At 44.3% G+C, this 142,722-nt stretch overlaps 2 protein-coding genes and 1 long non-coding RNA gene across 7 annotated transcripts; all 3 read left to right on the forward strand.

Moving 5' to 3' along the window:
- The first annotated feature begins 34,993 nt into the window (after positions 1-34,993).
- LOC135453657 (uncharacterized) lies at positions 34,994-38,109 on the forward strand. The gene is made up of 3 exons (XR_010441920.1): positions 34,994-36,308; positions 36,418-36,648; positions 36,756-38,109. It is a non-coding gene; the product is annotated as an uncharacterized LOC135453657 (long non-coding RNA).
- Positions 38,110-47,026: 8,917 nt separating this feature from the next.
- Positions 47,027-119,110, forward strand: RASGEF1C (RasGEF domain family member 1C). Of its 2 annotated transcripts, XM_064724793.1 has the most exons (15): positions 47,143-47,260; positions 49,187-49,328; positions 87,037-87,219; positions 88,836-88,958; positions 91,454-91,591; positions 96,016-96,228; positions 98,354-98,428; positions 101,690-101,785; positions 102,815-102,917; positions 103,018-103,097; positions 103,734-103,829; positions 108,653-108,748; positions 108,898-109,021; positions 111,000-111,072; positions 111,472-119,110. In XM_064724793.1, exons 3-15 carry the CDS (start codon positions 87,043-87,045, stop codon positions 111,494-111,496), a joined length of 1,419 nt encoding a protein of 472 aa, XP_064580863.1. In that variant the 5' UTR covers positions 47,143-47,260; positions 49,187-49,328; positions 87,037-87,042; the 3' UTR covers positions 111,497-119,110. The 2 variants fall into 2 exon arrangements, with proteins under 2 accessions (XP_064580864.1, XP_064580863.1); XM_064724794.1 differs by lacking the exon at positions 49,187-49,328 and having other exon boundaries at positions 47,027-47,260.
- A 5,124-nt stretch (positions 119,111-124,234) lies between these two features.
- Positions 124,235-134,743, forward strand: CLK4 (CDC like kinase 4). Of its 4 annotated transcripts, none has more exons than XM_064724574.1 (14): positions 124,235-124,362; positions 126,225-126,284; positions 126,902-127,059; positions 128,090-128,315; positions 129,484-129,574; positions 129,966-130,032; positions 131,273-131,389; positions 131,485-131,651; positions 131,756-131,850; positions 132,227-132,356; positions 132,658-132,740; positions 133,220-133,299; positions 134,218-134,305; positions 134,389-134,743. In XM_064724574.1, the coding sequence occupies exons 2-14, from the start codon at positions 126,231-126,233 to the stop codon at positions 134,524-134,526; spliced, it is 1,494 nt and encodes a 497-aa protein (XP_064580644.1). In that variant the 5' UTR covers positions 124,235-124,362; positions 126,225-126,230; the 3' UTR covers positions 134,527-134,743. The 4 variants fall into 4 exon arrangements, with proteins under 4 accessions (XP_064580644.1, XP_064580646.1, XP_064580647.1 ...); XM_064724575.1 differs by having other exon boundaries at positions 124,241-124,355; XM_064724576.1 differs by lacking the exon at positions 126,225-126,284.
- Positions 134,744-142,722: the final 7,979 nt, after the last annotated feature.

Raw genomic sequence — 142,722 nt, forward strand, 5'->3', positions numbered from 1 at the left:
ACAACAAAGCAATATGTGATAAGCACTGAAATTATTGGCTGGGAAAACACAAGTAATCCATCAGAATCAGGCACTTTGTGAGAATTCTGGACCTCAGACATGTGCATATCAAAATTCCAGCTGGCTGGCAAGGACTGTGGGAGCATCCAAAAAGTTTATTTCTTGAAACACTTGCTTTATATCAGCCTAATCTCTCTGGACAGTAAATATCTGGTATATTATCTGCTCTCATAATCAGGTTGCTTTACCTTGGTGAAACTGAGAAGACAATCCAACCTTTGTTTCTGATGGTTACTTTTCATAAAAGATCATCTATCATCTATCTCCAGCAAAACTAATTATATTCTTCCATATTACATTTCCAGTCATTTCACAGTTGTCTTTTGTGCCATGTAAATGGAGCAGAAAGCCTGTAGCAAGTGCCAATCCTGGTAAAGTGAGTCCTGTTTCAGTATATTATGGTTGATTTGCAGTGTTTCTTGCTGTTACTCTACATTTCTGTCAAGGAAGGGGAGGTGGATGCTGTATTGCCAACTGCTGAGCTATTTCACAGGTTTAGCATTGTAGTTTCCACTGATAGCAAGTGTTGTAGTTAGGGATGCAAAATGGCCTCCAACATAAAATTCTGACTCAGTGTTCTCATCTTTAGCATTGGGATGAAAGTTTTTTCCAAACAGAATGAAAGCAATAAGAAAATAAATTATTTTCCTACCACAGTCCTTATGTTCTGAAATTTGCTTCCTCTGCCCAGTTATTTAAGTTAACTTTTTATAAACACGGGGAACTACAATAAGGTATTCTGCAAACAGCAGGACTGATCCAGAACAGCTCAGCAGAGGGCAGGAGTCACTGAGCTGCTCTGAGCCAGGATGGTCCTGTGATGGCACCAGTACTGTCATATTCCAACCGTGTTGTACCTCTGCTAATGAGCCCCAGCGGGTTCAGGCTGGCTCCACATCTGGGATGGCTCCACATCTGGGCCATGGTTGTGCTGGGGTCCCTAAGGCAGCCAGGACAGCAGTGTTGGAGCAGCCACAGCAGAACACACAGGGTTAGGGACATGCAAGAGATGGGACTGAGAAGGGTGTACATGAAAAACAGATCTCTGGCACAGGTGACCTTCTTTCAGTCCTGGGCTTCTGTGGTATTTTCAGGGTCCCCCATGGCAGGAAGGAAATGATGAATTTGACTCCGTGTTCTTAGAAGGCTAATTTATTATTTTATGGTATTATATTATATTAAAGAATACTATACTAAAGAATAGAGAAAGAATAGAGACAGAAGGCTTAACAAGATACTAACGAAAAACCCCTGACTCTCTCCAGAGTCTGACACAGCTGGACTGTGATTGGTCATTAAGTAAAAACAATTCACCTGTTGGATAAACAATCTCCAGCCACATTCCAAAGCAGCAAACCACAGGAGAAGCAAATGAGATAACACTGTTTTCCTCTTTCTCTGAGGCTTCTCAGGTTCCCAGGAGAAGAATCCTGGGCAAGGGGATTTTTCAGAAAATATCACCATGACCGGCTTCTTGATAAGATCAGGGTTTACTAGGAATGGAACATTCCCATTCACTGTTTCCTTTATAAAGAAGAAAGGAACCAATTTTGTTGCCCAGGGCTGCTCAGTCCCACTGGTCTGGTTGCCCTGCTGAGCTGCTTGTGGGTGGTAGAAGAAGTGATTGGATGCTTCCACTCTGCTTGGCTGATGTGCCAGTTTTCATTCTATTTCTAGGGCAGCTTCCTCCACATCAGGATCTTGCTTTCACTGTAGCAATCCAGAGATCAATTGTTGTCTTCCCAAAGTCAGGGGCAGGGCAAAGGTAACTGGAGCAACAGGGAGATAATTCTTAAGCAGGGGTTTGAGGGCAATGAGAGGATGAGAGTGTGGTGTGCTGCAATAGCAGGGATCAGGGCCTGGGTCTGTTCCTGTTCTCACTGACCTGCACTGACTCTGGGAAACTCAAACTGACTGCCTGAGTCCCCATGTTCAGGGAAAGGGAAACACTCCCTCAGCTTCACCAGTGTAGCAAATATAATAGCCCTTATCTAAGGGATTTTCTTCAATACCATGATGCTTCTTATCCTCTTTCCTCTCAGCTCTGGCTGCACAGGCAGGCTTAAAGGAAGGAGGGGATCATCCTTTCTCCCCTTTTAGTGCCCTTACCAAAGAGAGGAAGCACTTTCATGAAGGGAAGGAACTGCTGGACTGCTCTGAACGTGCTTGATCCAGGAGAGGCTTTGTTAGCTGACTCAGCTTCAGCAGCACTGAAATGAAATTAGCAGGTGTTAAGCCTGTTTTGAAATGCTGCATCACTATGACCCAATCAATAACAGCCTAACTCTTTTAAGCTGCCTCTTTGGCCTTCTATGATTAAAATTTTGCCAATACATCATGTTGTTCCCTTGGTTTTTCTTATGCCAAAATGAAATTCACTTTATTGCATTAGCCTTGGTGGCTGGAGGATGCTTGTTATTGCAGGCAGTTAGAAATCCTCTTGTCCTGGTCCTGCAGAGAGCAGAGTGTGGGCAGCTCCTGATGGAGCTCCATGGGCTGCCTCACACCTGGGGTGTGCAGAGCTGGGCCTTCCCCATGGCACTGACCCCTGCTAGAAACTTATTTTATCTGGATGGTTTTGTTTGAGACTCCAGACTCAAAGCTTGCAGTACTTTCCTGGCCTGTTAGAACTGCTCCTGTTTGGGAATCAGGTGCTTTACTTGCTTCCAGACTGCTCCTGTTTGGAAATCAGGTGCTTTGCTTGCCTCTTGTTCCTTCTGACTGCCTGTGCAGGTGCAGAGACCCCCAAGCTCTGCTGATTTCTCTTGTAGCTAGTAGCAAACAACACTGCATTTTTATTTTGGTTTTAATGCTCAGGGTGCCAGCCACTCATGCATTCCTCATGTAGTCTGTGTGGTGCAAAATTCTGTCCTTTTCTTTGCTGCAGATGCTGTTGGCAAAGCAGCTTCTGAGGAAACTACTGGATGCAGTGAATTGGGACACCTAGCTCAGAAAATGGGAATGGTGTCACTCCTCCTGTAACCTTCACCTTCCTGGGCTCCTCTTGTCCTGCCTCAATCTGTTTACTTAGCCTAGATGTTTCCAGGGCAGGGCATGGCTCTTTTATTCCAAGCTGCATTTGGCAGAGCCCTGATCCTCTGATAATGCAGCAATAAATCTCCTGCAGAGCTTCCTGACTTGCCAATTGTGTGCTGAGTCCCATCTTCAGACATTCAGGAACCAACAGGCTCAGGTGTCTTGGCTGTAACCAGCAAGACAAGAATGAAAACCAGGTCAGCTTTTTGGAAACTGGTGTTTTGATACTCTGTCATCCTGCAATTACAGGAAACGAGATAACCAAATGTTCAAAATTTAATGTACTGATACCTGCTGATAATCTGCCTGCTGCTTTTGATGACCAAGTGAGGGCTGACTCTCCTCACATGGTCAAGCTCCTACTTGACTTCTAGGTTGACTCCAGCATCTGATGTCAACAGAGATGACATTCATTCATCTGCAGAAGGCCTGTATATCACCAAAACTGAGTTTTGATATGGTGACTGAACTTGATCCTGTTCATTATTGCCATCTAAGCAAGCTCCTTGTCCCCTCACACCCCTGAAAGATGCTATGAATCCCTGGATAGCTGAGTTTTGAAGGGCCATATCCTTTCCCTCCTTCCTAACATAGCTGGGCAGTGCAGTGCTCCCACCCACAAACATGAGGAAGTCACAACTCTGCCATATCCAGTGTGAGGGCATGCTCTGTTATACTAAAACTGATCTAATCCCATTAAAACCCCCAAGCTGTGCAAGTTCAGACAGCCTAGCTCTTTGCTCTGAGTTCCTGAGTACATCTCTGCAAGCAGGGGGAAAAAAAAGGGCAGATATTCATTACTGATTTAAAGCACAGACTGTAATGAAACTAAAATTGCAGTGATACTAGAAGTGTTTGTGAAGAGATTTTTTTTTTTTTTAGTAAATTTCTCTGGCTTGCTGTGATTTCCTTAGTTTGTGCTATTTTCATGCAGATACAAGGATTTGTTGTATAACCAGTGTTTGCACATGTCCTGTATTTTGATACAAATTGTCTAGCACCAGGACTATCCTAAATGGTCATCACAGTAAACAAAGCCCAGTCAGTGTGTGCTGGGTGAAAGGAGCAGATTTGCAGTACAACAGCTGACAGGGGAAGAGACAGTGTGAGACTGCAGCCCTGAATCATGGCACTGACTTGAGGCAATGCAGATCAGCAGGAGACAGGACTGCAGCAGATGGTCTGAGTTTGATTAATCAAATGTCCTGAATTAAAGCCTGATTGTTTTTCTTTTAAAAAAGTAGGTTAAAAAATAAAAGCAAGCTGACAGTGTAAATGCAGGCGCTGTCTATCGCTGTTATTAACTTCAAATAACTGAAGGCTGAAGGAATCCTTGTTTTCCTGACAGATCTCAGCACATGGAATGTCAGAGTGTTTAAAGAGATTTAAAACATTGTGGGGCTCAAGCTTAGGTACAGCAAATTCCGCATCCTCTGGAAAGGCTGAGTGTGATGGGCTGGGAGCCTGGTGAAGGACAGGCAGGGCTGTGCTAAAATTCACAGGGACCCACCATTCTTGGGAGCTGCTCTGGGCCACAAAATCCTGATCAGCCCCAGACATTCACACCCTGTGCTTGAATCCAATGCACTTGAGGGGCTGAGCCTTCCAATGTGACTTCCAGAGAAGGAAACCAGACCTCAATTCTCCACAGCTGAGATTGCATGTTTATTTTTTGCTTCTAAATAATGCACATTTCATTATAATTAATCATCCTAAGCCAAGAAAGGGGGAGAAATTACAAAAGTGGTGAAAATCATATTCAGCTCTGATTTTCTGTCTCTAAAACAGCAAAAGCCACCCAACATTCTAGGACTGCAGAATTGAATTAAAACTATAGATTGATCATAAGTCCTCTTGGCTCCAAGCCAAGAGTGGAGCTATTAATTTGACGCAAATTAATCTATGCAAATTTGCACACTGATTTAATGAAGAGACAGACATGCAATCATTTCATTACTTCTCAGATTTTCAATTAGATTGAATTCAGTAGCTGGCCACCATCATAGTCGCAGAGTTTTGCTAAAAGGTTATTTGATGAATATTTATGAATTTGTGACTCTGCTACAGCTGGGCTTAATAGCCAGTATCATACTTTGAGTGCATGCAAATAATTCTTCAAATATCCTAATGCAGTGATTGATTTACCTTTTTTTTGTCTTGACTGCTCTATCTTTAATCCTGGTTATTACTCTGCTGTTCTACTCGGAGACAAATGACTTGCTTAGGGGTAAGTGACTGTTTTAAATTATTACAAACACTGTCTTGTTTCATGGCCATTTCAGTGTGAGACGTGATGTTCTGAACAGCTGGAAACGTGACAAATCTCACTCAGAGTGCAAACAGATAAAAATTGAGACAACCCATAATACTGCCCTGGGCAAAAAAGGTGTCACTTCTACAGATGTCTGAGATTAGAGGGATGGATTCCCTTCTCATGGAGTTCCATAAGGATATTCAGCTTGCAATCACACCTAAGGATGTGTTCAGGTGGAAGTCTGAGGCTTCCCCACTCCAGTGAAGCCAGTACCTGTTTAAGCACTGTCCCAGTTTGAACTGGTGCTTCTGAACCTTATCCAGCTTTTGCTGAAATTAAAGGAGCTAGGAAGAACATCTGTGACTGGGAATAGGAGCAAGTCCAACACGTCCTGTTCCTGCTTTTCATTGTTTCAAGCTCTCAAGTAAGGATCCAGATTAAAAACTGAAGGCACAATGCACTCATGTACTGCAGGACCATTTTTGAGCTAGTGGGTGTTTGGGGAACAAACCAGGTGAGGAAGCTAAAGATTTAATGTACACCTACATTACTCCCTCAGGAATTCAGAAATGTTCTTCTCTGGAGTCATTTAAGGCCACAGATGATCTCTAGCTTTAAATCTGAAGGTTCAGACACTTAGTTCCTCCAGGCAGTACTTTTATTTTTGATAGGCTTTGGTTTTTTTCCTTTCCATCTTTCAACCTGCCTGTTCACTGACATTGGCTTGGAGTTGGACCAGATCTCTTCTGGAGACAGCCAGAATCAGCAAAACCTATGCAAAATACTGGCTGCCCTGAGGTGGCTTTTACACCCCAAACTATAGACTGAATGTCAGAAATTTGGAGTAGAAAACATTTAATTTAGTGACAAGTTAAACAGGGACATGAGGAAAAAGTGATCACATCATTATGGGCACTCTGAATCTCCATTTTTCTATGTTTATCCATGTAGGCTCTTACAAAACCTCCAAAACCAGTGTGAGAGCATCTTCTTGTAACCATAGGTGTGCTGTTTTCATGGACTCAGTGTGTGTGTCTGCCTCCCTTCTCAGCTCTGCTATAAATGGGATTTGCTTCAGCTGTTCCTGAAGTCAGTCTGGAGAGCACACAGCTGGTAGTTTGGATAGGAGATGGGGAGGTTGTGGCGCTCTTTAGTTCCCAAAGAGGTCAGCATCTTCCTGTTTATCATAAACATCAAGCTTTGCCTTGGACTTTGGCCCTTTAGTGGTGCAATGCAAGTGAAAGCACAGGTGAATGTGAAAGGAAAATGGCTGGAATTTGTGAGCTCCACAAAATGAGATCCTGAACTGCACAAGGCAACATGGATATCAGCCCTATATTTTATCCATTCAGAACTGGAAAGAGCTGGCTGGCAGGAGTGAAAACACAGAGATATCTTAGTAAACTGTGCTGCAGGCGACAATGGGAACTTCACAACTTCACCAGAACTGGTGTCACTTGCACCTTCTGCCAGACTCTGGTGTGCCAGTTAAACCAGTTCTGTTGCCCTCTGGTTGACACCCACATGTGTGATAATTACTCCCACATAACTACAGCACTGTGTCATTTTTACCTGAGCAGGAGCATTTTCTGTGTGAAGAGCCAGAAGAGCAGGATGTATCTAGAAAGACAAGAGGTGGTGATAAGGAAGTGTTGACTGAAGGAGGCTGCACCTCCTTTTAGATTTCACTCTCCACTGGAGCCAGGGTGTTAAATTTATTCCTACTAAAACATACACCATGTTATATCTTCCCACTGACCTCTGTGTGCTATCCAGGCTAGGAATTAAATCTTCTTTGTGTTGGAGGTGTTTAGCTAGGAAAATGGAAGAGAGTAGAGGGTTGAGAGGTTGCCAGGCATGTTCCCATTCTGCTGAGAGGGAGTCCTTTTCTCTTTCAGTGGCAAGGAGATTGGTCACTATTCACAAATAGGTCCTGAAATAAAGAATATTTATAAATTTTTTGCAATCTCTTTACTCAGGAAGGTCAAAAGGGTGCTGCTTTCATTGCAGCCTGTTTCTTGCACTACATAAACACCTGCAGGTTATGTCAGGCAGGACTCGGCTGCTCTGTGAGGAAATGCTGCAGGATTTCAACACAGGCCTGGGAAGAAAAGCTCATTCAATACAGGCTTTGGGAAAGTTTGTAGCAAATGTCAGTGGCAGGGGTACATGGAAAGGAGGATTATCAAACTGGCAAAGCAATACTACCACCAGGATGTGATCTGAGGCTGAACCATTGCAGGGAGGCTGGGCTGAGGCAGGGCTGCAAAATTTGACTCTGTTAAGGGGTTTCTGATTTCCACACCAATTTATTTGCATGATGTCTGTGAGTGTCTAATCCTCTCCTGCTTATTTCTATTTTTCCCTGCTCTGGAGAATATCATCCTTGAGCTTTCTCTTTAATGTAACAAAAGGAGGTTTCATCACTAGCCAGAGATGTGACCATACAACTTGGAGAGGTGTTGCTGCTTTTACAGCTCTATTATTTGACAGTGCATGATGTTTCCACACTTAACTGGAGAGCTTGTCAAATGCCTCATTGCCCCCCTGAAAATCGCCTTTCTTCTGAGTAGTGGTGACAAATGACCATCACAGGGCCCAGGGAGCAAGAGAGAAACTGTAAAACTCACTAGAAATTAATTTCCTGAAGCAACAGAATAAACCCTACGTTTGCACAGCCCCTGGCAGCATTTCTGCCTCCCTGTGGGAGCAGTTGAAGTGTTGTGTCCCCTGTGCTGATCTTGGAGCTGGTTTTCTTGGCTTTTGTGGCTCACTGAAAGGATGTTGCTTGTCCATCTTGGCACAGCCAGGTGCCTTTTACAAACCCTTCCTCCAGGACTGAGCAAACTACAAACAGCACAATCCCATTTTCCCTTTAAAAAGCAGGGATGTACAAGAAACAGATCACCCAGTTAAGGGACTGGGAAAGTTTTGTCCCCAGTCTTGTTTCTGGCCCATGCTGGTGTTTCTGGCATGTCCTTGCCCTTGTCCTGAATTGGCAGGAGACATCCTGGGAGCTGAGGAGATTGATGGGAGGGAGGAATGCAGGAGATCTCTGTCCCCTCATGGGTAAGGCACCCCTGGCTTTACCTGGGGTAATTCCCCTAATGCCAGTTGTAGTCAGGCTTGTTATTATTTCCACAGCTGCCTGCAGGGGGAAGGCACTGCTGCACTGCAGTAAAGGAAAATGGGGATAAGGAACATGAAAAAGGTGCTTTTCCTGCCCAGGGCACAGTGCTGAGGGGCTAGCTCAGGGGGTTTATCCCATGGCTGGGGGCCAGGAGGAGACCCCTGCCCTGTGCCAGGCTCCTGGGGCAGGGGTAGGTGTGACGGTGTTCACAGGGGTCTCAGGTTGAGGGAAGAGATGAGGATCTGACTCCATGATTCAGAAGGCTTGATTTGTTATTTTATTATATATACTACATTAAAATTATACTAAAAGAATAGAAGAAAGGATTTCCTCAGAAGGCTGGCTAAGAATAGAATAGGAAGGAATGATAACAAAGGCTCTGTCTTGGACTCTCTGTCCGAGCCAGCTGACTGTGATTGGCCATTAATTAGAAACAACCAACATGGGCCAATCACAGCTCTACCTGTTGCATTCCACAGCAGCAGATAACCATTGTTTACATTTTGTTCCTGAGGCCTCTCAGCTTCTCAGGAGGCAAAATCCTAAGGAATGGATTTTCCATAAAAGATGTCTGTGACAGTTGGGTGCCCTGTCCTGCCCTTGTCCCCCATTGATGCTCTGAGCAGAGAAGCAGTTGCAGAGGAGCCCTTCCCATGAGGCAAACATAACAAGGGAAATATTTTGTTTAAACAATAAAAAATTTGCCTTGTTTCCTGTGGTGTGTAGCCCATTGCTGTATGGAGGGGCTTCTACTGCAGGGTCTGATTTGCTGCTCCTGGCTCTTGCCTGGATTTTAGGGGTGTTTCTCTGCAGGTAACACTGTGCCTGCTTTGTTGTGCTTCACTTGCACCCGTGTAACCCTCTCCAAACTGCCCCTGAGTGGGGAGGTGCCTCAATTTATTGTCTAATAATATTAGGTCTCCCAGCCATACTGCAAATAAACCTCAGAGAGAAATCAATATATCCCACCCTTAGCACATTGATTTACACCACCTTTCCAATGATGCCTCTTGTAACAAATGCAAAAGGGCTTTTAAAGACTTATCTGAATGCAAATGTCTTCCATGTGCACAGCACAGCAGTGTGGGGTGGTGAGGAATGTGTGGTCCTGAAACAACTTGCACAGGGTCAGCAGGCTCATGCAGGGCTGGCTCCTGTGCATGTGAGTGCTTGTTTGAGAGATGCAGCCCACAGTCTGGGAACAGGCAGTAAAACAGTGGGATGCTGCCTCAGCATGTGGGCTATAATGGAACTAGGATGGTGACAATACATGATGACAATAAATATATATATACATATAAATAAAGGCAGTGACAAGGTTTGAACTTGAAGCACTTTGTGTCAAGAGCAGAGCTGAGCACAAAGAAGCAGCACATGCCATGCCATGCTTTTGAGCTGCCTGTGTTTTGGTGCCAGGCAGCTGAGTGCCTCAAATTTTTGTGTGTGAGAGCCTCAGTCAGATGGTTACAATGCCAAAATATTGGCCTTTTAGCTAACAGTGTTCTGCCTGTTCTGGGTCAGGCAGGGCAAGGGGAAAAGCTTCAGATGTAGCTGGGATTGATCAGGGGCTGCAGGAGTGGATCCTGTCAGGATCAGAGCAATGTTCTCCGCACCCCAAAGCCCTTCAGTGATCTGAAAGCCACCCAGGATTGTGTGTCTGCCTGTTTTTCCAATCTGCTATGCAGGAAGTGTAATTTGTATTGCTATGGTTGTGTGAAATCCAGGCATTGCTCAGTCACAGCAAGCCTTTGTGCTGAGTTGCATTTTGGGGAGGTCCAGCAGCATCAGTACCTGGTGTCCCCTCCCATATGACAAAGCACCCAGCACATTCACCAGCTGAAATCTCCTCTCAGAGGAGTTGTAGGGGCTTCACAAGGGGCTGTGCTGTGCCCTGGCAGAGCAGCATCAGACCCTGTGTGTAAGCAGCCAGAGACAAGCGCTGGCAGCACAGCCAGGAGAAAATGCTGAGTGCAGCTTTTTGCTGGCTAAAAAAGGACTTGGAGCTCTCTCCTGCTGCTCCGTTCCCGGTGTGTGGAGCGAAACGAGGCTTTGTACATAATTTGAAAGCAAACAGGATTGTGTCAAAGATATCAGAATTTACTATTCATTATTTCTGCAGACTGGAATGACCCATGGGAGTCAGATATTTTAGCCAGCTCCTCTGGGCAGGCAGAAAATACAATGAAGTGTTCTTATCTGATGGAAGTGGGCATCACACCCTAAATGGTACACAGATACACCCCCAGCAAAGGAGCTGACAAAAATAAAAAGAAACAAATTCTATTGGATTTGGAGCTGAGCAGCACATGAATTTAAATAGCTACTTTCAGTTGGCTATTTGGTATATTAAGTACATAATTTTCCTGCTCCATTACTCCACTGTAAAACAATACTAATGAAGATGGAATTAAGAGTTTGAAAAAAATGCTCTCAAATATTTTGCAGTTTGACTCAAAGTGGTTCCCTGTCTGAAAGGGTAGATCTGATAGCTCACAGAGCTGCAGGTATTGCTGATATGCACTATATAGCTGCTTTAAAGGTGTCAGCATTTCAGAGCTTTTGGGCTGTACATCTGCATTGCTGCAGCCTATGAGTTCCCATTAGGGCAGTTTCCAGTCTTTTCCAAGCTTCATCTCCAGTAAAATTGCAGGTTCTTGAGGAAGAAGGCACAGAAGAGAATAATTTCTTATGTGTTTGTACAGTATCTACCACAATAGGACTCCAATCCTAACTGAAGTCTTTGGGTACTGCTACAGTATAAACTATTTCCAAATGAGAAATAATTCTTCCAAACACTGTTTAAGGGCCCTTTAGGAGCTGTGTAGCTTGTCTGAGTCCCACTGTACAAGTTCCCTGGATCAGGGATTTACTGTTGATAGTTTCATAGGATGGGTGCCTGGCTCAGAGCAAGAGCTGGGCTTCTGGCAGGGTTGTCTTTCTCTTGAAAGACTCAGCCAGAGGTGCAAAATCTAAACACAAGCCTTGACATCCTTCAGCTCTAAGGCTGTATTTGTTTGTGTGACCTTGTTGGGTCCTCAGATGTCCTTAGAAATGTGACCTGCTGGGGTCTGAGCATTTCCTTGGGTCCAGCAGGAGCAAAGAGTTAGCTCAGGATCTCATTCACAAGCAGACTCACCAATGTATTTTAAAGCTATTGGTTGAATATGTAGGATGTTTATTTCTTTAAGGAAAAAAAAAAAAAATCTGTCCAGAAACAGGATTTGTAATAATTCTTTGTAATTTGGATAAAATTGGCACCTTTCGCTTGAATGACCCTGTATGCAAAGATTATTTCACTCACTGAAATTGATTTCCCATCAATTCCCAGGAAAAGCACTGCTCAATCAAAGCACCTCTGCCTGCATGGCAGAGCAGTGGTACTCTGCATGGTCAGTGAGCTGTGCTCATGGTGCACATTTGATGTTCCAGCCATAGTCCCATATCATACATCAAACAACATGGATTTTCCCAGCAAGGAGCTCTGCTCTATCTCAGATCAGCTTTCAGTCCCTGCAACACCTCAGAAACTGCAATACTTTAAATAGAATGGTTGTGTGTGCATCAGCCCAGACTGATTGTATTCATGAGCTGCCACTGCTCTGGACATGCATGGGACAAGCTTGGCACCAAAAATGGAACAAAAAGAGTCCAAACACTTCAGCTGTAACTTGGATTTTGGGAAATTCACTTCACAGGACAATGCACGACCTCTGCACTGAGACCCATTTGCATGATTTGTCTCTTCTGTATTCATGAGCAGCTCTCTCATTATGGCTATTTCTCACATTTATTTTATTTCTAATTACAGTGATTTATGATTGGGTTTTAATTAAGTTCTCTTGTCTGGATCCTACCTATATACTTAATTGAGCCTTGCAATCTAGGCTTCACACTGGTGGAAGCTGTACATGGAAATACCCTCGTAGCCAGTAGCTTTAAATTAATCTAAGATTAGATTTTGGAATGGAAGATGATCTCAGCTTTTGTGGCACAGAGGAGGTGAATAACTTGCTCAAGGTCTCTTCTGAGCCCTGGTCTCCCAACACCAAGTTCATGCTCCGTGCTCCTCAGATCCATTCCCTGAGTTGAGTGCCCTGTGCCTGTGAGTACACCCTGTTGTACCAAAAGCTTGGCTTTGTGGATGCTGTCTTTCACCTTCATGGCACTCAGCAGCTCTAGTGAGACCTCAGCTGTGTCTTTGGAGGGTGCTGGGACCCCAGAGCCGGACAGGAGGACAGCAGACTGCTGACAGTGTTGTGGTGTTGATGCCCTGCAGGGCTGCCACGTGTTCCAGTCAGAGAGAGCCACCCTGCAGGGACACAGGGCCCTGAGAGAGCTTTAATGTTACATCAGGCTTTCAGTTTAGTATGACAGTCCCTCAATTTTCTAATAAATTTGGGTCAATGTTGGTCGTTTGTGGGATAATTAAGGTTGATCCGTTCTGCAGGGCAAGCAGGAGGAAAATTCATTACTGCATGAGGAGGTCAGAGAGGGCCAGGGTAGAGAATATCTGTGTTCCAAGCACTGCTGTTTAGTGCTGCATCCTAATTGATCAGTGAACCATGTAAATGCTGAACAGGTCAGGCTCTGCATTTTATGAAGTGTCAGAACTTTTGAGGCTTGCTTTGAAAAGTTCCCTTGCTGTGCTGCATGCTGCCAAGAGATGAGGAAAATGGGATCTTTAACAATTGTTCATTTTTAATTCATGGCAAGTTCTTCTTATGATCTTTACACTGTGCTTGGCCTGCTGAGCGTAGTGATTGCCCCTGTAAACAAAATACTCACAACACAAATACAACAAACATTCTCCAACCCTTCTCACCTCCTTCCCCCTCCTGCTGGGTGCTGTGCAGAGCAATGCCAGAGCAGTGTGTGTTTCTGATGACTGCAAACAATCAAGCTGCTTTGTAATAATACTTATTGCTTGGTTTTGGGGGCAGGCAAATTTTGGAGCCAAAAATCAAAGCCCACTGAGGCCACTGTTTCACACTCTCTTGGGTGTGGGCTTCCTTTCCTTGTTTTTCTAAGAGCAGAAACCTGATCCCAAGCACAGTCTCCATCTTAATTTTACCTGGGCTCCAGGATTCTGGGTAGAATGGTGCCATGAGCACCATGCCCTGAACAGAAGAAAACAGGAGCATCTCACAGCAGAGCTGGGTCCTTGTATGGCACTTCTAAACTGGAATTCCAGCACTGGGAGGAGGAGATTTGCTATAAATACAGGACTTTGTTTGCAGAGCTTTGGCTTGCAGGATTGTGCTCAAGTCCCAGAGCCTGAGCACTCTGCTAGAACAAATTGCTTTGAGAGATCTCAGTGTTTTCCATTTTACTATGATTGGAGGAATGCCAAGTTCTTTTCATTCACTTACAGCAACAAAACTTACCTGACCTCAGGGCATTACAAAGTGCAATGAGTTAGAATCATCCAGGAATGAGAACTTCCTATGAAGCAAACTGCATATTCATTTTTACAAGTGGTGCAGCAACAGAATTCCTACTTGTTTCATTAATCACTTTTGTGACAGGCCCTTCACCACTCCTTCCTATCAATGCTAAAGCTGGGAAACATTGTTTTTCACAATGAGAGAGGCAAGAAGTGGATCCCTAATTATGAATACTATTACAGAGCAGAAGGAAATCACTCAAGGCTGTTTTAAGTATCATGCAATGGAAATCATCACTCAGGCTCAGACAACACACATCTGTTACTGATATTAGAATTGTTAATGTGAGCATGTCATGGTTTTCCTTTGTGATAAGACTGTGCAAATAAAACAAAAAGAAATAAATTCAGAGGATGCTTGAAATTCTGGTTCCTCCAGGCAGAATTCCTCTGGTGGGCCCTGGGCTGTTCACTGTCTGAAAGAGAAGAGTGGAGGATTTGCATCCCAGACTGGGACAGGTATGCTGTGAGGGATGGTCTTGTTATGAAGAACAAGGAATTTCTAATCCTGAGAGAGGGAGGTTGAGGCTGTCACAGGAGAAACAGCTTTTACTGCTTTGTGAAGTGAGAGCTGAAGAGAGAATGTGCTTGCTGGCTATAAATTCAAGAGGAATATATTGCAGGAGGGAGAAGAACTCTGCTGTTGGCCCATGTATCTGTAAGTTGGCCCAGTGCTTTCCCATTGTATGAATGGATTATTGAAAGATGTTACTTCTGCTAGAAGACTCTGGTTTTCTTCTAGTCTTGGACCACAGCAGCTGTGGTACTTCTGTGCTTGGCACTTACAGTCCAGTTGAGATAAATTTGGTTTCAATGTGAGGAGGATTCTAAATAAGAGAGTTGCAGGGATCTGGGAAAGGCTCACAGTATTCAGGCAAAGCACCTGAAATAGCCATAAATTGGCTTTTGATTAGTATCTGAAGGATTGGATGACGTGAGAGCATGTGACGGCTGAATTGTGATGGCTCAAAATCCTCCGTAGTCCTGAGGGAATGCAAGCTGAAATAAAGAGACTGTGTAACATCAGTGAAGTGGGGAAAAATCTACATGAGGAACATCAGCAGATTTACTAGCCAATGGTTTCTATTTAATTATTGATAGTAATCCAAGTACTTCTTCCCCTGTCTTGTACTATTTTACAGTGTTTTCCTCTGTGTATTGAATGTCTGATTTACTAAGGAACTATATGCCTTGGAGTTGTGTAAGAACAATGAATGTATTCATCAGCTTTCATATAAAGCAGCTGTAAGATCTCACTGAGGAGGGCTTCTGCAGAGTTAAGCTGGGGGATGAGGGGAAATGTAATAGAATTATACATAAGATTGGCACATCCATCTAATGTGCTACATGGGCTGTGTCATAAGGTTGGTTGTTTTGTTCTCCCTCTGTGCTAAGAACTTACAAAAGCATTTCAGAAATTCAGCATCACTATCTAGGGTAAGACTTTAGCTCCCACTTAGGCCATGTACAGAGGAGCCAGGGTCTCAAATGGAGGGCTGTGCTCAGCACTTTCTCCTTGGCTCTTCCTTGGGGAAATGATGCTCATCACACTCAGCCCAGAGGATGGGGCACCGATCAGTGCCCTGCTCCCAGTGCCTGCACTGAGGGGGCTGCCTAGAGCCATTTGGGGGAGTTACAGGACAAAGGGAGTGTTTTGAATTCTGCAGCAATTTCTTCAGTACAGCTGGTGTGGGATGGCACAGACCAGGGCAACTTTGCATGAAAAAATTTACCTGAATTGTGAATTGGCAAACTTTTGTCCAGGATAAACAACCAGGGAGCATCAGATTGTTTCTGTAAGCTAACTTCTGCCAGTGGACTCATTGAAAATACCAGGAAAAGCTCTCATCCTTCCTCTGCACTGCATTGTATCCTTGCTTTATATTGGTAAGATGGAGATTTCCTCATCTGGATCTTGATGGTTCATTGTGCTACAAAGGACTTCATGCACAATTTTAACTGAAAGGAGAATGCAGTGAGGTGGGGGTTGGTCTCTTCTTCATGTAACAAGTGATAGACAAGAGCAAACAGCTCCAAGTTGTGCCAGAGGAGGTTTAGATTGGATAATTAGAAAAATGTCTTCACTGAAAGTGTGGTCAGGCATTGGAACAGGGTGTCCAGGGAAGTGGTGGAATTCATGTCTCTGGAAGTTCTCTAGAAATGTGCAGATGTAGAGACATGGCTTAGGGGTGTCCTTGGCAGTTCTGGGTTAATGGAGGGACTTTATGATCTTAGAGGTCTTTTCCAACCTTAATGATTCTATGATATTATAAAATTGCCTGTCTAGACTGTTCTTTGCTATTCCACTGGAAGGGGTAGCCCATGATGGAGGCTGATAAAACAGGATGGAAGACCTCACTGGGCCTCCCTGGAGGAATGCATGGACTCAGAAGAACAAGTGAAAACACTTCCCATGTCCTCTCTGAGCCTGTGCTCTGAACTTGGGCTGCTCTTCTTGACAGCTTGGGCAGGTTGGGATCAACCCTTGGGATCAGCCCTTGCAAATGGGAAATTTGCAGAAATGACACAGCAACACCCAGGAGATGCTGCTCACCAGGACGAGTCAGGAGCCATTGCAAACAACTGGATGCACACAGGATGAGGTTTTACACTGTCCTCAGCTATCATCCCTCTCCTGCTGTAAATGCATCTGAAGGGTGTGATTCCCATTTGGAGTACATTATAGAACCAGGTCAAACATGAGGAATTTGGTTTTTTACCTGCCTGCTAACCTGACAGACCACGTAGTTTGATCTTTGGGAAATGATCTGACTAGACATGGCACTCTTCAAAAGTAGGGGATTAGGAACTATTTAGACAAAGAAGACAGGTGTTTTAAACAGTCATGGAAGTTGCTTACCCTTGATTTACAGGGAAAATTAAATTAAAGAGGAAACTGTTACTTATTTGACACTGAATGTGGGAATTACTTGGGAAAGTGTTACTTATTTGACTGTGAATGTGGGAATTATTACTAATCGCAAGAGTAATTTCTTGAAAATGATGCTGTAATGATTCTTTCTATTACAAGTGGTAATGCTGTCATTACTACATTACTCAAACTCAAATCCATGGGGGGAGCTCTGTAGGGTGAGCAGTGATTGAATGTTCAACATTAACATAACTACACTCAGTCTTAAATTTAGAAAATGTGATCTATATCTAATGTTCTCTAGATTTACTACGGTTTCTCTTCCACAAAGATGCTTCTCTTGTCTGCACTGTGGACTGGCTAATTTATTCATTTTATACTAATTAGTTGTTCAGGACATGTTTAATGATAATATTCAGAAATGAAAGAGTTTTAGCATTCATACAATGGTGGAAAATCAAGAAGTGAACAGCTCATTTCTTATCTATAATGCTGTGTGGAGAAACATTTGTCAGTGCTATCCAGAGCTTTCCTGTTTTTGCTGCCTCTTTGAGATAGGATTGAAGCATCTCAGTGGAAACATCCTGTGGCAGTGTGAGAAATATGACAGAGGCGGGTGCAACAAATGCTACTCCAGGTCTCATTTTCATTCTGTAAGCCCTGGTGAAGCAGGCAGGGTGTGTGAAGGATCAGGAAGGACCCTTCTGATTAGAGTAAAAGAGAATTATGAAGTTGGGCTTCCACACAGCCTCTCTCTACTAAATCTCTGTCTCACTGACCCAAGGGCTCCCCCAGAATTTCCTAAGGAAGGCAGGGCAAGCCCTTCCCCTGAGAAATGCTGTTAATTCAGTTCTCCCAGAGCTGAGGAGCTGCTTGATCTGGAATTTCAACCAGCACCTTCTGTACTACTTGTGAGTCAATTCTTTGCCAGCCGGATGGAGACATGTGGCTGCTGTGTGCAGATACTCCTTGGCGTGGCAGAGACCAGGGAGCACCTCTGAAATGCAGGAGAAATAAGGAGCTTTCCTCTCCTTGCTTTGTTCCTGGGTATTTCAGGTGTTCTGGGTGCAGCTGGGAGCTGAGCCACTGCTGTGCCCTTGGCTTGGCTTTCAGTGCAAGGTTGTGCTGACCCAAGTGTTAAATGCTATTGTAGGAACGGCTCTGAAGGAGAGGTTTTATTCTGGCTCCTCTCCACCAAACGAAGGGGAAGGAAGTCCCCAAAACATTTTTTGGGTAAGTTAACTGGGTGGAAATGAGGTATTCTTGGAAAAACACAACCCAGTTCCACTAGAAGGTGAAGGGGCTGTGGGAGATGGACTCTCTGCTTTGGAAGCACTTGCAGAACTGCTGATGCTCTGCTTCTCCACAGGGTCCTGAGCTGGGGTTGCTGCCTGGGGCTGCTCAGGGCACTTGTGTCCCCATATGAGGAAGGGGCACTGGGGGCTTTCCCTGCTCTCACTGCTCCTCACCTCAGTGATGATCAGCTTCCTTGCTGAGCTTGTCCCACTTAACTATAGCTGGGGACTTGTCAGGATCCCCCTCTGGCAGAGACATTTTAGTCTTTGCTCTTCAAACATATTCTCCTTCGTAAAAACGTTCAGAATGTGTTTTCTTTTTAAGTGTAATCTTGAACACATTAATGATATTGGCAATTACTCAAAGGAAAACATGTAATCAATGAAGGCTTGCTCATCTGTGGGGTGATGAATTTCAGAAATACAGTCTGTGCTTGCCTGGAATGTATTGCTTCAGGCAAGGTGATGGCTGCAGCAGTGCCATTTCCAAAGACTGTGCTGTGCATTTATTTTCTCATTAGCATCTAGTTTCTATTGTCTATTTTGAACAAAGGTAACCTTGGAGTAAGAACACATTCCTTTCTGTCAGGAAGAACTTGTGATGCTGTTTCAAAGGTGCATGCATGATTGAGCAGCAATACATCACAAGAAGCTCTGCAAAGAAGATAATTCTCCATGGGCTGTAGTTGAAGAAAAGAAAAGAAAAATCCATTTTTTGAGATTACCATACTTTGTTGGGGGGGGAGGGTTAATTTATGTGTGTTGTGACAAGCTCTCTCAGATGGTGAGTAGACTGTTTGTCAACTCATAACTATCATTCTCCAAAATAGCAAAGATTCATTGATTTGCATTTTAGTAGGTTTTGATAAAAATCTATATTCCTCTTTGAAGGAAGGAAGGAAGCTGTTGTCAGTGAAAATTCTTTAAAAAGCAGAATTTCAGAGGGTTTTTTCAAGTTCAGGAGAGGAATTCGATGCAGTGACTAAACTTTCACTGCAGCATCCACTGTACAGCATAAAGCCCTTGGTTTACTGCTGTCATTTAATGCCCATGGTGCAGACACTGCACTGAGCTGGAAGCTCACAGGAGCTGCATTTCTGAGGATGGAGAAGCAGTTGAGGTGGGAATTGAGGAGGGGCAGTCCCGTGGCCAAGCACTGAGCTGTGCCCTGGAGGAAGAGGAGGTGCAGGGAGAAGTGTTTGTGACCAAGAATATCAAATGTCAGTGGGACCCTGGAAATGGAGCTCAGGTGCTCCTGGTTTGGAAGCACCTCATGCCAGCAACATCTCAGAAACATCACACCCAGCCCAAGAAGGTAACTAGGAGAGGTCCTTACTGTAGCTGGGCCCAGATCTGGGATAATAATCACTGCCCAGCACAGGAGGGACCCATTCACATCCCCCAGAAAACACAGGGCATAGTTAGAACAGGAAAAACACTGGCAGCAGAGCCAGATATTGACCAGGATGCTAATCCCAGTGCTCTCATTTTACAAAAAACAAGCTGAGACCTTTTACAGCTCTGCTTAACCTCAGTCTGGTCTGCCCCAGCAGAAATGTGCCCCCACATCTGAGGTGAGCACAGGGGAGTGGCTTCTGCTGAAACCCCACCATTTTGAAACCTCTGGTATCTGGAAACTCCATCAGTGCAGGGGCAGCTGCCCTGAATGCTGCCAGGATTTTCCCTTCATGTGCCCCTGGAGCAGCTCCCAGTGCCAGCAGCACTCAGGGATGGGCTGAGCTGTTCCAGGAAAGCAGAGCACAGATGATGGGCTGAGCAAGGAAAGCAGTGTTAGAGCACAAGGAGTGCTCCCTGCTGCTGTGGGAAGGCTTTACCCCAGCTGAGCTGGCTCTGTGCTGGGGACACTGTGTGCTGACTGTGGGGCTGAGCAAAACAAGGCTCATCCCACTCCAGGAGAGAGCAGTGCCTGGGAATTGCAGAGATGCTGAAGGGCTGCACCAGCCAGAGCAGCTGCTTTGTGGCTTTCAGCACCCAGTTCCAGTGGGCTGTGGTGCTGGCCCTTGCTCCTGTGTGTTTGTGATGATGGGATGGAACTGACACCCTGGAGTTTATTGTTTTCAGGGTTTTTCTGTTTGAATCCTCAGCTTTCCCAGGACACCAGCGTCCTTGCTTAGGGGAACATGGGGCTGGTCAGCTCTGTGCCAGATTGCTCCTGAAGGTGAAACCTCCATCAGAGGAGTGGGGGTTTAAGGATAAACTTCTCTGTGTGACCACAACATGGGAAGATGGCTCTTGGCTTGACAAGCTTCAGCTCTGCAGTCAGCTACAGCTGTGCTGGCTCAAAAAATCACATTAAATCTGGGCCTGTTCCTGTTCATGAAACTTGATGGGTTTTGAACATAACAAACTTTAATGTGTTTGAAAGTGCCTTAAGTTGGTAATGATGATGAAACACAGAGAACCATCCAAATTTCTTCTGTTTACTTCTATAGTATAAACAGCTTTATTCAGTAGTTACTACATGGGGTATTCAAGATTTTTAACTGACAACAGAAATCCACATATGGCTCAGAAAAGTGTTGGCATCCTCTTGTGTGAAGTTTGTTAAAATTGTATGATAGACATCTTGTTATTTAAAAAAATCCTTTTCCTTTCAAACAAATTTATTCTGTGGTTTAAAAACTGTGTTTTAAAAGCTAATTGGACAAGGCCAAGGTTATAATTAGATTTATGCTCATGCAGAGTAGTCTCCTGGGACAATTTTGTAACTTCATGTCTGAAACTGAAGTTTGTCAGGGTGTCAAAATTTATTTTAAAAAGTTGTCATCTGCTGTAAGTGACAGTTGCAGTTGTACCAGGAATTTTTCAGTATCAAAGGCAGAGATTATCTCAGATGGGGGGGAATCTGCCATTATTACTGCCATTATTATTTACCATCTACCTTGTCGAGCTGGTTTCCTCCCTTCTCTCCTGGAGGTGATGCTGATGGCCAAATCTGTGATGCTGATGGCCAAGTCTGTCCTGCTGGTGGTTTCTGTAGGGTTAAGAAGGTTAAATCAGCATGAGGTCACTCACTGAAGGCTGATTCAGAGCTGTAAACAAGTGCATACAGTAATCATATTCTTTCTCCCAAATCAATCACATCTTTAAGAAAAGCAGAAAATAATTTATTTAGGCCATAAGAATCTTCACAAACAGACTAAACTTTATTTAATTTTTTTAAATGTGGATTTAAATTCTCTCTTCCTCTTACACAGAAAAGTGTGCCTTTGTTTGCATCATTTCATGGCTGAGGCGTGTCTGGGCTCTCTTAGAGAAGCACGAAAGTTTCATTCATCCTACCCTGGGCTGGTCAATGCCTTTCCCACCCTGCTAAAACTTTGTCAGCTCTCCCCTTGTGCTTTTACCTGCTTTTATTGCACATCACAGAGACCTGCTGGGTCCTGGCTGAGCACAGGGGGTGCTCCAGGTCCTGGCTGAGCACAGGCTGCTCCAGTGGGTTCTCTGGGGGTAAGTTCTGCCCTCAGCCTCCTGTGACCCTGCTGATCTGTGTGCACAGGCACCTGGGGTAGAGGATCAGCTTCCCTGGGCTTTGCCTCCTCTCCCTCCTGGTTACTGCAGGAAGCAGCAGCTTTTACAGTGGAAATGAGATTTGCACTATGGAATCAAGTCCCTCTGATTCCATGGTGCAAATCCTGCATGTTGAAGAGGCTGTTCCTCATTAGACACACGCTGTCATTAGCACAGGGAGGTATCAGCAAAAGGCAGGTGTCCCTGTGCTAACAGCTACACATTTGGGCAGTCAGAGCTCATCTCTGTCCTGAAGAACTTGCAACTTGAGCTTGTGCACGAGACTCACAGGGAACTTCTGGAATGGGGAATTTTCCAGTAGTCAGAGCTGAGTGGTTTTGTGGCAATGACCTGACATCCCAGACCTCTGACAGAGCACATCCATGTCTGAATGAATGCTGTTTCCTGCTTTCCTAGAAACCCCAGCCCTCCCAAAACCCCATATAAATTAAATAAATAATAAAGGCTTTCAGTTTCATTTAAAGGCAGGAGGTCTTAGACAAAAGTGATCCTGGAAATTTTTGTTGTTGTTTTTTTGCTTTGTTTGTTGAAGTCTTGTTTTCTGGTGAGCTCTATTTATCACCTAATAGAAAAGGTGGAGGAAATGTTCCTTTGAGAACAAACCCATTAAATGGCTTCCCCAGGGTCTCACATGTACTCCAGAAGCAGAATTGAACTTACAGCTCCTGAGTATTGGTAGGGCCTTAACTGCAGAATGATCTCAGTCTTGTTATGTGAACATAATCTCAGCTCTATGATGGCTGACTGAAACCTCTAAAAATAAAAGCAAAGCTCTAGCTCAAAAATGAAATAAAATGCTGGAATCCCTTCAGTACTAGTGAATTATTAACATTAACCACTTAAAGAGAAATGTTGCTGTTGTAGTGGAATAGCCTTTTTAAACAGTGTTTTCAAAGGACAAATGTTTATATCCAATAAGCAGACTGCAGGGAATCATCTCTGAGAAAGCTGCTTGCAGTCTTTACCCATAATTTGCTAATGAATTTCATCTTAAGTGCAGCTAAAATGTAAGAGTTTGACTGGGGACTGGATTGAAAATAATAATTTTTCTTCTTCCTGTTTTCTCTCTAGGCACTTGTTAAGAAATGTTTGAATGCAGTGAAGTGTTCAGAGACTGAGAGCTTGTTAAAATAGGAGAGGGGCAGCTGTTGGAGGGGAGGCAAAGCAGAAAGTTTCTTCAGATGCATTCCTTACTTTCTTTCTAGGAAAGATTAAAAGCACTTCAATTTGAGGAAAAATAAATGTCCTTTCAGATCTTCCTGTTACACACTTTAAAATCAAATGAGGCAGAAAATTTGTTTGGCTGCTTGTATGAGCATCAGTCTTTTATGTCTGCATTGGGACACCAGACCTGGGGTGCACATGCCCAGGTTAATTGCACTGGTAATGGTCTCATGCAGCAACTGGATCCAAAATTGGATGGATATTTAGGAATAATGGATGCGCTCATAGCTAAAACCAGCTCAAATATCTAGGCTGCAGTGGGTGATACATTCAGTTTTGATAAGGACATTTTGCATTAAAAAGGCTTCTCTATCTCAATAATTAATCAACTTCTTTATTTATTGCTCAATAGCCATAAATAGCCTTCTGCTCTTTCTACCTGTGCTGGGTTGGATCTGATGCTTCTTGGACCCTGCCTGGAGATGAATCTTTTTGTTAATCCAACTGAAAACTAACTAAAATTAATTCTTAAAAAGTGGTCTTTGGTTTGGTTTAGGTTTGGGTTGGTTTGGTTTTGGCAGAATTGCCCCAGAGCTGGCTCAGCACTGGCTCCCATTAATTCAGAGCTGAGGGAGGGAGGGAGCAGCACCTCTGCCTTCAGAGCTGCTCTCTCAGCTGCTGGTCCCTAACTGGGAAGTAGAGTTAACAAGGAAGATTTGTTAAGTGAAATGTCTTAATTTTTGTGATGTTATTACAAGTTTGTGGAGTAGATATCCTGCCCTGGGGGCAGATCTGAGCTGACTCTCTGGAGAGGTGGCAATGCACCTTTGCTTTTGATGTGTGTGCGACCTCAGCTTGTTTCAGGGTTTACAGGCACAGATATTGAAACAATTCAATTAGATTGCATGTGATTAAAGGCACTTCTCCTGTTAATCAGTGTGGGTTAGGAGGATAGGTTTAGGAGTTTGAAGGGGGAGCTGAAAGTATGGAAGGGGATTTATTAATATTTGAAGTGCAGACTGTCACTCATCCAGCTGTGAGCTTTGGGATCCCAAGAAGGCCCTGTTTCATTTCCCAGCAGCATACAGATGGGAAAGTCTGTTGACAGATGCATCATATTCTGTGGGAGACTTAGTGGGAATGTTTGCCCTAGACTTTTAGTATTATTCATATATAGTTCTTATTTAGATTGGATTTTAAGCAAGAAATCTGCCTCCATTACAGTCTAGTTTGCATTTCAGGGCTTACCTGTGCACGTGTGAGCACAGGCTGAGCTGATGCCACTGACCCTGAGTGGGATTGGGGATGGAGCAGGACAGGGACTGAGCTGAGCTCCTGTGCCCCCCCAGCTGCTGTGAGCACACAGATTCCCACACTGAGCTGGAACAGCCCATTGCCCTCACCTGGCACACCAGGACTCACAGAGACACCTGGCAATGGCTCTGTAACCAGAGCCTCAGATTAAGGGGCCCTGAACTCTGAAACTCTGCAAAACCCCCAGAGATTGCTTGGCTGATATGGCAGATGAAGATCTGCAGGCAACTAAAGAATATCCTGGCATGTATTTGGGTTGCTGGCTTTGAAAATGATAGTGGTATGTTTTAGGGACTGAATTAAGCCATTTAAATCATCCAGCCTGACTTTTGTAACATCAGAGTTTTTCCTTACATTCTAATTGAGAAAAAAAATCTTTTAACTCTAAGGACCAGTCTGTCAACCCCCAAGAGGGCTGTTCACCTACAAATTGTCTTCAGTCTTAGAAGTGCATTTTGTTGGGCTGATGCCTTTCAGTTGAGTAGGCAAGTCCATAAAACTGGCTTTGATGTTCAGCCTAGTGTGCTAAATTGAGTCTGGATACCCAAGAAGGGCACAGAGGTGACCTGGCTTAAAATTTGGCTTGCTTTCACCTAAAAAAAAGCCCAAACAGCAAACCAACAAAACTAAAAGCCCAAACCAGACAAACAAAAAGTGTCAAGCAAAGAAAAATACACAGAAAAATTATTACCATCTAGTTTACACATGATCACAGCCTGTATGGTTGCTATAGTGTTGCTAACACGAGGAGATCAGGAGTACTGCTCCTACTTTTCTGGTTGAGCAATGAAATAATCCATGTTGGGGTATGAGCAGTAATTTTCTGCTCCTACTTTTCTGGTTGAGCAACCAAATAATCCTCGCTGGTGTGGAGCAAGTACTTTTCAGCACACAACTGAAATGGCTTTATCAAAATCCTCAATTAAAACAAACCTGCCCCTAGCCTCAAATATGAAATCCTATTCATTGGCAAGACTGGTTAGCTTGTCAGTTTGTTGAGTATTCCCAGGACTAAACTCACACTGCCAGAAAGGATAACACAAAATGCAGAGATTTAACAAAGCCAGAAGAGGGATGGAAGCTCTTCTTTCTCCTGCTAATGTATTTCCAGCACTGTTTTGCATCCTTATAACTCTGGGGAGCACATCTGAGGAGTACCCAATTAAGCATTATCACTGATTTCAGAGCCATCCTGTTACCCTGAGTAATAACTCATTTTCCACCGCTGTGCACACCAATATTGCTGTCAGGGCTGGGAGCCTGACCTGGCACTGGCACCCCAGGGAAAGCCAAACACCAGCAATAACCATTGTGAGCACCTGGGAAAGCCAAACAGAACTGCAGGCCTGCCATAGGCTTGGCAGGCTGGGCAAAATGACTGTTCTGTTCCTCCAAGGCATTTTGGTTTATGGTTATAATTTTCCGTGGGTTTATAAGACAGTCTTATGTTTTCCTGGAGGCACCATTTTCATTTTGAGGGCAAATCATGACCAGTGTTGGTTTCATCTGTTTAATGGGATCGCTCCAGGTAGAAGTTGCTCTGTGTTAATTAAAACACTCGCTTGAACTCAAACCTGAAATGCTGTTTGGGAGCAGGAGAGCAGCAGCTGCTGGGTGTGGGTGTGAGAGGGAGCCTGAGCTTGGTGGGAAGGTGCAGCTTTGGGGCAGAAAGAAGTGCAAGAACCTTCACTCTTTAAATCCCTGCTCCGTCAGTCTCCCTGTTGGGCCACCTCACAGGCAATGAAATGATGGCTGAGATGTCAATTGATGGAGCATCACAAGGGGCTCTTGCTGCTTATAATCCCTAGACACAGAACTGGAGACCCAGTCCCCATTTCCCAAGCAGGCAGGAATGTTTTCATTACTATGTTAATTCAATCTCTCCTAGAACAGTGATACTTTAATTGCTCCTCTGTTTTCCTCAGACATAATCCAATTCCCTTTGGCCTCCTAGTTTATCCACACATTAATTGGGTTATTGCCTTGTAAAACAGAAGGGCAAATATATAGCTTAAATGTTATAACAGACAGTTAATAAGCATGATTGAGATTTTTTAAGTGCCCTAATGCAATTACGTGCCAGGCTCCCAGGAATTCCAGTGGGATCTGGGTGCCTTCCTGCCTCACACTTCTTGGAAATTCCCATCCCAGATATGTAAGGATGGCTATATTTCTTTACTGTGCATTGAATACTTCAGAGTTTCTCCTTTTCAACCTGAATTCTTGATCCTACTGTCTTTAATCCTTTAAATCTGCTTTTGATTTAATCTAGTAAAATTCCTTTTGATTTCCTTGATAAAGGATTGTGGGGTCAAAAGCCTTTGAAGTACAGGTGAAGGCTTTGAAATACAAAAGGGGCATGGGGGGAGTGGTAAATGGACACCCAGGTTCTCACATTCAGGACTGCAGTCCCTGTCCCTTGTGCTTCCCCAGGCTTGTGGCTGCAGGACCAATGTCCATCCCCTGAAATCTGAGCAGCAGCCTTGTTCAGCACACACAGAAAGCTCTGAAGCTTCCCCATTTCCCCACACCCCCTTGCTGTGGGAAGGATTTTACCCTGTCACAGCCAGGTCTGGGCTGGTTATCCAAGGAGCAGCTCTCTCTGAACCCCCCCTGTCTCGTGGGCACTTTTGTCCTGTGAACTTCTATTAACTGTGTCAAGGAGCACTGGACCAGGACAGCAGCAAGGAAAATTATTAGGGAAAAAACAGAGACTGTCAAGGATGGCCTTAATTCATTTTGACTTGAACAGGGCAGTGGAACACCAGGGCTGAGCACACTGTGAGGATCTTCCCCCCCTTGGCTGTTTCAAGCACCACTTGCAGCAGCAGGATCAGAAATCCTTCACTCACAATCAAACACATCCTGCAGCTCCTTCAGCTGCCGGGTCTGGGAGGCAGCAGCTTGCAGCAGAATGGGGGATGGCTGCTGCACCCTCCCGTGGGTGACACCAGGCTTGGGACGTTGTGACAAAGCCCTCAGCAAGGAGGAGCCTGGGCTCTTTCATGTCACTGACCTGGAGTTTGAATCAAACAGCTCGAGAGGCATTAGGGAGTGATCAAAGGGTGAATGCTAATGATAAGAACATTGCATTAATTAATGGAATACCTGCCATGCCCTGCCCACAGCACACCTGTGGAGTGGCAGTGATCGATTTCCTTCAAGCTGGCAAGGGAGAAATAAGAATTGCCAAAGCAATACACACTGAGACCTCTCTATCCTTTTAAAATGTGGACTGAATAAAACTGACACGGATCATTTTTCTTTGATTGAAAAACACTTTCCATCTAACCTTACATAGTGTAGGTGTTATAATGGCCAGGGAAAACCAGACATTTCATAGAGCATTGCAGGAGTTGCTGAAAGTCAGAACTGGAAATGAGTCAATAAATTACAAGTGGTGGGAGGGAGCTGGGGGCAGGTGCTCCTCCAGTTCAAGCAGGGACTGAAGAGCCAGGGCTGAGCTGGGCTGGAACCTCTGAGTCCTGATGAATGCAAAGCAAGGTGTGTTGGTGTGTTTTGGTAAAAAAATTATTTTCTTTATTGGAGTCTTTATTGTTTAAAGTAATTTATGGATTTAGAATCAGTCTCAAGTAACTTTCACTGACATGTGTACTGGGGCTTTTCAGGAAGTGCTGTGTTCCTAACCTCAATGGCCAGAGTGACAATGAACATCCTGGTTCACCTGGGTGTGCCATGGAGCTGGGCACAATGTTTGCTTTTGCTTCTGACTCTTCCATGAGGAGAGCCAGCCCTATGGCTGGCTGGGCTTCCAAGTGCCTGCTGATAAAAAATTACTTCTATCTGGAAAGTGTCCCCTGTAAGAATATAGAGATGTGCTGTCCTAGGGGGGCTGATAAAACTCTCTGGAGGGGCTGGATTCATCATCAATTGCAGACAAATTCAGAATATTTTAAAGGTACAGTTGTCCAAACAAGCTGAGAACTTTATGTGGAGGGTTTCTGATCTGTTACACTATTTTGGCTATGACTGTCATAGGTATCACCTTAAAATCTACAAACAAATCTTGTGCTGTGCTTTTCATTTCCAGGAAACACCTTTAATTTAAATAGAAAAAGTCTGGGTAATTAAGGCAAGCAAAATGCTGTAGCAAGGAATGTGCCATCCAGCTGTGACTGTGCCAAGTACTGATGTTTCCCTTCTCCCTCCCCAAGAAATGAAAGGAGTGTCTCATTCCAGCTCTGTTGCAGTTCCCAAAGCTCTCTTTGCCCATTTCCCAGCGGGGATGGAGGTGTTCAGCTGGGTGTTGATGGAGAGGGAAGGGTTCCCTGCCTGGGCTGCATCCACACACAGCCCTGGGCAAGGGGAGCTGTGCCAGGGCTGAGCCTCTGCTGTGCTTTCACCCCTCCTCAGCAGCAATGAGAGGTGAGCTCTCCCTTGGGGAAACTTCCCAGGGTTTCATTTGGGAAAGAATAAAAATGAAACATGGAGGCTTCCCCTGCAGTGTGGTGGGGTTGGAACAGACAGAAGTGACTGCAGCAGTGAGTGCTCTGTTAAATGCTCACTGCCACAGGGGAAGAGATGCTGTGGCTGCTAAATTTGGGGTGGATTAAAACTCCCTTGTAGTGTAGGGCAGAGTGTTTTCATTTGGAGCTTGGAGTCTGTCCAAAACAGAAATGCAGAAATACAGAACAAGCTGTGATTGTGACAACTGCTCAGTCCTGTCCTTCCATCCCTTCTCCCTGTGCAGAAAAACAACACAAGTTTTCATCTCAAGCCCTTGGTCTTACTTTCCTTTTCAGCTGAACACTCATTTCAGTGCTCAAGTTCTCTTTCTTGAAAACCATGCTCAATTTCTTGAAAACCCAGAAGCCCATAGATTCATTTTAGGAGATTATTCTCTTTATTGCAGCTTTAGAGTTTACATGAGGGGCCAGGGTATACTTGTTGGGTTTTTTAGTTACAAAAGTATCTTAAATAATGTCTTTTATGGTGTCATAATCTTTATTTGTTGTTGGTCTTCTCTAATATCTTTCAGGATTTATTAGCTGTGTATATAGAAAACACCCTAAAATCTGATAATCTGTAATATTTTTACTTAGGCTGTTGAGTTGATTGCACCTTATGAGATTCAGTGACATCTTAAGTGCTTCATTGAAACTACAGCTATAAGATGATTATTGCCAAGTTATTGGCATTAAAATAACAGTAGCCACAAGGGTTTAAAACTGTTGCATGCATTAGAAAGGGGATAAAATATATTGATTACACTGGAATTTATTCACAGTTCTTTAAGACTGTGCCCAGATGAACCAGGAAAATGCTGATCTTGCTGAGGGAAGCTGAGCTCCCATCAGTTCTGCACCAAAAGAATCAGCCCACAGAAAAAGCCTGAGATGGGAGAACAAAATCCCACTGAAGCTGCTGCTGCTGTCTCTCTTACCTACATGGAGTTTGGGCCCCAAATTCAAAGCAAAGGGAAGAACAGCACTGATTTCCTCCTACTGATTCCCAAATGGCTAACAATTGGGAAATTCCCAAATTTCCTGGTTTGCTCTTTGAGATATGTTGTCTTGGCCCCATTCCCTGTAGAAGAGCTGCCTGGATTGAATGGTCTAAAACCTTTTAGATCAACAATAAATTGGCCAGCAGAGATGGGAACTTCATTCCTGTTTCTAACTTTGAGCAGGCAGTGTAAGATCTCAGGGATAAATGAGAAGGCTTAAGGGAAATGTTGTGCTCAGAGAACTTTATTGCTTACATTCTGTAGCTCTGATTTTGATGAATAGCTCTCTCATGCTGGAAGCATCATGTCCAGATCAGAGGGAGCTCCACACACCGAGACCCCAGAGCTCACTCTAAGGGGCATGATCATAAAATAATTTGTGTGGTTGGAAAAAATAAGATGGTAGAAATGGGAAAGGGAGCAAAGGTGTTAAAAATGCAGATATGGATTATCTTTTAGCTCCATTTCAATGAGGCTCAGCTGTGGTGCATGCTGTGTGTTCAGAGGTGCCAGTCTGGTTGTTAACCTGGGATTTGGAATGGAGTTGCATCTGGGGTGCAGAAAACTGATGTGATACAGATTGTACCCCTCCTTTGTGTGCCATGACAGCATTTCCCTGGCCCAGAGGGACAATCCAAGGCTTGGGGGTCATTTGAGTCCCAGGGATGCACAGACTGTGACTTTGCCATCTACAAGTGCTCTGTCACTCTGAAAAACCAGCCCTGTGCCTGGCATGAGATCTGAATTCCCCCTTGGTGCCAGCTGGTGCAGTGCAAGGCTCAGGACTGTTCTGACTGCAGAAATCTGTGAAGGTGGCAGCAGCAGTTGAAGTTTATCCGTTTTTTCAGATGTGCAGGTAAAGGAAACTACTCTGTGACCTTGGACCACTCTCTTTACAGCCTCAGCATAAACCTTATCAGGACCAGGTGAAAAAGCATTCTCACCTTTGGGAGCTGAGTGGGCTCAGGGCTGTGATCCTGAGCTGCCCTGCAAGCCAAATCCAGCTCTGCCTTCCCTGGCCACAGCCAGACCAACTCCCGAGAGATTAATGAGCCAACTTCTGATCTCAGTTGTGTTTGTGGACTTGTCCCATATCCATCCTACATAAATCAGTCTTACCCTGCTCAGGAAAGCCAGCTGGGTTTTGGTCCCAATTAAGTCAATGGGAATTCTGCCATTTTTGGGTTTCATTTGGGTTGAGAGCTTTTGGTCTCATTTAAGTGTTTCCTACTGGAAAAGGCTCTATTGTCCCACAGCTGAAATAAATATTTGGCATCCTCTAAACAAGGCAGCTCTCATGTAAAGGTGCATTGCATTTCTCATAAAAACTGGTGTAATATTTGGTTGGCCAGGATGCTTCCCTTTCATGCTGAATCAAGAGCTCTAATAAGCATGATGACAAAATATGAGGAATTCTGTGTAATTATGGCAACGGCACCACCTGCCTCTAATTAAGCTGCCAAAACATTTGGTCTAAAATGATGCAATGAATAAAAAAAAATATATATCCAATATTTTGGCAATGCAACAAGAAGCTGGCTTTCCTCACATAATTAGTTTTAACAAAGTGCTGTTAATCTGGTTTTTGATTAATAGACTATTTAATCTAATAGCAGGCTGACATGACTCTGATCTGCCTCTGGTTAAAGTTTCTTTCCACCAAAACGGCTAAGATTTTTAAGAGTTTTAAAAGATATACTTGTATAAGAAACACTAGATTTCCTTATTATTTTCATTGTTCTTCATGAGAGCCCCAAAGGTTACATTCTCTGAATTCACTGAACTTTTAAGCCTTTCATTAAACTGGAAGCCAGAGGAAAATCTCTTTTTTTTCCCCTTTTCCTAATTCCTTGTACAGAGAAGTCACTGGTATGACTAATTGGGGGGAGGAGGGGTGCCCAGAAACCTGACAAGCTCTGCACATTTCAGAGCTGCTGGCAGAAAGTATCAGCTCTGTGGGCTGCTGTGATGCCCTGGGGTGTTTGGTGGCTAATGGTCTCTCCCCCTAGAAGCGCTGCTCGGGTTGGATTTAGTGACAATGAGGAGGGGAATGTAATGTGCAACAACAGCAGAGCAGCCCAAGCGCTTTTCCAGGACTTGTGTGGCCATTTGGGTTTCAGAGCTGTTAATGTAACCTGGCATGTTAAATCAGACATGATCAACACTGTAAAAGAGCCAAGCATACCAACAGTACAGATGGGTGGCAGATAATGAAAGCAGCCGTGGCTGAGCAGTGTAAAACTGCTGATCAAACCACGTTAATATGTGGGTCTTGTAATTCTGAAAATCACCATTTGAATATACCAGGGTGCAAATAGGTAACTGTGTCTTCACTGTATTCATCTATACAAAACATGATTTTAGCAACTTGCTTGTCTCTTGCCCTAGGTGCCTTAAATGCATTATTTTTCCAGTAGCAATTGGTGTAGCAATTGGTAACTCCATGAATTGGGTGTAAAGAGTTTCTGCCAGCTGCAGTTTCTTGTCTCACCCTGTTGAGTTTCTTTCCCATAGCAGTGTCTGGGCTGGGTTATCTGCTCCCATTCCAGCCACAAAGTCTTGATGAGCTTTAAAGTTCAAAGGAATTTCAAGAAAGTGCCAGAACTTGACTGCTCAGGGCTATTTGTAAAGTTGAGTGTTAATTCAAAAGATTTGTTTCACTTTTCTCATCCTGAAGTAACGATAATGGCACTGTTCTTGTAACTGGTATCTTGCTAGGCCAGTGTTGAGATTTCAGCATTTGAGAAAAGGTTTTTTGGTGCAGTTCCCTGCTCTGACAGCAGAGATTTGATGGCCTGAGTCATACTCCCTTTAGAGGCCAGACAGCCTTTATGTCTGTGTGTCACTCACCCTTCAGAGCTGGGTGCAGGAGTCCATTTGTTATCTCCAGAATGCCTTTGTGCAAGTAGCAGGTTGGTTTTGCAGCAAACCTTAGCAGATTTACTAAATAAGAACCGAGTTGATGTGTGGTTCCCTGACCCTCCCAGCGTGAGGCTGCAGCACAAAACCACCTCCAGATTCCACCTCCTGCCAGCCCTGGGGGTGTGCAGCATCCTCAGGAAATGCTTCCAGCGGCTGATAAGGGGAGACAAAGAGGGCCAAAGGTGTCGGGATGCTGATGGGGTGTGTGAGCCAAAACCAGTGGGTGAGGGTCCCACACGATCTGCTGAAGCAGCAGGAATCTGGGGTTCCTCACTGTTCACTGGCACACCAGGCAATAATAAAAGCCAGGATCTCCACTGATTCCCAAACCTTGCCAATAGACTACCCTGCTCCTCCGAAACAGCAACAACAACCTTAGGTGGCCACCTCACCTCTAATACATCTCTATTGGACTAGCAGATTAAATCCTTATTACTTCTTTTTTTTTCCCCTCGACTCTCAATCTTATTTATCAAATAAGTTTTCAGACACTGATTTGGGAATACCCTGTGTTTACTTTTAAATGCACTTGGTAACATTTGTTTTCTTAAAAGCTTATCCAATAACTGAACAAATGGGCTCCTGAGCCAGTCTATAGAAGGAGGTGGCTAGGGTCAGTTTAATATTTGCCATGATTAAAGTACACACTGCTGAGTAAATAGAGAGTGGAATTATGTGTTATTTGACTAGTTGCTAATTATGGTGAGCTCTTCCCGACTGTGCTTCCTTTTTAAAAGATGAAAGTCAGATCCCTCAAAATTCTCATATTTAGTTCCTTTGGAAAAAATGGTCTGGTAAATAAAACAAGTATTACTGCTCTAGTTTGTACCATGCTTCTTTTGCATGGTAATCTGGAGTTCCCCTGAGATAATTTGACAAGAAGGCCATTAATGCAAATTTAAGCGTGACCTAGAAAGGACTTACTTTTCATGTACCACGTTGACTCTCTGCTATTGTTATTTGTTCTTCTTTGTTTTAAACTGCCTGGTGTTTTGGAATTGCCTTTCCTTCTTTTTATTTCCTTTTTTTTTTTCCTCATGATTATAGTAGCACAACTCAGAAGAAATATATTGCTTTCAAATAAAATGCTTGAGTCAGATACGAAAGTGTTGCATGTAAAGAACAGAATTTATCTGGCAAACACTAGATATAGTTTGGGAAAACTGTTTTTGTAGGCAATTAACAAAAGTTGACTTTAATTTCTTTCAGTTTACTGGAGAAGTTGTGAGTAAATGTGCATTATAGATACCTGAGCTTTCCTAGCAAGTGTGGTCTCAAAACCCTTCATTTTCCAACCATGCCAGCTGGCCAGCAGAGTGAAGTAAATGCTAACAAACCAAAACTATTGCAGATGTAGGGATTAAACATCCTCTGTTCTTCAATGATTTGTTTCAGTAATTTCTAGGCATAACATAATTTTGGGAACTCTGGCTCTGGCATTCATGTAAGTTAACTATTGCAAAAGAAAGCAAGGAACAGTCCCAAACACTCCAGAATATCAATGCTTCTGGTTTGGTTTATACCTTGTTTGGTTATACCTTGTAAGGAATAAAAAGGTCAGAGCTACCTGCTTCTCTTTAAAGATCACTTCAGGGGTTTTACTAAGAATGGAATGGAATGGAATGGAATGGAATGGAATGGAATGGAATGGAATGGAATGGAATGGAATGGAATGGAATGGAATAGAATAGAATAGAATAGAATAGAATAGAATAGAATAGAATAGAATAGAATAGAATTAAAGTATGTGAGATTTCTCAAAGCTCTGTGCCATCTTCTTTCACTAAGTCCTTGAAAAGTACTAATTTGCTCACAGTCAGGAAAAGTGGATCTAGCAGGTTTCTGGATAAAATGTTGCTTGTTAGTCTGACTTAGTAGAAATCTCTCTGTCTGAGTCAGTGGGGTTTTCCTGCTTTGGACGGGTAGTGGCAGCAGGGAAACCTTTCCTTTCCCTGTAGCTGCCCTTTGTGCAGGGAGATCACGGCTGGTGCTGGGCACGGCACAGCCCGCTCGGCTGAGTTCACATTTCTGCTCTCCAGGTCGATGCGTCTGCTTAACATTCGGCTGGAGAGAATGCAAAACACTTCCTGGTGTGTCGCAATGGGGCCAGCGCTCAGTGCCGGGGCTCGGGGAAGTTCAGAGCCTCGGGGTTCGGGGTGACTGAAGCTGAGCCTGCCCTGCCCTGCCCTGGAGCGACGCCGCTGTCACCGCGCCAGCCCCCGCTGCCGGAGAGCGCATCCAGCGCCCAGCCCGCTTGACCCCCCGTCTGAGCAACTTGTTTTGCCATTTGTCACTGCCAAATGTTTCTTTCTTCTGCCTCAGTCACTCGCTTTGCCACTCATTTGACTCCCCGCATAATTAACTTTGCCAGCCAATTGACTCGCTGTGTAATTATCTCTGCCAGCCGCTCCGGTCCGTGCATATTAATCACGGTGTGCGATGGGCCCGGGGGCAGGCTGCGGCTCGGCGGGGCCGGCAGCAGGTGCGGGCCAGCCCCAGCGCCCAGCGGCGCTGCCCGGTGCCGGCGCGGAGCCCGGGGCCAGCCGGGCCCGGCGGGGCTGGGACAGCTGCGGAGACGCGCTGCCACTTGCTGCTCCTCTGCCCTGACCCGAGCGGAACTGCCTTCCCAGCAGTGCCCCCTCCAGCCCTGCCCCTCCTCCTTTGATTGCTCTCGTTTGGGATCTCATGACACATTTCCCCATCTGCTCTTATCGGGCTGTGCAGGCAGAGCCCTTGGCCCCCACAACAACCTGCAAGGCGTCGGCAAGTTCTTTGTTCGGCTTCAGGTGCGGGGCTCTTTCGGCAGGAGGCCTTGGAAAAATCAGCTGGCTTAGAGCGACAAGTGTGAGGAGCAGTTGCAGACAGTTTATACATCCTCCTCGGGGAAAATAAACCTGTTAGTGTGCGCCATATGCTACAAAGAAGTGGCTCTCGGCCACGCAGCTGAAACGCTGGAGCCCTTCCTTGACTCTTTGTCTGCTTGTCTATTTGTCTTCAAAGCAGGAGCCCCTTGCAGCTGACACTTCTTAAGTCCTGTTTACCAAATAGTTGTGGACTTTGCAAATAACGCAGATAAAAATTTTGGGTGTTGTTGGGAATAAACAACATCATGTCTAGATTAATGGCAGGATAATGGACTTTGGAAAACTATCTTGCCTGCCTGCCTAACTTTCAGAAAGTTGTTTTTCTCCATTGGTGCAGTTTGCCTTTAAAATCTCTCTAGTCTGTGCTTTGTTCTCACCCTTCTGACCAACTTCAGTCTGGCCCCTGTATTGCTTGATTAAATTTCGTACTACTTCATTCCCTACTGGATATGCTTTAGCTCTAAAAACATGATTCAGCACCAAAACCAAAGACTCCCAATCTAATTTTCCCTGATGGTGTTTTCTAGTTTGCCTGGATGGATGAAAATCCATTGCTAGGATTCTGGGCTCTCTGCATCCTTTTTTAGTGACTGGTTACAGTTATCCTCCTTGCTTAGAGGACCTGTAACAAATTCCTGTAAGGAGCTTTTTAAAATCCTCTCCCATTGCTCAATGTTTTGCATCTGTGTGTAACCAGCAATGTCGTGTACGGCTTATTTTTCTGAAGTGTCAAGAAATATAAACTCCCAAATGCATTTCTGAGATGCAAAGGCACAGGTCCCTGTGGTGCAGTCAGGAATGGTGGTGTTATCTCACCCGATTTTAGTTTCCAGGTGCTGGGGTTAATGCAGCTCTCACCTGAGGTGCTTTATCCCCTCTGCCCAGCCCTGTGCAGCCTTGCTCAGAGGTTCCTCATGGACCTGGTGCCCTGTGGGGTGAGTGATGTGAATGTTTTGCTCGTGTCAAAGGGAGGAAAGTATTCCCCCTCCTCCCCGCTTTTCTTTCGGTCTCCAGCCTTTACATTCCCTGGCATGTTCCTCGCAGAGCCTGAATTATTGCTGGTGGTGGTTTTGTTTTGCAAGAGGACGAGTTCCTTGGCTGACTCATGCCCCGGCAATCATCTCTCCTGGCTCGGTGTTCCCCGAAGTTCCGCATAACAAAAGAAGAAGGAGCGATCCCATCTCAGCTCTCACTCTGCCTTTCAGTCTGGGGCGAGATAAAGGAGCTCTGCTGGGAAGAGATCTGAAGTTCACAATCTGGAGTCTTTCTTCTGAGGTTTAGCAAGATTTTTTTTCTTTTTCAGAAAAAATAATGAGTTCATGTGTGAAGTATGAGTGCTGTTTATTACTAATTTTTTTTCCTTGCTCTGTCTGTCCTGACAGCTTTGAGCTGCAATGAACCCACTCAGAGCTGCACCAGGAGCCAGCTCTGGCCGGCGCAGACAGTGAGGCTGCTGAAATTCGATTTCAGCACAGGAAGCGACACGACTGGGGCAAATTCCTCAGCTTGATATTTAGGAGCAAATGTAACATCATTGGTGGTTTGGCTGGGCTGCTCTTGTTCTGGGCTGGGCTCGGAGCAGTGGGAAGCACAGTGACAGAGGGGATGTGCTAGGGCAGCCTCACTTCACCTGCCCAGGACAATCTGGGGACGAGGGCTCAGCTTTGCCTTTCCCCCAGGCCAGTCCCTGCCTGTGTGGATGTACAAACTCAGGGCTCTGTGCACAAGGAACTGCAGCAGAAAGCAGGAAAGGAACACAGTCCTTCCACCGAGCTCTGGCTAAAGATTAACCTTGCTGACTAACTGAATGCTGGGTATGAAAAATGTTAAAACTAATACACTAAAAAAAAAAACAGGCTGTATTTTTCCTCTCCACTGGCTGATGGAGGGCAGTGTTGCCACCTGTTTGGGCCAGTATTTTTAGATATTAAATAAACCTGGTCTCTTTCTGTGGTACAGTACTGAGAAGTTAATTCAGCTCTATTAGAAAAGTCTAGAGCACAAAGTGAGTTAATAACAGCTTTGAGTGTGTCCTTAAAGCTCTTTCACACCCACCCAGAACACAGAGATAACAGTGTTTACTATCACTTTGTAACTCTGGATGACTAAATCAAAAAGTAATGAAATGAGGCTGCCTGCTGTGTTCCTCTTTCCTCTTTCATTTATTCATCTTTTTGTAAGAGAGCCCAGGGTCTGTGATCCCCTCCTCTGGGAAAAGCAGGAGTAGGTTCCCCTCTGGGGGAAGCCTGGCTGCATTTGGGGAGATGTGGAGGCACGGATGCTGCTCAGATGTGGGGTTTCAGCTTTGCTCAGGACTCTGAATTTATCCTCCCCACTGAATAATCCTGTCCCCTCCAAACCCAGTGCAATATCCCTCTCTCTACCTGTACTGACAACAGACTGTAGAGCAAGGGAGGAAAAAGAGACAACAGCAGAGGAAGGAAACAGGGATGCTGCTGGAAATCATTGGCCTTTGAAGACCTTTTTTAAAGTCTCTATTATTGCAAAGATGAGCTTGCTATAAACTCCCGAATGGACAGGCAGAGCCTGATGTGCAAGAGAATGGGCCTGAGACAGTTTTCTATTATCTGGGAGATTTCTGTCTTAATAGAAGCTTTCAGAGCCAGCATGAGAGTTGAGCTCTAAAATTATGCCCCCACAGGAACATAGTGTGTTCTGATGGAAAAAGCAAATAAATTGTTTTTTATGATATTGGACACACAGAGTATTATTCTGCTGGTTCTCAAGTCACGCAGACTCCATCACAGACATTGAGCCTAAATGTCTTCTGTGGCAAAAATCAAAATCACTTTCTCTTCTCACTGAGAAAATGGGGCAATACCTGGTGAAGGTGGCTGCTGTGTTCATCTTGCAGAGCACTTTGAAGTTTTCTTTTCCTCTCTGCTGCTCAGCCCTTTCTACCCTTATGTGCTCATTTTTCTTTTAATTTTTCTTTTGACAGTATCTACTTACTCAACCTGTTAGTGTGAAAATCAATGTTTACATAATTTGAAACAGTTAAAACTAATTAAAGCAAACCATCACCTTCCAGGCTGGGTTGAAGTGGAGAATCTTTGCCCCAATGCACACACACCATTCACACAGCAGGAGAAAATGGTAAAAATTTCAGAATCAAATCAGAATGTCAATTTAGAGGAAGTTCTGCCACCACACTGCTGCTCTGTGCTGTGATTTCAGCCATCAGAACAGAACTCTCCACATTCAAACCTGTGGTTTACAAAATAGATTTTGTACTTCCAGTCTTGCCACTACTTTATTTACTTTACTTCTTTCTTTACTTGCTACTTGTGGGTGATGTCTCCCTTGGGAATGCTGGCCATAGCTTCCATTACTGGCTGCACTATTTATCATAATTCCACATTATTTTATTTTCTGCCAATGGCAATCATGTTATAGCAATGGATTATTTACCTCCTTTCAGCTTAAATATGATCTATATATTTCAGCTCAGGTTAATAGCTCTTGCATTTACAGTGCATTTTTTGAAGATTTTAATCAGATGTATGCTCCAATAATCCCTACAACAATATTTATTTTTCTAGCAAAACCCAGGATTCAATGAAAAGGCTGCTTTCATGTTTTACAGGTTTTTGAAAAGAAAGAATCTCATGAGCAATTTTAGGTGCTATACTTTTTTAAAAATCTGCAATTAAGGGAATATAATTACTTTTCACCTTGTGTTCTGTTTGCTTTCTGCATTCCACTTCTGTGCTTGGGGTATGAATCATGTTTTATTTCATAGTTGGAAAGCAGGCATGGGTGTGCTGCTGATTCCATGTCTGGGCTGTATTTTTGGTAGAAACACTCAGCTGCTACAAATCAACAGAGGAATCACTGAAGCCAAGTTGGTTTAGATGAGCAAAGGATGTAACCTTTGATCTTCTGCAAGAAAAAGCCCTTGACCCTGCTCCTTTGAAAAATCTAATTTCAAACAAAAAAGTACATGACTGTCAGTCAAACAGGCACTATTGTCTGGGTGAGGGTTTGCCCTTGCAGGCTTTTTTCCTCCTCCAAGGAATGCAGTCGACAGAATTCAGATAAAAACCTGATAGCTGAGAAAGACCCTTCAGCAAAATGTTTGTCCAGCAGTGTTAGAACTTGCCCTGGATGATGAGCTGGATCCACCTCTGCCATTCCCTCACAACCCTCAGCAGTCAGGCAGCTCATTCCAGCACTCCTTGGGGCTCCCAGAGCTTCCAGGCTGGCTCTGCTCCTGCTGGCCCTCAGTGTGACCCTGTGGAGCATCTGGGCCATCTCTCCCAGGTCACCTTTCTGTGCTCTGTGCTGATCTCCAAACCTCAGGCTGTGTCACTGATGCAACAGCTCTGGAGGCTCAGCCCAGCTTTCCCTCGAACCTGCTCTGTAATTAACTCTGTTTCAGGTTCTTATCAGCAGATTAACGTACTGCAGAAACATTCTGCATTTCCATAGCTTCCAAGCCACAGAGGAACTTGGCCACAGCCTTGGCATTACTCAATATGTCAGCTGGAGTCTTAGAAGTTTTCCAGACCTTTTAATCTTTACTCCTCACATAATACTGTTCCCTTCAAATGGATGTCATTCCACCCACAGACACTTTGCCTCGTGGGGATCTAAAGCAAGCTGGATTGAGCAAAGACCCATTTCACACATGGAGGAAAACACAAGAAAGATAAGGCCTCTAAATATAAACCTCCATTTAGGAGGAGAATAAGCCCATGCTTAAATCCATTCCTGTTGTAATTATTGGTGTTATGAGAGCTACAGAAACTGCAGCCCTATTTGTACTTGATGTTGTATGAATATCTAATGAGGACGAAGTGGTGTGTCCTGAAAGATTGCCTTGCAATGTAAGGATAAAGGCAACAGGGAGATCCCAGCACAGACAGGAGCACAGGAAAGTTGACAGAACCTTTATCTACAGAGGGATTCACTGGCCAAAACAAATTACCTGTTGAACAGCGCTGTGATCTCTGTGGGTATTGTGGCATATCCTCAGCCCTCAGTATGTATTTAAGTCTAATTGAAGAAATTAAAGTTTAGCATGTGTTTCATTGCTTTGCTGAACCAGGGCCATAATGCTGCCACCAGTCACTTTAACACTGGACTGAGAGGATCTCAGGATTTTGTGATATCAGAGACATTCCTCAGCAGCTCCCAAACTGGGGACGACGTGTTCAGCCAGAACTGAAGCCCCTTTCTGTGCTGTGATTTTCAGCACTGATTAAACCATCTCAATATACATTCCCGAGGCCACTGATGTAATAGATTCCTTCCAGGGAAAAAACTGGTCAAGCATTGCTGCCAGGAAAAGGGAGCCTCACACTTGGTGCCTGTATTTATTGTAAATATCCTGACTGAAGTCTTTTGTGTGACAGTTTGAGAAGCAGCTTGTTGTTGTCACCCTCTTCAACTGCACCATTGTCCAAGTCTGAAAAGAAATTGGGATCTCATCTGTGGTGAAAAAAAATCCATCTTAGAAAAGGAGATGAAATACAGTAAAGACAAAAATAGCCTGAAAATGGGTTTTCAGTGGGAAAGAAAGTTTCCTGGAGTTCTTGTCAAAATAATCTTCATCAACAAAGAGTTCTTAAATACTGTGGGATTTTCAGGGTTTTTTTCCTGTAAGAGTAGATTCAATACATGAATGCTCATTCCCAAAAGTGGTGCCCTCCCTGACAGCATGGTCACAACATGACCCCATCCCTCACTGCAAACAAATTCAGCAGCTTGGCAGCCTTCTGTGCAAGGGGCCAGCTCACCTTACCCTGAGTCAGTTCCCAGAAGCAGAAAAATGGGAGTTTTGCAGCTGAGGAGGATAAAACCCTGGAGTGTTTGTGCTGGGTACTCCACCTTGCCTGCAGCAAAGGCTTGAGAGCTCTTCTGCTGGAATCAACAAGCCCCTTGTCCCAGTGCTCCAAATGTGCAAGGCTCCTTTATGCAGTAAAGCAGCTAAAATGTGGACAAAAGAAGCAGCCAGTTTTTTTGGCATGCTAACAGTATTAAATGTCATTATACTGTTAAAGATCAAAGGAACAGAGCTTGGACAGAGTTGTCCCTTGCTGAAAGCAGCCAGTGACTGAAGGCTGTGGCATCTGGGCAGGCCAGCACTACCCAGAGGGGCACATCTGCTGCTGTGTCTGGCTGGGAGTCCTCAGCCACAGAATCAGCACCCACAGAATCAGCATCCACAGCTGCTTTCCAGCCACTGCTGGAAATTGTGGGCTTTTGCACAGCCCTGACCACTCACCAGATCCCCATCAAGGTGTCAGAGCTAAAGATGAGGAATGCCAGGTGAAATGTGGGGCAAGGATAGGGTTCAGTCACCACCAGGTGCTGCCGACTTTGCCCCTGGGGGCAGGGGGACTGTGCCCAGGGATGATAACTGCTCTGGTGGCTGTGGACAGCCACACTGCCCTGTGGCTGCTGATGGGCCTCACCTGGGAAAAATTATCACAGCAATAACAAAAGGGCACAGCTAATTACCAAAATGGAGAGAGGAATGTCTCAGAGAAACCACACAGTTCGCTGGGTGTGCCCTCATTTTATGGTGAATCCCTCAGCAGAAACATCATCAATCTGCCACCAGAGGTACCTTTCTAATTAAAGTGGCAGCAGCCCACATGCATTTTTCAATGTCCAGTGCTCCTTCTACATTTGCAGTGCTGGTTTTGATCTAGGAGCTCCTCATGTGATTTGGTTAAAGGCTGCCTTGGAGTTTGCTCCTTATCCCCCCAGCCATCACAGCAGCAGAGACCAGGGATGCTGTGACAGGGACCTGCTGGAGCCAAACTGCTGATGAGTTTTGGGCACTTCTGTCTTATTGGAATTAATTCCCCCGTTGAGTCAATAAAATCTGGATGCTGAAGTTAGCACAGAGTGCAACACTGAGCCATGTGAGTGGGAACCAAGAAGGCTTCTCAGCTGAAGAAACCATGCTGGTGACTGTCAGAGGACCCATTTTTCCTTTCACAAAAAAGCATGCAATGAATCAGCTGCTGATGAAGAAAATACACCTCTTTGCCACCTCTTTTCTTTTTATCTGAGAGTCACATCTGCATGGCAAATGATGATGAGCGAGAACCCCACCCTTCCTTCAGAGCCCTGCACTTCCATCTGCCAGCAGAGGAGATGTGGCTCAGCTGTATGAGAGGCAGCAGTGATGAAGATGTAGAACATCTTGAAGACCAGAGACTTCTCTCTGGATTTTTCCATGGTGTTTTGTAGGTTCTACCACCATCCTCCCTCACCTGCGATGTGACAGGGAGCAATGCTATCACAGCTGGGTGAAACTGCACCTTTTTGTGCCAGTACCAAAAAGTCCTTTTGTAGGAAGGCAGAAATTAGGAGAGATTGGGAGACCAACTCAAAAATATTCCAGGATTTTTGTGTTTTGTGTTGTTTCTTCACTCTCCCAGGTGTCTCATTAAAAATGAATTAAAATGAGACAATTAGCTGCTACAGAGAATTTACTGCTGCATCAAAGTACTTTGGAGTAGTCACTAAATAAGAGCCAAGTAATTGGTACCTATCTCTACTGCCTGTCATAAAAACAATGGATGTGGTGAGGGTCCTGGAGAGATGTGGTCTTCATTGAAGAAAGAAAATGAATGCTTAAAAATGCAAGTTATGAACAACATATAAAAATTAATATGATTAGCAATAGCTTGACTGGCTTTTTCTTTAATTTCTTTTTTTTTTTTTTTCTCTGCTTCCTTCCACAGAGTCTTGTTCTGGTTGGCTGCAGAATGGGTTCCCTGGTAAACAAATATGGAAAGGCAGAAATAATATTAGTTTCACAAAACCATGGTTGAAATGCCCTTGTGCTTCTTAAAAATGGAAGCAGGTCAGCTGGAACCCCCTCCTGACAGTGCCTGCAGGACAGCTGCAGCTTCTTCTGTCTGTCCTCTCTGACCTTGCTGCTTCTCTGGTTAGCTCCTGGGCAGAATTCAGGTCTTGGCTACCATCAGGACCAAAATTGGGGCCAAGATTTGCCATGTCAATGTACTGTGAGTGCAGCAGCAGTCCCTGTGTGTGTGGGCAGGTCCCCCTCTGGCACTGCATGTTTGATCCTGCAGCCTGGGCTGAGGGATCCTGCCAGCCCTCTGCTGAGAGCCAGGATTTACTGCTTTTGCACATCTTCACAATGCTCTGGCTGCTTCTGCCTCCCCAGCTCTCTGCTCTGCAGGATTTCACCCCAAAAAAAAGGAGGAAAGAAACAGAAAAAGCAATAAGGCAGGGGAGTGGCAGGAGAGAATTTTCTGATTAACTCGTTTTCACAAGCTCCATTTTTATTTGAGACTGTACCAATTCCAGTTTTCATAACAATGCATTTTTCCTTTGACAAGTGCTTATTTCATTTCATATAGTTGTCTAAATAGTTATCACACTGCTAATGTTTCCAGCCAGAAATTATTCCCCAGTGTGCCAGATCCAGACCTTCCAGTAATTTGTGTATGTAAATTTAGATTATTATTATTATTATGTTCACATGTAATACTACAGGTAACAAAATGAAAGAGCAGGTACAAATTATCTGCATAAAAATCTGCATAAAATATTCAGAGAGAGAAACCTAATTTTTCTTGTTTGTGGAAATGTCTGAACATGTGAGATCTATTAATCAATCTCACTAGCACCCATACAGCTCATATTTATTGTGTGAATCCTAACACCATCTTCCAGTAGTTCATAAAATATGATCACTGTGAGTAGCTGAGCAGAATTCAGAGCTGTATGATTATTTGGTTACTACTCTGGGTGTAAAATGTCTTTTTTTTTTTTTCTCATTTGACAGCCAGCTCAGCTATAGTGATCTGGGATTTAGCAGCTGATGGCTGTTCAGCACTGCAGGATGCTTAATGCAATTAGCAAAGTTAATAAAATGCTGGACAGGTGCCTTGTACTGGAGAAAAAGGCATTGTTCTTATTTGCTCAGCATCAAACAGTTGTGTTACCTTGTTCCTTTTAAGAAAGCATTTATTCTAAAAATGGGATGAAATAAAGAATGGAATCAATGATTGACTTGTTACTGGTTGAATTTTACAGTAAGTTTTCCTGTTTTCTGCTTCCATGAAAATACAAGCACAATGCTTTCTGGAAACAAGACCTACCTATTTGCAGAGGGGCACAGAAACAAAAAGTACACTGAAAAGGGCAAAGCCTGAAGAAGATTACCCTGGAATATCTGAGGGACAAGGTGGAGCCAGATCTGAACTATCTACCTTTAATAATGGGTGGAGGACAGGAAATATAAGAGAGGTCAGAGAGGAATAAGTCCACTGCTCCTCCTGTCTTTGACAGAGTTGATCCTTGGAAATCACACACTTATCAGCTTAACACCTGGAAAGGCAGCAGAGAAACTCAGTCAGTGAGAGAGCTGGAAAGTGTCTGTGGAGCTGGGGGGAGCAGAGAGCTCCTGCTGAGAGGTCAGCCATGAAGCATAAGAAAAGCAGGGATAAGGTAAGTGAGAGAGTTTGCTTCTACCTCCACTGGAGAGCTCCTCTGTTCAAGGGGAATGTTCTTCTGCATCTGCCCTTGAGGGAAAACTAAACCAGGTAGTTCCCTGTGAAGTAATTTCTGTGTTGGTTTTAAAGGAAGATTGGGAAGTCTAAATGAGAGCCTGTAATTATGATGGGCTGGTTTTTAAAATTAAAAAAAAAATAACATTTAAAGAAAAGAGCTTGAAAGAGAAATTGCAGAGTCAGTCTGTCAGATTGCTTGTCCTCTGTTTCAAGTCATGTTGTTCCAGGTTGTATTGCCTTTGTGCTTCCCTTGCTTCTTCTATATTTATATCCTCCTAAGAAAAGATTCTACTATAGCTGAAGGGAAAGTGGAAGAAAAGATAGTCTTATCTTCTTTGTCCCCATCTTGCCTCCTAAGCCATCCACTGCAGAGACATCTGCTCTCAGGGAGCACACACAGCTGCCTCTGACACCTTCCCCATGCCTTCACCTCTGGGACCAGCACTGAATCAAGAGCAAAAAGCAGACATTAAAAATAGTATCTGGAAGACCAGCATCACTTCTATCTCTGCGATTGTGTTGGATTCTCTGTCTCCTGAGCAGCCATAACCCCAGAGAGGCCCAGCTGAAGGCAAACCAAGGGTGCTCCATGTCCTGCCCAGCTTGATACCCTCTGTCTGTTTTGGTCCTTCACAAATCTGCAGAGCAGAGAAAACATGGAGCATTTTCCTGTTCCTGCTGAGGCAAAGGCAGAGCTCCTTATGAATTAATGCTGATGTAGCTCCAGACTCTGCATAGAGCCTGGAGCTTTTTTTTGGACTTATGGAAAGCCTTTACCCTTTCCATAAGTCCAAAATGGTTCTCTGTTCACAGGTGTCACCTAAGTACCACTGGTAAATGTGAAATGGGAGTGTGACTATCGTTGTGGGCTCAGGCTGAGAAGCTGTAATTACTTGAAAGAACTGTAATCCTTGCCTTCACTTATATTGATAAGAGCTGGGGGTTAAGACCCCGGACTGGGCAGGACAGAATTTCTTTTGGGGATGTGGGAGCTGAGTTCCAACCTGCACTTTGTGTTAACAAGCAGGACTGCCCATCCCCTCAGACACTGCCCAAGCTGACAGAAGTACAGATGTGTCAGCTCTCTGTGGCTCCCCTCTGCAGCCCTGGGCTAAAGAATTCCCTAATCCTGCTTATCTGAAGTGTTTACACACCTCGTAGTGTCCAGGTGTCAGCAGGAATGGCATGGCTGGGTTTCAGCTTTGAGTCATGGGGTGAAAGCAGTGTGGTCTGGGGCCTGTAGTGACTAGAAATCATTACCTTGTGTTGGCTGCTTGTCCTCTGCAAGATGAATTTGTGGGCTTGATCCATTTTCCTTACATAGATGCATAAAACACCCACACATCTGACTTGTATTAGCGTGTCCTTATTGGCAATTTCCCTGAAGACAAACCAAGCTGGGGAGAACTGGGGTGTTTGAACCATCTGCAGCTCACCTGGCCTGCTGAGAGCACAGGTACAGCAGGAGAGCTGCACAGGGGGTGCTGGTCCTGCTCAGCCAGCCAGGACATCCTCTGCTGCTGAGCTTCTGCTCAATAACAGGGTCCCTCCTTGCCCAGTGTGTGCAATAACCTTTCCATCCTACAACCACGGTGTTTCATCCTCCCCGGCTACGGGCAGCCAGTTAAGCCCATGCTCTCTGAGGACACACACTTTAAGAAATAAGTAAATAGCGTTGTCCCTCATCTTCACCTGCTGAGAGCCGAAATAATCGCAGGTGTCTGTGGGCAGGAGCGGGGCCAGGCCGTGCGGGGTCCCCAGGGCCGTGCCCGGGTGCGGAGCCGGCGGGGGGAGCGCACGGCAGCGGCGCGGGGGGATTCGATCAGCGCGCCTGCCAAAGCCAATTATCGGCGAGAGGACGACATAATTATATTAGGGAACATCTGTACTTCATTAAAAGCCCTCGCGGGGCGGATTCGCGCCCGGCCACGTTACACACAGGCGCTTCCAGCCGCTCCTCGCCCCCGTTCCGCGCACGGCTCCGGCAGCTGCGCCGCCCCGGGGCCGCGCCCGGCTCCGGTTCCAGCTCCAGCTCCGGCTGTGGCTCCGCGCCGCCCCCCGCCCCGGGCGGCTGCACCTGCCCCCGCGGCCGGGCCCCCCCGCTCCCATCCCATCCATCCCATCCCATCCCGGCGGGCAGGCAGGCAGGCGGCGCTCTGCGGCCGGGCTGTGCGGGGCTCCGGGGCGGCGCGCTCCGCTCTTCCTCCTCCTCCTCCTCATCCTCCTCCTCCGCGGCGGCGGCGGCGCCGGGCAGATGCGGCGGATCGCGGGGCGGCTGTGGCCCACAGCGGGCTCCCGTCCGCCCGCCGCCCCCATGGACGGCAGCGGGGGCAGCAGCAGCAGCAGCAGCCACGCGTAGCTCGGTGAGTGCCGCTCCCGTCCCCTCCGCCGCGCCCTGCCCGCACCGCGCTGCCGCAGCCGCCGCTCCTCGCTGCGCTGCTCCGGCTCCTTCTCTCCACCGAAAATCAGCCCCGGCCCGGTGCTCCTCACCTGCTGGCGGCGGGGCTGGTCTGAGGGGACCGGCTCTGGCACCTGCTCCCCGGCTTCCCCCGCTCCGGCTCCTCTCGCGGCTGCGGGAGCGCTGCTCCCTCCCGCCGGACGGGGCTTGGGGAGCGCTCCTCTCTCCTGCCTTCCTCTATCGGGAGTCCCGGGCTGGAGCTGCGCTTGGGCTCCCGAACATTTGTCTCCGGGAAGGACTTTACCGGTATCAATTTTAGAGTTATTTTGTTTCAGTGAATTTGATTTAAATTGACTCAGGGGCTGTGGGAAGCTGAGAGGATAATGTCAGTTTGAGGATTGTTTTCTTTGCCTTACATTTAAAGATCTCTCCCCCTGTATATTCCGTAATGATTTCTTTTTGCAAAATAATTTTGCTGTGCTTTATTAACTCCTGGAGTTTGACAGTCCTCCAAATCAGACAGGCTTGTTAGAGGCTGGAATAATCAGCTCCAATGCACAGACAGTGCCCTTGGTCGTAACAGGTGCAGCTTGCATATTCTTATGAACAATGAAATGGTTTCAGCATTCAGGTTTATTTGTATGCTCTGCATTTCTGTGACTCTGGAAGAATTGTCATGCTGTGTTATGTCAAAGATGCGCTCACGGCGTGAGCGTGTCCGCAGTACCCAATTAGCAGGACAGGGGAGCAGCTGCACAGACTCCTGTGCCTTTAATGCCCGCCGTGCTCCTGGGTGACATCGCACAGCCTCGGGCGTTCTGGTGGCTGTCTGAGGACCCACACTGGGCACTGCTCCCTCTGGCACAGCATTAAACACTGGGAGATGACAAGGAAAAAGCAGTGCAGAGGAGGAACCATTTATGCTTTGATTGTATCCTCTAGACTTGGTCTCTGCCCATGTGTTGAGTAGGGTGGCGATGGCACATTGTTGGAACCTTGGATCCAACATCATATGATGTTCCTGACACCTGAAATACTGACATTTGTATTCCACAGGAGAAATTTTCTGGGCATGTATTTTCCAGATAAAAAAGATAGTTATTGTTTTACTGGGCTCTTTATTTAAGGCAAACACCCAGAGTGGTACCACATTTGGAAATTGGCTTCATAGGAGTCACTAAGGAGTTAGAGCTGTAGATCAGGAGGAAATGAGACTGGAATATAATTATTGCTCTCAAGCCAGTGTGGCTGAAAAGGTGCATCCAGCAGTCCTTGCCCAGGTTCAGCTCTTGCTGTGGGACACCTGTGCTCTCTGCTGCAGCCAGTGGTGCCTGGTGCCTGGAGGTGTTTCTGCCCTTCTGAGCACTGGAAGATGCCCCTTGCTGCTGCTCTGTTTCCCAGGACTCTCTTAATCTCCCTGTTTTGTTAGGGATGGAGTAGGGGTGGGCTGCCTTTGAGGGATGGGGAGGATGGCTTGGTGCAGGAGTGAGGATGGGGAGTGCATTTCTTTGTTACACTCTGGCTCTTTGTGCACTTCAAGGAAGAAGTGGTAGAGCAAAGGAAGAGTCAAGGCTCTAGCCAGGGGAAAGTGCCTGCTAATGAAGTCCTGGGTGATGTTAATGGAGGCTCTGAACAAAGCAAAGGCACCAGAGATGTCTGAGAGGTCTGAGCTTATTGTGAGAGATGCCCTGCACTGCACAGGCTTGGAGCTTACCCCATCATAGGAGTAAGCTCCAAGCCTGTGCAGCGTAGGGCATCTCTCACAATAAGCAGGAAACTGGTGAAAAAAGTCATGGAAGTGTAGTCTGGGGCTTTCAGCCCTCTCCAGAGGTGGGGTCTGCCAGGTCATGCTGATAACTGCAACAGCAGTGAACTTTGTGTTGCTTTGTAGTGTCTGCAAACCTTGGGACAGCAAAGTGTCGTGCAAAGGAGGTGGAGAAGTATAACCAGGATTCCTTGTGATGTCTTAACTTCCCTTGGACTCCTTAGAGCCTCACCCAGCATTCTAATTCCATCCCTCACGGCAGGTGAAGGTAGGGATTTGTTCTGCCTCCTTTGAGTCAGGGCATTTTGTGTGGTTCTAATTCAGCCAAACAAGGAAGATAAACACCTTGTTAACCATTTGTAAGGTGTGACTAATACAGCTCCCTCTGGTTTATTAAGGTAAAAGTGCTGTCTACTGTTAGAATACAGCACACTTCTCAAAAAGCCTTTACTTAAGAAAATGGTTCTTTTATACCATCAAGTCAATTTCATCTGATGATATTCGCTTGAAAATATTTACAGCATTTTTAAATCAAATTTGAGGGCAGAAATCTTGAAAGATTCTTTTAAAATCCTTAGAAATAATTAACCCTTATTTAACTTCTTGGACAATTTATGCTGGTGAGAGAGTGATTTGTCCGTTTCACATGGCTGGCAAAAGGTGATGCTGCTGTGAGTAAGCTGGATGATGTTTATGGCTCTGCTACAGCAATGAAGCTCTGCATAGTGGCCCTCTGCTTGCCTGAGGCTTTTCTTGCTATACATGCTTGTCTAGCAGGGTTTGAAAATCATCTCTGGGAGCCAGCCCTGTGTTTGTGCTGCTCATGCTCGTCTGGCCAGGGCTGTGTCCAGGCTGCAGCTGGGAGTGCTCTGCTCCGCAGGAGTGTCTGCTCTGGAGCTCACTGATCCCAGCACTGCAGCTCCCTGCTCGCTCTGCCCAGCTCACCTGCACCACAGGAGCCCTGCCCTCTCTCCACACACCTGATCCATCATCAGGATGGTCAGGGTGGGGTTGGAGCAGGGGCAGAGACTCCTGGGCACTCTGGCCAGCTGATTTAGCAGACTGGTAGCCCCAAGCCATCAGCTAGCCCAGGAGTTTAGCAGGATGTAAATTGAGTTAGATGTCTCAGATAGTGAGGATGTGAGAGCGGCATGTGCTGAAAATGAACAAGGCTTTAAGGGGGTTCCATTCCTTTTGCTCAGTGTTGTTCCTTTCTGATACAGTTATGAGAAGATGCTTTCTAGGTGCTGCTGAAGGCATAAGGAATGTGTGAGGGCTGGGTGGCAGTGCCTGTCCTCTGAGGAAAGCCTCTTCTCTTACAGTACACAGTTAATAAATGCATGCATTCTTTTGCAACTATAAATTCCCAGTCAGAAGTTCAAATTTGTGTGGTGAATTTCTTAATTAATTTCATTTATTCTGTTTTCTGATTTCCTTGCTCAAGGACTGCTTGTGTGTGTAAGAATAGTAGGTCACATGCTCTGGGGTGCTTCTTTCAAATATCACCATGCTGGTTATTTTAGAAAGGTTTTGTCTAAGCAAATTCACTGTGGACACTTTTCCCACCTGCAGGTTTCCTGAGGGATGCAGAAGCTTAGCAGGTGTATACTGAAGGCTTTTCCTTTGCTGGCCAAATGTTTGCTCATGTCCTAAATATAACTTCTGGGAATTTGTGTTTGTTTTGGAGCTGGGGAGCACTTTTCTCTTTTACTCTCTTTATAGATTCAGAGAATTTAAGCATATGATTAACATTAAACATGTGAATATTCTCCACGGACTCATTTTTTGGATCAAAGGCAGAGTGCTCAGTCTGTTGAGAGGATGGAGCCCACAACCACTAAATGCAGGGAGCTGATCTGCTGCTATGCTTGTCTGAAAGGAATATATGATATGAGTGCTTTGGATTTATGTCTGTCTGTGCCCCAAATCCCTCTGCTGACTGCTGTCTTGATGTTGCTTATCTACAAAGTGCTTACAAGCATTAACAAACCTTTGTGGTGCTGCTGAGACGTTTTGTTATCCCCTTTTCCATGAGGGGATGCTGAGGGAGTTTGGTGATCTCCTGAGACCACTGCGGGTTCTGGACAAAGCTGGGAACGGAACGTGGGGCTGTGAATTCCCAGCCTGGAAGGGCAGCAGCACTGGGGCTCTCTGGCAGTGCTGGGTCCAGCATTGCCATCTCTCTCACTGCCAGAATGCTCCCCAGATTTCCATCCTGACACAGAAGCTTCTCGTGTCCTCTGCTGGATGAGGCTGCAGTGCAGAACACAGCCTGTCTGCAGAGTGAGCAGTGGCCTGTTAAGGGAAGGAATCTCAGAGTGAATTGTGTGTCCATGCTGGCTCTCAGCCTTGCTGGGTGCTGCAGGCAGAGCTGATGCGTCAAGACTCCTCTAATCTGAGCTTAGAGAAAAGGGAATTTTTCCATCTTCTCTAAGCACTGGGATTCTTGATTTCTTGCTGATTTAAAAATACTCATAGTGCCTGTACCAAGCAGGGAGCCTGAGTCCATGTGTATAAATATAGACACTCTAGGTGTGTGTGCCTGTGAGCTGGCAAATGAATCAGTTTCCAAATCTGAACTTGGCGTGGTGTCACTTTTGGCTCCGAGCCAGTTGTTTTTCATCTTCCTGGTTTTATTGTGTTTCACTTGCTTAAATTAGAAGAATTTCTTGAAAGGGAATGGGCAAACTTCAAACATGGAAGGACATGCTTTGCACTGGTCTCGCTGTGCTTGTGCAGAGGTGAGAGGCCAGAGCCTCCCTCCCTTGGCCCTGGTCCATGGGACCCTCCTGGACCCCTGCAGGATTCCAAGACACTGGGAAACTGTGGAACTGGGAAATAAGGCTTTGCTGTGACAAAAGCAAGGTTCTATGGTTACTGAATTTTTTCTTTAGGAAATGCAATTCATCAAAATCCAGCGTTCTGTAATATAGGGCTGGTGACAACTTTGCACCAATTCTCAAGTTTTCCACAAGACAGCCATCTGCTGTACCTGTGAGGGTACAGACAAGCCCTAATTGGGAATTTACTACCTTTATGTGTTGGGTAAATGAGCCATCCTGAGCTTTTCATGTATATAATGGCATCTTTTCTTCTTTCCTTTCATCCTCTGTAGGGAACCTGTGTTCTTCTGAACTAATGTTCCCTTCTATAAATGACCAATCAGCCTTCATCACTGCTTGTTAGATCAGAAACTTATTAGTTAATAGCAGTGCTGTTCTTCCTTTTAGTCCCTTCTACAGCTAAGCTCATGGCATTTGCAGACAGACTTGTTAGTCATTAATATTCTTTGTATTCTTCATCTTTGGCTTCAGAAGAGAAGGCCTTTCATCTTTTGCCTTGCTTTGTTTTTTAGAAGAAGCCCAGTTTGACTGGAGGAAAAAAGAAACCAAAAAAACATTTCTCTACTGCTTTCTTACAAGCTTCCAAGCAGTCTCCCCTGCTGACTTTGTACTTTTGCAGTAGACAAACATTGACTTTGTTTTCACAGAATATAGCAGATTTTTTTTTTCTAGTTTGCCTCAATAGCTTGACAGGACTGGATTAATTAGTCAATGATTGTGTCTTTTGCTGAAATTTTCATTCTTTATTCAATTTTAACATCAGGTTTATTATACCTGAAATCAAGTTGGTGTAGAGAGAACTTAAGCATGTGTCTAAATTTAGCAAAATTGTGAAGGGTTTCCCTGGTTTGGAGACTAAAAGATTACTGAGATTGATCTGTGGATTCTTGTTCTTTTCTTTGAAAGAAACCCAAACGCTGATACCCAGGAATGTGTTTCAAGTCTGTGCACTGGGGGTGACACATGCGTGGGCAGGGACGATAGAAAACTGTGTTTCTCAGATGGGGGAGGCTTTGTTAAGATCACTGAATTCTCACCACTTGCAAGTGGTCAAATCCTTTGCTAATCTGCAGTGCTAACTAAAATGAAAATACAGAGAACAGCATTTGTTGTCTGTGATCACATGAAATCTCACACCTCATTTCTGAAGAGCAGGATCAAAAGATAAAAAACTTGGTGGATGAGCTATGTGTTTTGTTCTTGAGGTTTGGTAAATGCTTTTTTGAGTGTGCCAGTAGTTCATATCCATTCTGCTCAGGTTTCCTCACTCCCAGCTCTGATGCCGTGCACATCACAGTGTGATCATTAAGTGTGATTACAGCATTTTTTGACCTATTTAAAAGTGTCTGGCTGTGAAATTCCAAAGATTCTAATTTAAGCTATAAACCAGATTATTAATGTGCCGCCGCTTACACATTTCATGGCTCATTTCCTGATTACAGCACTTTTGAACGTGGTGTAGGCTGTTCCAATACATGTGCATAAACATCCTACACCATGTTCAGCCTGGTCACCTGGCTCAGGGATCACGTTCCTCAGCTTAAAAACAAACAGAAGGGAAAGCCACAAGTGCAGGAAGTTGGGATGTTCCACATGGGTGCTGTTGAAAGGCCCTGATGCTTTCTGCAGGGCTGGAGCTCAGGACAGGGTGTAGGAATGGGATCATGCAGGGGTGTGGAATGGGCAAGGAATGTCTTCAGACAGTCCCTGCTGTGCCCTGTGGGCTGGAGAAGGTCCCTGGAAGCATCAGGGATCCATGGCTGTCCCTGGAGTGCTGCCTGGAGACTTCAGCTGCCCTGAAACTGGAACACAGACAAGATGCTGAGTGCAGTCAGTGATCTGCAGAGAGAAAAGATGACTCTGGAGATCTGCAATGTTTTCCATCACTTTGTTCAAATCTGTCAACTTGTTCATGGAACTGAAACTCTGCAGGGCCTCCTTATCTGGGTGCAGAAAGAGTTACATGGGTCACGTATGGTTCAGCCATTAGGATGAGCCAGCATAGAATAATTCACCAGGGTTACAGGGGAAACTGCAAGCAGTGGGTCCAATAGAGAAATTCAGGTAGGAAGATCAAGAGCAGGTGAAAGTGTTGTAGGAAATATCCTGTGAGGCACTTCCATGCAGCTGCATTGAGTCTTCTCCTGCTGAGGCCATAAAGGAAAGCTTGTCTTGCTGTGTTTTGTAGGATTAATTACGTGCTGAAAACTGCACCTGGAGATTTCTCTCTGAGCTGGGAACATGTGTAAAGCTAGGTGTGTGCCTGGCTGAGTTTGGTGCTTTGTTCCAGAAGGGCTGAACCTGGTGCTACGTGAGCTGCCAGATATGGATATCTCCTCTGTGGGAGATTAGCAGTGATTTTATACAAGTTTGGGGTGCAGGATGAAAGCAAGGTCTGGAGCAGGTGTGCTGCTCTGTATCAGGGGTGGGATTTGTGCTTCTGCTCCTGGCATGTGCACACACTAAACAGCATTTCAGTGTGTATTGATTCAGAACTTTATGAAGGCAGAGTTGCTGCCATTTGTTACTCAGTTGCTGGAGCTGACTTGGATCCTTTGGATCCTTCTGTCTTTCTCCCAACTGGAAGGTTGGTAGCAGGGCTGAGCCCTGGTGGAAGGTATCATTGCACAGTGTACACAGCTGGGAGAGCAGCAGCTTGTCGTTTGCAGTTGTCTTACTTCTTAATGTGGTGTAGTAAATTATAAATGTACACAAACACCTACGGAGTGTTTCATTCATGAGCTGCCAGACTGCAGTGTGCTTTTTGAAAGTGCTGGTTTGGGGGTTGTTTTTGTTTTGTGAGATAATTTCATTATCTGATACCAGGCATTTCCTAAAAGTAAATGGATCACATGAGGACTCTGTGTCCATTAGCAATTCTGCTAATAAAAATTTGGGTTTTTTTTTTTCATTCCATAAAAGACCTTCTGTACCACAGCCTTTTTATGCTTTATGGCAGTTATTAGCTGTTACCAGGTCATTTTAGGAAGGTCATTATTTGCTAATGGGCGTGCTGTGGGGCTTAGAAGCATATGCCACAACATCCTGTAGGTCAACAGAAGTATTTGAAAGTATAGATTGTTAGGAAAATGTGCAGGAGGATTGTATAAATAGGGATGGTTACAGGGATGGCATTTCTCACATGCCTCTCTTGTGGGCTGCAGCAGTGCTAACAGCGATCCCATCTGTGAATTAAAGCAAGGATCTTCTGAAGTGAAACCACAAATGACAGCAGAATTAGGATTAAAGGGCGGTCAGTACTGATGGCAAGCCCAACATAACATAGAAGCCAGGCTGAGGTTAGGAGAATGTGCCCATCTAATAAGCAGCTTAACTTGGTGTATTACTGTGAAATAGAAAGAACCATGGAATATGTGATGTGAATAGTAGGCTGGATTTCCCTGTCACTTTGTATTTATGTTCCTGGAGCTGCCCTGGGCTCGCCAGGGTAACTTCTGAATTGCACCCAAGGGAATGAGAGGGGAATTTCCACTGCTCAACACCTTTCTTTCTCATCTGGAAACTGTACTGTAATTTCTTTGGTTTAGCCCTAGATTTGAGGTTTTCATATCAGATGAAATGTGTGCTAAATATCTTATCACTAGCTTAATTGGTCCAAATGTTTTATTTTTCCAGTTCAGCTGCTAAGTGATACAGCTTGGTCCAACTTGGTTGAAGGAAAGGGGCATTGTTCCTTTCTCACTAATAGCAGTGGAATCGGGTCATTAAAGGCCAATTCCAGGAGAGATATTAGCAAATACTAAGGCTTGATCCACAGCTCTATGCAGTCAATAAATCAGCAACTGCTGTCTACACAATAGCAGGTCTAGCAGGGTTTGAGTGTCTTTGAGATGGAGAGCCCTCGTCTTGAGTATTGCTTAAGTTTCCTGAAATCAGTTAAATTGAGATAAAGCCAATGACTTCGTCATGTCTCTTGGAGCTGCTCAAAATTTATGTTCCTCACTGAGAATAGACTCTGCTCTGCTGTGGGTTGGAAAAAGTGGAAACTTTTTCCCTTGTACTGTAAATAGCCTGCTGAATATTTGTATTCTAAAGGTGTTCAACCAGCCACTGAAACTGTATTTCCAAATTGCCTTAAAACACTTCCTGATGGTTTCTTTGACAGGTTTTACCTTTTGTAGGCTTTTACATGTGTGAAGTTTCCTTTTAAGATTGTTGTGTCTCCCTTCCCTCCTGTCAGAATTCTTCTTTACAGCCACATCCCAGGGGTATGTTGAGGAAAGAGAAGCCTGATGGTACCAGGCTGTGTGTTTGGGTGTTCCAGCAAAGGAAACTGGAGGTTCTCTCCTGCACACCTTCCATCCTGGTGTTTTGACAAGCCCCATTTAAAAGCTCTCACAGCGAGTGATTTTTATGAGCACATGTGGAGGGGAATGTGCAAAGTGCTTGGGATGGCAGGGGCTGGGAGAAGCATGACAACTGCTTTGTGAAAGCTGATCTGTGTTGGGAGGAACAAATGGTGCATTGAGATGACAAATGGAGCAGCAGAGGTGCAGCTGGGCAGCTCCACAGCGGGGGCACCGCCAGGCAGCTCCCTGGAAGGAGTTTGTAGTCGATAGAAACAATTTCCTATTAGCTTTGAGCTTTCTGATGAATTAATGATATAATTCTCATTGATTTAATTAAATCAGATTCCAGGGGCTTGATTTGCAGAGTTTTCTGGTGGTAGTTTTATAACTAGGTGGGCAAATAAATGGCCTTGATTTTCTTGCTGGCTGGGTGGGGTGTCTGGTGGTAATTACTGCATTTATCAAAGTGTCCTTCCATGCTGGAGATGGGTTGGTTTCCACTTGTGATAGCTAGAAACAGGGACAGGGAGATTCTGGGACTCGTCCAGTGGCTGATGGGTGACGTGTCAGAGCTCAAGAGTGAAGTGCTGGCACCCTAAAATCCCGACTGGTCCCACGAGTTGTGCATGGCTCATCCTTGGGCCACACGGTGCCTTTGTCCTTCCTGGGGAGGGCAAACAAACCCCTGGCACAGACCTGGCACTGCCCCTGCCCAGGGCACTGCTGCTGGCACCCATTAAAGCTCCAGTGCTTCGGCACCGTCCCAGCTTGGCTTCTCACCTGGTGAGACAACTTGCAATGTCACATTGCTCTGATTGGTGTTGGTTTCTCTCACATGAGTTTGAATGTGTGTTGGCTTTTGTCAGGAGATCAGGAAGGAATTAAAGCTGCATTCTACTTAATTGTTCCTCAACTGTTCAATCGTGACAAAATTGCTCCACCTCAACTAATAAAATAACACTTAAGAAGACTTAATTATAGCAAATGCCTGAATTTTATTTTTATATATATATATTATTTCTACTAATTATTGTGTTGAGTAACAAGTTTAATAAGACCAGCTTGTAAGATGAATGACAATAAAAACGGGAAGAAGAGAATGCTTGGGTTTTTTCCTGGACAGGAACTGGTGGAATTTGTACCCATGGGTTAGACTTGCAAAGCCTCCAACCCTCCTCTCTTGGTATTTTTTTCCTAAAAACAAAGATGCTGTCAGCACAAGTCACCACGTCTTGGAGAGGGTCGTTTACCTTCCATAAATAATAATAAAGGCCTGTATAAATACTCCCCATATGCTGCTGCTGGATTGTTTTAGTGAAATATGTCAGTGTTTGTGATGTGTGCAGCCCCATGTTTGATGGCACCGCTTGAAAAATGAAAGACATTCCTGTGAGTTATTTGGGAGACAGTGACAAACATATTTGGGCAAGCAGGGTCCTGAAGGGAGTGTTTCCAGGGTTCTGAAGGGAGCATTTCCAGGCTCCCAGCAGAGGCAGAGTGTGTGACAAAGCATCCTCAGTTCTGGGGCAGTTTTAGCCCAAGTGCTGCTGGAAGGATGGATGGCTGTGGGGCTCTCCAGTTTGCTGGGATTTCCCAATGTGACCTGTGGGACCAAGTGCTTACAGGCACCAAGGAGATGGCCATGAAGATCTTTTCTGCATAACTTCCAGATATCTGAAAGCAGGGTGGTTGTTTTGGTTTTTGTTTTTTTTTTTTTCTTTGACAGTTTATGTGCTGTTGGGTCTCTACTATACCTTGGCCGTGTTTTACTGAGCTTCTTGGATAATCTGTGTGTTGCCAGGACATGCTGCAGAGCTCAGCAGACAGAGCAGAATCCAAGGCTGGGGTCAGCCTCTAGAGCAGTGTAGATTTCCACCTGACTGGAGCAGGTTGCAACCCTGTACATCTGGTGCCCCATTCTGCTGGGTGCAGATGTTTGCATTGGTGACCAGAGTTGTTTTTTTGAGCCAGAAGAGCAGGGGTGCTCAGGGACAAGCTGGGTTTGGATTTGGGCAGCCAAGGACAATGTTACCCCAGCCATCCCTCCTGCTGGAGCTGTTGTGCTCTGCCTTCCCCATCCAATACAAAGGGACAACTGATAGCAAAGAGCAAGCAAGAAGCAGCTTTTGCCTGCATCTTTTTATGATTTTATCTAGTCCCTGAGCCTTCACTGTATTATCTCCTTAAATCTCTGTGCCTGACACTTCTGTTTTAGCACAGTTGAATGTATTGCTGTCCTGGGCTGTAAAAGAAAGCGTGTGCTGCAAGCTTCCATTGGATTCCTGGGAGGCTTTGGAGTAAATCTCCCAACGTGCAGCTGCCTGCTTCAATTCCTCCTTTTCATGTAGCTCCTTTTTTAGCAGTGAACTATTGCAAGGATAAGTTGCTATATGCAAATTTGAGATTAAGCCTCTTGTGTTTCCAGCATTTTCTGTCTGGGTTGCCCAAAGAGCGGTTGCAGGTTCCCAGCTTTGGGCTCTGGCTGTGCCAATGCCCCAGCTGAGGGCTGGGGGTGCTGCTGCATTCGAGGCTCAGGTTCCTGGGACAGTGAGTGACAGCATTGATAAAACCCAGGCTGGGTGATTTGTACTGCAGGCAGCAGCAGCACAAGGTGGGGGCTCTTTTGGTTAATGAATATTGAACCTCTCCTGTCTAACAGCACGTTGTGTCGTGCTCTGCAAATGAGCATCTCTGCAAGAGGCTGAGCTGCAGGCAGGGGGGGCTGCTTGGGAATTCATTAATTCCTGTCTGGGTGAGGAGTCTGCTCCAAACAGGGCTCTGCTGGTCACCCAACAGTTGGTGCAGTGCAAGATGACTTTTTCTTTTTTCAGTTGTTCAGTTCTAATTATTTTCCTCTTAAAAATCTTTACTCAGAGTTGGACACTTTTCTCTGGATGCTTTTCTCTGGATGCTTCTCTCTAGCTGCCCACATTGCATTTTCTACATGACAATGTCCTCAAAGAATTGATGTTATAAATTTGTGCACTCGGCAGTCCCCAAATTCAGCTCTGTTTGTGGCAGGAGTTCCAAAGGGCAAATGCATCTCAGAAGCATTGTGACTGTTGCATGAAATGGTAATTGTAATGCATGGAAGATCAGCTGCTGATTTATTTTTATTAGTGCAGATGAAAATTACTATGATGGTTCAAGTAGGGCGTAAAATGATATCTTTCATCTCATTCCAGTAGGAATATTAACTTCACGTTTTGTATTTCTTTTCTTTCCCAAACCACTGAAAAATGCTTAGTATGTGACTTGAGTGTCTGTCCTATCATGTTTACGTAGGAAGGTTTCTCTTTTTTTTTTCCATGCTCATAATAGGAAAAAGTGTATTTTGATTTGTTGTTTTTTACGTAGTATAGAAGTTCCAGTTCCTTTGATCCGAAAAGGCTCAGTTTTTAATGTGCATTTATCCCCCATAGACACATTAGGGAACACTTTTCCAAACAGATCACTGCAGGTGAACTTCAATTTAAAATCCACCTGGAGTCCAACATTTGCTGTCAGCAGGAACACCTGGGCAGCCATGGCTTGTGGGATGGACACTTTCTACTCTTGGTTTCCTACAGGTGAGAACCAATTTGTTCCTGGAGACTCCATAGATACACAAGTAGTTCCCTGGAAGGCTGACTGTGAGCTGAGGCTCTGAGCAATGTCTGTGTGCCTGAGTCTCCACTTGTGGAGCTTCCCCAGCTGTCTTGGCAGGAGCTGCAGGGAGGAAAAGCCCTTTGGAGACCTCAGCTGTGTCCTGTCTGTGGCAGCTCCATTTGCTGCCCACATCCATGCCTGGGGTGGCTGGCAGCACGAAAGCAGCCCTGGAAATGGAAAGCAGTGTTCTTTCCTGCTGCCATTCACCTGGAGAGGTGATGGGCACAGTGTCCCACTGCTCTACACCCCTGCATGCTGGACAGCCCAGGTCAGTCTGTGAGTTAAATTAACTGATGGCACTGGCTGTGCCAAACATCCCTGGAGAAAGAGTGATGATTGTGCCAGCATGACTCAGTACTCCTGCTCTCAGCTACCAAACCAGAGCTGTCAATAACTAAGGGTTTTCAACCCTAGATAAGTTAACAAAAACATGGTTGTGGACAAGCCAGGACTTCATACCAGCGTGTGAAGACGTGAATGTGTTTTTCTGTCACATTGTCCTGTCTCTGAGTGCTGCTGGAAGAGCATTAGGTAGCAGTGGTGTTTCAGGGGGGTTAATTGCTAGTCTAAATGGCATTGTGGGGAAAATTGTAAAAGGCCTTGAAGAGAATATTAAAGGATTCAAGTATTGCTTAAAGCATTAACAGAAGATGCACATGTAGGTGTGTGCATGCATGTGTGTAATTGACAAAGCAAAGCCTTTGAATTGGAAATCATTGGTACAGAAATACAGTTAAGGGCTTAGAATGGACTTAGTTCAAACAGCCATAGGGAGAAGTCAGCATTAAATGATGTATGGCAAGGCATTCACTTCTTTATCAATTTATTGATTGTACTGAAGGTGGAGTGTGTGCAGAGATGGGTCTTCTGGTAGGAAAGGAAAATAAATTTTAGGAAATGGGAAAAATCACTGAAAGTGCTGTGAGATGTTCTTAATACATCTTTGTAAAAGTCTGGAGAGGGTCCCTGTGAGTTTTGCTCTGTGTTCCAGAAGTTAAAGATTGTCCTCTGTCTGGGAAAAGCTTTGCACAGGTGAAGAAATCGGTGTGGTCTAAGACTCCACAGGTGTAAGAGAAAGAAAGTAATGATATGAAAATATTTATGGTGACAAGAAATTGTACACTGCTGAAGTGACACTTCTGCTGTGAATAATTTTCCATAATGAAAGTCAAGAGCTGGGCATCCTGGTGAGTTGACTTTGACTCTTTGTAGTGAGAGTGCTCAGAGTTGTTCCTGAGGTGGCCAGATTGGTGCTTATTATTCCATAGAACAACTCAAATAGTCTTTTATCAGTAGCACAGAGTCTGCTGAGGGTTATGATCAGCTGGCCTGGGGAGTGAGCACCTGGAGTTGTGTGGTCAGGGTGCTGTCTGTCCCAAATGCCTTACCTGCCTTGGAGCCCTCTGAGTGTCCCCTCATCTGTGCTGAGCACTCTGTGGCTGTAAAGCTTTTTGGGGAGGAATTTGGGGGAAGTGGCTTTGGGAGAGTTACAGATTGAGCTGGGCAGAAACCTGGTAACCCACTCTGCACTTGGGACTGGTCTGTCTGCTGTTCACCTTGTTAGTGGAGCCCCTGCCCTCTCCCAGCAGGTTTAGGGTATCTGTGATGGAAAGCTGCCCTGCTGTGTGCTCCAGAGTGAAGTGGGAGCAGGTATCCATTGGTGGGCTCCAGCACGTCTGTTTGCTCAAGCCGTGCACTCAGCCCTTGCTGTTGGTGCCCAAGGCCACTGAGGATTTCTGCCCAGTGCTGGGGATGCTGAGCCTGTGCTGTCCATACCCTGCAGGGAGAGCACTGCAGAAATGCTGTTAACCCCCTCCAAACCAGCTCACACAGTGGCCCCCAGGTGCTGAGAGTGTGAGATGTGATATCTGTGCAGTGATGGGGCCACTTCACTGCTTTATACTGCAGAGCATAAACCTGCCCCAAGAGCCTTCTGCTCACAGGAGGCAGCTCATCCCTGTCTCCTGAGCTTTTGTAATGCCAACAGGCTGAGCTACTGTGGGGTTGGTTTTTTTTTTACTACTAAATGCTAAATCTTGGAATGTACCAGCTCCTGTAGGAGGTATTGGTATTTTTAAGGATTGCTTGGTTTCCGCTTGCAAATACACAGCTTGTATTCCTGGATGAAGATATTCTTGGAATACTTCAGTGTGAACCCTCCAGTGGGCAATCTTTTATTCCAGAATAATGGGCCTTTGTCCAATTTAACATAATGTACTCTGGAAGTGGAAGCCTGTAGTTTGTTGTGCAGGAAATGCACTCATTTACCAAATCTCATTAATTAACTGGCACCTATTTAAGGGAAGTCTCTTGTCTCATGTGGTGTTTAAAACCTCATCTATCATAAAAGCAGCTCTTTAGATTTTTTTATTTCATCTTCAATTTTATAAATTATTCCTTCTGCATATTCAAAATACTTTTTCTGCTGTTTCTTGTTATGAAAAAGGGACCTCAGCCTTGAGAATTACAGTTTAAGCTGCTCAGAGCTGTGTGGCAGCCCTGTGCTTGCTGCCAGAAGCTGGGACTGTGCTCAGGACACTGCGTCTCTGCCGTTCCACATCATCTTCTACGTGATGGAAAACTAAAGTAGCTGGGTTTTTATTCTGTGTAGCCCCCACCACTTGTGAAAGGTGCAGGATTAATCTTCTGGCTGCCAATCCACAGAGCTTTGCCCACAGCAGAGACATCCAGCAGTGCCTGCACTGCACCAACTGTGTCAGACAAACCTCGCTGTGTTTCCTCAGTGGGCTCTGTAGAAATAACTGTGCAGATGCTTCTCCTCAGCCACCTCGTCTTTGCTCCTTCCCTTGCTTCACTTTGTCATTTCCAGGTCACTTCCCTTGCCTTTGTCAGCATGTTTAGCCTTGCTCCGTGTAGGCACTGCCCCCAGGAGCACTGTCATGCATACCAAATCCTCGTCTGGGGCCACGGTGTGGAGTGGCCCATCCACTTGGGAGTGAAATACAGCCATGGGGAAGAGCAGGCAAGCTGCTGACCTTCTGGAGGTCAGCCCTGGGCAGCCACACAGGCCCCTTGTCCTGTCATCCCAGAATCAGGGTGCCAGGGTGGCCCTTGTGCAGGTGGGTGCACTGCTCCTGCCACCCCTGGCTGCTCTGACTTATCTTCAGTGGTGCCTGAGCCAATCTATTTCAGTAATGCAATTATTCACATTGAGCTTAATCAATGAGCCACAGAGCAATCTACCGGTGGCTCCAATCAGTGGAATTACTCAGAAGGATCAAGATGAGCTGCTCTTTCTGAAAATGAAGCTGTCTTTCACACAGAAATGAGTTCAAGGGAGCCCTGTTCTTTATGCAGGGCATGCTCAGAGTACCTGTTCATGGGAGTCCTTGCCTTGCTGTAATGTAGGAGTAGGGGTCTGTGCATGTGTGGGAGGATGGGGATTCCAAAGCAGAAGGGCCAGGGTGATAACCTTACAAGAGAATGGGAATTCAGGGCTGCAGAGAGCCCTGCAGTTTGCTGAGTGCCTGCCAGCAGCACCAGTGCAGAGGATAAGGGATGGTTTCAGTGGGGCCCAGCTGAGTGTCTCAAGGACAGTGTGGCACAGCCCAGGCTGTGATCACAGCCTGAGGTGGGAATCTGTGCAGCTGTCCAGCTGTGAGCTGCTGTGGCTGGTGCCTGCTGGCATGAGCCTGCTGTCTGTCCCCATGCAGATAAATGTTCCTTATTCCTGCAGCACCAGGCACTGAGCACTCTGCATGTGGGCAGCTCCTGCCTCTCTCACATGTGCTCGTCCTTCCACATGACAAGGGCACCAGGAGGATTTCGGGGAGTGGGGAGGGTTTGGTGTGTGCTCTGTGCTTGGCAGGGTTTGCCCAGGCCCAGCTGAACGAGGGGAGGCCAAATGTGCCCCCCTGTGTGAGCGTGCCTGGGCTCAGCTGTGGGAGCAATCCCGCAGATTGTGAGCCCCGTGCTGGGATTTTTATGGGCACATCTCTGCTTGCCCTGGTGCTGTGTGTTCCTCTGCAAGCCTGCCTGTGTCTGCTGGCTAGATCCAAAATCCAACAGTGCTGTCTCCTCCCCCACATGTGCTGGATGCCTCTTGCTCACTGAGAGCGTGGCTTGAAGGTTTTACCCTGCCCATGAACTGATGCCCAAAGGGAATCTCCTCCCTCCCCTTGGCTCATGTTTGCAGCTGTGGCACTGACAGCACCAGGCTCCCTGGGCTCACTCTGTGGGCAGTGTTTGCTTTTGCTAAGGAGCAGGGCAGTCCTTGGAGGGGTTTTTTACCCTCAGTGTTTTCATTCTCTGCTAGATCAGCAGATTGAACAGCCCCATCCCACTCTCTGCCAGCTGCAAGGAAAGCAACAGGCAGCAGAGCAGGATCTCTGTTGCACTCTCTGCAGTCACACCACATCATGTTTAACATCCAAATGCTGTCTTGCCTACTTCTTACCTTGGATGTGACTGCAAGTGGAAACCGCTGAGCTTTTATATGATTAATTTTGAGTTATGAGTATAAAAATGCAGCCACAAATAGCAGTTTGGCTCTATAAAGCTAAAATGTTGGGTGCATGTAGTGATTGTTTATTGTCAGACTCTTAATCTGGCTGGGGTAAGGAGAAGTTGATGATGAGATCCAAATACTTCCATGCTTTCAGACACCTCAGTTCCCAAGTTGGAGATTAGCCCTAAATATTCTTGGTGATCCTTCCCAAAGTGCCTCCTCCCAAGGGGCATAACGCTCCCTGCCCATCACTGGGCCTTCAGCTCAAGTTCTTGAGCTCAGTTCCTGTCCCTGGTCATCCCATCCCTGCAGAGCTAAAGGGGAAACAAATCTGAAGGCATTTTGAATTGCCAGAGCCATTTGTATCTTGTGTATTTGAAATCTAACTGGGGAGGAGGGTTTGTTCTACACTACATTCCTGTTATTTTATGGTACTGATTTGGGTGTTTGGACAGTTTTCATGCTTTATTTGTAATCTTCTCCACAGATGTTTATGTGATACCGAAAACCTAGCCTAGGATTCCTGCTGCTCAGTAGAAATTAAAGCATAATTGAAAAACATCCAATTGGATCCAGTTTTTCAACTCAGTTCAGATCCCTGATTAGGGAACCCAAAATGTGGATGAGAAAGCCAAAGTGCACCAATGTCTCCAAGACACCAGGCTGTCTCTGAGCACGTCTCTGGCATTGCTCTTTCCCTTGATTTATAGTTTTAAGCATGGTAACATTGCGATACGTGTTGGCAAAATGGAACTTCTCATGGCAGCCTCTGCAGGCTTCAGGCATCAGTTCAGCAAAACCCAGAGCCATCTGAGCAGCTCTATCTCTGCTGGATGGGACATTTATATGTTTACTAAATTTTGAGCACATGAGTAGCTTTGTTGGCTGTTGAATGTTGAAGCACACATTTAAATGATTTACTGACCTGGGGCCTACATGCAGATGTGAATATTAAAAATTAAAATTAAAGCATCCAGTCCAGATTGTGAATCTGAAATACGTATTTTCAAGGCAGCCTTGAGGATTTAAGCAAACATTTCCCATTAAGTTTAATGGAAGGTACATGCCTTAACTCCTATAGACTGCTTTGAAAACATCGAGGGTTGCAGTGTGAAGCCCTAAATGCTGGATGTCTTTGCACTGCAGGTTCTCAGCTCTGAGGATCTTGTAGCATCTCCTGGTCACTGTTTTGCACCAGGACTCTCACTGTCCTTGTCACACTCTGTTGCCAGCCCTTGCGATTTTATCTTTAGCTTCATGGTACTTAGTTAGTTTTATCTTAAAATAACAATTCCTCATCCTGATCCATGCAGTTTCAGTTTCTAGTCCTATTTCTACTTAGCATGTGTGGCAGGGGGTGATGAACATTTACAGCTTTTAAATTCCTGAGGGAAGCACTTGAAACACTTGACAGCATTAACCATAGGCACTCTTATGGTTGGGGAATAGGAATTTGATAGACTTGTGCATGTTTTTAAATCTCAAGGCTTTAACATCAGTCTGCTGACCTGTTGCATTGCTGGGGGAGCATTTGGTGCCAGCCTGGCACCTGCAGCTTCACAGCCTCCCACTTGGGCATCAGCCAGACACGAGCACTGGGAGATTGGGTCTGTCCTGATGTGTTTCTAGCATGAAGCCCAGCTGGATGGCTCTCCTGCCTCTCTTTCTGCAAAGCACTTACACTTGTCCCAGCTTCTCACATTTCTCAGTGCTCTGCCTTCTTTATAGTGGTGCTCCAGGGACTCCAGATTGGTGCAGCAAATGTAATTTCTGTGTGCTATTTGTAGAGCTGCTTTGGTTTTTTGGAGGTAAAACTGTTTTCCTTCAACTCTGCCTTTTGTTCCTAGGCACGGTGCTTGAGGCAGAGCGTTTCATTAAAGATTTATGTAAAGCAGGGGCTGGTCTCTGAAGCAGGAGAATGAAGCTGTGCCTCAGAATGCTAATGCAGAGCTGGAGCAGTTTGAGATGTGCATAATGCAGCAGTGGTTGGCATGGGCTGATGTCTCATCCAGGAGAGGGAAACTTGCACCAGGTTGATGTTTGCCACCCTGTAACTTGGAGGATCATTCACATCTCAGTGTAGATGAGGGAACAGAAACATCCTGCAGACAGGCCCTGCTGGGAGCCCTGAGAGGACACGGGCTGGGAGGAGTGGAGGGGATTTGGCTCCAGAGCAGCCACTGCACTGAGCTCTGTTTGTTGGAAGGAAACCACAACCTTGTGATTTGTTCTCTCTCTGCCCAATCCTCCCTTTTGCGGCTGGCATGAGCAGAATGTAGAGGTGAAGCTCAGCTCTTGTTTCCTTCACTGAAGTCTCTCTGATAACTCCTGCAGTGACTGAAATGTGGAGAGTGTCCTTTCTTCTGTGCCTGGTTCCCCAGTGGTAGGGAATCCAGGGAGTCTGCCAAGCATTGTGCAAATTTCCAAGTGCACCCAGAAGCACTGGTGTGAGTGGCTCCACTGAGTGCCTGGCAGCTGCTGCTGGAACCCTGCCTTGTGGGACAGCACGTGTGTTCCTGCAGGGCTGGCAGCAGGGACTGTCCCATCCCCATCCCCAGCACTTGTGCAGAGCCAAGCAGCCTCTGTCTGCCAGCATCACCCAGATATCTCAGAGCATGTGGAGCTTCCCCTGGGCCCCACAGTTGTGCACAGGAACCCACAGCACCCTTGGACAGCTGTTTACTGCTCATGGCAGGTGCAGCTCCTGCTCCCCACTGTGCAGGCAAGGCTTCTCCCTGTCAGGAGGCACCCAGAGCTCCCAGGGCCTTGGCAGCCTCCAGCCATGCATTAATGTAGTGCTGAGCTGGTTCTCTGGGTGGAAAGGCACGACAGGAAGTGGGGCTTGTATTCATGGAAATGTAATTATGTATGTTGTGTAAACTAACTAGTAAAAGTAATTCTGGAGCTCATAACAGGATGAGATTTGAATACTTATTAATGAAAACAATGGTGGTTGATGTGTAGGTTGGAATAAACATCTTTATCCAATAGGAAAGGCTGTGTTGTCCCATCCTCCTTTATTGCTCTGGCAGCTGAAAATGACCTTCCTGCAGGCCTTGTGTAGGAGGCTTTGGCAAGGGTGGTTCTGGATTGTCTCTGCTGTGTGGAGATCCTGCAAGTTACAGGATAAAAGACTGGATGGAACAAGCTTGCCTGCACAGGCAGTGCCCTTCCAGCCAGTCTCCTGAAGATAGGATCTCTAAATCCCTTCAAAGTCATTCATGGAGAGCCATGATAACGTGGAAATCTCCTGGGCTGTCTCCTTGTGCCAGCAGCTCCAGCTGGGCTCACAGGCCAGGCTGCTGCACTGAGGGTGTGAGAAGCAAATGCTGCTGGAGGACTCTGGGCATGCAGAGGGTGCTGGTGGTGAACAGCCTTGTGGAGGGATGAACAGGATAGGGTTTGACTTGAGGCTGAAATTTCAGCCAGAGCAGCTCAATTGAAACAGCTCAAGTTGAGAAGCCCAAAGGTGTGGTTGCAGATGGTCCTTGTGGTGTTAGCCCCCAACTTACAGAAGCTGTGTGAAACAGTTGCACTGCCTGTGTCAGACCCAGGGCTGATTGTTTTCACTAATTTCACCATGTACCTGAATTAATACAGCCGACTGTGACACTCTCATTTGCAGCTTGTTTTGAGGTAAGGCTGTCGCAAATTGGAAAGTCCAGTCCCAGTCCTCGTCACATCAATCATCTGCATGGAGGACACAGCCAAGTGTGTATTTTAATAAGAACACACCTAGAGAAACACCTGGGGGTTTTTGCTCTGCATTTGCCCGAGGCAGGCAATGCCAGCTGATAGCTTTAATGACGGGAAAGTTCTGAGAAACTTGAGTTATTCTGGTACAAATCAACTTGGTTGCAATTGTGAGTAGAGCTAAAGATTGGCCAATGTTGTTAATACTAAGCAAGGGATCGTTTTCTATTTCTCCTAAACTGTGGAATACGAATTGAAAACCACCCCAAATCTATTTCTTCATTTTTGTGGTCTCCATTTCTGGGTAGTCCCTGTGATGTAGGACAGCTGAATGTCACCTGGCTTACCTGTTGTGTCTTCAGCAATGAATGCAGGCAGCCATCAGCTTCCTGTGACTTTCAGCATCTCTGCAAACAAGCACTGGAAGTGGCTTTGCTGATGTCCAGACAATGTCAGATCTAGAAATAACAGGCTGGCCGTGTCAAGTTGTTGTTTCCCAGCAGCTTTGGAGGACAGGGTATACTTGAAATAAATCTATCAGGTAGGATTTCAAATTGGCCAGGGCTGTAAGTTTATTGAGCTTATTTATGATGTGGCACCTAGGAAATGAAATGGAGAAATGTCAAGTGCTTTCAACACACAGTTTAATGCCCCCTCCCCCTTGCTTGGAAGCTCTGCCTTGGCTTCATGCCGGAAGCAAATTATTGTAATAAAACACATTCACATTCTAGGTGCTAAATGGAATTTACCCAATAATTAAAACTAGAAATAAAGTAAATTCATTCATCATCTTCATTCCCGGCATAGCTGACATTCTTACCGCTATATATGGTATAAAAATGTGCACCTTGGGTTTTTTAGCTGTTCATGGTGTAATGACCAAATCCATCTGTGAGAGTCTTGGAAATTGAAGCTGAAGCAAAACCACACAAAAGCTGGATCTGAGCAGTTCCCATAAAGGATGTTTCCACTGTCTCTTCTCTTGAATTTGGACTTTGGCCCGGGCTGAAGCCCATCTTCCTTCCAGACTGATGGTTGTTGCCATTGTACAAAGGCAGAGCAGCCTCAAGTTCCTCGGCTGAGTAACCATCTGTCTGCCCTCCCACACAGACACCTGAAGATGAGATAATGTTGAAAAGAAAACAAATTAAGTAATTTTAAAGCCTCAAATGCATCTTTCTGCAACCTTTAAAATTTCCAATGTATTTTTTAATGTGTTAATAGGAGAGATATGTTCTTAGAGGTTTAAGTTTGCTTGTTACATTAGAATTATGCATTCGGTTTGATAGAGTTGTTTCATAATTGTGCAAAAGGTCTGTGCAAATGCACAAATGAGCTGGATTCAGTCCTGAGGGCCAGCAGCCCTTCTGCAAACCTGGGATGAGTGACTTGAGCCCTGCAGTCTGCTTTGCAAGTTATGTCTCTTTGTGCAGTCTTACTGAGTAAAGCCTTAGTAAGCAGTCAAATAATCCAGGACAAGCAGCACAACTGAGCGCAGCAATTTCTTTTCAGAGGAGTGCCTGCTAATATTAGGATAAACCTACACAAAATGGAAAAATTAAAGACAACTTTGAAATGAATCCTGAATGCAGCTAGAGGGATCTTGGATTAAAAACCTCTTGTGTGCTGCTTTATGAACAAACAACTTCATCCGTGATAGATTGTGAGCCCTGAGCATACATAACAAGGCAATTAAGAGAAAGCACAGTCAATGGAATAATATTGCATTATCTTTTTGTTTCACATAAGTCCTGTATCTCCTTTCCACTGCCAGTTTGCTGTAAATTGCACCTTGTCATTAATAGGATTATCGATAACTCTGCCAAACAGAGCTTCTGCAGAATTTAGTGTTTGCTAAAATGCCTCCTTCACCATTTAAAAGTGTTACTAATATGCTTTAGACATAAATCTTGTACTGTTAATACCCTAGGTTACAGCCTACAAGATCCACAGCAGAGCTCTGTGGATCACTAAAGCTGGAAGACACGGGCCCACTCCTGCTGTGGGATGTGGTGTGTCCAGCTGCTGGATTTTTTTTAAGTCTGTTTTTAAAGCTTAAAAGTGAATTTTCCCTTCCCCCATGGGGCAAATTCAGGGGTGAATTCCATCCTGGATAAATTGTCTTGTGCCACAATCAAATGTTCACCAGACAAGTGGATTTTCCTTTGCTTTGACCCTCTCCTGCAGCTTCCTTGGAGGTGCAGGTGTTGCAGGTGCTGTTGGTGGTGGCTCTGTGCTGGCCTTGGTCATAGGGACATGGTGATACTCAGGTTCAAGGTCTGATGGCCTCTGGGTCAGCTGAAGGATGTGGGTTCATGTTCAGCAACACAAACTCTCAATCTCCTGCCAGCAAGGCTGTCAGCAGTGGGGCTGCATGTCACACATGTCCCACATCTCACACACTGTCACTCTTCTGGGACCCAGGGTGCATGACTGCAGGGCATGGGCTCATTTGGGGATAAAAGACAGAATTGTGGCTGGAACTTTGTCCAAATCACTTTTCTTTGCAGGTAGCGTCACGTTCTGCAGTTTGGGTCTGGGTTTCAGCCAGCAGCTTCTGCTCTTGGTCATCCTGTCCTGTGTGGGGCATCTTTGTGGCACCTGTAGTGTGGCTGTGCAGGGAAAGGGTTGGTGGCACTGGGTCTCCTCTGCCCTCTGACAGCTCCCCACATCCTCTCTGCCTGATGTGGTCCCTGCTGAGGGGGATTCCAAAGCAGGGCTAGCAAGCAAATGTGCCATTGCCCATCACTGCAGTTTATTAGGATGAGTTATGTTACAGGATTATCCTGGACCACTTTGCTCCTGCTGCAAAGTGCTTTATTACTGACAGGTCTGAAAGCTGTAGAGGATTTGTAGAAATGAAAATAAATTCTTTCCCATCTGTGGTAAGAGGCAGAGATCGTCTATCACTGCTTTTGGTGTCCCACCTCCAGCTTCAATCCAGGTTGTTGTGTGGACCATGAGCTCATTCAGGTGATCATTGCTGCATCCATGTGCCCTGTCTCTGTGTAGTATTCTCTAGTGCACAGTCCAGCCCAGGCTGAAATAACACAATTGGATTTAATCATTATTTGATGGAGGTGTGTGGTATCAATCTGACATTGTAACATGATACAGACATGCTGTGGTACCATCCTGATGTTTTCAGGACAGTGACCAAATTCAGGCCAAGCAAAGATGGTGCAGAGCAATTCCTTGAGATTTTCATTACCAGTGTGGTGATGTTCAGATACTGTTGAAGTCTGTGGCCTGCGTGGAGTAGAGCAGTAACCACTACATGCTCCTGCAGTCCCTTCTCTGGCCTGTGTAAAGCAAAGATTGAGATCTCCTGCTCAGTCATTTAGAAGATGGTTGTTCTCTCAAAGCAGCAGTTTGTCAGACTGTAATTTTAAAATTACATTGTGTTTTTCTAGGACTTGGCAGAACTTTTCCAAGACTTTCAAAATAGTACTCCAGAAAAGCTCATTCCTGGTGCAATTAAAAATGAAAAGAAGGAGGAAGAGTGGTTTGAAATGAACTGTTTGTTTGGGAGCTGGGTTTTTGTTTCGGTTTTTTCTAAGAGAATGGTGCCTGAAACTCTTGCTTTTGAAGATGTATTCCCACGCTGAGTCACATGCAAGGTTCCTGCAGAACAGCCTGGCTGGTGTTTCAGAGGTCGATATTTGTTGACTATTTCAGTGATGCTGCCAGTGCACAGCAGTGATGTCTCACAGGGGAGGGCTGCAGGCGTGCCCTGAGATAAATTGATTCAAAAGGTAGGCACTGCCTCTTGGCTGCTTTAATTTTCCTCCTGCCAGGTTCCCTGTGCTGGTGTGATTGCAGCACACACCAGGCTGGAGTTGCCATCTTTCACTGGGTGACAAGGACAAACATTTCTGCCTTCAGAGAGGATGAAGGTTTCTCTATTGTGTGTCACAGTGTCTGGGGAGCGTGTAGCTGCATGTCACCTGTGACAAACGCAGCTTTAGAAATAAGTCTGCTGTGGGTTAAGAGCCTCCATCTGGAGGTTATGTGGCTGTTATGCCACTAAATGTCACTTTAACTTACAGAGTCTCACTCCAGCCTTATTTCTCAGTGCTTTGCTTGGTGAGCGCGTGGTTTTGCTGCTGCTCCTCATGAAGTGCATAACTCAGTGTGAGTAAAGACACCCATCCGAAACCATAATGTACAACTACATTAAGCCCCATTAGTTAGGAGTCAGACTGGTGACAAATGAGGGTAAAATGGCCATTTCATTGCTGCATCTGTCTCTTCTCTGTGTGAGTGTTTAATTCCTTGAACAAAGGGTGGGGAATTAAGAGACACCTGTGATAGGTTTGGTGCCACTTTGAGCCAGCCCAAGTCTGGGAGAGCAATCTTATTTTCATCACCTCTGTGAGTCACCACAAAAAGTGCCAGCTCAGGTTTGATTGCTGAGATTGCATTGTTGCTGAAGTGTGAGACGTGGTGGAGTAGAAGGAACACAACGTGGTGTTTAGCTGCAAGACTGAGCTCAAGATGCTGACAATTTGAAAAAGCTCGGTTTTGATTTGGTGTGCCAAACAAATTTACTGTCGGAAGAACACGCCGGCCACGCCGTGATGTCATTTGCACTTTACAGATGGTGCCTGCAGCTCAGCAGAAGGCTTGGTCTGAATACAAAGACCTCTTCAGGGTTCTTCTAGGTCTCCTGGTTGGAAGAAGGCCAGTACTGATGTGATACTGAAATGCAGGTAGTGAAACTACTCATCCGGTAAGATGCGTGCCTGAACTCACTTGCAAATCAAAAGTGTCATTGAACTGCCTAGAGAAGGTGAAAATTATCAAAGATTTGGAGATGTGAGAGAGAAGGAAAAAAATATGAGGATTCTACAGAGGATGGAGACGTGGTGCTGGACCAAACTCTTTCTTTGTGGAAGGGTCGCTTGGAACTTGGAAGCTCCTGGAGGTTTTTGTAGAAATGAGTGTTGAATAATGATGGACTGAGCTCCACAATAACCTCTTGACTCTGGCTTCTCATGGTGTGTGGTGTGGCAGTGAAGTGGAATGAAGAGCTGGTGTAACATGAAAAGCTTTAAAAGAGGAGGATTTGGGGATTTTGAAACTGAGTTCTCACAGAGAAGTCACTCAGCTGGCAAAATGGACTACAGCCCTGAAAAATGGTGGTGGATTGTACCATATGTGAGATGGAACTTTTTTTGCCCCCAGGTAATTGTGGTGGCCATGTAGCTGCTCACTATGTTAATACAGATTTTAAACAATAAAGCAATTATGTATTTATGAATGGCAGGCACACACTAAAAATGCCCTGGACAGTCAAGAAGAATGTTGGTCATTAGTGTGGTAAAAGATGGATAATAGGCTAAATCACTTAATTTCCCACACATTTCCGGATTTGGCCAGTGGGAAAAATTTCACTGAAACGATCACAAAATGGAGTGAGATAATCTTGGCCAATATCCTCCTTTTTGACAAAACAGATTCTAATAATAATATCCTGCATTTGATCACTTATCCCAGTGAAAGGCTTTCCGTGGTCCTTCGTTTTCACAGTGTTTAATAGACTGTAGCAGTGCTGCCAACCAGCCTGGAGCAGGGAGGGAAGGAAGGAGAGCTTTGTGCTGGCCTTGGCAGGAAGGTCAGGGCACAGATCTGGCCAAAGTGCAGTGGCATTTGCAGGGACCAGCTGGGAGCTTTATTAAATGTGTGAGATGGAAGTGAATGGGAGCATTGGTGTGAAGGGAGGATCTTCACAGACACTTCTCTTTAGAAGATAGTTCTTGGAAAAAATGCTTGTAACAATATGGAGGGAATTCAGATGTGAGTGAATTACTTCTGTTTCCCAAAGGGAATTCCTTCTATTTCCCAAAGGGAAATAGTCCTCCCATGCCAGGACTGATGGGGACTCTTGGCCCCACTGAGATACACAGAGCTCTCCAGGTGAGGGGATGTGACTGCAGTGTGCACTGCTGAGCAGATAAATAGCAATGCATTTCTGCTTTTGGACACTGCAGCTTCTCTGGAGTTTAATCTGCTAAAACTCTTTGAAGGACTTAAATATGCAGAGCTCTGTCAAAAACTGAGTTATGTCTTGCCCTGTTCATGTAGCTCAGTGTGGTGTTTTCAAGCAATCTCTGAGTTGCTGGGTTGATTTTTTTTTTCCACTGACTATTAAAAGGCACCCGCTTCTACCATGTTGTTTTAAAGCTTGAGTATTTCAATTTTGTGGATATTTTAAGCTGGCATCCTTGAAATCCCCAAGCAACCAGCCTGTTCCTCTGAGTCCCAGGCACGTCTTCTGAAAACACTGTAAATGCCATAAGAAGCGATTTCACTGCACGGCTGCCCAGAGCAGACATATTGATGTTATTTAGCTTCCCTTGCCAGGCTGAGTGTTAGGATTGGGTTTTCACATGCGAGGCAGCTATCAGCTTTACTGATAGCCATATTTTCATAAGCTGCATTTGGCTGTCACACCTTCTCCTGTAATTTCTTGATATGCAAACAAGTCTCAGTTATATATGCTCCTGGCATATAAACTGATATCCCTGAAGAGTTCCTGATTATCCTTCCATTAACTTTTACTCTCCTCTGTCTCCCTTGGGGAGGTAACAAGTAGTCTTTCCTCCATCATGGATTTCCAGCTGGTTACCTTCCTGCTTCCCTCCTAAATAGATTCTTTCAGTAGGGAAGTACAGTCTGTGAAATTTCAGTGCCATCTAAAAGTACAGCAGGGACTGCTGAAATGGGAATTGGAAAATTTGAAATTTTACTGGATCTGAAAGTGCCCTCCCAAAGAACAGAATAACCATCACTCTGTCTAAATGCAGAGTTGTGAAGCCTGGAGCAGGGGCTTTGCTGTTTGTTGTGGTGTTTCAGCTCCTCAGCTGTACTGCTGGAAACTTTAATGGAGGTTTGTGTGAGGCTCTGCCATTCTTACATTTTCTGGTCTAATTAGTGTCATTTACAAACATTCACCCCCCTGGTTTCACTCAGCACTGCACACTTCACAACATTCCTCCCTTCCACAGTTTTCTCTTTATGGAGTTCACATTGGTTTTTAATCAGGTTCCCATACCCTGTGTCCATCATAGCTGCAGCTGGGACATCCTAGCAAAGCATTCAGCAATGAAATCTTCACTTGTGCTTGTCCATCCTCCTGCAAACTCATTGTGTGAGTACACCTGACTCCTGTTCCCAAAGATAGGTCCATGGAGGATGTGTTGTACTGGGAACCCACCCATGCAGGTTTTGGCACATGCTGCTGGCTTGGCCCCTAATCTCTATGATTATTTAAGTTCTGAGTGTTCTTAAAACAGTCCTTGCAGCCACTCTGTGCTATGCCATATTCCTACTTGGATTATATCCTGTTGATAAAGAGCTGTGTGTATTTTCTTGTTACTGCCTTAAACTCAGCATAAAGCAGGATTCTTGTCAATATTCTTTTTTTTCAGCAGGATGCTGGCTCAGCTTCTTTAGAGTTATTCAAATTGAAATAATTGTTTCGTTGAATAAACATTCCAAGACAAGCTGCACATTTCTGCTTTTGGTATTAGCACTCTTAGAAAGTTTGCAAATACCAGAGACTGGGTTTTTAAATGTGATCTCTAACCTCATTGCTGTAAATATTGATGTGAGCCTTCAGTTGTATTTGGGGAACAAAGGTGACTCCCCTTACCCACATGAGCAGAAGCATCCTTGTGGAATACTCACACTGATTTCAAGAGCTTTTTGAGGCCACAGAACAGAATTAAGATGGCAAAAATATGGCCCCAGCTATGAGCTGCTGCCAGGCCTAATTTGAGCTTGTGATTCATCCAATTTCCCATGCGGAGTGGAAAGTCAAGGGTTTTCTTCAATTGCAGGTATAAATCTACAGGCTTGAGAGATTACAGGTGACATTAGACTCTTCCTTTTGCAAATATTCCGTGTTTGCATATCTGTAGATGCATAGTTTACCAGAAATTCCCCTGTGGAATTTAAAGTCCTGTGTCTGTCTGTGCAGGTCTGGAGCCTGAGAAGATTAAGTAAGGGTGAGACATTTAGCCACAGGGTAACAACTCTGGTGTGCATTTAAATTTTGTATCAGCCAGTTTGTTATATTATTAAAATAGTGCAATTTCATAACAGTGAGAGTTGCTGCTATTAAAACATCACTGTTGCTTAAACAAGATGCAAAATGAAGGAATGTAGCTTTTACATGTTGGGTGCTATCTGTAGACACAAATTGGGATTTTCACTGTCCCTGTGCAGCATATCCTTTTCCAAGCATTCCAGAGGGGTGTCTATGTCCCCATTTGGGCTGCCCAAACCTTAGGCAAGCTGCTGCCCTGCAGTCTGGAGGCTGAGAGGAAGAAAACCCATGTGAGTTGTTTGGGGCTTCTCAGAGCACCAAAATAATGAGTGATTAAAGCTCTGTGCCTTCTGATGGGTCACATATCTTTCTGATCTACAGGATTTGCACCCTTGACACCAACTTTTGAGGAGCACTTCCAAAAAGTATGGAATGAATGTAGATTATGTGGGAAATATCTCAGTAGTGTGCTCACACAGCTCGAGTCAGCACAGTCTCCCACTGTTAACTGGACATGTCCCTTATGGAAATTGGCTTTGTAGCCCACATTTCAACTGCTGAAGAGTTATGAGGTCAGCAAGTGCAGTTCAGAATTTAGCTAGTTTTGTGTATATCTTGGACCATGTTCACCCCTGGGTTTTATAGCACAAAAATCAGTGGAATGATGCCAAGGAAAAAATTCATCCCCTAATATTTAGAATCAGCTCCTCTGACAGGAGTGTATTTCACTGAGCTCCCTGCCATAGCTCTGAGAGTTCTGGTGCTGGTTCCTGAGAGTTGTTATTTCTGCTTGGGCACTGAGAATCACTAATAAGAGCAGGTTTTGGATGGATATTAAATCTCATGCTTCAGGGTACAAAGTGTTGTCCTAACTCAGGAGCAGAAAGAGGCAGCTGTAGTGGGTAAAATGTTCCATTTCTGCCCCTGCAGTGCTCCTGCCTGTCTAAGATGCCCCCAGTGGTGGTGGCCAGTGTGAGAGGCAGGTGGGAGGGCTGGATGGACCACAGGCAATCCCCATGTTTCTCTGAGAGCAGATTGTTGGTCCCAAAGCCAGGGCATCACATTGCTGGTGCTTTGATGGGAAGCTAAGAACTGATGTCTGCAGTCCTTTTTAATGACAGACTTCTAGCAGTGATCACAGAATTGTCTTGCAGAGTTAATTTCGGCTAATGAGCAATTAGTCAGCTCAGCAGTGACTCTCCCTTGCCCTGGCCCCTGGGGAAGGGGTGCTCAGGGCTCAGCTTGGTGCTTCCCTGGGCTGTTGGGAGCCCCAGCATGTGAGCCCAGCACCCTCACCTGCGCTGCTGCTTGGGCTGCAGCTCAGATTTCCTTCTACTGAAGCAGGGGGATTTATTTTCCAGCTACAGACTTGCAGTGTTATCCTAAATGTCAGCAGTCTCTTCTTTCCTTTTTTTTTTTTCTTTTTCAAATACTTAATGCAGCCAGAGAAAATCTGTCAGCCAAAGACTCCCGGCCTGCCCAACTGCAGGCTGAACTTGTATGGGTTTGAGCACATTCCAGTGTGAATGTGTTTGAATTTGGGGCAGCCAGGGATGCTGTGCTGCTGCCTGGGCTGCCTCGGGTCAGGCTGCAGCAGCGGGTGTGGGATGGGAGAGGCACAGATGGTGCTGCAGAAGGGGAAATCCAGAAGCTCACGAGCTCATTTCTTTTCGGGAGACGTGTCCATATGTCACCCATGGAGGATGAGAGCCTGCTCATCAGTCTGGAGCACTCTGAGGCTGCTGGGATGGAATAACCTGAGTCTGTGTCTGTGCTGGCCATGCTGAGGGAGCCCCTGTGCTCTGCCACCCTCCCTGCCCCAATATCTGAGTGTTTAGTGCCTCTCCAGGGCTGAGGGGGCTGTGCTAGGGAGCCTGCATGGCTGGATCCATCACTGACAGGCAGGCTCAGCCCTGACCTCTCCGTTTTCCTGCCCACAGCTCCTGCAGGTGAGCTGAGGCTCGGGGATGTGAGCACCATAAATCAGGAGCTTGGTTGTCTGTCCCCTCTCTCAGCCAGGCACTGCACACTGGGGCACAGAGATGCTCCACACAAAGGATGCCTTGCAGCTGGACATAAATCTCAGGGATGCCTCCAGACCTGGGTAATTGGCACAAATGTCACTTAAAATTTTGCTCCTAATCTGCTAACTGAGCATTGCTTGAACACACTGTAATGAACAGTGCTGATAAAATGACATTGGTGACAGTCAGAGCTTGTGCTGCTCATCAGTGTGTTGATGTTTTCTGAGATAAAAATGAGACCCTCTTCCATTTAATATTTTAGCAAATTTGGGGAAGAAAGTAGGTCACAGAAATGTTGTCCCACTCAAACTGGAGCAGTGGTAAGGAAGTTACTTGAATTTCTGTATTTACATATTGAGGAGGAGGGGTGCACTTTCATGAATGTCTCTATATAGCTGCATTTACGTACGTAACACCCAAAACACATCATTATGCATTCATATTCACGTGGTGTCTATCTGAGGATGTCTGTGTATGTATAAAAATATGATTTCTAGGTTTTTAAACCTCCCTGACAGATTCCAGGAGACCAATTTCTAAATGTATGCCAAGATTTTTGACTGAGACAGGTAGCAGTAGGTGCTAATAAAGGAAAGAACTGCAAGTAAAATGTTGTGACATCCACCTCTCTGAACAACCTGCAGAGCTCTGGCAGAATCATCAAACCGAGCTGAGAGTAATCAGCAGGGACTGATAAAGCTGCTCTTGTAATTATTTGTTTGATATACAGCTTTCCTTCTTCCTTCTGCATAAATAGCAGAATTGCTTTGCTTAGTGTGGGAGGATTTTTATTCCTGTCAGGGCTTGTTCTCACCAACATGTCATGAGAGGAGGACTGAGATCTGCATTTTTGTTTTATTTACGGGCTTTCCATTGTAATTCTGACAGCATGCACTGGAGACAGCATTCATTTAGCTGGGGAGAGGCAGCCTTGCTCCTGCAAAGCTGTTGGTGTTGCAGGGCCAGGCTCTGCCATGCTGCTTTTGAGCCTCTCTGATTCCTTAGATTCTGGCAGAAGCTGCTCCTGGGAGGAGGTGGCTGCTGAGGTCTGAAGGCAGTCAGGATGTCATGCTCAGGTATTTGGATTTAAATACAATTTCCACACTGGCTCTCTTGATTTTAGGTGTGAGTTTGATGATGCCACAGCCCAGGCTGCCCAACAAAACCACACAGCCCTGCAGCTGAAAAGTGTTAGTTATCCTTAAATAACTTCCTCTCCTCGCCACTTGCAGTGCTGAAGGAAGAAGACCCAAGCATTGACTGATTTCCAGGCAGTCCCAGTGGTGGCCTGTCAGTGATGGCTGAGCTGAGCCAAAAGGCTCCTGTTGATGTCAGTGGTTTCTGGGAATGCTGCCTGTGTGGTTTTGTTCCGGGATTTCCCTCTCTGTCCATGCCTGGTTGAGCTCTGACTCCACTCTGGGGAAAGTTTGCAATTTAGTGTTTAACAAAAGGTACAATAAATCATTCCCACCCTAAGCACTCTCATTTTCCTTTCCCCATTTATCTTCTATTTAGCCCCTTTCTTACTTAAAAAAGGGAGGAAAATTATAACGGATAATTTCTGGGCTGATAAAGAAAGGATAACTTTTACTTTAAAAAAAATTCTATGCACCAGAATAGTTTTTTATTGTCTGAGGGCTTTACCAAGATACCAGGAACTCTGGAGGAAGGGGAGGCGTAAGGGGAGAGAGAGCAGAAAATAGATTTCCTAGCCTAAAGAGAGAAATCCAGACTGCTGCCTTTGGCATGCATTTGAATATTGTCAAGGGCATCTGGAATATGTTGATAGCCTTCTCCTTCTAATAACTCTAAAAATCTGCTAATGATGAGGCACAGATTTGCCATGGGCTGTGTCTGCTGTGCACACCCAGCACTGGGAAGGGTCTGAGGCATCAGAGGCTGTGCTGCTCTCCTGGCAGGGTCAGCACCAGCTCCCTGCTACTCAGGAGAAATACTTCAGACTTGAACCAGATTAATGAAAAGAGAAATTGCTCTGAGACTAAGGAAAAAAGCTTTACACCCATTGCAGTGCTGTGGGGGGTTGTTCTTGAGCGATTACAGCTCATCCTTTCAATGCCTTATGATTCCAGGCAATGATGGCATTTTAAGATAAATAAAGTGTTCATGGCTCTGCTTGTTATTGAAGGGATTTTATTATTGCTGATGTTACATGAAAAAGAAAGTTATTAAAAAAATGTGGCACTAACAAATTGAAGCCCCCAGGGAACTGTTGCCTGAATGGGATTTTGATTGGAGTTCAATTTAATTGGCCATAAATCTTCCCTTTTCTGATTTACATTCTACTTCAGCCCAGTCTACCAAATTCATGATAATCAGGTTTTCATTTTTCTCTATTGAGCAAAATACTCTGACATGAGCACAAACAGAAATATTCCTTCAGCAAGGTGACCTTGTTCTTGCTTGCACCGTGCTGGTAATTGATTTAATGCCTCCTTACCTGTAAATTGGGCCTCTTTCTGAGGCATGTCCGTCAGGTTTCGAGGTAATTGGTTAGCATGGTTGTTTTTCTGACTGCAAGATATTTCTCATGAACCTCTAGTACAAGATCATTTTTCTGACATGATGGAATGGATTCAGCAGGCAGACATACACTGGCTCTGCTGCAGCTTTGAGTGCACCTATGTGCATTTCTTGGGGAATTACAGAAGATCTTGTTCTAGCCTGGAGTAAATCTGTGGAGTTGGAGAGCCCAGTAATTTCTGTGGAGTTCAATTTTGCAGAAGAAAAAGAAGAAAAGTTTTCCAGGCCCCCTGAGGCTCCTGGCCCACATCCCCTGCCCTGAGTGTTGTTTACCACAACACATCATGGAGCTCTCCTGTCCTGTCCTGTCCTCTCTGCTGCTCAGCTCCCCTTCCTCTACCCAAGGCTGCTCCCTGTGACAGCTGCTTTAGGTTTGTGAGGAGTTTTCCTTCCCCTCCTCTCTGAGAAAGCTTCACTGGGTGAACTCTTTAGGGAAGTGATACGTGTGGGTGGATGAGTAAGAGGTGAGAACCAGGTGGGATCAAAGGAAACAAAGTTGTCATCTAATTCTGATTAGATATCCAAAGCCATACATTCACTTGCTGCTCTTGCAGCCTCATTCATGGGAATCTCAGTGAAGTCCTCAGCTGCAGCAAGGAGTGGGTAGGAAAGGGGAGGGAACCTGCATTGAGATGTAATCATCATTATTGAGATTGGAGAATATTGCAGTTAAATGTTTTTCTCCACTGTTCTTATCCCTTGTGCTTCCTTTGTGTTTCTAACTCATGTAGAGACTTCATTATATTGCTCATTTAACCACTTCCAGCAGTACTGGGATTGACAGGTTGAGTTTTCAGCAATCTCAGAACTTCATGGGCTGTAAATTGAATGTTTTAGGGCCTGGTGAAAAGGTGATAAGAAAGTTACATCTGCTCCCACTTTCCTAATTACATCATCATCAAATACATTGAGTTTGTTAGTGCCAGGTACTCTTGCTGAAATAGGTTTCTAACCATGGCCTTGGCAACTGGAAGCAATTACTTTGCAGTGGTTTTCCTTTTGTATTCTGAAACACCAGCATTCTTTTCTCTTCTTTCCTCTGCTTCCCTCCCTACAAAAGCAGAAGAGAAAAATCTGAATTTTAACTTGTTATGATTATCTCCCGCATATTTTTTTTTGTCAGCAAAGATGAATAGCTGGAAAATTACTGAAAGTAATGTAAAGAAAAATGAGCATCTGCTACTGCAGTTTCTGCTGAGCTCAGTGGTGTTTGGGGCTTGTGTGACAGCAGTGGGCAGGTACTGAGGCTGTTGAGACCTCAGTGTGGCTTGTGCTGTTCTGACAGGGGCTGGGGACAGGGGTTGTTCCCCATGTGGTTGGTGATGGCTGGGTAGTAGATCTGGCTACTAAAACTGATCAAGATGTTTTTCCAAAATGTTTTATTGCCATCTTCCTTTAGTTATGGTTTGGTGATTGTTTGATCAGAAAAGGCTTCTGCAGGATTGAGATGGGATGGGAGATGTCTCCTATCTTGATTCCCAACTCACTCTGGATTAGGTATGTTTGTTAAAGTCTGTGCCTTGCCAAATGAATGCTTCACTTGGGTCTTCTATACCCTTGGTGTGTCCCCTGCCCCCTGAATGCTGACGTGCTCGAGTGACACTGGAGTGGCACTTGCTAGAGTGGCACTGGAGCCTCCCTCATGGCACAGATGAGCCTCCACACCTCCCCTTACCACCCTCTCTAGCTCCTGCAGTTCTGCTGGGAGATTGTCAGAACCCTGTGCCTTTCATCCCTGGAGTGGGAAGGCTTTTATTTATTTGGTTAATCCAGAAGTTAAGTGGGTGGGAAGGAAGATAAGTCGGCAGCCCCGTTCCCTTCGTCACATGGTACCAACTCTTGTTTCCCCTTGAGAGAGGCACAGCAGATGGAAGGCAGAGATGAAATGAAGATCAAAAGTAAACAGTGCGATTAGGTTTTTGATAAAGGATAAAACACTTATCACATCAAAGGCGCTGAAAACCACATTAAATGTTTCCTGAACATTTCGTGTCCACGTAAGCATTAACTGCACTTGCCATGGGGACACTTGTATCAGCCAGTGGTGGAGCTGGGGGATGCTGAGGGGTATTTACCCTCGTGGCTGTGCTGCAGGTCACCTGCCTGGCCCAGGGAGGCAGAGCTGCAGCTGCAGCCATCCTCTGGCACCTTGGAGCTCTCCTGCTGCAGATCAGTGCATGCTTAGGACACCTTTGAGCTCCTCAGTCTTCCAGGTCTGGGCACTTCTCCACAGTTTCCATCAGGTTTTCCACAGATTTCAAGGCACTTGCAGATGTAGACAGAATTTGTGCGTAATTTTTGTCCCAAGCGCTGGTGATCCTTTGGTTCCATGCTTTAGCTCAGTGAATCAAGTCCTGAAATATTTTGTGTAAGCAGCATCATTTGTAATGAGAAGTGTCTTTTTTTATCACTGTGTTGAAATACTGGATGGTGCTGGCTGGTGGAGAAAGATAAAAAGGTGAATGTTGCCATTATTTTTAAAATGGTGGTGTGATTGCTCTGGCCACTGCTGGTGGATATAACATTTTAGTAAAATTAACACAAAATGTTACCAGCCCAGCCCAGCAGCATTTGGTGTTCCTTTTTCCAGGTAGTGCTGAGTCCAATGTGCCTTTGCTTCCAATTTATCACCTTGTTTTCCTGTAGGCAAGGAAGGAGGCCCATGCCCTGCCTTCTGCCCCATGGGAGGTTCTGTGTAACAGAGACAGTCCCAGAAACAGTCTGCCCCTGGATTTTCTTTTTGGATTTTTTAGCCAGTGCAGAGACATTTTTCTATCTCCTGGTGTCAGCCCTTCAGAGCACAGACGTAGTTTAAATGCTGTGTGTGTGCAGCCACATGTATCATCAGTCATTTTGCGTGTTGGGGGTGGAAGTTTGCCCTTCACTAACATCTCACCATCTCACTTCCTCCAGAGCACCATTTATCAACTGAAATTGGCATCAGATTTGCTTCTGAAATGAGAGGAACAGCAAAACATTGTGTGTTGAATTGGATGAAAGTTCATGGAAGCACCTGCTGAATCACATGCTTAAATCTCATTGACTTCAGGTTAAGTCCAAGAGGTTTTCAAGTGAGGTTTTGAGTCATTTTTACCACATTTGAGCTGTTGTTTCTAGGAAAAGCAGAAAAACCTTTTTTTAGCCAAGTTAGACTTCTTTACAAATATGTAATATTCTGGACTCAATTTTGCCAGGGTTTATATTAAAAAGCTCAGAAATGGGACAATACTTGAATGGAAATGTCAACCTCTTGCACTCATCAGTCCAAGCTCCCACTTGAGGCAGGGCTTGAATTTTGCTCAGAGTCTTGTCTAGTTGGGTTTTGAAGACCTCCCAGGGTGGAAATTGAACATCCTTTCCAGGCCCCTCTTCCACAGTGCTCAGGGGATGATTTTCTTTTTCTCTTCAGCCGGAATTTCTCTGCTGCAGCCTGGCAGTGCTGCCTCTCACCCTGTCCCTGCCCTTCAGCGGAGGGGCTGCCTCTGCCTGTGCTGCCTTTTCCATCATCCAAAGAGCTCAATGAGACAAATCTCCTTGGTTGTTTGCTTGTTTGTTTTCCTCCCAGTGCTTCCCTTGTTTCTGTGTTCTGTGAGTGACTGACAGCAGAACCTTGTCTGTGTATTTGGGCTCTTTCAAAGAAAGATCTTGTTTCTATTTAGTACTCTTGAAAAGAGAACTCTGGAAATGTATGAACAGAAAAAGGAATTAGGCAGTGAAGTCCCTGTCCTGAATTCATGTCTACCAAATGCTAATGTTAGTTATTTTTGAGCTTAGTAGTGCAAGAGGCTTTTATCCTTTGTACAGCTGGCCTCATCCTGCTGTGAATGTAACTTAAAAGAGAGAAAAAGGCATCTGTTAAAACCTTCAAGTTTTCTTTGGTGGCAAGTAAGGTGGCAATCATGCACCATCTCAGGTATGACACAGGCCTTGCCTGAAAACTTGAGGTTACTCAGGAACTTCATAATAAATAAGTCAAATTTAATTTCTTGACAATACCCAAGACAGATGTTTCAGTGACAGTTGTACAGCTGTTTTATTTCCTTTTTAAAAATGTACTTTTTCTTAAAAAGCATTACCATGTATTTCAGCAAGATTTCTCATTTAATAATATGCAGAAGTTCAGGCAATATCCTGTTTAGATGGTTTCTATATGATAATAAAAATGGCATTGACAGTGAGAGATTTCACTGAATAAATCATTAGTTGTGAGTTCTGTTTTATGCTGCAGCCAGGATGTGTCCTGTAAGTTCACAGCTGTTCTAACTTTTTCTTTTCCTCATCTAGACAGCTGTATGTCCATGAGATTTATTTCTTGATCTATGTGGACATGAAATCCTTCTTGGGATTATTGCCATAGAAACAAGCCATAACATAGAGAGTGTTAGAAGTAACAAATGGGATTTGGCAGTCCTTCCCATTTACTGCACAGAGTCTGAGCTATGTGCCACAAAAAGCAGCAATTACTTGCTCTCACAGCTTTATTAACAGGCACATCTGCACATTCATTAGAACTGGATGCTTCAACTTCCATCCTGCCTGGGATAGCATTTACATGTTCTGGTCCTTAAACTAAAATCCAACATCCAGTTTATTTTCCAGTCAGGGCAGGAATTGGTCAGGTTTGACATTTTGGTTCCTTTCTGTTGGTTGCAAATCCCAGAGGCAGCCTGTGTGAGGCTCCCAGGAGGAGATAAGGGATGGAGCTGCTGGCTCCAGGGGACGCTCCCTCCTTTGAAGGATGAAGTCACCCAAGTTCTGCTTGTAAAGCCTGATCTCCCACGGATGGGACTCAGCTCCCAGCCTCTCCCAGGCTCACAGCAGTGATTCCCTGCTCCTTGGTGGCCCTGAGCGGGGGGAGCAGATGGGCTGTGCCAGGCAGGGAAGGGTTTTTGCAGGAGAGACCTCACCAAGCTGTACCTGGAGCTGAGGCTGAGCTGCCTGGGTCACAGCACAGCTGCTGATATCCATGGGGGAGAAAGGCAAACTCCAAATTCTAAGCCAAATCCATGGGTCAGCTTTGGAAAAACGGTATGGGATAGTAAAGAAGCAGAAAAGGAGAGGGACCAGAATACAGAAAAGGGCAGAGGAATGTGTTAAAGCCCAAGGTGAGTGTGCTGGCTGTGTGTGCTGAGCCCTGGCAGTGCTGTCACCTGGCCCTTCTGCCATGGGAGATCTCTGCTGGCCCAGCAGGGCTCAGGGTGCAGATCTTGCTTGGCTCTGCTGCTCCTCTCTTATCTCTTTCCTATCCTCCCTTTTATGAGGTAAAATCAAACATGAAAACAAACAGTCATGTCACAGAGGGGTCCCTTGCTCTGGGTGATGCATTTGCAGACCTGGAAGCGAGCACACACTGTTCTTTTCCCATCCATGCCCTATAATGCTGCCTCTAGCTGAGAGGAGCAGCTTCCAGGGGGGATTTCAGAGGCAGCTGGAGATGCTTTAAAGCTCTCAGGGCAAAATCTCTCATCCCTCTGCAGCAATTCAAAAACAAAACAATTTTGCTCAACAGAGGAACATTCAAAGCTGATTGTAAGCCTCAAAATCAAGATGAAACCTAGAATGCAACCTGAAAAACCCAGATAACTGAAATATAGGGATTTGAATGTGGGCTGTGTGCTCAGAGTCTGCCTGGCCTCCTTTTCAGAAGTGCTGAGGACTGAGCAGCTCCAGTGAAAGCGATGAGTGCTCAGGACTTCTTTGAAACATTTATTTAGTACCTAAGTATAGATCTAGGACTGACTAACTTTGGGCTCCAAATATAGCTCAGGTGTCTGCCTTCTCACTCTCCCTCATTTCTCTTTTCCTTGCTATTTAATCTCTTCATCAGCTCCCACATTCTCTGTTTCCTCCAACTCCCTTCACTGTTCCATCCTCCCCCAGCTGACTCCTGCTCCCGTCTCCTCACTCACTGTGACACCTCTGCTGTCCCATAGCAGCCACAGGGCTGCAATCCCAAGCAAGCTCAGGGTGGCACCCCTTTTCTCTCCCTCACACCCTAAATTCTCCCTGCCTTGTTCTCAGTGGGGCAGAGGTTCAAACAAACTGCTTCATCCTGTTCAGGAACTGCTGAGGTCTGTCCCAAGTATCTCCCCTCTCCTGTGTGGGCCTGCCCAGAGATCGGTGAAAAGGGAATCATCACAGCCACCCTTGACTGGGGGAGCCCAAAGTAGCTGCCATCACTTTCTGGCCCAAAATCATAAATCAAAATGTTCCATTTTCTGTGTTCTGCCCATGCATCAGCCAGTGTCAGCAATGAGAGAGACACGGAGGTTATCAAGAAGGGATCGTGTTAATTTTGTGCACAGGGAGCTCTCATTAGTGGCTGTGTTGTTCAAATCAGCCAGAAGACAAATGTGGCTGTGGATCTGATGGATTTTGTCCCTGTCTCTCTTGCAGGAAGGCATGCCCCAAACACTGAGTTCTACCAGTATGTTTACCCCATGTGGCTTCAGCCCTCATCTACATTCTTCAAAAGAAGGTGAACAAGGAGGACTGATCTTCCAGGATGGAAACCTTACCTCAGCATCTCTGGATGCTCTAATCCAGCATCTGATACCTACCACTGATTACTACCCTGAAGTAAGCAATTCACAGTATAATAAATGGTTTAATTTTGATGAATTGGGGCAGCATTTTATGCAAAAGTGCAAATGTGTTAAATTTTGAATTAAGAGGGCTCATTTAAAAGCAGCATACAATTAAAGCTTGGTAAATTGATGCATTGCTTTAAATGCTGTTTCACTGCTCTGTAATTGTTCCCATGAAGAAGCAGATCCCAAAGATGATACTGCCTTTAAATAAGAGAACAGGGTTGGGGGGAGCTGTCGTGGTGATGAATTAGTGATGTAGCAGTTGGAGCTTTTCAAAAATAGCAGCGCTTCCCAGAGAGGTTTAGAGAAAAACTGAAGCAAAAAGCTCCCAAGTCTGAACTGGCATTAAATTAGCTGAGCTTCAGTGTCTGCTGAAGTCACCAGGTTTGCCTGTATGTACAGAGCATTCCCTTGGTGATGACAGAGATGCTTCTTCTGGTGGGTTTGTAATTTACCTGTATTGTATTCACAGCTTTACAGTCACTGGACAGCATAATCCAGATCCTAATCATTGCTCCATCAGTAGAAATTAAGTGTTTCCTCACCAAGAGTGTGAGGATCTAAACTGGAAGCAGGTTTATAGTCCTGCAAGCTATTGACTTCACTGGATTTTCAGTGGAATTCAGACATCCTCAGTGGAATTCAGACAGAGTTTGACTGGAAGACTTTTAAGTGCTAATATATCTCCATGGCTTGTATTTCAAAGCACAGAGGAACATTGACTTCTGGGTACTTGAGGAGACTGGGAAAGTTATCAATGCAGAGCAGGCAGCGTGTTTTAAATTACCCGGAGCTCAGTTTCTGATCAGCTAAAAATAAGTAATAAAGAAGCATCTCAATTAAAAAAAAAAAAGGAACAGAAAGGCAATAAAAATAGGTAATGGGCAGATCAGGCTGTGAGATTTTCATTAGGCAGTGCATGATATGTAATATTATACCTGCTGCTTGGGAGCATGGCTGGGGCTGGGGGAAAGGAGATAATTCAGGTGCAAGGATGCAAGGAGGGGTCAGGATGCAACAACTGAGACTTCATGCATGTCTTTTAAATTCACTGCTGGAATAATTTGAATAATCCAAGGATTTATCCAGCAGACCTGCTTCCCACAGCTTCACAGATGTGGAACTGCATATGATATGACTTGGCTGATAGAAATGAAATTTGGGGAGTTAATAAAATAAATGAAATATTGCTGAAAATAGGCTGGGTGATATCTGCAGGGCAATGTCAGCAAGATGTGGCTGATGTGGGGGTGTCTGCAGCTCCCAACCCAGTACAGCACAGAGATTCCTGCCCATTTAGCTGTACTGTCTCCAGCATCCTGGCTGGGCTGTCTCCTGTGCCTGGGCTTGCTCCTGCTTGCTCTCTTCACTGGATGTTTGCCCAGGGTTTAGGCAACCAAGGGCTGGAAGTGGATGCTGTGGAGGAAGGAGATGCTGCTGCTCCTGTGCCCGGTGTAACCAGTTCCAGGGTCAGGAATTGTTGTCTTTTAGTTCATAAAGGTCTTGCCGAGTAAAAATGAAAAAGCTGTCAAGTTCAGACTTTTACAGTCAATATTACCCACTGTGTAGCTGCTTACAGTAGATCTGCTTGTCCTTCTCCTGCAGAAAGCCTATATCTTTACATTCCTGCTGAGTTCCAGACTCTTCATTGAACCCCATGAGCTTTTGTCCCGGGTTTGTCACAAGTGCATCGAGCAGCAGCGGCTGGATGACCCCGTGCTGGACAAGGTTAGTTTATGTTTACAGCAGGAAAAATGTGAGGTGTTGTCAATGGGGAGAGGATTCTGGGGCTCTGCTCTGTGACCCTTGCCTCTCTTTAGATTGAATGAATGTTTCTGATAAAGGATTTGCACTGAGATCCTGCCATTGAGGCATCCTGGTATCCATGGCTGAGAGCAATGCTTCAGGCAGTAGTCACTTCAAATCTTCTTCTAATTTTCCCTTTCCCCCTGTCTCAGTCTTCCCAGGTGACTTTCCTTCTTAACTTCTTTAAGGCTCTGGGGAAGCCTGCAGGATGCAAGGAGGTAGGACATAACCCTCACACACTGTCCAGTGCAGATATCCACACACCACTCTCTCCCATTTTTACTTAATGTCCCTGCCCCTTTGCTTTCTTGCTCCTGGTACAGTGATATGTCCCCTTGGCCTTCCCTGTCACTTTGAGCACCATGTAACAGGGGTCAGGTGCCCAACACCCTCCTGCCCTGTGCCCTCAGAGCACCAATGGGGCACCAGGAATGGGCAGGAGCAGCTCTGGGGCCCTCACAGGTCATCAGAATGAGAAAATCCAAGCTATTCCTGCCTCAGCACTCTCCCCACTTTGCCCCAGGGACTGTGCAGCCTGGTACAATGTATGGGAGCACATGCAATCCCCTGGTAGTGCCACAGACAGTGCAGATGTGATGGGTACCACTGGATGCTGCTCAGGGCTGGATTCTGCCCAAGCTCTCCTTGCTGCATTGGTGAACACTTGGTTGGTGTGTTATCTGGAGCAGGAGATGCACTTTCAGAGCAGGGGAGAGGGACAGAACATGCATTTGTTGGAAATTTCCAGAAATTCTGAAATGGTTTTCAGGATCAGGCTTTCCAGCTTTGAAACTGTGAGTTTGGCATCAAATACTGAGTCACCAACATCTGTGCTTGTTTTTGCACAGGCAGCTGGTTCCATGGGCAGCAGGAGCTCTGCCTTCACTGTGCAGAGCCATTCTGCAGAATGCTCAGCAATCCCAGACTTGGGTTACCCATACAGTCAGTGTTAATAGAAATATCTGTATGGGGTGAACCATACAAAACAAGTTTTCTAAGGTGTGAGGTTCTGTTCTCCAATTCTATGACAGATACAAGTTTAGGAGGATTAAATGTGAGCATTGCAAAGTTTTGCTGCTCATTAAACTTATGAGAAATTAAAAACAATGTCTTATAATGAAGACTTATCTGCCTGAAGTTCATCTGGGTTTTGTAGCAACACTGGGCTGGTGGGACACAGCTGATTTTGTGCTCCTGAAAGTGGGGCTGATTTTGAAACTTTGTACACACACAACCTCCCATCCTATGTCCTGTGACTTACACAAAGTCCTCTCCATCAATTCATAATGCAGTTTACACAGCTGGAGCAAATGTCTCCCCAGACCTTTGTAGTTTCCAATAAAGCTTTCCCTTCAGCAGCCACCTGCTGGTCTTTGAGCCTGAGCTTAATGCTAGCTGACAGAGTTATTTTTAGAGATGTGGTTCATTGAAACCTGTTGTTGGTGGAAAGCTGAAATATGCATTTTGACCACCTTGGTTGAAAAACAAAGAGCCAGGGAGCTTAAGAGTATAATTTTTCTTGATTACAGGGTACACTTCAGCTGCAGTACATGGGGATGCAGAAGAAGGCTGTTTGTTTCAGTCTGTGTTTTCTGTAAATAAAAACGCAGTTTGTTTTTTAACACCATTTCCTTTTCACATAACAGAGGATGAAAGCTTTGGGAGCAGCCACACTGGCTGTCTTTTGAGACAACACTGATGCACCAGGTGTGCCATTCCCTGCATTTCCCTCCTTGCCCCATCCCAACTATTTCTACTGCCACATCCTCAGATAAATCTCCACCAGAAGTGGGCATCAGCTGTATGCTCTGTGAGTGTCCTTGTCCCATCATGACCTTGAGCTCATGTGGGAAGACAGCAACATTACCAGCAGCCCAGGTAAAGTTACAGAAGTGCTGCTGTTCTGTTCATCTTTTTAGTCATTGTGCATCTGCCACTGGTCATGAAGCAGTTTTTTTCATAAGGCCAGAAAGCAAAGGAGCAAAAAACTTCTTTGATGGTCAAGAAATTCAATACAGTTTTTCAGAGAAGGATGAAAATATAGAAGGGTTGTAAGTACAAAAGGGAAGAACAAATGGTTCAAATCAGCAAAAAGGCCAGATGTTTTAAAAAAAGGTATCAAGGTTGCACCAACAAAATGTCCATCCAACAATAAACAGGCCAATTGCATGTGCAGAATACTTAAATCTGCATGTAAAACAGGCAGTTGTGCATGCACCTGAGTTCTGGTACATTTTGCATGCCAAAATGTAATATTTGTGCACCACACTCTGAATGCATGTGTGCAGTTTTTGCAAGTGCAACACAAATGCCTTCTTTGAAAACCTGGCCCCACGTTCAGTGGCACACACAGTGAGAGGCTTTAATGAGTAAATATGTTTCAGTTCCTGTCCATCATTCAATGGTTTGCATTTCAGGCTCGAATCAGGAAATTTGGACCCAAAATCTTACAGTTGCTGACAGAGTGGACAGAGACATTCCCGTATGACTTTCAGGAGGAGCGGATGATTGGCCATCTGAAGGACATGATTCACAGGATAGCTCCATGTGATGAGGTGAGGATGCCTGACTTGAGATGTTCTGCTGAAACATTGAGTTCATTTTCCCACTTGGTTCCTCCTTTTCCTCTTTTTTCTGCAATCTGTTCCATGCCTCTTCCTGGATACTCCCAGACTTTTATTCTGCAATAATCTGTATTATCTTCCCTGAAATCCACACCTCTCTTTAGGTGCTCCTGGAGCAGTGAGCATTGGAATTTATCTCCTGCACATGGAATTGTAGGACAACAGCATTCCCATTTTGTAGAAGGAATATGTGAAGGCATAGCATAGACTGAATGTGCGGGTGACAACTCAAACAGCAGCAGAGCTGTGATCTCCCAAGGTCCAATCATAGAATCACAGACTGCTTTGGGTTGGAAGGGACCTTAAAGACCATCTTGTTCCACATCCCTGCCATGGGCAGGGACACCTTCCTCTAGACCAGGTTGCTTCAAGCCTGTTCGACCTGGCCTTGAACACTTCCAAGGGTGGAGCATCCACAGCTTCTCTGCTTCCAAGTTCTTATATTTAAATACTAATATTAGTGACATGTAGCTTGTCTGGGAGCATGGAGGTGGCAGGAGACAGCAGTGTGTGGCCTGCTGAGCACAGACTCAGGCTGGAGGTCTGTATGGTGCTGGGGTTCAATATGTGAGCTCTGTGTGTGGCACAGTGGGCCGCAGTGAATGAAGCCTCTGGGAGAGGCAAATTCAGGTGGGTGAACCCCGTAAATTAATTCAGAAACATTAAAAAGACCACAAAGTTCATGAAAATAATAAGCAAATAGTACACTGAGAGTCTCTAATTACTGCTAGGTTAACTGTGGGGTGTGGAAAAATTCAGTTCCACTGGCTGCATGAAGGCCTGGCCTCAGGCCACAGAGGGGTGCAGTCCAGCAGAACAACAAGAACTTACCCATGAGGATGAGAGAGAGAAGAGGGGAGAGAGGACAGAAGGAATTAGCAGGGCTGCAGCACAGCAGAAATGAAATTGGGCTCTCCCATGCACATGAAATATGAATGGAAACAGCTGCTCTTGGACTGGGCTGGCAGCAAGTCTGGCACTTCCAGGGAGCTGTAGGCTGGCATGGATTGACTGCCTGGCCTGGGAGAGAAGGGGTAGGACAGGGAAGCTGTGAGACACGGTGGAGGTCAAGGCAACAAAAAAACTCAGAAAGAGCCAAAGTGGCTGTAGTTCCATTAAGCAGAGTAGTAGAATTCCCTCAAGGGAAAGAGGCAATGGACTTGCTCCTGGCCAGCCACAGCAAAAGATGCCTCGCAGCTCTTCAGCATCAGGAGTGAGGGAAACCCGTGCAGACCCTCCAGAACTGTGTCCACAGTTTGTGTCCACCAAAGGGTGGAGAGCAGGGACTTAGCATGTGCTCTTTAACAGCAGTAGTTGCCCTGGTGAAGAATCACAAATGCTATAAATTAACTTTCTGCATGCAAAGCAGGGGTTTGTTTGCCTAGCCTGAGCAGGCAGTGCCCACCTTTGCTCTGGAGCGTGCACAGCTGTGTACAAATCCTTGTGGGTGCCCTGGGGGGCCTCAGACTACATTAGTTTCAAATCACTGTTTCTCAGATATTACTAGGCACTGTAATTGCAAGTGATTATGTCGGAGCAAGATCAATAATTAATTTAAGAAACAGCTCATATCCTCCAAATGCAAATTTCCTTTAAGGGACAGCACAGAACAGTGATGGTGACCATTAGTTTTTTTGGAAGGAACTTGCTCCTATTGTGAACCACAGAAGTTAAAGACTGAAAGATTTGTGATGTCATCCAGTCCATGTAGGTCAGTGCAGGATTTTCCCCTGCAGTGTCTGCTCCTGTTCTTTGTAGAGTCCACTTTCTGAAGGCTGCGATGTGCTTATAAAGGTGTCCATGCTGAGAAGCATTTCTTAGTAAGTGCTGTGATTTGCATTTAGAGTTAGAAATTTTAATTAAAATTTGAGCTCCTAAGCCACCTGCTGAGGCCTGCTGTCTTCAGAGGAACTTTCCTAGTTAAGAACGAAACATTTTCTTTAAATATTAAACAGTAGTGTGCTTCTTTTGACTGTTAATGTGGCAGGGAAGTGAAATTGGTTGATAAGTCCAGCATGCAGCCCCTGTACAGTGGGGGGTCACTTTGTGGCAAGATAATTACCAGCACATTGAAGGTAATGAACAATGTTGTTTTCAGTTAGTGGATGTGGTTTAAAGAAGGCAGGAAAGGCTTTTAGAAAGGCAAAAGCAGGATTTTTAAAAAAATTTTTTAATTTCTCTCTCAATATGCACAGAAAAAGCTTTCTAAGCAAGGGTGCACCCAACTGATTTCCAGTGAGTCTCTTCAAGAGCTCTGATTTCTGTGTAATTGTTTGTGTCCTTTCAGTGCATCTCTTTTTTTTCATTCTTTATTATGTGGTTGGCTTACCTGAGTCTTTCTTTACTGTTGTCTGTATCTATTTTTTGGTGCCATATTCCCTACAAAATGAGGTGAAACTAGATCTCTTGATAAAGATTTATTGAAAGACTTGCTAATATGCATGTCTTTCAAGCAATTTTATGCAGCTTTTTGTCCAAACTATGAAGAATTTGATACTGCATAGACATGGCTGGTCCAAGATTTTTCTTCCAAACTCCTTTTAGAAAGAGGAGCTGTGTTTCCAGCCAAGTCTTTTAGCCCGATGTTTTTTATTGATTAGAAGGTTTGGCTTTCAGTGCTGTCCCCCACTCCCAAAATCTGAGTTTCCCATTTACAAAATAAGTTCACAAAATGCTAGAAATGTCAGATATTTGAGTTTTCAGTAAAAAATCCCACTGTGTTCACAGAGCTTAAAAAGCTGTGTTGAGATTTGCAAACACACCTGGATGTGAAACAGAGCAATATTTAGATGGTGGTCAGTAGTTTGGATCCAGAACAGTCTTTGTTAATCAAAAGTGTGACCATCTGTTGGCATGAGGATTTACATGAAGAAGGCCTTTCCTGGAGCTAGTATACATCAGTAACAGATAAAACCTGAAGGAGTGGGGCTTTCCTCAGTCAATTTTCACTCCACCTTTGGGATTTGATTCCAAACACATTGTGTGTTGTCATTGTCCCTCCTGCCTTCTGGGTACTTCCTTCATTTCAGACTTAACAGCTGTTTTACAGAAAAGAGCCTGACTTATCCTGCTCATCTGGTGCATGTTCTAGCCCAGCTCAAGGGAGCATCTTCCTTAAATTAAAGGAGAGCAGTATGAGTCCAAGAGAGCAGTGTGAAACCTTTTGTTAGAAAAGCTGCACCAAAGTAATGAAGTTTGGCAGAAGTTGAAGCACTTTGGATGTTCTAAAGGTCTCCAGCCTTTCCTACCCTGTCATGAAGACAGAGTAGATGTGAGAAGTTATTCTTCACTGTGAAGTAGGAGGAGGTGCTATCTCCAAGGTGCAGATTGGATTCTGTGCAGCTGAGAAGAACACTGCCTCTGGTTTCTGGTCCCTCGAAATGTGAATCACTGAAAATGTGAATGCTGTCAATGCCTAACACTGAAGACTACCCACAGCCTGCAAAACTCTGAACACAAGGGCTGGATCTAACCATGGGATTACTTCCCAAAAGCTCACTTGAGCTGCATCCAGCTTGGGACACAGGTGTGTGCTGTTCTTTGTGGTGAGGCACAGTCTAGCCAAGGACATTTCCAATTAACGTTACCCTTAAACCCACCCAGTAGTTCTGTTATCTCAGTTTTGTGATGTCTGCATCTGTCAGTCATGAACAGTTGAAGTAATTTCCTTCTGCCCATCCTCCATGGGCAGAGACTCCACTCATTGTCTGTAAAGAGTTGCTCCAGCTCTGAAAACAACCTGGGCAGGTTGGTAATGATGATCCTGCTGAGCACATGGCTGTGCTTGGAATACAATATGAGCTTCCTTCAGTAGCAATTAACATTTGGATATTAAATACTCAAAGCTACACAATGCTCCAGCCACTCCAGCTGGGTAGCAAGCAGCTGCAAGCTCCTTCTGCATTCAGGTCAAAAGGATGGAGAAAATAGCATTAGAAACATTTCTTATTCCTAATAAATAAGAGGTGACAAAGCAGCATTAACAGGTAGAGTTCTCAGCCAAAGTGCAGCTGACATAAAAGATAGGTACCAAAAGCTGCTGTGCTCCAGAAAGCTGCAGAAACTCATGTGGTAGCATTGCCTTTCCTCTGAGCCTGATGTTGGCAGCAATCTGGAATATCAGTGCCAGCCCAACCCACCAGTCCTGCCTGCCTCTCCTCTTGATTGCAGTCTCTGTGTCCAGAGCACAGAATTGTAATTAAGCCAACTGGTTATTCTGAAATAGGCTTGTTGGAAATAAAATGGTAACCTGTTGCTGCCTTAGGAGTATTTTGCAGAAAGGAAAATTCAGCACAAAACCCCACTCCAATGTCAAGTTTTCTGGGTGGCTTATGTTTCTCTCCCTGTCTCTCCAGGCTTACTGGAAAAAGATGAATCAGCTTTTGCAAGCCCTGAATCAGAAGCTTGCAACCCTCAGCCATGGGCAAGAAGGGATCGTCAAGATCAGTACTGCTGTCTCTGATAAGCTGGTTGCCTTTAAAACTAAACCTCCATCAATTCAGAGAGAAATCCTGAGTGTCTGCAGTGACCCTTACACCCTGGCTCAGCAGCTGACACATGTGGAGCTGGTAAGTGGGAATGGTTCCCAACTTCTGCAGCCAGAGATGTTATTTTCAGCCATCAGCTGCTAAGTATTCCAGACATAACCAAAAAATGTCTGCACTGCTGCAGCATATCCCATGCTGTATCAGCACTGCAGCAGGAGGCAGGGTTTGACAGGCTGAGAGATGCTTGGGAAGAAAATTATATATCAGTGTCCCTGTGCAGCTTAGAGCAGGTCACTGTGCTTCAGCTTGCTTATTTGTGAAATGAGAATCTATCCCAGCAAAGTCAAGTCCCAGGAATGTCACTTCTATAAGGTGCTCAGAGCCTCACAAACTCTGCAGGTGCTATTGAAATGGTAATTTATAAATGACCATTTATAAATGGCTGGTCATTTATAAATGACCTTTATAAAAGGCTGGTCATTAAACCTTTTATAAATTTGGAAGAAATTTTAGCAGTTCACACCCATTTCTGCAGATACACAAAGCTGTGTGTTGTCTGATGTGTCTTTCATTCTTCGCTTTGGGATTCTGTGCATGGACATATCAGGGTGTGCAGACACCAATCCCACAAATTCCTGCTGTTCCCCCTTTGCTGGGCTGCAGTCTGCTCCCAAACAGGCTCTTGTGTGAAAAATTGCAGTGCTGGAGGCTTGGTTGTGCTGCACACCCTTCTGCCAGGGTCAGGTGCTCCCCACAGAGCTCCTGGATGTGCACAGAGAACATAAAACATTGCTGCCATCTGCAGACCTCTCCTTGCTCTGGTGCCCTGCTGCCCGCCCTCCTTCCCTCTGCTCAGCATCAGGGGAAGGATGGGAAAACAAAACATGAACTGCACTGTGGATTGGAGTGAGTAGGAGGAAATCAGAAATTCAGATTTCTGATGATAGTTTATATTCTGTTTGTCAAGAAGTGGAATGGATAGTTTTCCGAGCACACAGCTTTGGCTCTCTTTCCTTTATATAACTTAAACCAGAGAGCAGAAGTCCTTTTGCATGGAGTTTTTCCTTGCTTTTGGTTTTTTCCTCTTCCACAGTGCAGCTGTCTTCCAAGGGGAAATTCCCTCTAACTGAGGCATCACTGCCTTTTTAAAAGAGATGCAGCTAGAGATTTTAATTCCACTGTACTGTAATCAATTCTCTCTACTTTCTCTTTCATTGCTATGTCTGATATATCAAGTGCTCTGCACTGAAACTGCCTGATGCTTATTTGTTAGTAAGAATTATTTGATACTTATTTAAAACAGTTATTGATTTGTAAGAGCCCTATACAGTTATCAGTGTTTGCATGAGAGGCCCAGAGAGAAAGCATAGGGCTAGACATTTTCCCTTGACCAGAATTACCATTTATTTTATTGTTGCTTGAGTATTCTAAGTTTGGATTGTAGGAATTACAGAATATCTCCTCTGAAATACGTTTATGGCCTACAACCTACTGAAAATATTTAATTTTTCTAATAAACACATTTAAGGAGAATGAAAAGCCTCCAGCAGGAAGGTCAGTGTGTTGTTAGAGCTGCCACATTTTTTCAGGAGCTGCTGGAGGTGGCCTCTCTTTTACTGAGAGAGATTTGGATACTTTATTTATTCTTGTTTTGCTTAGTGCCTGGGACACTCTCCAGTGTAAGCAAAGCCTTTAATGTCATCCTCAGTGCCTTCCTTCCCCAGTGACCCAGAGCCATCAGCTGAGGGTCAGTGGCAGGAGCCAGGGCAGAGCACTGGCTGGGCTCTGAGCAATGGGATGCTGTGGGGTGCTGTGGGATGCTGTGGGGTGCTGTGGACTCCAGATAAGAGCATTTTCTGCCATTGGAACAGCTGGAGAACAATTTGGCTTTTGAGTGATGCTGGACCACAGCAGGTCTGAGGGAGCACCACACAGAACTGATGTCTGCTGGCTCCCTGTGCATCCAGCACAGTGGAGGGGACTCTTACTGTGGCTTGTCAGTATTTATTCTAATTTTCATCTTTCTGCTGACATAGTTCTAATTGTTGTTATGAATTTTAATGTCCAGTTAGTTGGCTGTGTACCAGCTCAGTGACACCACTCAGAGCTGACAGAAAATGATGCTGTTTTATCAAGAGAAGCAGAAGATATTCTGGGGTGCTTTCTTATTTTTCCCTCTCTCTTCCCACTCCCCTACCCTCAACAGGAAAGACTGAGTCACATTGGACCTGAGGAGTTTGTGCAGGCATTTGTCCATAAGGACCCTCTGGATGGCACCAAGGTATGGTTTGGTTTCTCCGCACACAAAGTGTCTCCTGTGGCCACAGTTTGTGCAGTTGTGATGAGGTCCCCAAGAGCAGGGACACAATCTGACATGGGCCAGGCCACTGGTGGCCTGTGTTGCCACGGCCAGGATGGGAACCTGCTGGCAGAGCTGACACTGGCAGGTCACTGCTGACACACTGGCCACCACCCTGCTGTGCTTTCAGGCTTGTTCCTCCCAAGCTCTTTGAGCGGGACAGATGCTTGTGGCTGTGCACAGCCAGGGAATGTCTGCTGCTCTGGTGGAGGGCTGAAGGCTCTGCGTGTGATGTAATGGCCTCAGTGTGTGCCCAGACACCACAGCCATGAGTCAGTGAGTCATGAATCAACTCCTCTCTCTACACAATAACCCAAAGCACCACAGGGAACGGAGTGCCTGATCAGGGCTTCATCCAAAGGCTGTGAAAGCCACTTGGAGTCTTTTCATGATTCCACTGAGGTTTGAAGTAACATTTTAGTGAGTGCCTCAATAAGGAAAGAGGCTTCCTAGCTGGAGAGGGAGAGTCAGAGATTTCACATGCTGTCTGAAAAGAAAGGATGGAAAATTCTTGCCCTGAACTGTGTATACATTCCCACTGAGATCATCAATGGCTGAATTTCCTCATTGGATCCTCAATGATATCAGGAAGACCTGTAGTGTTTGTAGTGCTGCACAAAGAGCACCAGAATAGCTTGTAATGGTGTAAATAGGGATGGATGGATGGATGGATGGATGGATGGATGGATGGATGGATGGATGGATGGATGGATGGATGGATGAAAAGTGCAACATTGGGCCCTTTCCTTCTTGTCTTGGACTTGTGGAGATTCTGCAGTTTGTTTTAGCATGAGGGAAATAGGCAGAGATGGAGTTCCAGGCATTCTGGGCATTGATCACATTCCTTAAAAAGGAGCTCAAAGGCAGCAAATGTGTGTCAGAAACACAAGTACCAAACCAGCCACAGTGAGATTTGGAGCTTTTCTACATGTTTTATGTGGTTGATTTAGCAAAGCTTCTGTGCCAAGATATAGCCCAGGGGGAGAGCATTGCACACACAATCACAAAATAGTTTAGGTTGGAAAAGACCTTCAAGATCATTGACTCCAACCCTTAACTCAGCACTGCCAAGGCCACCACCATACCATGTCCCCTGGTGCCACATCCATACATTTTTTGAACATTTCCAGGGATGATGATTCCATCACTTTCCTGGACAGCCTGTTCCAATGCCCAACCCTTTCAATGAAGAAATTTCTCCTAATATCTAATCTAAACCTCTTCTGGCACAACTTGAGGGCATTTCCTTTTGTCCTGCTGCTTGTTACTTGGGAGGAGAGACCAGCTCTACAACGTCCCTCCATGGAGCTGTGCAGAGCAAGGTTCCCCCTCTTTGTCTCCAAGCTGAGCTCCCTCAGCTGCTGCTCCTCAGATTTGTGCCCCATTCCCTTCCCCAGCTCCTCTGCCCTTCTCTGGACACATCTTGGGACAAAGTAGCACAAACCTTATGTGGAGTCATATTCCCTGACCCATGGAGAACATCCCTGTCAGACACAGGGAGTTGGCTCAGGTCTGAATTCCCTCCAGCTGGAGATCATATTAAACAGCTTTCTTGCGTGAGGGCTTCAAAAGGCTTCGCTTATGAATGTTTATCAAGCATTCTGAGCTGCAGATGGAAGATGCTTGGGAGGTGCTAAATATTGCTGCCATTTATAAAGCTTAACCTTTAAAAAGCTGTCTGTCTCCACTTCACTGTTGCACATTTTTCACAAGTTTTGCGTTATTAGCTCTAGCTCTTACACCCTGGCACAGGACAGCAGTTCTGAGATGGAAATACCATTTTCAGAACAAAACCTGGGGTTTGTGTACTTTTTGCTGTAATAGGAAACCAGAAACAGAGCACATGAAAAGCAGCTGTTATGGTTAGACTGGGGCTGATGTGGGTTTCCTTTGGGTTTTTGATATTTACATGCTGCTTGCTAACATTTACTTTTGAGATGCTTTAAAAATACACTTTTATTGTGTTTGTAGTCTATTCATAAAGTGGTTCAGAATTTCAGTCCTGGTAGGCTTTGCTCCTCCATAGCATGGCACTGTGATTTCTGTTCCTAAACACATCTGTATACAGAATCACAGGTGAATATTTTCTTACTTTGAGTTACCTTGGGAATCATATTAAACCACATTTCCAAAGGGGTTCTTAGTCACTGATCTACCTTAGATAATATGGGTGATCCCATTGGCATTATTGGATCTTTGCTTATGCATTATGATTTTCCTCTTAGTGGCATGTGTTTATGGTACCTCTGGGAAATGATGGTCCTAATAAAACAAAATCAGTATTCTCTGGTACCCTCTAGTGGATGTTCCTGAATGTTCAGACAAATCTCTTGAACTTGAGAGCTGTGTGTCCTAGATGGATTGTCTAAGAGTTTAAAGCTGGGCAAAGCACTTGAATTCTTACAATCCCAAACAACATTTTCAGACTGTGTGAACTGCCCTATCACTCCTCTGAAGTCAAATTTTCTGTTGATGACAAAGGAAGTGGAAAAATTCAGCCAAGTATCTGCTCACATAGCCTGTATCAGTTATGAGAATTTATGTTCAGTTTTATATAAATAAGTGAAAAATATGCTTCTTGTAATGGCTCTTATCAGTGAAGTGCCTCTGGCATAGGAGTGACCTGTTCAAACACAGCCATCCAGGCAGAGCTGGATGCTATTTTTCTGAAACCTTACTAAGGAAAATAGTGGGGTTTTTCCACAAAAAAAATCAACCAGAACTGTTTTCTCTTGTTTATCTCTTGTACACTTCACTAAATTCTGTTCCCTCCCCTCCAGAAAAGGGCTGTGGGGGATTTTATTTACTGAGGTGGAGGAAATCCTGGAATCAAAGGCACAAACTGAGCCTGCTGTGGAAGATTGTGCCTGTCTTATTTTGTCTGCACGTCCTTGTTGATGTCAGAATCCTGCAATGCCTCAGCTGTTTGTATCCCAGTGAACAAGGGCCAGTGCAGTCTCTCAGGGAACACTTGCTGCAGGCAAAATGGGGCTGTTTTCTGGACACCAGTGTGAATTGTACAATGTGACACACACAGGATTTTTAAAAGGGACCCTTTAAATGAATAGTCTTCCATGAGTAAGAGAGAGATGTGGCCAGCAATTACCTTTGTGCAGTATTTATCTTAGTGATCAGGTCACTGACTGGAACACAGTTATATTTTCTGTGCTTTTTTCCCCCCAGACTTGTTTCAGTGAGCAGAAGAAGACAAGTAACCTTGAGGCCTATGTGAAATGGTTCAATAGACTCTGCTACCTGGTAGCAACAGAAATTTGCATGGTAAGTTACAAGTATGTGCCATGTTTTACTACATACCTGAAGAACCACTCTGAGATTTTATATTAATAAGCAATCCTGGAGATTTATTTCTTATGACCCAGCTAAGCATCTGATGGTAAGTTTTAGTAGCGTTGCACTTGCAGAAGAGACCTGATAAATGACAAACATATTGCAAAACAGAGGTGGTGGCACACAGGGGAATGCACTGTTCTCTTGATGTAGTAGGAGCACAGTGTGGAATAATGAACCCTGCAGGGAAAAAGAGAGGAAAAAAATGCCTTGAGTTATCCTGTGAGATTTCAGCCAGCAAAGATTCTAGCAGAGCCCTATTTGTTATCTGTCATCCCAAAGATCTGCTGTGTGTGTGAATTCCCACTGCACAGCTCTCTGTCCTGCTGCCCATTAGTGTGGCTGTGGCTGTTGTTTCTTAACTTGTAGTGGTTTTAGTTTGCTTAACTCGGTCCCATCAAAATGAAATTCATGCTTTTCTCTTTGGAAAGGGAATGAAAGGGAGGAATACTAATAGTTGAAAGAGCCTAGATAGCCTGTGACACATAAGAATTGCCATTTGAAGATCATCTTTGGAATCACAAGTTAGGGTGATTCCAGTCGAATTGATATGTGTATTTAAAATGCTTTCATTTGGTGTGGCCTATTTCTAAAGGGACAGGAGAGGGGAAAGGGATTAATGCAATGAAACAAGGTTTTTCTGAGACAAAGATGCTGCTGTTACAGGGGTGTGAAATCCTGCCCTTGGAGAAGTCTGTGCTGATGAACCCATGCACTGAGACAGTCACTGGGGCTGGGAATTGCTGTGAATTTCTTCTGTGTCACTGCAGTGAAAGCTTTGATTTCAGAGGCTGCCAGTCACCAGCATCCCCTGGATTGCTGGAACAGAATTAGGGCCAGTGACTGAAAGCAGATGGCCCAGGCTGTGCATGAAGCCACACTATGCATGGAACAAATGCTTAGGATGACCTCCAATTCTGCATATGCTCATTACAGAGACTCATTTATTTTAATTTACAGCCTGCAAAAAAGAAACAGCGAGCACAAGTCATCGAATTCTTCATCGACGTTGCCCGAGAGTGCTTTAACATAGGGAATTTTAATTCACTGATGGCAATCATTTGTAAGTACAGCTTCTAACCAGGTCCTCCATCAGCTGTCACAGCTGAAAAAGCAAACCCAGCTCTTATCAATGGCTCTGTTTTTTTCTCTCTCACTCATAGCTGGAATGAATATGAGTCCAGTTTCCAGGCTAAAGAAGACTTGGTCAAAAGTGAAAACAGCCAAATTTTTCATTCTGGAGGTAAAAAAAAATTGAATTCCTGATGCACTGCTTTAATTATATTCAGGATATTTTTGTTTGGGAATTTTACATTTTTATCCAGATGTGAGATGTTTGGAGACATATTTCACAGGCAGAGAGCCTGATTCTAAGCTGAAATATGCTAGGGGTAGTGAGGAGGGTGTAAAGCTGATGATATATAAAGGGAATTCAGAGTACTCAAATAAATAAAAGGAATTAAAATAACCCCAAAGTATGAACCTATATGCACACCACAGTGCTTCTACTGATACATGTTTTGTTTGGCCATGGGCACAATGCTGATGCAAAGCTCCCAACCTATACCTTGGAGGTTGAGTGAAGACCCCACAATATTTTTCATTGAGAATTCCAGGATTTGGCACACACAGAATGTGTAGTGCTCATTCTTCACATAAAAGCTCAGTAAGCTGTCAGTAGAAATATCAAAGGTATAAACAGCCATGGACTGTAGACCTCTCATTGCATCCTTGGGGCTCTGCAGGCATGTGGATTTTGAAATGTACATTTTGAAGATGGAGGCTCTTCTCTGCTCATGGTTTGCTACAACTGAGTGTAAAATTGTCTTTAGAGGGCCCAGGCTATTTTCTAACCAGCTGTGTTGTTTTGTGCATGTAGCACCAGATGGACCCTACTGGAAACTTCTACAACTACCGGACAGCGCTGCGTGGGGCTGCCCACAGGTCCCTCACCGCTCACAGCAACAGGGAGAAGGTGGGTGTGAGCACAGCCCATCCCTCCCAGGGCTGGGGATAGGGTTTGCAGGGAAACTCTGACAAAGGGAAAAATGATGAGGAGGGCTCCATCTTATCAGAAGGCTAATTAATTACTTTATTATACTATATTATTCTATACTATGTTACACTATATTTCATTACATCTAAACTGAATCTGCCAAGCACTCAACTGCACACAATTGCAGCATCTCGTGACTGTCAGCTGACAGTCCTGACACACACACCTGGATTCAAGTGGTCAGTGAATCAAAACACACCAGAATCCAATTATCAATTCCCTTCAGGTAAACAATCTTTTACGATGCATTCTTCCACTTGTGAACAAACACAGGTGCCATAAATGAGATAAGAATTATTTTTTCTTTCTCTGAGGTTCAGAGAACGTGAAACCCAGAAATATTCTTGGGAAGAATTGTGCATTGCTTTTCTCTGTGAAGAGAAATGTGGTGACAGTGGGGTGCATTTCTGCTGGGAGTCAGTGGCTCCAACAATTAATGCAGGTGCTCTCCTCCCTTCCATGGGTCACTGGTGCAAGGCCTGTGTGCTTCAAGATGCAACCAGAAATCTAAAATGTGGGGGGAAAAAAGTGATTGAAAGAGTCTGGATAGGATCAGAGCAAGTCCTTGTGGACTTGCTGTCAGACATTGGGAGGGTTAGAGAGGGCAGGGCACACACCATGGAGAATTTTGCTGCAAGTGTCTCTACATCCCTGGAAAATTCACACTTAGATTGATAAATCTGATGGAACAGGCATTCCAGACTGAAAAGACTTTTATTTTGGTGATGGAGCAGGAGCCTAGCAGAGGCAGGTGGAGCTGTGCTTTGTTAAACTGTGCCCCAGGCTCTGGCACAGAAGCCCCCATTGTGAGATGTGTGAGGTGAGATGGAGAGCAAAGGGCACAGCAGTGGAGGCGAGGTGGATCTCCATTTACATTAGGAAAAGATGAAGTCCTGCAAGGGAGTCTAGTCTAAATCCATTGCAGCAAATTTGGGGTGATATTCTGTCCTGGTGAATTTTCATTTCATGTGGTTGTCGCTGCCATCTCAGTGAGCAAGAACTGAAGTGTTTTATCAAATGTTCATGGCAGATGTGGAGCTTTCTGACATGTCACTGATGCTGCAAAAATCAGATTGACAAGGTGTTAGAGTGTAGGATCCTCCTGGTTTGTGCCCCAGTATGTTTCTTGTAAATTTTCTTATTCCTTCATTCAATTATTTATTTTTTGGTATGTGAAAAAAGGTGTGTGTTTTACACTGCAATTGCCCATAGTCATAAATGGGTAATCTCTGCACTAAGCATGGCAGAGCTAAAGTAGATGCTGCATGAACAAGCACAGTATGGAATTTAGTATTCATTCACTAGAGGAGCCCAGCCAGATGCTAATCTCACACCCCTGTAAATTTGATGTAAATCTGCTGAAGCTAATGGAATCTCACAGCATTTACAGTGAAATGAGATCAGCATCTGGTGGCAGGCTGACTCAGCTGCAATGGGAGTGCACTGAAAAGCACTTCTCTATGCAAAGGAGGGATCATTTGGATGTGTGTGACTGGAAAAGCAATTCTTTCAACTCTCACACACTGCAGTAAGGACCTGTCAGTCTGAGATGCTTTTGCAGTTTAGCTCTTCTGCAGCCATCATAGATATTCAAACCAGTTGCTTTATTGTTTGACTTAATTTCCTGTGAAGTTAGCAATCTCTGTCATATCTCTACCCCCAGATGGTTAATACTGATGGCAGAGAGGTTATTAGGCTGAAAGGAATCTATTTTACATCAGAAAAAGCCCATATTCTGTTTTCCTCGTGTAGACAACATCAGTTGAGGGAAATGCTCCAGGATATGATTTGGTAGCTGCTCATACTGGGTATTTTACAGTGTCAAATACAGCAGATCATGTAATGCTTTCTGTAGGATTAAGGAATTTTGTTTCTTTTTATAAGCAAGACCATAATTTATTTGTTTTAATGAACTTGAACACATCCAAAAAAACATGATGACTTCTTTTTGATAGATGGTACATTGTTTCTTGGCAAACTCATAGCAAAGCTCACTCTGAAGAAAATTTTTATCTTCAAACTGAATTGTGCTTGCAGAGGGTGTACTGGTTAGTAAGCAAGTCTGGTTTTGTCTGTGCAGTCAAATGACCTGTGACAGCTCCAAAATGAAGTCATTCCACTGGGAAACTCTGCATTGTACTCATGGCATAGCTCTGGCTTTGAAATGTTGGGAGTGTGTACAGCACAGCACTGTGTGTTGCTGCTGCCTGATACTGTGGAGCAAGAACAAGTCAGATCTCATTAACTGTCTTCTTTCTGCAGGAGGCAATTGTCCTTCAGCATGTGGGTGGGTTGGATGGCATGGAAGTGGGATAAAAATGGAGAGAAATATGAGTTTCTGGCACCAACCCAGGTTTTATGCTAGCAAAGTGCCTGGAATGAAGCCAGTGTTAGAGTATAATTGTGACCACTTTTGTTGTTTATCCTACAGAAATTTGGAAAGCAAAACATACAGGGTAATATATTTTTATTGGGAAAATAAATGGTGACCAAAATACAGCAATTCCATGGAAATGTGTAGAGAATTGGTATCCTTGGTTATGTCTTTTAGCACCTTTTGGATGGGATGAGAATGAGCTCTGCCATGTTCTGAGCTGACTGGGGGCTCTGTAGCTGTATTACCCTGGCATCCAGCCCACATTTGTGTACCTTTCCTCTCAGCAAGGCTTTTCCTTCATGTTTAGTACCACTAATGGTGCTGACCTTTCTCCCAGGCAGTGGAGCAGACAGAACAAGCTCACATCTGCCTGCAAAAAAAAAAAATGTAGACAGAATCTGGCAGTGATTTCTAGCTGGGGATCAGTGTCTGGCTCCAAGTCTCTGTATATTCCCACCTTTTGAGACCACACTGGTTACAGAGTCATCATCATTTTTGGTAGAAAACAAACAACACAGAGTGAGTTGTATTCTTTACTCCAGGTTGATGATCTAGTTTGGGTAATATGAAAATAAATCCTGAAATACATTTAGCTCAGTTTGACTAGAAATTGTTCCACCTGATCTTAATAGGAGGGCTCAGCATTTTGGGAGGATAAGGCTGTGCTTTGTTTTCATTCCTGAGTTTTATCAGTGGAATGTATCAAGATAAGTATCCAGTGGCTCTTGGGGCATCAGTCCAGGCTTTTTTATGGCTGTTTGCAGTGACATTACAGAGTTTATCTGTGTCTGTCCCATGAGAAAGCCAGCAGAATGCAGATCTTTAAAATTTAGCTAGAACAGAAATTGGCTTCCATTTTCACAACACCCAGTGGCAGTAGCTTGTGGACTCCTTGCCTCAGTGTTTTCACTTCTATGGCTTGTTCACCCTCACTGGAGCATCACAGCACTGTAGTATTCCATGTAGACTGGAAAATAACAGCTGCCAATCCTGTTCTGGGTCCATTTCCTATCCTGTTACAGCTGATGTACAGCATGAGGTGGAATAACATTAATGAGATGGAATAACATTAAATACTTAACTAAAGGATTGCTCTCTTGGCTGTTCTTGCTTATAATGAGGGCTCTTTAGCTTTGGTGCTGCTTAACAAGCTCCAGCTCAGTTAATATACAAACAGACCAGTGGAAACATCTGGGCACTGCCATGCAGTGTGTTTGCATTTGTGTTCATGGTGGTTACGTTTGTATTTGATGGTTTAAAAGACAGACACTGCTGCCACAGGAAAATGCTCACAGTGGCAGCTGCTGACCTTCAGCTCAAACCCCCCAGGCAGCCTTTTGCTGTCCCAGTGTCACTGCTGGAGAGGGGGGCAGTCTCAGGTTTGACTGTCAGCTTTCGTGGACTGGTCCTTTGTGTTATCTTTCTTTTCCCTTTGAGCTGTGAGACAAAGGACCCTGAGAGAGTCTGCTTCACTCTGCATTTCTGCTGAGGTTGAGGATGCACTTCAGGAGTGCTACTGCTGCTTCCTGCTGTAGAACATCTGGCATAAAATTTATTTATTAACCCTGCTTGTAATTCCATCAATTTCAAGAGTCCTACCCAGACTTCTTTTATAGCAGACTCTGATGGGATAGGTGGAAAGCTTGGGTCACTGCTAAATGCCACTCTGCCCTGGATGATGGACAGGGCTAGTTTTGGGAACTACAGTGGTCTCTCTGGCTACTGTTAGCAGTTTCCTGTCAACCAGCTTAATATTTTCAATCCTGTTGTCTGCAGGTTAATTTGGAGAAGCAGGCTGTACTAATCAGGCACCAGGAAGGAAATTACATGCCTCAAGAGGTAGCTGTGCATGGAGCTGTTGAAAATGAAGGAGCTCCTGATTAACTGTTTGTAGACAAGTCCTTGCTCACCAAATTTTAGGCTGTCTTTCCTTGTCCTTGGTTCTTTGGTTCCCACCTGTGTTTAAATAGATCAATTTTTGTGTTCAACATCTCTGCTTTTAAGGACACAACAGGAAAGGGAAGAGTCCTGCAGTGTTATTTTGCTCTTTGCTGTCTGATGTTGTCATCAGACAGTGATGTTGTTGATAATAAACGGGGCTTTTAGCACTTTGTTAGTCATGTTATTGTGCTCAGTGAACATTGTGTTCAGTTCACTTTCATCTCAGCATACTCTCTTCTGGTGGCTGAAGGTCTCTCTAGACACTGCTGCCCTTTTGCTGGCCTGTAGCTGTACTGCTTTTCAAGTGCACAGCACACTGAAAAGTTAATACTTCTTTATTCTCATCTCTCCCAATTGAGTTGTTCTTTCATGCAGAGAAAATACTGAACTGAAAAGATAATGGTATTGTCATTTCTCTCCACAGATTGTGATCCCCTTCTTCAGCCTATTGATCAAAGACATTTACTTTTTGAATGAGGGATGTGCTAATCGCCTTCCAAATGGACACGTCAACTTCGAAGTAAGATCTGAAAAATGTTTTTACCTATCCCTTTCTGATAGCTGAGGGACTATCTGAGACTATTAGCCTGCGATTTTCAGGGCAGACCATCAAACACTCAATATGAGGTAATATTGCTGTATCTGAGTGGAATGATTTTATGTTTACAGAAATTCCTGGAACTGGCTAAGCAAGTAGGAGAATTCATAACATGGAAACAAGTGGAGTGTCCATTTGAGCAAGACCCTAACATCATCCACTACTTGCACACTGCTCCCATTTTTACTGAAGATGGTAAGACTCTGTACAATCATTCATCACTGAAAAGGTCTCTCTTCATCACTGCTAATTAACACCCTGATCCATGCTTTGGTGATGTCTCTCTGTCCCAGCTGTTTCCTGTCTTTCCTGCCAAACAGCTTGTTTATGCCCAGTCTATCAATATGTTTTTGCAAACACAGCCTTCTAGCACATGAAGCTGCTGCCTGATGGCTTTTCTCTTGTCTCTAGCTTCTCCATAAGGCACTGTCTAGGAAGCTGCCATTGTGGCCTTATTTTTTTAATCATGAATTGAGGCCACACAGGCCTGTCATGGGCTCCTGTGAATGTCAGCTGTCCCTTAGCCACTCATTGTGTGATTGATGGAACCAGAGCTAATCTCTCTCACAAACCAATGCTGTCATCTCTTCAGCAAACACAGCTCAGGGCCATGGAGCCCAGCTGACCTCCTCCTCCACAGCAATGACATGTTATGTACAGAAAAGAATTTTTAAGAAAATGCTTTCTATTCATTTCAGCTGTAGCTATGAAAGCCCTGTTCTGAAATTATTTCTCTTGTCTTTTTATGCATTTCTGTCCTCGTCAGTTTGGTATCAGCATGTCAGTATGTGTCACTTCATACTGGTTTGTGTCAGCTGCCTCTCTATACATTGTCACACGCAGAATTGTCTGTAGCAACCTTCCCAGAAGCTATTCTGGTGATGGGTTTATTTCTTCTTCATTCCATAGGCAGTTTTCTGTACTAATCCAAGGTAATCAGACAGCTTTTATTTCATAGACTACTTCAGAAAGCAAAGCACTGCTTCTAAAATTCTGCCTAAATCTTAAGAATGACTGCCAAAATACAATAATTAATATGATTAAACTAATATGTATCAAAAGGAGATAGAATGCAGGCATTTTTTCTTGTTTTAGGCTCTGAAGGGACAGAAAATGAAAGTCAGGGTTTTCAGACTACTGGACTAAAAAAAGAGTGACCTCAACCCACTAATTGTATGTAGATTTTCTCTCTCATGTCCTCCCTATATTCATGCTGCTTTTGTGAAATAGCCTTTGCAGAAGCCACAGGAAACCTCCCCCCTTACCCAGGGGCAGTGCAGAGTAGGAGGAACTGCCCTGAATGAAAGGTGGGAAGAGATCTGAGGGAGATTCAGCAGTGAAATGCAGCTGTACTGTGCTTGTCACTATGTGGAGGAATGGTCAACACTTGAATATTAAAAGACAATGCATTTGTAGCACAGACTTCAATGGTGAGATGGTTCCAGCAGTAAAGAAAAAAAGCATCATCAAACAGTCAAATGAGGAAATGTGTGTGAACACAAATTACAGCCTGGGATTCTGTGACGACAGTGATATTATTGCACTGCCAGAGGAGACTCTACAATCTAGACTCATTTTGGTGTCATAAAATACATCCTACAGTGTAAAGATTTGCAGAGGGAACAAAAAAACAGATTTATTTTCTTCCTCTGCATTCCTGCTCTGGTTTCTGTAACTCACTCTTACCTTGACAGTATTGTGTATGCATTTAAGGTACCATGTTCCCATAAGCTTTAAAAAGATTAAGGAACATGAAGTTGTGTTATGTGATGAGAATATCCTTAGTTTTTGAAAGCTTATGTGTTTATGTGTCAGCTCTCACCGTGTCTTTTTTAAAGTTCATGTAACTCTTGAGTAGTAGTGCTGTGATGGAGGAAATGGGCCCAGATCTCTGTATGCAAAACCAGAGACCATTCAGCTGCTTAATATTGTAGTGAGAAGGTGATGCTAACATATTTTAACTCTGGGCTCCTTTACTGTTTCATCGAAATTAACTAACAGCTTTGAAAGGTAGACCTGTGAGCTAATAAATATCAGTGTCCCACTGATCACCAGCTACCCGAGGGACCATGAAGTTTTACAGTTTCTCTTTCTATATGGTACAAAAGGATGTACAAGAATGCAGAGGGATGGGGGCTCCTGATGCTAAATAACACATATTTACTGATTCCAGGTTTGTATCTGGCTTCCTATGAAAGTGAAAGTCCGGAGAACCAGACAGAAAAGGACAGGTGGAAATCCTTAAGGTAAACTCACATTTTATCAGCTCATTTCTAAAATACCTCCAAACAGCTGCTCTGATACTTTGTGAAATCTTGTGAAGTGCAGGTGTTTAAGCTGTAACCCCTGAGTGAGGTCTCTTGCATTTAAAACTAATTTGCAGAGCTAAGGCTGCAGTGATAAAAGCTCATTTTAATCTCAAATTATCCTCCCTGTAAAGAATACCCTCAGCTTCCTCTACCCATGCTCAAGCCTGATGCAGATGAAGAATGCTCCAACAGAACTGGACCTTCCAACAGTTTCCAACTCTTCTAAGAGATGTGAAATGGTTTGATATAAATGAGAATATGAAGAGAGTGATTAAAACAACCCAAACCTTTACACTTGATATTTTAAAAAACTGTCCTTATGTTTTACTTTTACAGATCCACCATTTTAGGAAAGACTTGAAGATTGAGAGATTATTGCAGTAGGTCAAGGAAAAGAAATCCGCAAACATTTTGCACTACTGATTCCAAAGATGCCTGTTTGGGATTTAGACAATTTCTTTTGTTTGAGTTTTTTTGTTGGGTTTTTTGACTGCCTAACATAATGGATGAACTGGATTCATCCACTGAAATCAACAGAACTGTGTGCACAACGATGCTTTTCTAACTATGAGACAGAGAGAGGAAGGACAAACAGACTATTTGTGGCTGTGCCCAAACTGCATCAGGATCACTGTAATTTTGCCTCTGAAGGAAAATGCAAGAAAACCAGAGCAGGGAGAATCATGGTACTGCAACAGAGAATGGAAAAGTATAAAAAAGGAAAGCAAAAATACACGAGAGTATTTCAGAAGCAGGTGCTTCAGACAGCAGTTCTTTAAACCTTTGAGGATTGTAAAATTAAATCAAAGACAGACAACAGCAATCTGGTTAATTGCTGAATGAAGAAAAACAAGAACTTAACCTTGCATCAGCATTCCCCCAGCCTTGTTGAACAAAGCACTGACTGCTGCAGGTTGGAGCGTGCAGGGATGAGGACTGACACTGCTCACACACACGTCTGTCACACATAGGCCACGTCAGCATGGGGACATTGTCCTGAGCCCATGGGTTTTTACAGAACAGCCTGGAGTGTGACTCTTGCTTAGTTCACCTTCCCACCGCTGTTGTTGCTTTCCTTACTGTGAATCTGGGCCGGGCTAAGGAGGGCACAGAGGGTTGATGGTGCTGCTTGAAGAAACCCCCACCACTCCTGAGGTTGAATGAAGAAGCAAATGACTCTGGATTCAACTTACCTCTATTTAATGTATGTAGTGTATTCCCTAAAGTTATTGATGCTGAGTTGCATCTTTTAAGGGGTTTTATCACACTCAAAGAGAAAAGGTACTGCATAACCATTTCTATGGGGTTCCAATTAACACAGTACTGTTTATTTTGTAACATGATACTTAGGAGGATGGGGGTTAATTGCTCCGAACTTGGGGACTACATGGTATGCTTTAAGGAGACAAAGGGTTTCAGACTGGAATGAATGCACTAAAGAATTTGTCATTCATGAGCAGATAACCATTTTTGTCTTTTTTAATTTTAGGATGTAAAATTCACAGTTTCCTTACAGATAACATGAAATAGGGACAATGTCTTGTGTTTAAAGCTGTACAATAGTCAAGGTGCTACTGTAATAGATATATTAAATGATAATGAACTATATTAGATTCAAAACTAAGCCCTAACAGTAGACTTATTGTTTGTGTGTGGAAGGAATATTCCTAACTGCCCCAGAAAATATCTCAAAAAGCTCAAATGAAACCTAAAAGCCACATCATACTGAACTTTGCATTTTTATTACTGACTTGGTGCTACCTTTTCAGATATTTCAGTCCTTCTCTCCCTACAACAGAAGGATGTAACCCTTTTTTTGAAATCAGTAATAATTTTATTTCAGCACAGAGTGATTCCAAGTGGCTATGGTGTTTTGAAAAATTAGGGTAATCACAAAACCTGGCTGTGTTGGCCTATTCAGCCAGAAAACTGGAACTGTTCCTGCCCTCTGCCAGGCTCAAAGCTGTCCATGCCTGAGTGAGCTGCTGACCTAGGGGCATGGGCAGGCTGGTGTTTGAGGGCAGCAGCCTGGGAATGCCCTGTGTGGTGCACTCCAGGTTGGATGTGTCTGCAGAGCAGTTCTGTGCTGGGTTATGGGAGCTCAGTCTGGCTCACTGAATCCACTTGGTTTGCTGAGCTGAGCAGGATGAATTCTTCTGGATTTGCAAACAGGGCTTGAGGCAGAACTTCAGGTCTCCTTTTCCTGTAGATCAGCACATGAATTCAGATGGGGGGATATAAAACTCTAATGTGTTTATTCCAGCTTTGTATGGAAGAACTAAGGATGTAAGGATGGTACAGCATCACTGCAGCCATGGAATGATGACTGTTCTGCTGATACTGTGAATCTGCTGTTTGTTAATTTTTGTACATGAGCTGAGAGCAGTACAGAGGAACTATACACATATAGCTGTTCCTTCAGGCAGAACCATTTCCAAAATGAAGCCATTAAAAGCCTGTTAAATTTCAGATGAATCCAGAGCAATAACCATAAACGTATCTACAACAATGCTAATGTTTAAATGTGTTTCCTAAATGATATTTTTTTCTTCCAATCTGCATATTTTTAACAGGCACAGTGTGACTTCATAGTGGAAATATGGGGGTTTTGCTTATCTGAAACCCAGGGCAGATGGATGGGCCCTTTCTTAAAACCTGCTTTTTAAAATTTAAGTCCTCACTCCTTTTCTAATGAGCCACTAGAGGTTGGTACAGATGAGATTAAAACCTGTGACAATTAATATGATTTCTCAATATAATTCCTTATATTTTGGGGCACCTTCCATGAATTTGGGCAATTTTGCAAGTACAAGTTAAATTAGATCTCCTAAAGTTTATCAGTGTTGCAAACTAAACCACTTTTGTAGTCCAAAACTTTCAGACCTCAGTGCTTAAAATGGAAGCATAAAGGTCAGATCTAGGTGGGTATTAAGGGCTTAGTGGGAGTGTCAGAAGCACTAAATTATTCTTAAGCCTTTATGTAGTCACACATTTAAAAGGTCTTTTTTCAGAGGTGCTAAACATCCTCATCTCTTGGGGTGTAGTGAAGCAATTATTGCTTTGTAGAGGTGCATGGCACATTAATCTGTAGTGTTTGATCTCCAGAGACATTCACTTCTCTTTGCAAAATGTCTCGGAGATGAGAGTGCAAAACAAAATGAGTTTAAAAAACGGACTTCAGGAGACATGGCTTGTCTTCACAGAATTTTGTAGCTGAATCCTTTTTAAACAGAAACAATGTAAGCCTTAAGTTGCAGCAGTCAGTGGCATTTCTAATCGACCTGTGTGTGGCCTAACCAGGGTGAACGGCTCCTGGCAGGAGTGGGGTTAGAGCCTTGCTTCACCAACAAGCACCAGTACAGCTGAAAACAAAGAATGACAACTTGGGCAATAAATTTCTTCTAAAAATGTATCAATATTACATGAAAATTAGAACATATACATGTCCAGTAATCTATTTTTCTTGCTATAAAGGCATAAAGAACTTCTGCCATGCTAAAAAGAAAGGATCACTTCCCACCAAGCACTAAACCACTCTAAGGTGTGCAGTCATTAGACCAACATCTAGACAAGTTACTTGTAGTAGTGTTGTGGCTTTCTAATTCTGTTTCTTTGAGTGGATTCACTCCCTGGCAGCTGCTTGAACTAATGCTACACAGAGAACAGAGCAAAGAGAGAGAACAGACCTATAGGTCTGCTCTGTTGGTATCAAACCCTAAGCTGGTAAGATGTGAATATGACACAGTCTTGCAGAAGCATTAACTTAGTTTCTGGTATACAGCAGTATTTTAAAAGACCCAAATACATGAAATCACTTCTGCACCTCCTCCAGTGGAATCAGAATGATAGCAAAAGTCCCATTTTTCCATGTCTTGAGTGTGCCATCCTGCAATGCAGGGATAGGTGTAAAGCTCAGTGGAAAGCAAGGAGGGAATCGTGTGCCTTCAGCTTGTGTGAAGTCAGTAGATGAACTTGCTCAATGCCTTTTGAAAGACACTTAATTGTATACAGTGTTGCCCTCAATTTCCCATCCACATCGATCACATTACCAAATCAAAGGTGCATGGATATAGGGCAGCTGGGCACAACTAAATTTTCAGGGCAGAAGCTCAAAATGAGTCAAGCACTCAAGCATCCTGTGCCCCAGAGTACCCCAATTAGACTTCATTGTTCCCCCTCTTAGGCAATGAACACAATCCTGTTGTACATCTCTGGAAGCTCCCCATGTGCATAGAGCAACCTGTGATCTCATCTTCTGCTGAGATGTCACTTTAAAAAAGTGTGGACAGCTGCTAAAGCACTTCAAATAAGAAACAATTTAAATGTAGAGATATTTTTCTGAGCTCAAGAACATTTCATGATGTGGTCAGTGGTGATAAGATAATCACTCACTTAAAATTAAGCTGTCCCTTCCTGATATCTTGGTTATTTCATCATGTTTTATTGCAATAGTCTAATGCACCTTTTTTTTAAGCACATGAGCACTGGTTTGCACATGACTTTAAATCCAGTTTAGAACAGAGCTCAGATCGCTGAATATGTAATTGGAATTATCAACTGAAAAGAAATGCTAGTAGAAAAAATAGTTATGTGTATCAATGTAAAAATGTTACAGTGTTAACAGTCTCTGGCCTAGCAATGGCTGCGTTCCATGGAATGAGACTGATTCCAAGCACAGCAATGTGCCAGAGGAAAAACTCCAATTAATTTTGATGGGCTTTGGAGCAGTCCTGCAATTATTAACTGGAGTTTTTAGTTATTCATAGGTATTAAATTGTATTGCCAGCTGGTGTAGTCTCTGTGCCAGGTGCAACTCTCAGAGGGGAGATGCACTTAATAGTCAAAGTCCAGCCTTAGCAAAAGTTTTCTTTGACATTGTTGAACTTTCAACAGAAAATTCAAGGACTAAATCTGATCCAATGAATTAATTCATGTCTGAGTGCAAAATTTTACTTTCTGGCTTTAAGAACCTTTTTCTCTTTTTATACTGGTAGAAATTAGCCATAATGTCTCAAATTACTCTCTCACTGGAAATTAAACCCTCTTTGATTGTGAACTGATTATCTCCATTGTTGTAGTTACAGAATGGGGTTAGGGAGCGACAAGGAAACAAGGAAGAGCCCCTTTGTTACTGCTCACACTCAGCTGTGGGCCAAAGCTGTCCTTTCTTTTGTCCTATGTAACACCACCTGTGGAGTGGAATTCCCTCTGTAGGTGGTGCAGGGCATTCCTGAAGTGTGGGTACCCAGCTCTGGCATGGCAGCACGGGCACCACCAGGGGATGATCTCAAAGCTCAGTGCACATCCACAGCTGAGCCTGCACTCTGCTTTCCTGGGACACAGCCCTTTTGGAGGAGAGAAAGTTCTTGGAAGTTCACCTGAGGCAAAGCCCACTATGCTTCCTTACCCACCCAACAGAATGATTATGAGAAAATTCTTTAAACTAAAAGAAGTTTTCTCTAGTGGACTGAAAACAGTGAAGAATTTGTTACTTAGTTGACAGAGATTTTAAGATCTAAGAAAATAACTATTTTTAAAATTATGATAAATACTTTGATGGTTATTAACTTTCATATTTCACTGCATGGTGGCAAAGTGGAACTAAATATCTTCTATTAATATCAATGGCAGCTAGGCAGGTGAAGGCAGGAGAGAATAGTGAAATACTGGTGCAGAAAATGTTACCAATAATTTTGGTTTAATATTGGCTAGAGTGTGTCCCTTCCCCTGAAACCACTGTCCCCTGCTCTGTAGAACAGCTGAACCAGTTACCTTGTTAGATGGAACAGATCTGAAGTTTAATCTGCTTTGTATTAATTTCTTTTACAATTCTTTCTGCATATTTTCAGATAGGCAAAAAATACGAAGTACACTAAAGCTGATGCCCATACAAGGCATCACATGCTGCATTGTTACATTATGCCAGTGTGGCTAGGGAGCAGATAGCTTGTATGGCTGGTCTTTCATACACTCTGCACGGGTGCACGACACTGAACCTCAGGCAGCAGCCTCAGCCGCAGAAAGAAGATGAGAAAGAGTCAGTCCTGCCGAGCTCCCTGCCCTGCTCCACGGCCAGCACACGCTGGAGTGCTGTAAATTCAGAGTGGCACTTCTCCCTTGATGCCTTTCCCTCCACAGAAGTGGTATTTTGCTTCATAAACAGCTCTTGCAAAATGCCAAAGGAACATTTTTCTAGCTCTCTGCCATACAAAGGCTCTGTATTCATACTCCACATCTGTCATAACAGAATAAGAGTCCTTCTCTCTTTTCATCCCCATGGCCTTAAAACTGCCAACCCAGATTAATATTGCAGTGTAGCAATGTTCCCAGGCCTCCTAGAATGCAGAAGACTTAGGAGTTCAGAGCTCAGGAGTCCTGCAAGTTAAATGTTTGTAAAGGAACCTTCCTTCTAAAAGGTGCAAAGCTCCGTCTGATGGAATTTTGAACAGAAAATTACATATTCCAGCTACCTTTCAGAGCAACATAACTTCCTCAGTGACTTATTACCGGTCAGTACTATATCACCACTTTCATTATTGAATTATGCTTCTAAAATTCCAGACTTTTTGAAATGAATATATGATGGGTTTTGATGATTGGTCTGTGGGCAAACAGAATAGAGAAAATGGGGGCTGTAGTTTAGGCTGTTGACATCATCTGTGTTTCTTTAGCAGCCCAAGCTGGGTTATCATTTACTGTCTGTCCTTGCCTTGAACCAGAAGGAATTGTTCCAATATAATTGTCCAAATTATTAAAACTTAGTGAAAGATGCACATGCAGAGCTATTAAAATCAAGTGTTTCAAAGTCTGATTCTTACAAAGGTACAAGTACTTCCCTTGGGGGTTTGTCTGTAAAAACATCATTACTAGTAGACAACATAGATGGAAAACAAATTATCCTCTGGCTTCCAGAACTCTAAATGAGCATTCATAAGCTTATAAAGGTGAAAGATCAGATTTTAAGAGTGACTATCAACAATTTAAACTAAACTCCAAGAACATAGTATTTTAAAACTATTAGAATTATACTATTTTGTCACAGGCCTAAAAGCACAGGGTAAAAATGGGTAAGCAGAACTATCTTTATTTTCAGACTGAGAAATTCAAAGGTTGCAGGACAGGCCCAGGGCTACCTGGGAAGCATGTCCTTTCAAAAAATTACCCAAAAAGATACCCAAATTTTAGTTTTACATTTCTTCTGGTGTTAATCCTTTTTACAGCTGTGCTTAGATAAATGGGAACTAAATTATCACTTTAGGTTTTAAAAATAATCAAGCTAAGAAATAAATATGACTTAAAAGAGTGGTATGTATTAATCATGTGAGTGATAGCAATGAGGAACTGTGCTTTTCTTGTATTTTTCATTAAATTAAAAAATTCATGTTGTGATCAGCATTTTCAGGTCAAATTAAAATCTCTCTACCATAGAATCAAAAATTAGAATCATTTAGGTTCTAATTTTCCTTAAAGGAAAGGACCTTTAAGATCATCAAGTCCAACTTTTAACCCATCCATAATACTCAAACCATGTAGCTTTGTTAGAAATTCCCAGGATACCAACACTTTATTAATTGCACAGGCAGGAAACAGTAAAGTTACTTGAAAGTGGCTGTTATGATTTTGTGACTGTACATAGATCTTGCAAAATGTTATTGGTAATATGCATCCTGTAGCCCACATAAACACTGCGAGAATAGCATGGTCATTGTTACGCTTTATAGCTGTTGTGGAAAATGTCTTAACCTGCATTCATGATGATAGTGCCCATCCTACTCCCATGCCTTTTTATACAGTTGTGGTAAGATTGTTATGAAATCCTTTTGTCAGTCATGTTCCAGCTAACTTACCTATGTATAGAATTTATATATTAAACCCCCCCTAATTTATACTGTGTTTTAACAGTTTGCCTGAACTGTCTATGGTTTCTAAATTTTGTAATGTGAGTGTCAAATAAGAATAATAATTAAAAAAAAGGTTTGTCTGTGTGGATTTTTTTTTCTTTGGTTTTATACATAGTAAAGATTTCTACAGGATAGGCTGTGAAGAAACTCACATTGCTTTGAAGGAGATGTCCCTGACTCTGCAAAACAATTAATGAATATGTGTGTGGGATGAAACCTGTGGTTTCTGCTCTTTCTCATTTCCACTTTACTACTTCTCTCCCTATCCTCACACATGCAGTTCAAGCATGTGCACTGCAAGGAAAGGAGACAGATTCACAGTTCCCATTATAAAGTATTTTCCCAAATAGGAGTTGTAGAATAGAAACTTCATAATAATAGGAGGAAAAAGCTGAGACTGGGTCTGAGTGTTTTTAGTTTGTTTCTATAAAACTCTGTGGTACAACTGATGTTTAAATGTATTCTTTTAATATTTGTTTTGCTGATGGTAATACAAATAATAAACTGAGAGGTGCTACTGAGATGAGGGCCCCATTTCAGTAACAATGTACAGCAAGATACATCGTTGGTTCAAACAGCTTAAAATTCTTTTAAATAAAGAAGAAAGAGGCTCAGAGGTGAAACTTGTGTAGACAGAAGTGGTGGAGTTCCCTTGATGTAACATTTGGCACCTGCATCACAATGGTTCTGTGAGTAACTGCTGTTCAGCACAGCTGGTCCTGCCTGCTGTCACCGAGGGAGAATGGCTGGATGTGAGTGGTGGCACGGGCTCCAAAGCTGCAGAAGTGGATGTGCAACCTCCTTCCTCAGCAGTGCTCTTACAGTGCCAGAGCTCCTCCTGCCAAAAGGAACTGTTGAGTCATCTGGCTGAATTTCCTGTAAACTGTGGCTTATCCAGCCTTCCCCATGTGAAGCCCCCAATTCTCTATTAGGCTAAAACATTTCAATCCTCAGGAGGCCCAGCTGTGCCACAGAGAGTGAGAGAAGTGCAAGCTTCAACCACCCCTGGGAGCTTTTCAGTTAAAGGGAGTGATCAGCTCAGCTCAGCCCAAGGTAAGCCCAGCTGGTCCCTGTGTCACCAAAGTGAAACCCAGCCTGCCCAGTGCAGGGAACCCGCCCTGCTCAGTGAATCCCAGCCTGCTCAATGCAGGGAACCCTCCCTGCTCAGTGAATCCCAGCCTGCCCAGTGCAGGGAACCCTCCCTGCTCAGTGAATCCCAGCCTGCCCAGTGCAGGGAACTCTCCCTGCTCAGTGAATCCCAGCCTGCCCAATGCAGGGAACCCTCCCTGCTCAGTGAATCCCAGCCTGCCCCGTGCAGGGAACCCTCCCTGCTCAGTGAATCCCAGCCTGCCCAGTGCAGGGAACCCTCCCTGCTCAGTGAATCCCAGCCTGCCCAATGCAGGGAACTCTCCCTGCACTGGGTGAGCTGCCAGGGCTCGGTGTCCCCATTGTCCTCAGCTCAGGACACGCTCAGGGCAGCACAGCCCGTTCCAGTCTGCCACTGGCCACAACTCAGGTATTACCTGGCCACAACTTCTCCCCACCAGGGAATGAACACGAGTGCCCAGGCTTACACACAGTTTCTGGGTCACTGCCTTTCTAAGAAAAATTCTAAGAACTCCTAAAGAAGGAAAATGTGTCCTTAAGCCATAACCATACCTTGTTCTTTTTTTACCTGGCTGAGTATATTTGCATTTTTTCTATTCTACTGAGTAATCTAAAAAAAAGAATCTATTTTAAAATTTTCCTTTATAAAAATAAACTCTCATGGAATGGAAATGCAGCTGTCAGTGGGTTCTCACTTTGCCTTTCTGCTGATCCACACATCCAAGCTCCTATTATCTCTTTGAATTTACATATGCCACAACAATCTGTGACACTGGCTCCCTTGATCAGTAGTTACAGTGATTTGTGGAATGAATAATATATTTTTGCCTGATGTATCTTCGAAATTCTTGTGGTGGTTTTTCTATCCCCATTCAGTTCAGTCCCTTATAAAGAGACAGTATTGTCATAACTCCGTCCCTGAGCTCCCAAGCAAAGACCCAGCTACTCCCACACAGTCGGGGAACCTAAGAAAATCTCTGTCAGTGTAAAAAACAAACCATGGAACTGCAGAAATCCATAAACAACTAAAGACAGAGCACAAATACTAATCAGCCATTTTCTGACACCAGAGGAAGGAAAAACAAAACCAATACATCTCTAATTAAAAGAAAGCAAGCACAGCCCTGGAAGTACTGAAAGTCAGGAATTTTTGGCTCTGCCTCTGAGTTTTTCTGAGGCTTTGGGGAAGGCAGACAACCCTTGCTTTACATTTTGTATCCAAACAATGAGAAAACTCAATAAGATCTATATCTCCTGAAGAGCTGCTGTGAGGATGGATCACCTCCTGTGGCAAGACATTTGAAAGAGGAACCTTACAAAATTGCATTTTGAAACAAATGGTTTGAATGTATCTTTTCATACAGTCACAAATGTGTCCCAGCAGCACAGTAACACTGAATTGTAATGTACTCTGCTGTACAGAGCAATCTAAAACATAGTTGCATTGTGTGTTGCTCACTCCACAAGCTGTGCACACATTTGGCATTGCAAGTCTAATTAAAGAAGGATATCTCTCACATAAACAAAAGTAAATACCATAAGGGCTGACAGCACAAGTGGCTGTAACTGCACTCAAATGAATTTCCTGAATTTTGTAAAGACTGAATTTCTCTAGTTTGATTCTTCATTGTTCTTCACTTCATCCCTGACTTAAAAATGGCCATTTCTAGAGGGACTGTCACTTTGTGCTACCTAGCCTGGTCATAGGCAGCAAAGTTCTCCTGATTTTATCCTTCTGTGAGACACCACCTAAACTCCAGCTGACATTCCTCCAGTGCTGTGTCTCCACTGCCACCTCCTGAACAGGAAGGAAAATTAACTTCTTCCAATCCTGCTTTTCTTTTGAATGTCTGCAGAGGTGTTTTGAAAGTGCTTTGTTCAGCACACAGAGCAGGAGCTGAAACCGCTTTGCAATCTGTCTAGAGAGGCTACATTCTATAAAGCCATTATAAAGCTTTTACTTCAGAGAGAAATTTCTTTGTGTATCTTTGATATGAAGGTAATTTAACATTTATACACTGCTTTTCTTCTTCAAAAAGCTCCAATTATTCACTTCTGACAGGTTTATTCCTCTTTCAACTGTCAGCTGAAAGCCTCTGACTGAAACCAGTAAATTTTTACAGCTCCCATTCATTCTGTTTTCACAATGCACAATAGTTATTTCTACCTTTTCTATTCCCAGCTGAAGGTCCTTATTCCTAACAAGAGAGAACCAAAATATCCTAGAACCAAAATTTTCCTGCTTCCAAAGGTAGTTAGTTCTGAGAGTCTCTTCTGCATTAATTCCCTTTTTCCCACTAAATGTGATTTCCCAAAATTGTCCCTGAACTACTATACTGTGTTAGAGACCCTGTCATTCATTTATAAGGGGAGAGGAAATCAGCAAAGTAAAACCCAGTAAAAACTTAGAAGAGGCAGCAAGGCAAGAAAGGCAGATCCTGTCACATCCCATTTTCTCTGCCTGCCAAGAATACCAGCCACAGGCTTGTCATCAGCCTTCCAGCAAGAAACTTTCCATAAAATCCAGATGATCTTCCTAGACACACCTCTTGGATTAAGAAATTAGAGAAAAATTGTAATTATGTGGTACAGTTGGTTAATATCAGGTACATGGATAGTTTCTGCCTCTTCACAGGTGGATGTTCACTCTCTGCAAATTTAATTTCATGTTTCTATCTCTTTTCTGCTGCTTGCAGTCTGAGAGAATTCCTCAGTATCAGTGGATGTTGGGAAAACTCTTAATGCTTGGCAGATATTACTAGTTTTTATAAATAATAACCAATCATTTAGGTGCTAAATGAGAAACAGTGAAGCAATGGCACCAAAGCCATACTTAGCAATAACAAATTTGGTATACAACATGAATTATGAGGTTAAAAGATTTTTTAAAATACAGAGGACAACAAACAGGTGTCAATGCTCTGTATCTTAGTTTCTTTTCTTAAAAAAAAAGAAAGAAACAAGAAAAAAACCCAAGAAGAGGAACAGGATTTCCACTCTAGTGCAAACCAGGTTTAAATGGTCATCTTACTCTTATTGGCAAATGAATTTAAATGACAATTTTAAAACCCCAAATGCTCTTATTGTAGAACTATATTGCAGAACAAATAACTAATGTTATTTGGGACTAACATTAATAGCACAATGGCACTCATTAAATTATAAGTACATTATACCATAGCTATTCTGGATTTTGCTTCAGCTGCAAAACCTTGCTGTATGACAGGTAACACTTGCTAAAATTATTCTGGGGAAGTGCCTATAAGTCCAGGAATTTTTCAATTTACCCATTAACCTTCAGAGACTGCTATTTTCCCCAGACTGCTATATTCCTCCAAGTAGGGAAAGAAAAAAAAATCCAAAGCAACGATAAGTAGAATTTTCAGTTCACCTAAAAATTACTATTTCGACTTTTCCCTATTTTGGGGGGTGCTTTTCTTTACTTTGCAACAATCTCTTTGGGTTTATTGAGTTCTGCAGGATGAGGGCAGGAGGGGTTGGTGATGCCGAGTTTCCCGGAGCAGTCCAGCGCTAACCCCGCGCTCCCTCAGGCCCAGGACGCGGGGTTGCCCCTGCCCGGCCGTGACTCAGCCGGGTCCGCCATCCCACATCCCACACTGAGTCACGGCCGAGGGGGCACTGCCGGCCTGCAGGCTCCAGCACATAAAATATTTTATTGCGTTTTTACCGCTTTTACACACAAACGCTTCGCACAGAGGACTGTGAACCTGAAGCCAGGCCTAACTGCGGGATCACCAAACTGCTTAAACGCTGCGTTTGGCGAGTTCATTAGAAGGAATTAATTGGCGGTTGTGGCTACTTGGTGATTTCTGCACTACTACACGCGTTTGATGAGGAGAGATCTGGAGTTGCCTCTGAACTCGCCCTCCATGCTTGAACTCCTCCATGAGGATGGCTTACAAAGATTTGGGCAAAGATGCCCAGCGTGTGGGATGGGGTGGCACAGTGAACACCTTGCTCCCCTCAGAGCTGCCGCCATGGTGGCGGCACCGCCTCAAGGGCGGGGAGCGGGGGCGGAGCCGCTCCTGGGTCTCCCGCCCTGTCGGCCCTTACGCTGTGCGTCTGACGTCAGAGCGCACAGACGCCGCGAGAACGAGGGAGAAGGAGGAAGCTGCCTCTCCGCGCTCGCAGCCGCCATTTTGTCTCTGCGCGCAGGGCGGACACGGAGCTCGCTCGTAATCTGTTCCAGTTGTAAGTGGTGAGGGCCGCCCTTCTTCGTTCTCTTTTCACCTTCGCGTTTTTCCTCTGTCCTTTCTGTTTCCAGGGGGGGCGAAGCAGCGGTGAAAACGGAGGGGAGGCGGGGTGGGGGGTGGGGTGGGAGAGCTGCTTGCGTTGTCTCCGCGGCGCGGGGCGCATCAGGCGCTGCTTCAGGAGGGTTGAGGGGGGAGGAGGATTCTCGGCACAGCAGCTCTGCCGTGGTCTCTGTGGAGGTGCGGAGAGCTGGGGCGGGCGGAGCTGGGCTCTCCCGGCCCGGCCGTGCCTGGCACCCGCCCAGGTGGCGGCGGGGCCCGGCCCTTCCTCCCCCGCCGGCCCCGGAGACCTTGCAGGGGAAGGCGGCCTGGAAACGGGCTCGGTGCCCTGGCTCGGGGTGGCGGGTGTCCCCTCCAGGATCTGCACTATCGGACTTTGGCCATCCCGAAGGAGTTAAGTCTTTGACCTCCTCCGCCTGCCAAGATTTTGAGGAGAGGCATTTGGAAAGTGCTGTGTAGGCAGCTTACCTTACGGCGGGGCTTTCGTGGCCCTCGTGTGCATGGGTCTGTTCTGGAGGGGAATGGCTCCTGCCTGAGCAGCCGTATGGCAAAATGTGGGAGTGAAAACTGCCTGCGATATGGATTAGTTCCACATGCTACAGGAATGCATATGTTCGTGGCAGCTGTCAGTATTACATAAGTGAAGTTCTTCGGCGCATAAAATCAGATAGAGCACCGTAGTTAAAGAATTTTAAGGTGGCTTCTAGCGTAAAATGGACTCAGATCGATTTTGGCAATTTCCTCCTCATTTAAGTTTACTTGGCTCCTTTAGGGACAAAATTTGTAATTTTGGTCTTAATTTCACTAAAGCTATGTGCATTTGATTGTAGTTAAGCAGCAGTTAGTCTTCAAGTATTTTCTCCAGCTTCCTGTGTCAAATATCCATCCCTGCCCCCAAGCCCTGCTCTGCAGGACGATTTAATGGCGATTTTATTTAGATAGTTGTTAATTACAGAGGTGTAGTTCAGCCTGCCTTCCTCCAAGAAGGGAAAGAAAAAAATCCCAAATAAGTAGAATTTTCAGTTCACCAGTAACTGAGTATATGTGTTCAGAGCTCTGCACCTCAAGAGTAACTGCAACCTTAGTGTGCTTCAGAACCTGAGTTATGTAAGATGAAAATACAGGAAAATAGCTTTGGAGCTGTGTAAGAAGAGAGGAAATTAAAGCACGTGAATGAAACACCAAGTCGGTTTAAATTTTTCAGGTGGTTTTGTTAGTCATTTGCTACATTAGTATTTTTTGGTTTTTTTTGGAAACTCACAAGTGAGTAAGATTTTTGTGAATCATGCCTCACCCAAAATATGTACAAGGCACATATTTTGTACAGTTTGTTAATATGGTTTTGATTTTAAAAACATTGTTGCAGATCGCTGTCGTTTTATGAGGGTTTTTTTTTAATTACCACTCTCTCACTGATCTTCTGAAAGTATCAAAAAAGCCCTTTTTTTTCAGAATAGCCCTGATATTTGCATGTTCTGGGAGTTTCCTGCTTAATGCCTTCTCTTTGTATAGAGGCATTGTTCTCTGTAAATTTACACGGATTTGCACAATTTACACATGATTTACAGTCATGATTTTTCTACTCCATTGCTGTCATTGTCTCTAAACCACTGTTCTCACTGTCACTGCTTACTGCAGAAGCTTTTTATTATCTTACATTAATTCATTCTTTGGACTATACTGGAATAGATATAGAAGGTTATCTTACTTTCAAAAAACTCCTGCTGCAGATGAATAAAAAAAACCAGTTGGTTTTGTTACATTCTGTAATTCTACAGCCGTGTTTTACTTTGCCTTTTTTTTTTTCCAGTTGTGCATGTACCTGTTTGAACAAAGAATTCCTGCACCTAACATCCAGCAAGAGAAGCTGGTGGGTTTTGTCTTTGGCACATCAGCTGAACTGTAGCACACCCGCAGTCCTGCATGCTAATAGGGTGCAAAAGTTGTGACTTGGCTCCAGGTGCTCCAAAATTGTGTTAATCCATCACAGTTCACAGTGGTGGATGCTAAAAGTGACTGTGTCCTGGTGTTCTGTAAATAGCTTAGTGAGAGAAGTTTTTAGATTGATTGTGCATTCTTAGTTTTCTGTAGTAACTTTACAATTCAGTAGGAAGACCTAAATCCAGGTTTTCTTGTTAGAGGATGTTTGGAGAGGAAGGCTTCTTCCAACAGGAGGCTCTTTAAGGATACTATTGTGCTTAGTCACTTGAGAGTTGATTTCAAACAGGCTTTAATGACATGTTTGAAGCTATTAAATGAGGATGAGTTGGCCTATTTAGTCTTGATTTGTGTTTCATAACAGCGTTAGTGTTGGGATGAGGGAGCTGGGTCTGCTCGCCAAACCCAAATAATGGGGGGAGGGAGCTGAGGACAAATGGCCCTTTTTAGTTCTGTCATGCTTGATCAAACCACCATTGTTAACTTGTACCTACATGGGTGTTCGTTGATTTTTTAAACAATTATTATTATTATTATTGTATTTTGCAGTGGGAGATGAGGCATTCAAAGCAGTCCCATTGTCCTGAGTGGGACGACAGGAGGAGCTGGGATCAGAGGAAGCACAGCAGCAGCCGCAAGCGCAGGAAGAGGTCCCACAGCAGTGGCCAGGAGAGCAAGCACTATAAACCCAGTCGGGTTTCAGAAAGGTATAACACTCTGAACTGAGTAGTGCAAATGTTTCTTACCATGTCTAAATAAATGTGGTTTCAGGGTAGGAGTTTCTGAATGCCCAGAGTTGTCAGTTCCTTTTGGTGTGGCTCACTTAAGACAAGCCTGATAGGTAGTTGTTAACACAGCACCTGAACCATTAAATAGAAATTGTTGGATAAAAGCAAGTAAATGTTACTAGTTTGTCTCAGATGTGTCAGTTAAATATTGGTATTGAATACAATCAGTATTAAATTTCAAGTGAAAAGGATGTCTTTTAATGTGAACAAAAGGAGGAGAAGGTTTGTTTAATCATTTAATACAGTGGTAAGTATGAATCTCTCTTACTAATTTGCAAGTGATTTGTGTTTTCTCCCACACTGCTTTCACTGGAAAGATGTATTTTCTGTTTTGTCTTGGTTTTTTTTCCCCTTGAAAAGATCCAATGGAATTCTTTTAAAAGCTCATACCCATGCTTATTAAAATGCTGGAAGGAGTAGGTGTGCAGCAGTCAGGGAACTCTGTGCCTCAGCAGCTTTCTTAATGGTCTGTTTTCTGTGCAAAAGATCCTTGTTCCAGATCCTCTGAGGTTTTAATGTTGGTTGCAGAGCACTTAGAACAGTGCTGCTTCTCTCAGTCTCCAGGTTTTATTTAAACCTGGAGCTTTGAAAGCATAGAAGGGATGATTTCTGTATTGAAGGTGGTTTGTCATGTGACTTAAGGTTGTAATGCAGTTGCTCAGTATATTTTAGGAATTGTTTCTCCTTTTTAAGTCTGAGTTTCTTACTATGCAAACTGTGGTCAGATCATACATTGTTCGTGTGGATGGCTGCCATGTATTTGAGACTGACAATGTTGTTAAATTCCGAATAAAGTAACATCAAAAGCTCCACTATTGTTGGGGAGGGAGTCAGTTAAAAAAGATTTATGCTGTAAAGACAGATACTGTGTAACTCAGCTCAGGTCACTTATCTTGTTGGAACCTCAAGTTTTTGAAGTGGAGAACATTCACTTAAAATATATTTTCAGTCATTATTTGGACGATAGAGCCATAAATGAAAGAGACCATCATGACCGGAGATATGTTGAGGAATACAGAAATGACTTCTGTGAAGTGTATGACCACAGGCATTATCACAGAGACTATGAAAAGAGTCACCATCATCACTATAGCAAATCCTCTGGTCGGAGCAGGAAAAGTAGTCATAAAAGGAAGCATAAGAGACATCATTGCTCCAGTCACCAATCGCATTCGGTATGAGTAATTTTTAACTTTATTATTCATGAATTAGTGGTAATAGACTTCTTAAATGAGTGCTAGATCTGCAATTCCTGATCCACGGTACTTTTAAGAAATACATTATTAAAAAAGGATTTGTATTTATTTGAGTCTGTTTGTGGAGCATGTGAATATGTTGTTAGTTGAGATTCTTGGATCGTTGTTGGGAGGGGGGTGGGACCATCAGTACTAGCTGTACACTGGGAATGTAGGTGGTTGGTAGTCACAATCACTGGGGTTGATCTGAAAAATGTTACCTTGAAATTGAAGAAAAGCAGCTGTCCTCTTTTAAAGTACAGTTGTCACTTAGCTTTGCAGCATAGAGAACTCTGTTTTTCCAGGTAAATTGTGAGATGCTATCTGCCCTGTTGCTAAAAGTAATTGAGATGACATGCCTTTTTAACATGAATTAAAAGTATGAATGTGCATGTCTGGTAAATGGATGTGAACAATTTTACACCTAATTCCAGAAAGCTTTGATAGGCCCTGTGCCCAGCTAATGGCATCTAATGTCTTAGGGGACATAAGGTGCTGCTTGCCTTCTTTGAAGGTGCTCTCAGAATTTCTCATGATTGCCATGATGCCCACTGATGCATCTACAGTTCCAGGTGTTTTATACCAGTTTTCTGCAGTAGAACTGCAAGCTGTATTAGATTATATACTGCAAATTAAGGACTTCAGAGTAATTTTTCTCCCCTCTCTAAACATGGGGGAAGTAAAATTGTTTACATGAGTGGATGTTTTAGGAATAGAAACATTTCACCTGACTGAATGCTTAGGTATGTACATAAATACTGGTTTCTGCTATTTGCTAGCAAAGAATTAGAAATAGCAGTGTTGCAGTCTTAATCTGTCTTCAATTAAGCCACTGTTTGAGAGACAAAATTGTGTTGTTTTTTTTTCTGTTGCTTGTATCACTTTAAGTATTTATCTGAAAATCTGTTCCTTGCCATGTTTTTCTTCTGTAACATAAACTGTGCCCTGTGAATTTCTGGGGACTGAATTTGAAATTGCTCCTGCCAACTGTTCGTGGCCTGGTGTGTAACTGAATGCCTGAATATCTCCCCGCTGAATGAATTGCGTATTCTGCCCTGAATTCACTCTGATATATTGATTGGCTGGACGATCTTGGTGCCGTTCCCAGAAGAGTCACCGAAGGAAAAGATCCAGGAGTGTAGAGGATGATGAGGAGGGTCACCTGATCTGTGAAAGTGGAGACGTTCTAAGAGCAAGATGTATAGAACATTTTTCAACACTTTTAAAAAACTTTTCAGAAAAAAATCTGTTTAGAATAGTATGTCAGAGGAGGGGGGCTAAAGAAATCTCATTGCTCTTTTTGTTCTGTTTTTTTTTGTGCTTTTTTGTTTTTTTGCATATCTTCTTTTCTGTAGAATTTAAATACTGTGTTCAAAAAGTTCCAATTAGTAAATGAACTTGAGATTAGAACAAGAGATAGTTTTCTTTGGCTAACTGTTTTTCATGACTCCTGTCCAATAAAATAATGCATTCCGATGCTGAAATTTAAAGTAATTATGCTTTTGTAATGGCACATTTTAAAATCTACATTAATATGTTCATTCTCCTTTAAGTAGTTGTATAATTCTAACTTATGTTTGTTCTTTTTAGATGAAATTGTTGCGACTTTAGGAGAAGGAGCTTTTGGAAAAGTAGTGGAGTGCATAGATCATGATATGTAAGTGTTGGGTTATCTTTATCAGTGGATCTCATGATGAAAGATACTTAGATCAGAAATTAAAGCTGGAGGATGTTTTATTTAAGAGAATGTTGCAGCCCAAATGCCTTTTTTAATGATTGAGAACCTCTTCTTTTGTTTCATTTTTCTGTTTCAATTAAGTACTGCTGCTGTAACTGGAGAATGTGAGAGCAGCTGAGGAGTGCAGAACTAGTTTGGGAGACTTATAAAGGTGGTTCAGTGACATGCTGAGAAAGTAGTTCTGGCTCTTAGTGGAAGCAGTTTCTGGAAAGCAGTCACTTGGAATTGCTTGAGCTCTAAATTGCTATCCTCAGTTTGCATAGTCAAAGTTATCCTTTAAAGTTTTTTTGACTCAACAATAACCTAGTATGGAGTACTTTTTAAATTAAATTATTGCTTCCATGTAAGGGGCATGTCTGGTGAAGGAGAAGAAACTTAACTGTTATTTCCATTATTCTGTATGTTCTAGCAGTTGTTAGAATTCAGACTATTTTAAATGTGTGTTGTATATCATCAGTTTTATGACATAGTTTTAATACTTTTTTCTCAACCTTTGGTTTGTTCGTTCTGTCATTTCATAAGTGAAGTTTGTTCTGGAGTTTGAGGTCATGTTGTGAGGGCAGAGAGTGTTCTGAAGTTAGAATTGAAAGAGCTCTGCAGAGACAAAAATTGTCTAAGAGTGGATGGGACAGAAGGAGCTGTGTCTGTGTTCCATTCAAGTAACAGGCATTCAGTGCAGGGCAGTTTTCACTGCTATAAACTGCTCATAATCCAAACTTCAGAAATTACTCAATTCCCCTGATTCCATAAGAACACTGTTAAAGAGCCAGCACAAGTTGAGCAAGTTGCAGGAAAAAAAAAGCCATCAAATTTTTGTAGTATTTTTGTTCAAATGAAAACTTTGTTAATTTTTTAATCATTCTGCTGGCAGATTCCTAATGTTTATTCTTCAGATGAGATGATAACATTGAGAAGTCATTAATAAAACATGTACTATAAGTATTTGAGAAAGGAAATATCAGGATTACTTTTTTTTTTTTTTAATAAAACCTGTTCTGGTTGAGTGCAGCATGCTTAAATCAAATTCCCCTAATCCAACTCATAATTCTCCATGACCTTTAATCTTCCTGTGTTCCTTTTATTAAAATCAAGCTGCTTTGGGGTTGTGGGTATTTAACAATAATTGATTCAGCTTGCTGTGCTTTACTTTCTTTCCAAGGAGAGGAATGCATGTAGCAGTTAAAATAGTGAAAAATGTTGGTCGGTACCGGGAGGCAGCCCGTTCAGAAATACAGGTGTTGGAACACTTGAACAACATGGATCCAAGCAGCAATTTGTAAGTATGAAATTTGAGTAGTCAGCATACCAAGGGTTTGAGGAAGGTGATTTATTTAATAGATTTTCATTTGTTTTCTTTTTTTCTCTTTTAAGCCGCTGTGTCCAGATGCTGGAGTGGTTTGATCACCATGGCCATGTTTGTATTGTTTTTGAGCTACTGGGGCTCAGTACTTATGACTTTATTAAGGAAAACAGCTTTCTGCCATTTCATATTAATGACATCAGAAACATGGCCTATCAGATTTGCCAGTCTATAAACTGTAAGTAAATTTCAATACTCCTTTCAAATATATGGGTGTCTTTTGGTTTCTCCTTGAATTTAATGTGTAAATTATGGAATACTGTTCTCTTTTTTTTCTTGTAGTTCTACACCATAATAAACTAACTCACACAGATTTAAAGCCTGAAAATATCTTGTTTGTGGAGTCTGATTACATAGTGAAGTACAATGCCAAAATGGTAAGTTTGTTCTTTGTTTCACCCAATTTGAGTTGCACTACTTCTGTCTTCATTGAGACTTCTCTTAAAAAAAGAAATAACAAGTAACTGAAGTTAACTTAAGGTTAACAAAAGAGGAAAGGAATTTTTGTTACTGTGAATGGTCTTTGCTCAGCTGTTTTTTGGGTATTGAGATTGTCATGGTTTGAGCAAAGTGAAAATCACTTTGTTACCCACTCTTCTTTCTTGAAGCATTGAGCTGCACAGGAATTAAAGTATTTGGAGGAAGTGTTTTGTTACACATTCTATGCTGGCTGGTACTTTGAGGATAATGTGATAATGCCTTTTGCCTAAGCATGCTTTTAAAAAGTATTAACAGCACTTTGGTTTCTTGCAGAAACGAGATGAGCGCACTTTAAAAAACACCGACATCAAAGTTGTTGATTTTGGAAGTGCAACTTTTGATGATGAGCATCACAGCACATTGGTGTCTACAAGACATTACAGAGCTCCTGAGGTTATTTTAGGTCAGTAAAAACTCTTGAACCTTCTGAAAGTTCATTGCTGTTCATTCAGATGTCTTTACTTCATAAACTGAAGTAGTTGTCCATGGTTCTGGTAATCAGTCGCCTCTCAGGTGGTGGGGGTAAAATTACTGAGAGTAAACAGCAAAAAAAATAGTCTAAAACCAGAAACAAGCAGCAGGTTTGAGAAGGGCATGGGGAGTGAGTTGGACATCAGTAAATGTGTGGAAATGGACATGTAATTTGTGGGTTACGCATTTTGAGAATATACTAAAAAGTAAAACAAACTTTGCCTTTTTTGCAGCACTGGGATGGTCTCAGCCGTGTGATGTGTGGAGTATTGGTTGTATTCTGATTGAGTATTACCTGGGATTTACAGTGTTTCAGGTGTGTATGTAAGCTTAAATAGAATGTGTTTGTTACAGTCTACTGATTTTAATCTTTTAATGACATGCACTTAACTGTGTAAAAGGCAGAACCCCGTGGGTTTTTAAGGATTATATAGGTGAGATTGGAAAACCAGCATCCATACAGGAAAATGTTACACGTTGGATATCTCCTTCAGAGTATCTAAGATGATCTTTCCTGGCATTTTGAGTGAAGAAGACTGTCATGTTAGTGCTGGAATTAAGAGTAAAGAAAACACTTGTACAATACTTGGTTTATGAACCTTTGTTCAAGGGTCATCCTCACTGTGGAAAGTGTTATATAATCTACATTGCATAATCTGTTTTTAATAATTGAAAGTGGCAAAGTTTAAAGATATTGTGACAGTGCTCTGGCAAAAACTCGTTTGCAGTTTGTTGCTACTAAGTGGCTCGGAGGAGAAAAATGTGCTAAGTGCTTTCATTGCTTTTTCCACACAGACTCATGATAGTAAAGAACACCTGGCAATGATGGAAAGAATACTGGGGCCTCTGCCCACTCACATGATCAAGAAATCCAGGTATGTTCATTGTACAAGTGCTAAGTTGCCTGATATTTTTTCTTACAAGAGAAATTGCAAAGTTGCCATTGTAAGCTGTGAGTTCTTGCAGATCAACAGAGATTCATAGGCAACCTTAATTATTTGACAATAGTCCTTTTTTCTCATTTTGGTATGAATTGTCACTTGGGTATGGATGTTTCTAACTCTTTAAAGCTAAGTTTTGGTATGGTCACCACAACAGTATTAGACATAAATTTTTTCTTTAAACTCTCAGAATGAAGAACATGTTTTCATCTCAATAATTATTGCAAGGAAGAAGAGGGTCCTTGCTTGCTCATACAGCTGTCATTTTCTTTTACTGCCCCTCCACATTCCTCAGACATGTGCTTCAGTGATCTTTCTCTCTTCCTCAAAGATAACTCCTTGCAGCGGGAGTTTCTCACTCCCAGGGCAAGGAGAAAGTGCCAGCACAGGGTGCTCCCCTGACCCCTCTATGTCCAAAGTTTAGAGGAGGTCCTGGGAGTTGATGGTCTGTTTTCTTTCTTACATAAGCTGTCCTCTTGCTATCTCATGTGGATAATTCTGTAACTCATGTTAGAGTAGAATTCCAATAACTCTGGGTTGGACAATATATATGTTTGTTATGGTTGTCCAGTTGATGATAGTGCATTTTGAAAACCAGGAAATAGCTTGGAAGGCATTAATTGCAATAGATTCAAGTAATTTAAAAAATAGCTACTGTGTTCTAATTATTGTGGCAACAGTAATAAAAACCCAGCAGATCTCTGTGAATAAATGCACACTAAAAAAAAATGTTAGCTCCCAGATGCAGAGATACATGCTGGAGCACTTAATGGTGTTTTAAAGCTTCTTGGAAAAGCATCTGCCTGCTGTGTGCAGTGACACCAACTTGCTGTTACTCCCCTTGTGCTGCAGGAAACATTATTTCCACCATGACCAGTTGGACTGGGATGAGCACAGCTCTGCGGGCCGCTATGTCAGGAGACGCTGTAAGCCTCTGAAGGTAGGAGCAGCATTTTTATTGCTCTGCTAGACTGCACTTGGGAAAGCTCTCTCTAAAATACCTCCTGCTTTTTTTCTTTTCAGGAATTCATGCATTGCCAAGACACAGATCATCAAAGTCTGTTTGACCTTGTTCGCAGAATGCTGGAATATGACCCAGCCAAAAGAATTACTCTTGATGAAGCCTTGCAGCATCCTTTTTTTGATCCATTAAATAAATAAATTCAAAGATCTTCTATGCTTCTTCAAGGAGATTTCCTAGACTGTGTCAGTCAGTCAGCAGAGGTTGCATGAAACTTTTGTAAGCTTTAAATTATTTTGTACAGTTAAGTCTGTAAATAATTACATATGTTTTGTATAACTGTTATGTTTACCTTGTTGAGCAGTTGTAGTCTTATGAGTATCAAAGTGAAAAATAAAAGTAATTTTCATTTTTGAAGGCCTGCACCTCTCCTTTTACAGATGATGCTAGTTCACCCTCTGACTGTAGGTGAGGAGTCTGAGCTAGCTGAAAGAGTTCTGGAAACATTCCCTAAAACTTCCTTTTGTTAGTCTTGAAGGAAAGATCCACCTAGTTATTCTGCATGTAACAGTTCCATGGCATGTTGAAACACGCTTGGAAACAGTGTATATCCTAAGTAGGTGGCTTTTGTGGGTCACCTTTTTCCCAGATTTTCTGTTACATGGTGTGCCAGCTAATTAACTCTTGGAAATTTGGTCTGATGCCTTCAGTTTCAAGTATTCATAGCTAATCCTTTTAGTTAAAATCTGTAAAGTAACATTTCCTATTTTCAATATTGTTCCTAGTCATTAAAGATGAACATTTTCATAAGTTTTTAGACTGTCCTGCTGCAGAGAAATACAGTGTGCCACAGAATTGTGGCATATTTAAGCTCTTGCAGTAGTGAGATCATTCTGAAGTCTTCAATGTGTATTTCTGTGGAGCTTTATTTGTAGTTTCTGGTAAATGAAGTGACCTTGGAAACTGAGAAGTGCTGGCATTGAGACTGTACAGGATGGAGGTGGCCGGGTTTTCAATTGTGGTTCCTACTCTGGCACTGAATTGAGAAGAAAATGGTGCAACTTTCCAAGACCCATTAAATGTACTTTGGTACTTTTGGGGTTTCCACATCTCTAAGTTGATGAGTTTTACTCCAACTCCCTTAATCCATTTGACACTCTATGGGTGGCTTGCTGAGTAGTGGGAAGGGAGCCTTCCATGGAGAAGTTCATTCTGACTGTAATAAGCAAGTTTTGGCTATTTATTTTAATCTTGACTTTCCTGCACAAGCCTTTCTTCAAAGGAAGGAAGCTAAATTGTTTTGGCTCCACAGGAGCCCGACTCCAGGTTTTGTGCTTGCTGAGTTAGCCCTAATACACAGTAAGGTTTTCAACTGATGTCGAGGAGGCTTCATTTGCAAGAGGCTCCAGACGTGCATATCTGAGCTGGGAGTAGAATAGGGCTAGGCCAGGCTTTGAAAGCTTATCTTCTGTTACTAGTGCCACCTCCTGGGCTTGATTACAGCTCATCACAGCCACCTCCTTTCCTTGGATGTTGGTGTTGATGACATTGTTTCTGCTTGGCATGGCAGAAAATGTAACAGTCTGTGCCATTCAGGTCAGCTCAGTAGGGCTGAGCAGGACGAGAGTAAATTCCTTCTCCCCACAGTACTTTCCATCCCACAGCCACAGAGGCAAAGCAAGGACTTGGCTGAGTGTATCAGCTGAGCAATGCAAATCAAAGGCAGATGGGGGAGAAAAGTTTATATGCTGCTATAACAATAAAACTGTAACCATAAAACAGTTCTATGGAAATTAGGGAAAGATGGTGTGCTCTTGCTTACAGAGTGCTTCTAGCTGTTGATGTAGGTACTGAAATTTGTTGTGCTTGGGTAAAGGAGATGCAGCTTAGCCCTATTGTAAACCCATCTTTAAATTGACTTCTTCCAGTAAATTTAAAAGCGCTATCAGGATTAATGTGACACCTGCAGCAAGGTGCCAAGGGCTTTTGCAGAGCTTGCAGCATGTACACAAGTGTTGGTTTGCAGGCACACACACGAGCCCAAGGCCCCTGGGCTCCCCAGGGAAGCTCTGTGGGGCTCTGGGCAGCACCCCAGGGCAGGGTCTGGTGCTGCAGGGCTGCCCTCGGTGCCTCTGTCTTCAGTAGGGGATGGATTTTTATGTGCACACACCACCACACCCATTTGTCATCTTCATATTTAAAGTTAGCAATCTTTGCCTGTTTGGATCAAGCTACAGCTGTTAAATAAATAGAAGAGCATTCCCATCTATTTCTGCACTTCAGATTTTCAGCCATTGTACCTTCAAAATACGATCTGTGACTGGGTCAGCCAGGCAGACCAGATTAACAGTGTGCATTTCCATAGTGCAGCAGCCACACTTTTTACTAAACAAAGAGCACAAGAAATAATAAAATTTTAAGTGGACAGCCCAGGCTTCATCACTGAAGTGCAGAGTGTGGGATCTAGGGCCCCAGAAGCTGAGGGAAGAGTTGAGCTCAGGGCTAAACTGCAGGGAAAGGAGTGGATTCCTGGGGCAGGAACTCATCTGCTGCAGGAGTGATCAGCCCTGCCTGTTCCTTCAGTGGGTATCAGGGCTGCCTGGAGGGCTTGGCTCACACAGGACAAGATGCTTTGCACCCGAGCATCTCCCCAAAATGATGGCACTGTGTGTGTTCTCATGGAGCTTGTAAGGAAAGTCTTGTCATGCTCATACAAAGGAGAGGGGGGAAAAGGAGGTAAGAAAGAGGGTCTCACAGAAACACGGAATTTTATCTTCAGGATCTGTAAGAATTCAGGAACTGGTTGTCAGCACATGCTATGGATTTACCTGCTTTAACTGCTTTGGAAGTAGCTACAAGAAGCCTGTATCCTTCTGTGTGTGTGTTTTATTAACAAACGTAATTAGAATCTGACGTTGGTAATGTTACTGGCATTGGTAACGTTACTGACATTGTAGCATTTCCTAACTCTGTCCTAGGCTTCAATCATCTATTCTAGAATTAAGAATTACTGCTCGAAGGGCAGATGTCTGTGTCCAGGGGCCAAAGGGTATAAAAGGGTATAAAAACTGGAGTTTTTGTACCATGTGCTTAGAATATAGGCAGGCATTAAGTTGCAGAAGAATGTTTTATAGGTGGGTTGTGGTGCTCTGTGTAAGAGTATGGAGGAGGGATGACAATGTGGGTGCTCCGAGTTTATGTGTGAGCAGTTTTCTCTAGTTCAAAAGCTCACGAAAGAGAATGGAACACTCCACTGAGATAACAGTGAGTTACAGCGCATGGTGGGGCTCCTCTCGAGCAGATCGCGGTGCAGACGGGCTGTAGGCAGAAGGCACAAAGCTCCCGGCGGGTGACACCTCTCGTCGGTCGCACGCTCCGGGGCAGCCGGGGCCGGGCGCAGCCGCCGCCCGCCCGCTCTCCCGGCGAGGAGAACCCGCTGGAGGGCGCCCGGTCCGCGCCCGCCGCGGGCAGCGCCGCTACCGGCCCCGGAGCGGGGAGCGGAGCGGAGCGGGGCCGGCCCGCCGGCAGCCTGCGCTCCGGAGCGGCTCTGGCAGCGCCCCGCCCGTGCAGCGCGGCCGGGACCCCGAGGGGCGCGGGGATGGGGCCGGGGGGAGCGGTCCCCGCTGGGGGCCGGGCAGCGGGGGTGGGATCTGCTCGGCGTAATCCCCCACGGGGGGCGGCGGGCCGCGCTCGGAGCATCCCCCCTTCCCCAGCGCGGGGGGAGGCGGCGGGGGAGCCGCCACCCCCCGCTTCCTCCGTTTAAGACCCGGGCTGGCGGGGCAGGAGCGCAGGAGAGCGGCCGCTCCGCAGCTCCGGCCCCACGCCCGCGGCGCGCACGGGGCGGCGCTGGATGCGCCGGCGGCGGGAGGCGGGCGGCAGCCGAGCGGGACCCCGCGCAGCGGCGCGGAGCGCGGCGCGATGAGCGCGGGCAGCGGCAGCGGCGCCGCCGGCGCGGCGGGCACCGCCACCTCCGCGCTGTGCCTGCTGCTCTCGCTCACCGCCGTGGCCGTGTGCCTGCTGCTGGGCGCCAAGACGGCCGAGCTGCAGGGCCGGCTGGCCGCGCTGGAGGAGCGGGGCGCCGCCGGGCACGGGCCGCTGCTGGACGCGCTGCAGCCCCGCGTGGAGCAGCTGTTCCGCGAGGTGAGTGAGGGGCGGCTCCGCGGCCCCGCTCCGCCGCGGGGTTGGCTCCGTGTGAGGGTCGGGGAAGGCGCTCCGGTCCCGCTCCGCCGCGGGGTTCGCTCCCTGTGTCACCGGCTCCTCATCCTCTGTGAGAAAACGTACTCCCTTCTTCCAAACTTTCCACTCTTTGCTGCCGTTCCCATGAATCAGGCGTAGGGCGAGGCGTGGCAGATCCCACCTTGATTAGCCCCAGGTGAAGGGCCGGCTGTCGAAGGTTAAAGGACATGCGACTTTCCCCCTTATTCTATTCACTGACACAGGTAACCCGAGTGCTTTAACTATTTGTCTTGGGATTTAATGGACCATAATTTCCTTGTTAGAAATTATGAACATGATCCCCGCTATCTGGACTCTCTGTCACAGACTATTGTGGTCTGGCAGTGCAGAACTGATTTATGGCGGGCAGAGGAGACCCGCCACTTGTTACTTCACTTTCAGTCCTGGGGTTTTCTGAAATTATTCAATAAATATTTCTGTGCTGAACAAATCCGCCTACTTGGAGAACTATTATCCACACTGGTGCCCTTCTCAGTGTCTAACTAAACCAAATTTCTGGGAGAAGTTACACTTTATCCCAGGGTTATCTTTTTCCCGATTCTGGTGTTTAGGTTTGGGGCTTTTTACAGGCAAGGGGGACGTGAAGGGCTCCATCACTCATAGGAAGTGCTTGAAGATCCCGCTGTTGGTTTGCTGGATTTGTATAAACAGTAGTTCGTAAAGTTCAGCAAGATTCAACACGGCTTGTGGGGCTGCTGAAGGGCACCCCTGAGTGATCAGTTCTGACATCTGGGGAAGGTTTTACACTGGGATTTTATTAATGGCCTGACTGCGGTGCAAAACATGCGTTAAAATCATGACAGCCATGAAGCCTCAATCATGCAAAAATGTGTTTGTGTGTGGAGCTCTGTGAAAGCTCTGGGGCTGTGAGCAGGGATGGAGGCAGTGCTGGGGGCATGGGGAGACAATTCCTCATGCTGTGTGTTGCTGTTGGAGCTAGGGAGAGGCTATTGCTGGCACCACCACAACATGTTCTTTTGCCTGGAAACTTGCTTGCGTTGATGTGCCTCGATAAAAGTGAAATGTTAAAATATTTTTGTGAAAACCCTGAATACCAGAGCAGGGGGGGTGCCTGTGAGGCGTAGTCACAGCCTCTAGTTAATGTCTGTTCTCCAGGCAGGAATTAGCCTGCCGGTTGTGGCAGTGGTTCTGTTCCAATTACCCCAATAAATGTGCTTAGCAATGGGAATGGTTTCTGTGGCACTGCCTAAGATCATGTGCAACCTCTTGCTGAGATTTAGTTAAGTGTGGAAAGCTTGTTTTGTACTGGGAATGCTCAGATGGAGTTTGTACAGGGGAAAATAAAGCAAAACCACATAATTGGGTTTCTAATGGAAGAGTGAGCTTGTTGAAACATTTAGTATGACCAAACTCTTGTCAATGCTAAAGCAAATTTTGAATCAAGCAACAAATTTGATGCATCCATAGTAGTAATTGCACTATCTATTAATGGTCATTTTAAATGGACCTCTTAATTTATGGTAAAGTTTCAGAAAGTGTTTCTTGCCCAAACTCTGTTACATAAGACCACTCACTTGTCAAGCAACTGCTGCCCTTTCTGTGCTTGAGAGTTTCTGGAGAGCGAGAGAGTATTTTCATCGTCATGAACATCAACTGATGCCTGGGGTCAGTTTTTTTGTTAAATTCTGTGTTGGTCCTCCTTTGAAGTTTACCACAGTATTTCAGAAGTGAAACCAAAGCTCCATACGCTCTCTGTGCATGACCCAGCATCCTTTGTTCTCTACCACGACCCAAAAACTTTTACTCCATGTACCAGTGGAGGGGTTTGCTGGCATAATTTATGGCAGAGCTGTGCAGAGAGAGCAGCAAATACAACACCAACACACTGGCTCTGCTCCTTTTAGTGCTGTTTGGATGTTTGGCAAGTAAAAGAGGATAGGAAATAATATAGGAAGGGTAAGTGTGTAGTTAAGGTAATGAAAGCCAATTTGGACAAGAAGGATTTAGTTGCTGGCTCTGTGACAGGCATCCATGTAAGTCTGGAGAAATTGCTGATTTGGCTGTGGCAGGACCTTGCCCTGCCCTTGGCTTGTCCTGTTAGTGGGATGTGCTGCAGCTCCTGCTTTGATGCCCTCTGAAACATCGCCAACAGCACGGTCCAGACGTGGCAGCATCTCCACTTGCTCCGTGTCAAAAGCCCCAGCTCCAAGTGTGTAGTTTTCACACTGGAGGGAAAATATTAACAGGAGGATTATGGAAACATCCAGTTGTTGTAAACAAAGCTGAACCATTTTGTTCACAAAGGATTTATTGTCCGCAGTGTCCAGATTAATCAGTTTCATGACAACAACAATTCAATGGGAGAACAGAGGGCTCGCTCCAGGATTCAGATCTCCTCTGCTGCTCCCAGTGATGCCTGCTGAACCAAAAATGTGGGAGAGCTTGCTTTCATTTCCTCGAGCATCTTCATCATCCAAATTACTTTAAAAGTAAACAGATAGAACTTGAGCAACTCTGTAACATTTAGACTGCAGGTGGCTGTCAGAAAAATCTCCTTAGATGTTTTTTTTTTGCCACATTTTCTCAAGGAAAGTGTTTTGCAGAAGGCAGCTGGATTGTTCTGGTATTTATACTTCCCTTAGGACAACTTCTCTGTCAGGTGCTATGAAACCGTGTTGATACTTTCAGGACCTCTTAGTGTCGCATCCAAGTAGATAGAGGAAGCATAGGATTTCAACAACAGATAAAACTATTTAATCCTCAGAATAAAAAGAAAATAACCTAATTCACAGGAAGCCTAATACCTGAATAGTCCACAGTGTTCAAATATTTGAAAAGAGACTGGGTCATCAGTTGTACAATATCAAGTCTTAACACCCTAAACTGAATAAGTACTTTGAATTTTCTGTCTTTGAAATGAAGGAACTCCAGTTATCAGATTATTGGTTTATCTTTTGGCAAGTACTTTAGGTAGGACAGGGCATTCCTGGAGGACTGAGAGAGTGAAGATTGTGGGTGAAGATGAGCTGTTCCCACCCTTGCTGGGCTGTCCCAGGCAGGGAGTATGCCTGAGCTAATGTAGTGTACCTGTCATCAGGCTCATTAACTTGGGCTTGGCAGTGGGCTAAATGCAGGCACGAACAGTCTGGCTGGCTTAGGCAGCAGCCTGAGTGTGCACACATCTGCCTGCAACATGCCACGTAGACACTGCTCTCGTTTCATGAATTTTTATGTGTTCTAGTTCTACCCCATTGATGAGATTTTCACTTTGCGGATGGAAACACTGGGCTTTGGTTAGGCCTGAAGGTGGGTGGGCACTCCAGTCTTGACTGTCCTTTACCTCATCCCTCTGCTAAAGAAACCTCTAACACTCCACAGAGCATGAATTTTGAGTGCAAAATCAACCAAATCAGGTCAAGTTTGAACATAGAACTTGTAAAGGAGCTCAGGATGAATCCTGCCAATGGAGACTTGCTCAAGGGACTTCGGGATGTGCAGGAGGAGTGTCTGCCTGCTCCCTGTGGGGGCTGTAGGCTGCCACTCACTCAGAAACATTTCATATTTCCGTGCTACTGTGGCATGGGACGTTAAACCATTCCCCTCCCTGGCTGGTTTGGATGTTGGCATGCATGCACAGCTTTCAGGTGTGGTGCTCTCTCTAAAGGGCTCTTTTCATCCCTCCAAACAGAAACTCGGCGAGGGCCTGGCGAAGCTGCGCACGGCGCGGGAGGCGCCCCCGGACTGCGTGTGCCCCCCAGGTAGGTGCAGGTACAGCCCGGCCCGGGGCAGCCCACCCTCTGAGCCCCTCTCTCCCGTTTTACATGCTCCTTCCATGGAGGGAAATGTGTTAAGAAGTGTTTTTCCCCAGCCAAAGCGCTCCAGCGTCTCCCAGTGCCTTGCTTTGGCCTGTTTACAGATCAAGGATTTTGAGGTTTGGACAAAAGCGATGTTTGGCTATAAGAATAAAAGAGGGAAGAACTTGACTGGGTTGTGAGCCCTGGGTGTTGGGCCAAAACAATTTAGAAGTAGTAACAAAATCACTGGGGTTTAATGCAAGTGTGATAATTAAAAGCTTCAGCCTCTCTGCCTTTTCGGAGGGCAGGATTTCTTGTGCTGTAGGAAAGCTGTCACCGATTGTTTAAATTTCCTCCCAGAGTTTAATGAACTTCTAAAACCGTCAAAACTTCCTGTTCTGCTGT

This window comes from Zonotrichia leucophrys, chromosome 13 (assembly GCF_028769735.1).
Source record: "Zonotrichia leucophrys gambelii isolate GWCS_2022_RI chromosome 13, RI_Zleu_2.0, whole genome shotgun sequence".
In the NCBI taxonomy this organism is placed as follows: Eukaryota; Metazoa; Chordata; class Aves; order Passeriformes; family Passerellidae; genus Zonotrichia; species Zonotrichia leucophrys.

Coding starts and splice junctions, on each gene's coding strand:
- RASGEF1C (XM_064724794.1), top strand. CDS start 87,043: ATGCCCCAAACACTGAGTTCTACCAGTATGTTTACCCCATGTGGCTTC. Junction 88,959..91,453: donor ATGACCCCGTGCTGGACAAG/GTTAGTTTATGT, acceptor TTTGCATTTCAG/GCTCGAATCAGGAAATTTGG. Junction 111,073..111,471: donor GACAGGTGGAAATCCTTAAG/GTAAACTCACAT, acceptor TTACTTTTACAG/ATCCACCATTTTAGGAAAGA.
- CLK4 (XM_064724574.1), top strand. CDS start 126,231: ATGTACCTGTTTGAACAAAGAATTCCTGCACCTAACATCCAGCAAGAG. Junction 132,741..133,219: donor TGGGATTTACAGTGTTTCAG/GTGTGTATGTAA, acceptor TTTTCCACACAG/ACTCATGATAGTAAAGAACA. Junction 133,300..134,217: donor CACATGATCAAGAAATCCAG/GTATGTTCATTG, acceptor CTTGTGCTGCAG/GAAACATTATTTCCACCATG.